We start from the raw sequence: 126,753 nt of genomic DNA on the forward strand, positions 1-126,753 counted from the left end.
GAGAGCAGAATGAGTGAGCAACGTACTTTACTCAAAATAAAGGCACAAGGTAACATTACACTTGACCAACAATAAACGGTAATCAATTACGCACGGGTGAAAACAGAACCCCGTCGAAATACCAGCCATAACGTACCGAATGAACATAGAAACAATCACGCACAAAAACATGGGGGAAACAGAGGGTTAAACACATGAACATGTAATTGTCGAATGAAACCAGGTGTGTAGAAAACAAAGACAAAACAAATGGAAAATGAAAGGTGGATCGGCGATGGCTATAAGACCGGTGACGTCGACCGCCGAACGACGCCCAAACAAGGCGAGGGACCGACTTCGGGGGTGTCGTGACAATATAACTAATAACAGTAAATAACATTGGAATATAACATTTAGTAATAATAACTAAACCTATTAACTCAGTGTAACATTGATGTGCTACTCTCATGCTCTGCTATTGCATGATTATAATTTGTACATACAGTTGAAGTCTGAAGTTTACATACACCTTAGCCAAATACATTTAAACTCAGTTTTTCACATTTCCTGACATTTAATCCTAGTAAAAATTACCTGTTTTAGGTCAGTTAGGATCACCACTTTATTTTAAGAATGTGAAATGTGTCACGCCCTGACCTTAGAGATCCTTTTTATTCTCTATGTTTGGTTGGGTCAGGGTGTGACTCGGGTGGGAAAATCTATGTTTTCTATTTCTTTGTTGTTTTGCCGAGTGTGGTTCCCAATCAGAGGCAGCTGTCTATTGTTGTCTCTGATTGGGGATCATATATACGTTGTGATTTTCCGTTTGGGTTTTCTGGGGTGTTATTTTCTGTATAGTGTCTGTGCCTGGCGGAACTGTTCGCTTTAGTTTTTTGGATTTCTTATTTTTGTTTGAGTGTTTCTTGTAATAAATATCATGAACACTTTCCACGCTGCGCTTTGGTCCACTCTTCCTTCCACCGACGACGAGCGTTACAAAATGTCAGAATAGTAATCGAGAGAATGATATATTTCAGCTTTTATTTCTTTCATCACATTCCCAGTGGGTCAGAAGTTTACATACACTCAATTAGTATTTGGTAGCATTGCTTTTAAATTGTTTAACTTAAGTCAAACATTTAGGGTGGCCTTCCACAAGCTTCCCACAATGAGTTGGGTGAATTTTGGCCCATTCCTCCTGACAGAGCTGGTGTAACTGAGTCAGGTTTGTAGGTCTCCTTGCTCGCACACGCTTTTTCAGTTCCGGCCACATATTTTCTATGGGTTTGAGGTCAGGGCTTTGTGATGGCCACTCCAATACCTTGACTTCGTAGTACTTAAGCCATTTTGCCACAACTTTGGAAGTATGCTTGGGGTCATTGTCCACTTGGAAGACCCATTTGCGACCAAGCTTTAACTTCCTGACTGATGTCTTGAGATGTTGCTTCAATATATCCACATAATTTTCCTACCTCATGATGCCATCTATTTTGTGATGTGCACCAGTCCCTCCTGCAGAAAAGCACCCCCACAACATGATGCTGCCACCCCCGTGCTTCACGGTTGGGATGGTGTTCTTTGGCTTGCAAGCCTCACCCTTTTTCCTCCAAACATAACAATGGTCATTATGGCTAAAGTTATTTTTTTGTTTCATCAGACCAGAGGACATTTCTCCAAAAATCTACGTCCACAAAAGTATGATTTTTGTCCCCATGTGCAGTTGCAAACCGTAGTCTGGCTTTTTTATGGCGGTTTTGGAGCAGTGACTTCTTCCTTGCTGAGTGGCCTTTCAGGTTATGTCGATATAGGACTCCTTTTACTGTGGATATACATACTTTTGTACCTGTTTCCTCCAGCATCTTCACAAGGTCCTTTGCTGTTGTTCTGAGATTGATTTGCACTTTTCACACCAAAGTACGTTCATCTCTAGGAGACAGAATGCGTCTCCTTCCTGAGAGGTATGACGGCTGCGTGGTCCCATGGTGTTTATACTTGTGTACTATTGTTTGTACAGATGAACGTGGTACCTTCAGGCGTTTAGAAATTGCTCCCAAGGATGAACCAGACTTGTGGAGGTCTAAAAAAAAATGTCAAGCAAAGAGGCACTGAGTTTGAAGGTAGGCCATGAAATACATCCACAGGTACACCTCCAATTGACTAAAATTATGTCAATTAGCCTATCAGAAGCTTCTAAAGCCATGACATAATTTTGGGGAATTTTCCAAGTAGTTTAAAGGCACAGTCAACTTAGCGTATGTAAACTTCTGACCCACTGGAATTGTGATACAGTGAATTCTAAGTGAAATAATCTGTCTGTAAACAATTGTTGAAGAAATTACTTGTGTCATGCACAAAGTAGATGTCCTAACCGACTTGCCAAAACTGTAGTTTGTTAACAAGACATTTGTGGGGTGGTTGAAAAACGAATTTTAATGACTTCAACCTAAGTGTACGTAAACTTCCGACTTCATATGTAGGTCACAAATAAAGCTGTCCCCAGTAAAGTTGGAGCACAACTCATGAGCCCACCTCCTGCACTGCTCACACTAATGGAAACATTTACAACTGCAATTAAGCTACGTTATCTTTTTAATATATTTTACCTCGATCTGGTAGTAAGTTTGCAAACTAGGACTCCTAGCAGCTTATGCTAACTAGCTAGCTGGCTAGCATTTACTGCTAGTGAAGTTGCCAGCTAGCAAGTTAGCATCGTTGTCTAAATGACCGGTAGAAACACATTCATAACCATAAAGGGGTCAGCCAATATATTACAATATAAACACGCTCAGCCAATATATTACTACTACTCCATACTACTACATATTACTACTAAAATGATTCTACATTTTTCTCTCTAAACAAGTCAATTATTTATCTTAAGGCTTTCCTACTTGTATATTTAAAGAACAATTACAGATCTAACTTCATTGGAATATATATATATATATATATATATATAAAAAGTTATATATATATTATATATATAACTTTTATAACATTTCCAGAAAATTGGTACATTTACTACAAAATGGTTTTGTTGAAATATGTCCAAAAGTTGTGATGACACAGGGATTTTTTGTTGTGGAGCAGTGGCAGCCAGGGAAAGTGTTGGGGAAATCATTTGGTGACATCTTGTGGTCTCAATGTGATACCACATGTAGGTCACATGGAGAGGCGTTGTGCCATGGTGTTGCTTTGTTCGTTTTTTTGAAACCAGGTTTGCTGTTCACTTGCGCTATATAATATGGAAGGGAGTTCCATGCACTCATGCCTCTGCATAAGACTGTAGTTTCCTTGAATTTGTTCTGGACCTGGGAACTGTGAAAAGAATGGTTGGGTAAGTGTGTGTGTCAGTGCTGTGTGTCAGTTGACTATGCAAGCAGTTTGTAATTTCCAACACATTAATGTTTCTTATAAAAACAAGAAGTGGCACAGTCAATCTTTCCACAACCAACTCCGAGCCAAGAGAGACACATTCATAGTATTAATATCAGCCCTCTGATTACAATGAAGAGCAAGACGTGCCACTCTGTTCTGGGCCAGCTGCAGCTTAACTAGGTCTATCTTCGCAGCACTTAAGCATATGACAGGGCAATAATCAAGATATGATAAAACTAGACCCTGCATTCCTTGCTTTGTGGAGTGTGGTGTCAAAAAAAACAGAGCATTTCTTTGTTACAGACTTTAGAGCACCCCCTCATGGTGGATGTATGATTGATGTTGGTTTGGACTGCCCTCTAGTGGACATAAGAGCACATCATTCACCAAGACAGTATGTTGCTTCTAGAAAAGGCCCTGGGATTTTATTTTTAATTGAACCTTGATTTAACTAGGCAAGTCAGTTAAGAACTAATTCTTATTTACAATGACGGCCTACCCCGGCCAAACCCGGACGACGCTGGGCCAATTGTGCGCCGCCCTGTGGGACTCCCAATCACGGCCGGATGTGATACAGCCTGGATTTGAACCTGAGATCCGGTGCCTTAGACCGCTGTGCCACTCGGATGCTCAGAGAGAGATGCTGTACAGCACTTCAGCTCGACTCCGAGGGTAGATTTTGGGGGCTCATCCTGGATCTGAGTTTTTACAGAAATGTCTCAGAAATCAAAAATGGAAACACATAACTATAAAAAAAATAAAAAATAAAAAATGCATGTGTAATTGTCCTCTACCATCTGTTCAACAGTCTCTTTTCCCAAAGCTTCAACCGAAGGCCAGTCCACAGAATAAAATGAAAATAAACATTTCATTAATGTCTCTAGCTCTAGCTAGAGTTTCACCTGTTCTCTGAAGAAGGGAACGTGGCGAGAATTCCATTAAATGTATGTAGCATTTCTGATTATCAACAGCAATGGACGGCACACGGCATCTTAAGAAAATGTACAAAATCGAATCTTTATTAAAAACAACACATACACAAATATAGGCCTTTCACACCAAGTCACCCTGAGATAAACGACCTCCACGCTCCTTCCCTATAAATTGGTAACAATACGTTCGGTGATCTGATCAGAGATCAGTAATAGGAACCAGAATGTTGCTACATTTATGTAGCTCCAGCCATCAGGAAATATTGGCTCTGAAGTATAAACTTGAGAAGTCACACATCATCATAAGCATGCTGTAGCTGTAGTCCGATTGAGAATGTTAAAGTGGCATGTAAAACCTGTTATCTATTAGCATTAGCACATGCGTCATTGGACGGCGAAGCTGTGACTGAGTAACATTGTGCTCTATATCTATCTCATAGTTGCTCCTTGTCTGTGTCGACCAACATTTGCTTATTCAGCCTGAAAGGCGCTCTTTCATAGTACATCTGAATAAATTAAAACAAAATACATTTTACAAACTGTATCATCTAGATTAAATTAAAGATGTGAAGACACCATGGTTTTATATTGACAGCACTAAAATGACAAGGAAGATTCAACTCTTTAAAAGAACACACAAGCTAATATTACAATGAATAATTTACAACTCATAGCTTAAATAAGAAATAGCATGACCATGGAAAGCGATAAGCATGTCACTCATTCTCCTTTATTTTTCTGGCAAGCAACTTACGGTAGTGTAGTTGTATGTTCCTACACCAGTCAATCGTTTAATGCCTCCCCTGGTGAATGTAGTGTTAAACAGGCATGTATGTTTTTCTGCTACACATATTGCTGCTTTCACGCTATAGCCCAGTGACAGTTTGCCATTCAGTTGTCTTAAACATTTGTAATCCCACTTTTTCAATAGCAATTTTTTCACTCTTTTGTTTCTCTCTCTTTTTGTGACAGGATCACAACTGAGGGTCATCCTGTTATCACATCCTGTTGTCACACCTGAGTTACCAGGGGTTCACTGAGGTACATCTTTGCCCCACTTGACTCCCTGCTCTGCCCAGCGCACAGCCCCCCCAACAGAGTCCTATTCAGAGGGTTGCAGATGCCCTCTATGGCATTGTAATCTCCTTCTCCGTCCCCTTCTTCCTCCCCTTCCTCCCCCTCCTCGTGCTCCTCGTCCTCCCACAGCGAGGTCTTGACGTGTGTGTACTGGGTTTGGTCCCCGCACTCCGTCTCGCGGTGGTAGAAGTAGCTGAAGTTGGACACGATGACGGGCACGGGCAGCGAGATGGTAAGCACGCCGGCGATGGCGCACATAGAGCCAACCAGCTTGCCCCACACCGTCTCTGGGTACATGTCACCGTAGCCCACGGTGGTCATGGTAACCACGGCCCACCAGAAGGCGCCAGGGATGCTGACGAACGCTGTGTCCTTGTGGTCGGCCTCGGCGAAGAAGATGGCGCTGGCGAAGATGATGACGCCGATGAAGAGGAAAAATATGAGTAGGCCTAGCTCACGCATGCTGGCCCTCAGCGTCTGGCCCAGGATCTGCAGGCCCTTGGAGTGGCGGGACAGCTTGAAGATCCTGAACACTCTGACTAACCGGATTACACGGATGATGGCCAGTGACATTCCCGGTGCGTTCTCCGTGTCCTTGGACAGCTCAGTGATCAGTGTCACGAAGAAGGGCAGGATGGCTGTGAAGTCGATGATGTTCATCACGTCCTTGAAAAAGTGCATCTTGCTGGGCGAGCAGATGAACCGCATGAACAGCTCAAAAGAGAACCAGCAGATACATATAGTCTCCACCAGGAAGAAGGGATCCTGGAAGACACTGGCGGGGGGAAGCATGTGCACGGAGATGTTCTTGTCGTGGGCGTGGTACTTGTAGAAGTACTCCTGGACAAGGGAGAGGAGAAGACAGGGAGGCAGGGAGGAAGAGGGGAAATGAGAAAGAAAAAATACAAATTGAACTTCTAGTCTGTCAGAGGATAGAAATGAGACGTTGTAGGCCTACTGTGATTTGTAGAGCATTTTTCTGTGTTATGTTATGTATTGCAATATTTACGGTTTGTTTGGGTTTGGTATCTTGGAGCAAAAACTGAGCAGATAATGGGACTTGAAATAAACTTTCATTTCAATTTACAGATTTCACTTCCTAAAATCAGAATTATACTTCCCCATCTGCTTATTATTGGTTTATGCCTTACTAATCATCTAGTACTTATTGACAACGGAAAGTACTGTTGTGTTGGTCCAGCCTGATCACACAATGTTCTTGTCAGTTAGTTATAAACAATTTATATTTTTATGATGATGAAGTAACAACATGTACTACAAGCAAATACAAAATGTCACGCCATATCGTGGGGGTTCATTTGTTCCCTTACGAAAAAAGCACGTCAAATTTGCAGTTGCACATTTTCACACGTGAAATAGCTGTTTTCACACTTTGAGCTTAAATTATTTCTGGCTTTGAGTTTCAATCTGTTCGGTGACAGTCTATCAGCCTGTCCACCTGTCTGTCTATTTTCCCCTGTCAGAGTGCCAGACTGTACACCGATTATTTCTTTCAGCCTCTCATATTTAATGTCTAGTGATCAAAACGTCTCGAGGGGGGAAAAGTCATCACAACAACCAGGAGTGTAATGTGTGAAATATTACCGTGTGTCTGGAGATACAATACAAGTCAAACGTATAATCTAGGAGGACCTATTCATGATTTCTCTCTGGTATCAGGTCGCAGTCGTCGTGTTTATTAATAAAGGCAGATATCTACGTGTTGATGTACTCTTAGGAGTGTCCTGGCACTATATATAGCCCCCTGAGATCGCCAAGGAGAAACATGAAACATCAACATGTTCACACTACTCCCCATCTATCTCCACTGTCGCTATCCCGTCTTCCTCCCAGCATAGCCAGCACTCTTCAGTCAGCCAGCCGCTCCTCACTGGGGTTACTGCGTTTCTTGGCTGTCGGCCCTCGTGCAAAAAGGCAGCCGCCATCGGCCTAGCACAGCTCTCCTGAAGGAATGTGTTAACACGACACAACGTGTGTCGCTTTATCTCCCAAGGTCTTCCCATCTCATCTTCGTGACTGAAGTATATTGTAGAGGTCTTTGGCCATCTCTGACCTCTAGGCTCTCGGTGTCAGCGAAATCACGTGACTGATGAGAATTTACTCGGAGTCTGCTCTCACTTTCTCTCCTTTTATTTGTATTTTAGTCCCCTCCCCCTCTTCGCTTCCTGTACCCTTTTGCGCTCCCCCCAATCCAAGTGTATCCAGTTTAACAGCTGACTAAAATAATCACACGTCAGCCTTACTCTATCTCTCATTGATTTGTCTCCCTATCAATATTTCTCTACATAATTCACTGTAGTCAGCTATGCACACCGGTAGTGTGTTTACCTAAACACCTGCTGGTTAGTGGTATCGGGTTGCCGTTTGACACATGTAACTACACACATCCCATTCAAGACACACAGACCATTCGAGGTAGGCTTTGCTTGATGAGTTGACTGTACGACACAAAACACGTGTCACCATACTCATTCAATCAACATCTGAAATAAATATCCAATATCCGATTTGAACCGTTTCAATTATTATTATGATTTAAAAATGACACACTGCTCTCATTTATCTTTCCCTCCATCCATCTTGTTCTCGTGACGCGTTTCAAAATTCTATTAAATATTCAAAAGCAGATAAGTGGGTGCTAGACCAAAATGTAGTATTTCATTTGATTGTTTCAATGACATCACTGCTTTAATGACGTCATTGTTTTATTGACATCGTTGCCTCGCTTCTTATATGCTTGTTATGCATCTTTCACAAAATATAATATTGACACTCTCCCTTTCCAATACATGTCCAGTATGTCACAATGTTCTGTAACACTTTCCTTCTACTGAATATTCACTCCAAAAGCTTTCCCCCACTCAATCTCCTTCTATGTCATCAGTGCTTGACTTGGGCAGGAGCTCACCAGGGCTGAGTACCGGCACCTCGCATGTTCCTCTTATAGAATATTAGCTCAAGCGTATTGTGGAGCTCCTGCACCTAACTATAAACAATACCGGCACCCAAAATGAGTACTAGCACTTATTTCAGTCCAAGTCGAACACTGAATTTGAAGAATAAAACAAGAATAAGTAAGTCCTCCAGTTGGCCACTAACATATTCTATCTGACTTCCAGTTATACAGAGCTGTCAGATTAGTGCCGGTGAAGACGAGGAAACAAGTGGAGGATGCCAGTTTGGACTATTGAGAAACTCTCCCACACACACAAAACACCAACTTGTTCCATTGTCCTTGTCTCCTATTTATCCCACCTCACTCCTCCCTTGCCCTCTTGCTGCCTTACCTCACGAAGCTCCTTCTCGCTCCTGAAGTCAGGCAGCGTCTCTAGGCAAAAGATGAGGATGGACACCACGATCACCATGACGCTGACGATGGCGATGATGCGCGCGCCCGATGACGACTCCGGATGCTCGAAAAGCATCCACAGACTCCGCTGGACCTCGTTGACGGGCAGCGATGGGGCTTCCTCCTTGAGGAAACCCTCATCCTCCTTGAAGCGTGCCATGATCTCCTCGCCCAGCTCATAGAAACACAGCTCGTCAATGAAAATGTCCAGGGGCACGTTGGCGGGCCGCCGGAGCCGCCCGCCCGACTGGTAGAAGTAGAGGATGGCGTCAAAACAGGCCCGGTTGCGGTCCAAGAAGAGCTCATTGCGCAATGGGTCGAAGTAGCGAAGGCGCCGTCTGGGGTCGCCCAGCATGGAGTCTGGGAACTGGGCCAAGGTGCGGAGCTGGGTCTCATAGCGCATCCCTGAGACGTTGATAGCAAGACGTTCGCTCGGCGCCCAGCCGCTCCTCCACAGTGATCCAGACCGCCGGCTCACCCGCTTCCTCTCCTTCTCACCGCCCACCTGGTTCTCTTTCTCGCCCTTCTCCTCGCCGTTGAGTTGGTTCTTCAGCTGTTTGTCTTTCTCTCCTTCTTCTATGTCTCTCCTTCGTCCTTCTCCACCTCCTTCTGGGTCGTTGTTTTCCATCCCTGCCTTTATTGGCCTAGTCCACAATCCAGGCCCTTTCTCCTTTGTGTGTAGTAAGAACAGTTTGGACTTAAAGAGGATGTGGGTCTGAAACCAGAGTGGGAATTGAATCAGTGTGGGAATAGAGGCATTATCACTACACATATGATATAGTCATTATTAGTTGCAGGATGTAAGCTGTAAATATGCAAGAGGAAGCAGTCATGTCGAACGTCTTTGTTACTGTTGAGTTCTCTGTCAGACATGTAAATGTACAAAGGCCTGTACTGTACGAAATCATCTTCAAACTATGTGTAATTATGTCTAGGGTACACTATGTCCAAATAATCCAAATATGTTTGTATGGTATACTCTTCATTTATTTCACACATTTCATTGGTAAGGGTTATGCAACACCTTTCATCCATAAAATAATTGTTTGAGACAGAACAGTAACGACAATGCACTATAAACGTGAGGTATAATGACTAACGAGCAATTGATAGCACACAGTTAGCCAGATGTAGAGAGTCACTCACTGAGTGAATAGCAGCCGCTAACGAAGACTAATTGCGGGATGGAAAGTCACATTGTTTTTCTCCCATGAATCTTTCGGTCTGTCACCATGTCCGTCTGTCCCGTCCAACACGTGGTCTTCTACGGTTGTACCCAACCCCGAGACACTCCTTGATGGACACTCCTCCAGTACTTGTCCACTCTTGTCTCTCACCTCCCTGACCTGTTCACGAATTACGTTTCTACCTGTTTGCTGTTCAATACTCACAATTCTGTCCTTCCCTCTTCTCTCTCTTATGTTGTCTGTCTTACATTTTTTTGGGGAATGCTGTCCTGTTGAAATTCAATCTGCGCCTGGCCCCTCCCGTCCTTTCGCTCCCTTTTGCTCCAGGGCCGGGAACAACCTTCACCCTCCCTCTCAAATGTCACCGCCTCTGCACTGGTACTTGGTGTGTTACAGTACGCTCCCTAACTGAAATGGGGCCCGCTCCATGAGACGGACAACTGAGATGGCTGACTGTCATTTGTTGGATCGAATGCCCTTTGAATGCCATGATTGACTTCAGTGATGGACTGTATAATGTTCTAATGTATAATGATAAACATCATGTCAGCCCACAAATCTAAATGATCAGTGATGTGCGGTTCTCAACTTATGATGATCTGAATATTCCAAATCTAGCAGGTTAGAAAATGTATTGAGAATGAAATACAGAAATATCTTATTTACATAAGTATTCACACCCCTGAGTCAATACTTTCTAGAAGAACGTTTGGCAGCGATTACATCTGTGAGTCTTTCTGGGTAAGTCTCTAAGAGATTTCCACACCTGGATTGTGCAACATTCGCCCATTATTCTTTTCAAAATTCTTCAAGTTATGTCAAATTGGTGGTTGACCATTGCTAAACAACCATTTTCAGGTCTTGCCGTAGACTTTCAAGTAGATTTATGTCAAAACCTTAACCCGGCCTCTCAGGAACATTCACTGTCTTCTCGGTAAGAAACTACAGTGTAGATTTGGCCTTGTGTTTTAGGTTCTTGTTCTGCTGAAAGGAGAATTAATCTCCCAGTGTCTGGAGGAAAGCAGACTGAATTTGTGATTTCCAACTTGTTGTGTAATGTTTATGTCCAATGGCCGATGAGCACCGATACGTTTTATCTTTGATTTCTTTTCATTATTTCTTTTCATATGACAAGGATTAAAAAGGATTTGCCAGTAGATTGTCGACTTGATTCATGATATTGACTGCTAGCTAAGATTTTGAAAGTATGATGTTGACATGATCAGTCCAATAAAAGCTACTGTAGATATAACGTGATTTGACGTCATTTTATCTGTGGCCAATAACCTTGAGACTTCTTGGATGGGCACTTCTAATGTAACTTTATGGCAGCACCCAAGGGGCTTGAATTTTCGAGCTCTCCCCTTAGATTTGGCGGTGACGTAGTGTCCTCACGAGTGACAGAACACTGAGCCAATCACAGCACAACTAGAGAACATTACCAACCCCTACGCTCTGTATTTTCCACTGGCTGCCCCACCACCACAGAAAGCACTGAGCTAGGCTGAAACACCTGCATTTTGGAGCTGCCTTATTCAAGAATGCAAAATGTTTGTATGGGGCTTTATGAGCTCAATTATATATATTTTTTTACATGGTTTGCAAACTGATATGTGACACGTATTAATGCCAAAATAACATGCAAAACAGGCAACCCCCCCACAAAAAAATATATTTAACACCAATACAACACAAGTTTTATTTTTATTTTTTGTGGCTCGAAATGTTGCCACTGGATGCAGCCACCACTATGTTTGAAATTGTGAAGCGTGGTACTCAGTAATGTGTGGTATTGGATTTGCCCCAAACATAACACTTTGTATTCAGGACAAAACGTGAATTACTGTCAGCGATTACAGCTGTGAGTCTTTCTGGGTAAGTCTCTTAGAGCTTTGCACACCTGGATTGTACAATACTTGACCATTATTCTTTTAAAAATTCTTCCAGCACTGTCAAGTTGGTTGTTTTTAGACAGTCGTTTTCAAGTCTTGCCATAGATTTTGAAGCTGATTTAAGTCATAACTGTAACTAGACCACTCAGGAACATTCAATGTCATCTTGGTAAGCAATTCCATTGTATATTAGGCATTCTTTGAAGAAGGCACAGTGATGCCGAAACATGATTTACCCAATAAATGACTGGGAGTTTATACATAGAGTGTGCGATTCTCTTTATTATTTTAAATAAATTCAATTGATTGAACATGATTTGGAAAGGCACACACCTGTCTATATAAGGTCCCACAGTTGACAGCGCTCAGGACCTTAGACTGGGCCGAAGGTTCACCTTCCAACAGGACAAGAACCGTAAGCACACAGCCAAGACAACGCAGAGCTCGGACTTGAATCTGATCGGACTTGAATCTGATCGAACATCTCTGGATTTGACCTGAAAATAGCTGTGCAGCGATGCTCCCCATCCAGTCTGACAAAGCTTGAGAGGAAGTGTGCCAAGCTTATAGTGTCATACCCAAGAAGACTCGCGGCTGTAATCGCTGCCAAAGGTGCTCAAACAAAGTACTGAGTAAAGGTCTGAATACTTATGTAAATGTAATACTTCCGTTTTTTATTTTGAAATAAAATTGCAAAAATTGCTGAAAACCTGTTTTTGCTTTGTCATGATGGGGTATTGTGTGTAGATTGATGAGGGGAAAAAATATTTGAATCCATTTTAGAATAAGGCTGTAACGTAAATTATTTGGGGGAAAAGTGAAGGGTTCCGAATACTTCTCAAATGCACTGTAATAGTAAAACTCAAACATTGCCCCAACTGAACTGGAAACCCAACGGATAAAAGCGGAACTACATGTGGTCATCGTGTTTTGAGAGAAAGGTTGTGAGGAAATTCCCAGGGAGGGGTGTCCCAGGCGTGTGCCAGGGGTGTGTCCTGAAGGTCAACTGGTGTCACGATGAAGGGGTTTCATTTCTTGTAGTGCTTTGGTACTGTACTAAATGTTTTCCATCTCAATTACTAGTCGGACTTCACGGCCAAGACTAAATCTCACCACCTGAGGGGGGTGGTGTATTGGCACATTGCAGTAAAAGCTAAAAAAGGCCCCTGCTGACATTTGCTCAAGCGGCCTGCACACACAAACACACACACCGACTGCTTTTTTGTCCGTAACGTTATCTAGTAATAATTGAACAAGCACTCAATTCATCCCACTTAATGTGTGTGATTTATTGTAGTGGCACACTAAAAGGATGAATCATGAGAGCCATCGAGAGCATCCTGACCGGTTGCATCACCACCTGGTATGGCAACTGCTCGGCATCTGACCGTAAGGGTAGTGCGAACGGCCCAGTACATCACTGGGGCCAAGCTTCCTCCCATCCAGGATCTATATAATAGGTGGTGTCAGAGGAAAGCCCATAAAATTGTCAGAGACTCCAGTCACCCAAGTTATAGACTGTTTTCTCTGCTACCGCACGGCAAGCGGTACCGGAGGGCCAAGTCTAGGACCAAAAGGCTCCTCAACAGCTTCTACCCCCAAGCATTAGACTGCTGAATAATTCATACAAATCGGCACCAGACAATTACATTGATCCTCCTCTTGTACACTGCTGCTACTCGCTGTTTGTTTATTATCTATGCACAGTCACTTCGCCCCCCCACCTACATGTACAGATTACCTCAACTAGCCTGTACCCCCGCACACTGACTCGGTACCGGTGCCCCCTGTATATAGCCTCGTTATTCTTATTGTGTTATTTTTTATTATTACTTTTTATTTTAGCCTACTTGGAAAATATGTTCTTCTTCTTGAACTGCACTGTTGGTTAAGGGCTTGTAAGTAACCATTTCACGGTACAGTCTACACTTGTTGTATTCGGCGCATGTGGCAAAGAAAGTTTGATTTGATTTGATGATTCAAATCCATGGAATGGACATCCTATTTGTTGTTTTTGTCCTTGATTGGTCATTCATCTTTCTGTGGATTGTCAATTGCGGTAACACACATGGGCATAATGTTACAAAACCATATTATATGGCTTCAGTGTACTATATGTCTATTTGCAATGACACAGTAGTCCATGTGATGTCAGCTGCAGCCATTTGATAGTGAGTATTCTGCCACACCAGAGTTATATATATATACATACATGGCTCTGAGCCACACTATGCTGAAATGTCATGTGACATTACACAGTAAACACTGGTGTATAGATTTTGGATTGTGATTTTAGAACGTGTCAATGTTATGTTATTTGGCAAAGACCTACCTACACATTCACTTGACACAATGTCACAAAAAAACATTTATCTGGTGTATGAAGAATATAATGGCCTGAAATATCTACTTTAAGCACCTTCTCTTATATCTTATGAGTGCCAAACATTTCTATTGATATTACAGATTTTGTGTATTATCATGAATAGAGTTAAAGTCATGCTATTTTTTGGCAAACTAAATTGTGCATCATCAAATATCTTCAGCCCCATGTCTGCAACATTTAAAACGAAGTCGACATGAAACTCATTTCTGTTTTTAAATGTTTCTGTTTTTCATGGAATGGGCAACACACACGTTTAAATGAAACAGACACTGATCATACAGTGCCATCAGAAAGTATTCATACCCCTCAACGTATTCCACATTTTGGATGTCTTACAGCCTGAATTCAAAATGGGTTGAATTAAAAGAAAATCTCACCCAATACCCCATGATGACGAAGTGGAAACATGTTTTTAGAAGTCTTTGCAAATGTATTGAAAATGAAACACTGAAACATGTCATTCGGAAAGTATTCAGACCCCTTGACTTTTTCCACATTTTGTGGACCTTTTGCTATGGGACTCGAAATTTAGTTCAGGTGCATCCTGTTTCTATGGATCATCCTTGAAATGTTTCTACAACTTGATTGGAGTCCACCTGTGGTAAATTAAATTGAATGGACATGATTTGGAAAGACACACACATCTATTTAAGGTCCCACAGGTGAAAGTGCATGTCAGAGCATAAACCAAGCCATGCGGTCAAAGGAATTGAATTGTCCGTAGAGCTCCGAGACAGGATTGTGTCAAGGCACAGATATGGGGAAGGGTACCAAACATTTCTGTAGCATTGAAGGTCCCCAAGAACACAGTGGCCTCCATCATTCTTAAATGGAAGAAATTTGTAACCACCTAGACTCTTCCTAGAGCTGGCCGCCTGGCCAAACTGAGCAATCTGGGGAGAAGAGCTTTGGTCAGGGAGGTGACCAAGAACCCGATGGCCACTCTGACAGAGCACCAGAGTTCCTCTGTGGAGATGGGAGAACTTTCCAGAAGGACAACCATGTCTGCAGCACTACACCAATCAGGCCTTTTTGGCAGAGTGGCCAGACGGAAGCCGGAATAACGGAAGCCGGAATAACGGAGCAAAGAACAGAGAGATCCTTGATAAAAAACCTGCCCCAGAGCACTCAGGACCTCAGACTGGGGTGAAGGTTCACTTTCCAATAAGACAACGCAGGAGTGACTTCGGGACAAGTCTCTGAATGTCCTTGAGTGGCCCAGCCAGAGGCTGGACTTGAACCCGATGGAACATCTCTTGAGAGACCTGAAAATAGCCATGCAGCGACACTGCCCATCCAACCTGACAGAGCTTGAGAGGATTTGTAGAGAAGAATGGGAGAAACTCCTCAAATATTGGTGTGCCAAGCTTGTAGTGTCATACCGAAGAAGACTCGAGGCTGTAATCACTGCCAAAGGTGCTTCAACAAAGTACTGAGTAAAGGATCTGAATACTTATGGAAATGTAATATTTCAGTTTTTTATTTTGAATACATTTGCAAACATTTCTAAAAACCTGTTTTTTCTTTGTCATTGTGGGGTATTGTGCAGATTGATGAGAGGGGAAAAAACATGTGATCCATTTTAGAATAAGGCTGTAACATAACAAAATGTGTAAAAGCCAAGGGGTCTGAATACTTTCCGAATCCACTGTAAGCATTCACACCCCTGAGTCAATACTTCGCAGAAGCACCTTTGGCAGCGACTACAGCTGTGAGTCTTTCTGGGTAAGTCTCTTAGAACTTTCTACACCTGGAGTGTGCAACATTTGTCCATTATGCTTTTCAAAATTCTTCAAGCTCTGTCAAATTGGTTGTTGGTCATTGCTAAACAATCATTTTCAGGTCTTGTCATAGATTTTCAAGTACAATAGATTTAAGTCAAAACTATACCTCAGCCATTCAGGGACATTCAGTGTATTTTTGGTAAGCGACTCTGGTGTAGAAGGTGAATTAATCTCCCAGTGTCTGGTAAAAAGTAGACTGAACCAGGATTTTTCCTGTGCTTAGCTTCATTCCAGTTATTTTTTTGTCCTGAAAAACTCCCCAGTCCTTAATGATTACAAGCATACCCATAACATGATGCAGCCACCACTATGCTTGAAAATATGGAAAGTGGCACTCAGTAATGTGTTGTATTGGATTTGCCCCAAACATAACACTTTGTATTCAGGACAAAAAGTGAATTGCTTTGCCACATTTTTTGCAGTATTACTTTAGTGCCTTGTTTCAAACAGGATACATGTTTTGTAATATCTGTATTCTGTACAGGCTTCCTTCTTTTCACTCTGTCAATTAGGTTAGTATTGTGGAGTAACTAAAATGTTGTTGCTCCATCCTCAGTTTTCTCCTATCACACCCATTAAACTCTGTAACTGATTTAAAGTCACCATTGGCCTCATGATGAAATCCCCGAGCAGTTTCCTTTCTCTTCAGCAACTGAGTTAGGAAGGACGCCTGTGTCTTTGTTGTGACTGGGTGTATTGATACATCATCCAAAGTTTAATTAACAACTTCACCAGTCTCAAAGGGATATTCAATGTCTGCTTTTTTTTACCTATATACCAATAGCTGCCCTTTGCAAAGCATTGGAAAACCTTACTGGTCTTTGTGGTTGAAAAAATCCTATTAAACACTATTATTGGTCACAGAGTGAGTCCATGCAACTTATTATGTGTTAAGCACATTTTATTTAGACTTGCCATAACAAAGGGGTTGAATACTTATTGACTCAAGACATTTCAGATTTTCATTTTTAATTAATTTGTAAACATTTTGAGAAGCAATTCCACTTTGACATTATGGGTATTGTGTTTAGGCCCGTGACAAACAAATCTCAATTTAATTCATTTTAAATTCAGGCTGTAAAACAACAAAATGTGGAAAAGTCAAGGGGTGTGAATACTTTCTGAAGTGTTGTAGTTATGATGATCGATACAATATTAAAGTGTTGACGCAGACATAATGCAAATAACACTATTGATTTGAAATATTTTTCATTTATTTGAAGTTTTCATTTCAATGATTTGAAGCAATTGAATGTCTTTGAAAAAGCAGTTAATGACTTTAATCATTTATTCGTTCAAGCTGCTAATTTCTGTTCACATTAGATCGCATTGACATTCATACATTTTAAGTCTCAATAGTCGAAATGATGTTCAATTATGATACTTTATTGATATGTTTCTATTTTTTTCTTCAAAATATAAAAAGATAGATCATGAACATTCCATCGAAATAAATATACTTTATACAGTTTCTTGATGAATAATACTTTTGTGTTTCCAACATTTCAAAAATAAAATACAGCATTAGTCTCAACCATGTATTCCAGTGACCACTTCGTTTCTCCTATTCATTCTCCTACCATGGCAGCAAACAATAATACCTAAGTCTGTTTTACAAAGTGTTGTGAAAAATGAGACATATTTTGTCTTTGGAATGCTGATGACTAGGTTTACATATGTCTGTCTATGTTTAAACTCAAGGCCATGCGTGAACTGAGGGTCCACAGGTAATAATATGTCTTTAATGACTTTGTGGTAACCCTTTATAATAACTTTCAAGTATAAGCATTCAACTATGTAAATAGTATACATACTATTAATAAACTCGTTTTTATTTATTTTTTAATTTACAAGCATTTCAGTAACATGTACATATAATCATTTCTAATGGCTTGTTATTATAAAGTGTTACCGGATTTGTCTTTAAGTTGTGTCTGTATATATCCATATATGTATGATATATTAGGTTCAATAGGTATATTTATGTTTCTCTGTCTGTCATTATACTACGTGTTGAGGTAATACAAGTACTTTAGGGTAAGGGTTAGTTGTTTGTTTTCTTAGGGACAACTTACAGCTCTAAACTAGCTTGGCAATGTCCTTATCCATACCCATAGTATACCATACAAGTAGTTAAACCGCATAGTTGTCTCTGGTTTCTATCATAAAAAGTGTTGATAGTACATGAAATACATGAATAGTACCAGTGGAATTTACGGTGAACCTTCAATTCAAAATGAGCACAGACTGAAATCAGAGAATGCATTGACTATAGATAGATCATCAAGCATACAAAAGGGGTACTCACTGTCGGCGAGGGTAAATAAGGACTTCATAATACCATGAGTGGATATGTTAAAGTCTCTTAACTCGTTGCAGGTGTGGGTGAATCTCACATGATGTGTCATCTAAAGTAGCTGTTGTTGAGCATTGGTTAAGAAAGTGTTATAAAGTCCATATCTACAGTGGGGAGAACAAGTATTTGAAACACTGACGATTTTGTAGGTTTTCCTACTTACAAAGCATGTAGAGGTCTGTCATTTTTATCATAGGTACACTTCAACTGTGAGAGACGGGATCTAAAACAAAAATCCAGAAAATCACATTGTATGATTTTTAAGTAATTAATTTGCATTTTATTGCATAACATAAGTATTTGATCACCTACCAACCAGTAAGAATTCTGGCTCTCACAGACCTGTTAGTTTTTCTTTAAGAAGCCCTCCTGTTCTCCACTCATTACCTGTATTAACTGCACCTGTTTGAACTCGTTACCTGTATAAAAGACACCTGTCCACACACTCAATCAAACAGACTCCAACCTCTCCACAATGGCCAAGACCAGAGAGCTGTGTAAGGACATCAGGGATAAAATTGTAGACCTGCACAAGGCTGGGATGGGCTACAGGACAATAGGCAAACAGCTTGGTGAGAAGGCAACAACTGTTGGCGCAATTATTAGAAAATGGAAGAAGTTCAAGATGACGGTCAATCACCCTCGGTCTGGGGCTCCATGCAAGATCTCACCTCGTGGGGCATCAATGATCATGAGGAAGGTGAGGGATCAGCCCAGAACTACACGGCAGGACCTGGTCAATGACCTGAAGAGAGCTGGGACCACAGTCTCAAAGAAAACCATTAGTAACACACTACGCCGTCATGGATTCAAATCCTGCAGCGTATGCAAGGTACCCCTGCTCAAGCCAGCGCATGTCCAGGCCCGTCTGAAGTTTGCCAATGACCATCTGGATGATCCAGAGGAGGAATGGGAGAAGGTCATGTGGTCTGATGAGACAAAAAATATAGCTTTTTGGTCTAAACTCCACCTGCCGTGTTTGGAGGAAGAAGAAGGATGAGTACAACCCCAAGAACACCATCCCAACCGTGAAGCATGGAGGTGGAATCATCATTCTTTGGGGATGCTTTTCTGCAAAGGGGACAGGACGACTGCACCGTATTGAGGAGAGGATGGATGGGGCCATGTATCGCAAGATCTTGGCCAACAACCTCCTTCCCTCAGTAAGAGCATTGAAGATGGGTCGTGGCTGGGTCTTCCAGCATGACAACGACCCGAAACACACAGCCAGGGCAACTAAGGAGTGGCTTCGTAAGAAGCATCTCAAGGTCCTGGAGTGGCCTAGCCAGTCTCCAGACCTGAACCCAATAGAAAATCTTTGGAGGGAGCTGAAAGTCCGTATTGCCCAGCGACAGCCCCGAAACCTGAAGGATCTGGAGAAGGTCTGTATGGAGGAGTGGGCCAAAATCCCTGCTGCAGTGTGTGCAAACCTGTTCAAGAACTACAGGAAACGTATGATCTCTGTAATTGCAAACAAAGGATTCTGTACCAAATATTAAGTTCTGCTTTTCTGATGTATCAAATACTTATGTCATGCAATAAAATGCTAATTAATTACTTAAAAATCATACAATGTGATTTTCTGGAATTTTGTTTTAGATTCCGTCTCTCACAGTTGAAGTGTACCTATGATAAAAATTACAGACATTACATGCTTTGTAAGTAGGAAAACCTGCAAAATCGGCAGTGTATCAAATACTTGTTCTCCCCACTGTATATCCCTTGGTTATAAAAAGGCATTTTGTAAATGGAACATAAAACAGACTTAGCACTCTTAACACTGTAACCCATTGTGTTCAACATTGCTAAATCAAATAGCAGTATTGTGCAATAGAAAATGAGAAAAAAAAGACATCTTTTGTTTAGCCTGAAGGGGGCAGTCACATGTATTTTTTATATATAATAATAATAATAAAGGAATGTAAAACTCATCAGTCAATAACAGAGAAAGTATTAACAATACTGTGCTATATTATAACATAACCACCCCAAAATATATCTAAAATTCTTCGGAATTTGCGAGTGTGTTCAGGTCACGAACCGTGGTTGCTGGAAGTTTACCTCTGGAATATTTATCAACACTACAGTTCGCGACCCCCAAAGCCTAAGTGGCTTAACGCCTTCTAAAAAATGACTGAAATCATAGTTTGAAAGGAAAAAGTGAACAAAACACGATGAGGAAGAAGAAAAATATCATGGACCAATTTTCGCGGGAAAGTGGACAACGTTGTAGACCCTGAAAAAACCAACATAGATTGAACTTAATAAGTGAGTAACCTCCATAGTTCATTCATTTAAGTCTAGTCTAGTGGTGATAGTCCAATTAGAATGCATGATTAGGGATGGACAGAGATAGTTTTTTTTTTTTTTACAGCTGCCTGGGCTGATCCTGGACCTGCCAGGGCTTACACCCTTAAGAGAAAGCCACTGTTATTAAAGATAGTGTCTGGAAAACCAACATTCACCCAACCTGTTCAACAGTGGGGAACTCTAGTGAAATACACATTTCTACACCTACCCAACTTGCACAGTAGTGGCCACTGGTTCTTTCACTCTCACCCCTCCATTTTAAAGTACTTCAATGACATCAGTTTGGAAGCTCTGGGTCTTTGTATGAAGTGTGATATAACATGTTATAATGTGTATGAAGCGTGTTATAACATTACGTATGCTACCGTGAGCTGCTGCCCGTCGACGACTATCAGCTGGATGGTTCTCGAATGGATGACGAACGAATGCAAGACCTGACCACCCAACAACAAGGACAAGCTACCTCTACACACCCATGCTGACACTGAGAGTGTGTGTAGTGTTCAGTTGTCTCTCCAAGGAAGACGTTGCTGCTCTACGACACGGCACAGTGTTCATAACATCAGGACTGGTTTCAGGACACACAACAAAGGAGCTTGGGATATGGCGAGACCGCGTTCCCTCAGGAGATCGACAATCAAGTCACAATGCATGCGTTTCACGTCACTGTAAGGTGTTCACATTATTGTATCTATATACTAGAATTTATTATATACGAAAAATAGCAAACCACCTAAATCCACACAAACCACCGACACACCTGAGTCTTTTTTAAAACAGACACAACTTTGGAATGGCAGTTTGTTTCATGCAAACCTGAAATCTCTCGACTAGTAACAAATCTCTCTTGACCGACCTCTCTCTCTCATGAACAGATATTGCACTTTATTGGATAACTAACTAAGGCCCCGGATTCAATCCAGCACAGCAATTGACTTCAAAAGACACAGATAATGTTCGCTGTAAAAGCCGCAGATGTCGACTCAAGCCGTTTAAATCGCCTTTAAAAATCAATCGCAGTGCACAGGTCATTAATCTGCATTCGTTTGAACCCCGGGCCAAAGTCTGTGATTCAATCCAATCGCACTTTGTCAGCTATGCACCTTTTAAAGGCAACGTTCCCACGTTCGCGTAGACCGCGTTCACGGCTCAATTGGAAATTACCTTTAAATGTCAAGCGCACTATAACACGGATCTACCGCTGATCGGATGAAATCCCGGCCTAACCCCATTTTCACCGTCTCTCCCCTGAGGACGAATGGAAGAAGACTGCCTTCCCCAGAACATACCCACCCAGCCACTTCCAATAACAACCTGTTACAAACTTCTCCAAACAGGCATAGAAGGTAACCATCCATGGTATCAATTTGCCCTGCTACAATCATATGACAAAATTGTCTATTATTCTCAACAACAACTAAAAGCAAACATTAAATATTTGTAATGTATACACCCTTCAAACATACAGTATGGAGAGCTATCGATTTTAAAATGGCTGCTACAGTGGTGGTGAAAATGATTCAAGGAAGGGAAACAACATTTGAGTTTTTGAATCGATGAAAAGGACTAAGATCACTTCACAAATATGAAGAGTGAAATTAACCCTTAAATGCAAATTTTAGATAGAATTATAACTGGCTAGAATAAAAAACAAAAACGAAACAAGAAGCAACAAACACTTAAGTACAGCTTAATAAAAGCAGACAGTACTGCAGAGGTCAATAAAATTGAATGAATGAATGCAGAATGTGGGGCAGTAGTAGCAGAGAGATTTCATCTAACATAACATAGCTCAGTGTGTATTTTGCAAACATACATGTTTCAATATTCACATTTTTTACTTTTTCAAAACAAAATATAGCTCTTCTCTTTCATTATAATCTTTTTCCATATATATTAATTGCATATAACATTTTTTAAATAATTCCTTTTATATATATATTTTTTTTTGTATCTCTAGCACCCTTGTCTTCAACAAAGGGCTTGCAGAAAAGACAGTCATGCAGGGTAGTCATGCTGGTAAACAAAGTTACAAAAATGCATTTTCTTTTTTTCCCTTCTTCATTGTTTAGTACAGCATCCACCTACTCCGGGCCCCAACTCCAGGCCGTCCCCACTCCGGGCCCCACCCACTCCGGGCCCCACCCACTTCGGGCCGTCCCTACTCCGGGCCCCACCCACTCCGGGCCCCACCCACTCCGGGCCCCACCCACTTCGGGGCGTCCCTACTCCGGGCCCCACCCACTCCGGGCCGTCCCCATAGCCTTCTCTCACTCATGTGACTCTCTCCATTATTCTCTTTATTGTTGTAACACAGTTGCGAATGTCAAACCACCACATCAACCTTCCAAAAACGTAATTTTCATATATTATTATTCCTCTACTTTTCTCTTTCTTTTTTGCCAAACCAGTTCCGATATAGGTTTTTATGATATTCACAGACGTTTGCAACTGCTTTTCCCAATGGCATTTTGACCCTGTTTTCAGTTGGGGCTCCTTCTCCATCTGAAGCCATGGATAGCTGATTTGTTTATCAAAATATAGATTTGTTCTCTTTGTACACGTCCCCCTTTCTTACTTCCTTGGTCCATTTCTCCTCAGTTTTACTTTATTAATGGTCTCATTTGGAGGGCATCGCTATCTTGTTGGAGGCTTGACTTAACCCTGAAGCAGTCATTGGTCATTGCTTGGCAGCAAGGGAAACAAGAGAGAGATGAGGGAAGTATATGCGTCTGGGGAGGGGGGGGGGGCAGTATAAGCATAAGGGAACATATTTTCCTCATTGGCAGTATATATGCATCTGGTATAATAATAATAGTATTGTGTGCATGTTTAGTTCCTTGTAAAAACCACAGCAGAGGACTTTTTCCACCACCGGATACACTTTGATGTGACTTCAAGGTATCCTTATTATGGAGGCATCCTCTGTGCTGTATTTAAGTTAGAACCTTATTCCTCCTGTTGGCAGGTCTGTGCATGGGACTTGACCTTTAGTCAGTCTGTGCTCTACTCATGATTGATTTGAGCAGCAGGTAAGTTAGTCAATTTATAGTGACCGATACCAGTGTCTGTCATACACGTATGTTCATGAAGTATTTTTTTGTTCAAGAGGAATGTAATTGTAATAAATATAATTCAATTAAATATGTTTTAAAATATACTCAGGAATTACCTCTGTTATATATACATGAATGGCATTTCCAACTTGTACGTTTGTACCAAAGCGAGGCGATAATGAAGGTATCAAGGGCAGTTCAAAGCTTTGCTCTAGATATATGGAATGTTCATCCCATAGCAGCCCGTACTGTTGTTACTTTATAGGCAAGTCATACAGCAAGTGCATGCATAGGACCTTTGGTACAGTATGCCACGTGGATTTCAAAGTAAGTACGTGAGAGACAGAGAGAGTCTTGTTCATCAATAATTATTTTGCAGGGGTAAAAAATATAGTACTAATTGGTCCTCTGTTGATGCTACATCCATTTGGTATGGTCATCTATGTACTTCTATCATATGTGCGTATATTACACTATGTTGAGGGCCTGGCATCGTCTTTCCAAATTGAATGGAAATTAATGGGAGACGTAAAGGCTTGATTGATAACCAATCTCTTTAACTTCTACAAGTCATGAACTCATTCATGAGGTGGGAGAACAGATATATGATCAAATGTCCAAATTCAGTTCTCTGATTCATTTAACCTGTAACTGGTTTAGTTGCTGTCACAAATGTTCCAAAGAACCGTTCGAGGGCAACTTGTCTTTGTCTCTCATGTACAATAGTTTCTTGTAAAAGGAAATAACACAAGAGGAAAACGGCATGTAAAGTTTTCATTTAGTGCGTCTTTCCGCATCACTCTGTTCAAAACTGTCAATGGATAAGGTCATGACGTTATTTTCCCAGCTAACAAATGCTACAGTGTTAGCAGAGATGCTACATAGTTAGTTAGACCTGGTCGCTCGTTTATAGGTGAGTGATAATTAATTGATTCTCTAAGTTGCTCAGTAGATCAGCACTGCAGTCGGTTATTGGTCACTGTACTGTGAGATGGTTGAGCGTCACAATATAATGTCTTCTGGAATGTTGCAGTAGGAGTCCTTTTCTCTCTGAGTGTGTCAGTGCAATGCTCAGTCAGTCGTCATTGTGATCGGTCAGACAGTCTTCAAAAGTGTGGCCGGAGTTTCCAAGAGGCTGCTTTGGTAACAACGTAAAGATCCAACCTCATGTTTATCTTGATCACCCTCCGGTCTCTCTCTCGTCACGCCAAAGATATGCCTTTTAACTGTCCATCCGTGTCACACGTCTTGGTTAAAGTGGCTCCCTCCGCTCATTTCTGATTAACTGACTCAGTATGTCTTCTTTAGAGAAATTGCTAGAAACTTAACACTGCAAAGACAAGAATAAACAGCTGTTAATTTTGTACACTTTAAGATTGAATAGGATTACAATGAAGAAAGGTTTTACATTTAGCAGTCGTAGCGTTAGAAATTAGCATGCTACCAATACAGTAGTTTATCAATATTTTTCTGAGTATAAAAGGACAAATAAGGCCCCCAACTGTTACTCATTTACATAAATGTATATCAACATAGTATTACATATATTCCTATATCAAATTAAATGTAACTTATACATAATTGACAATATGAAATGATGTGGGATCTGCTTTACCTGGATGCTGCAGGTTTACTGTGCATGTGAGAGTAAAATGTACATATTTTGAACTTATACTATAAATGACAATTCTATAGACATCAAGGACATTTGACATACATTTGGGGCATTTCTCTACATTAACGGTGTACCTTCACCTGCAACTACAGGTGACAGATGTATTTGCAGTCACACATCACATCCAATGACACCAGCGCCCAACCAATCCACCCAACCAACCCCTCCCCTCTCCAATCAAACTACTGTACACACGTTCAATCTTCACTTTGCATTATATACCTGTTTACCATTTCTCTTTTGCAAAAAATACTTGACCACATGACATCATTATGTGTGTGTTGGTGTGTGTGTGGGGGGGAGGGGTATTGTAGAATTGTGTGTTTGTACTGTATGTGTGTGCGTGTGTTTGTGTTTGTGTGAGACAGGAAGGAGACAGACACAGACAAGACAGACAGACAGACAGACACACATACACATATTATCCTAATGAAGAAAACACACTAACACAATCTTATGTCAACACGACAGGCACTGTACATCAGAGAGTAGACTCAACACTACATTAGAACTTCATAGCATCGTTATAAGCCCTGCATAATACCTTGGGAAGCTAATAAATTAACATGAATAAAGTAAGTATAAATAAATGTGTGGTAGCAACTGGTAATGTTGTGGCATTACCTGTAATTGCAAATATGTTTGTGTGTCTCATAAGAGCATAACGCATTGCTGATGGATGTGTTAAGAAATTCTTACATAGTCTCACCACAAATTACACAACATCCTCTCACACTTAGAATGTCTCTTCTCAAACTGATCTTCATTCCATCTCTCTTCATCTGTCAATGTCCACTGAAAAATAGCTGGTTAAAGTTTTCTCCAGGAAAACGTGCAAGTATCCACATACATATCCCGCTATTCATTGATGTTATTTTTGTTTTGTTTGTATTCTTAAAACTGAATGATGTCATCCTTTTTACTAATTCAACACACTGCTACATTCACAATGTATGATGATTCTGTTGGGTCTGTTGGCTCCTGCATTTTTTATAAACTACTAGCAGGTTTCAAACATAACAGCACAGTTTGAGGAGGCATGTCAACTCATAAATCATCTACTGTAGGTGTTTATATATCCTGAAATTCATAAGCGAAAAGCTGATTGGAATTAAAGTGAGCAAAGAAATGAGGCAAAAACTAAAAGAGTTCATCATAAAGTATAAAATCAAGTCAATAAATTATATATTTTTGGAAAATAGTACATCATCTAGAGGTGTAAGACAAGGATGCCCTTTATCACCATATCTATTTGTATAGGGATTGATAAACTTGCTGGGTCGTTCTTGAATTGCGGTGGCATTTGCGTCCCTTGCCATTTCAAACATGAAAAAACTTTCAAATTACAAATAGGTACACATCAGACATGGTTTTGTTCATATTTAACTTGTAATCAATGATAAAACATAATGCAAGTCCTTTATACTGCAAAATGTTATGTTTATGCAATGTTTAAAGTACTTATGTCAAGAAAAATGGCTTATCCAAGCAGTGGATTGTAGTAACATGTTTAAAGTTGTAAAGTTGTAGTAACATGTTTTTGTGATTCAGCGATATCTATCTATTGTTTTGAATGCTAGAAAGCAAACAAAAGTATTTAATATATTGTATAGATAGAAAATCAAAGGCTATTAAAATCCCTATTTTTATATATATAATGTGTTTCCAAAAATGTTATGGAATTAGTGTTACTGCCCTTTAAAATCTGTAATTTCAAAGATATACTAGGACCTTGAGCATTCCCACCAGTGGCAAACTGTTATTGGGGGAGGGTCTCTGTTGAAGAAAATGATTAGCTAATCACAGTGTGATTTAGTGTGTCATACATTTTAGGATTCCATTCATAATTTGGTGTAAAAAGTGTAATTTGTGTTACTCAATTAAAATGAAGGGAAATTACATTGTGAACTAAAGTACTTTAGTTTAAAAAATGTAAAGGGTTACTAAAAATCCTAAATTATCTCAAATGTGTAATTGGTGTTAATCAATCAATCAATCAACATCATTAGTTTTACTAATCCTGTTGCCCGCACAATTTAATCATAACGGTAAAAATATTTGTAGTCATTAAGCTGCCATAGTAGTTCATTTAGAATGGGAAATACACAAATACATTAAAAAAAATTATAATACTCCAAAATGCCATGCCCAAATGCCACCGCAATTCAAGAACTACCCTCACTAACAGGAATGTAAACAAATGTGTGCACGAAATTTGAGAGAAATAAGCTTTTTGTGCATATGGAACATTTCGGGGATCTTTTATTTCAGCTCATGAAACATGGGACCAACACTTTACATGTTGCACTTATATTTTTGTTCAGTGTATTATTCCCATTTTAAGCTTTACCTTTACAGTACATGTCTTTCACCACTGACCAGAATACAGTTACCTTATGTCAAAGTGTGTATAGTTCTCAAATATTAAATTCCTATGTACAGTTGAAGTTGAAAGTTTACATACACCTTAGCCAAATACATTTAAACTCAGTTTTTCACAATTCCTGACATTTAATCCTAATAGCAATTCCCTGTCTTAGGTTAGTTAGGATCACCACTTTGTTTTAAGAATGTGAAATGTCCGAATAATAGTAGAGAGAATGATTTATTTCAGCTTTTATTTCTTTCATCACATTCCCAGTGGGTCAGAAGTTTACATACACTCAATTAGTATTTGGTAGCATTGCCTTTAAATTGTTTAACTTGGGTCAAACGTTTCGGGTAGCCTTCCACAAGCTTCCCACAATAAGTTGGGTGAATTTTGGCCCATTTCTCCTGACAGAGCTTGTGTAACTGAATCAGGTTTGTAGGCCTCCTTGCTCGCACACACTTTTTCAGTTCTGCCCACATTTTTCTATAGGTTGAGGTCAGGGCTTTGTGATGGCCACTCCAATACCTTGACTTTGTTGTCCTTAAGCCATTTTGCCACAACTTTGGAAGTATGCTTGGGGGTCATTGTCCATTTGGAAGACCCATTTGCGACCAAGCTTTAACTTCCTGACTGATGTCTTCAGATGTTGCTTCAATATATCCACGTAATTTTCCTTCCTCATGATCTATTTTGTGAAGTGCACCGGTCCCTCCTGCAGAAAAGCACCCCCACAACATGATGCTGCCACCCCCGTGCTTCACGGTTGGGATGGTGTTCTTCGGGCTTGCAAGTCTCCCCCTTTTTCCTCCAAACATAACGATGGTCATTATGGCCAAACAGTTCTATTTTTGATTCATCAGACCAGAGGATATTTCTCCAAAAAGTATGATCTTTGTCCCCATGTGCAGTTGCAAACTGTAGTCTGGCTTTTTTGTGACGGTTTTGGAGCAGTGGCTTCTTCCTTGCTGAGCGGCCTTTCAGGTTATGTCGATATAGGACTCGTTTTACTGTGGATATACATACTTTAATACCTGTTTCCTCCAGCATCTTCACAAGGTCCTTTGCTGTTGTTCTGGGATTGATTTGCACTTTTCACACCAAAGTACGTTCATCTCTAGGAGACAGAACGTGTCTCCTTCCTGAGCGGTATGATGGCAGCGTGGTCCCATGGTGTTTGTACTTGCGTACTATTGTTTGTACAGATGAACGTGGTACCTTCAGGCGTTTGGAAATTGCTCCCAAGGATGAACCAGACTTGTGGAGGTCTACAATTATTTTTCCGAGGTCTTGGCTGATTTCTTTTGATTTTCCCATGATGTCAAACAATTCAAGCACTGAGTTTGAAGGTCAGCCTTGAAATACATCCACAGGTACATCTCCAATTGACTCAAATGATGTCAATTAGCCTACCAGAAGCTTCTAAAGCCATGATATCATTTTCTCGAATTTTCCAAGCTGTTTAAAGGCACAGTCAACTTAGTGTATGTAAACTTCTGACCCACTGGAATTGTGATACAGTGAATTATAAGTGAAATAATCTGTCTGTAAACAATTGTTGGAAAAATTACTTGTGTCATGCACAAAGTAGATGTCCTAACCGACTTGCCAAAACTATAGTTTGTTAACAAGAAATTTGTGGAGTGGTTGAAAAACAAGTTTTAATGACTCCAACCTAAGTGGATGTAAACTTCCGACTTCAACCGTACATAAAGAAGCAGATATGACCATGTATAGCATACATCCAGCATAAGTAAACTATTCTCCTGAATGTTTAAGATAATTTCAGCTGAGTTGCATATGTTTCTTTTTTACATGAATTCAAATAGCCCACGTAAACATGAACAGTTTAAATACGACATAATGATTAACAGTTACGGAAATGAAACTGAGAATGTTGTACAATTCCCCTCTTAGCATATTCACAGACACATGGTGTTTGTAGCATTAGTAATAAACTATTAAAATAACCATCTGGATCAGGCTAAATCCAATTTGGCAATCACATCCAAGCTTGCCTGTTCCCCACTGACAAAGTATACATCGAAAAATGAATTTCAGGTGACTTTAATATATATTCACGTGAGTAGATACAGTTATGCGCATATTCAATATTCCCCATTTCATTGACAAGCATTGCTTTGCAGGTGTAGCTAGGTAAATCTAGCTAGCTTGTATGCGTTCCTAGATTGACATTGCAGCCTATAGAAGCCTCATAGAGGCCCTTTCAACATTTGTCGGTCTGTTCTAAGTCTGTTGTATTGAGCACAGCAATATGATACCAGCCTTCATTCTCTACAGAAACAAAGTTTATACATTCTTATATTTCAGTTACATTCCATTGCAATTACGAACAGGTGGTATGTTTACAAATGGAGAATGAAAATTGGAGTAAATCGAACTATGTGACTATGCAAATGACCAAAAAAATGTCTAACCACCATTGATCATAAACTATAGACAATCAATCATCATAGAACAAAAACATTCCAATGAAGAGAAATGTGTGGGCATTTTCTTTAATTGCTTAATTTACATAACAGCTGTGTTTCCTTCAAATTAGCACAGCAATTGCATTAAAATATTATTTGAATAGCACCTGCTGTAGTAGTGATACATATTCTACATGTTTTCCTCTATAGACAATGTGCAGGTGTGCAGAAATATGGACACATCCTAACCTAAGATATGCATGTGCAATGCAAACATTAACGTAGTAAATCAATCACCGACATCAATGGAGGCTTTGCTTAAAGAAAGGCACATGCATGTCTCAAATTGGGATATGGCCTTACATCAGGATTCTGGAAACTCAAATGTATGGAAGCTCTTGGATTTACAGGAAAAAAATAAATGCTTTTCAGAGTCATACAATAAGCCTGCTAGACGAAGAGTAGTGAGGACAGACTACGACAACTGATACTATTGGTCAATAATATATATAGGTCCATAATAAGTTCTGGTAGGCAGGATGTACTGATAGGCAGGATATTGCTCAGTCAAGATTCAAATCTTGATTGAATCCCATAGGGCCGATTCCAAACATGAGATCTACGTGCACAACTTGCGCTATCATGTAAACCATGCGCTGATAGCAAATGGGAGATTGGTGTGAGAATTCGAGTGACACGCGCAGATCTCAAGTTGGGATTCGGCTCTTTCTTTTTTTCTCTTTCTGCTTTTCACAAATTTTGTCTGTCATATTTCCTTTGTGTTATGTTTATGGAATGCAGGTACTTACGATGATATGGATCTGAAGGTAGTGGTGAGACCTTTTGAGGACAAATATTTGTTTAAATACGGACGGGTACAGAAAATCCATTTCCTACAATGAATACACGCGACCAATACAAGAAATACAAAAATTATCCCAGCGTAAAAAAATTAAAAAGAACATCTACAACAACATCAAAATCTACAAGACCATCAAGACAAGACCAACTTGAACAAGACAAATGGCTCATGTCATTCTTATACAGTAAGTACATTTAGATTGTGAACAGTTATTTATTTAACCAGTTAAGAACTTAAGAACAAATTATTATTTACAATGACGGCCTAGGAACAGTGGGTTAACTGCCTTGTTCAGGGGCAGAACGACAGATTTTTACCTTGTCAGCTCGGGGATTCGATCTAGCAACCTTTCAGTAACTGGCCCAACGCTCTAACCACTAGGTGTCGCCCCAATTAGATAGGTAGATTGCCTATTAAGTCTGTGCACTCTTTGAGGATTAAAAATAGATTTGCATAATTACGTGTATGTGCACAGTATGTTTCCCGCATTAATGTAATATTGCATGTAATATTGCATATATGAGCATGAGTGATTCTCTTTTCATATGACATGTTCATGTCTATTAATTATTATATACGAAGATGGCAATCCAAGAGGGAAGACTGGTTGTGGAAACTGAAGACAATCTGTTGTACTTAATAAAGATCATAAAAAAAATATATTGACTGTATTCTAGCTAGATTGTTCTTCTTTACTGCATCCCATTTGAGGACCAGTCTCATCCCCTCTATTTAATTACTTTTGAGAGGTGGAATAAATTGTTTCATTGAATTTTTCTATTTCTTTTTTTTGGGGGGGGGGGGTTTTAAGAAGCAAGACGAAATAATAATGAAAAGGTACCAAATGATATCAAAAGTAAAAACAGATATTTATATAAACTGAACATCCTACTGTTAGAAATATTGATCCGGATGGTTGAGCCTTCAGTGGGTTGGAATAAATGTTAAATATTTATGTCCCCGTTCTGCTTTTTACGATAATATATATCTTTCATGTATTGTAAAGTGGTGTGTGTTTATGTATAATCTGCACATGCAACTTGTAAAGTAATAAAACGTGTTAGTAAAGTGTTTGCATTAGTGATAGCTAATACATACAGTATATATACTAGTCAATCCAGCTTATTTTATACATCATTTTGTATAATTCACAGTATTTTAACAAATATTTGAATATTCTAGTACTATATATTTACTTATTTCCATTCTCTCTATTCACCAGCCCTTTCTATCACTCACTAACATGGATGTATCTTCTTATTCTAACTACTTACATCAACTATTTTACTTTAGACAACAGTTCATGACAGTGTATAACAAACACCAGTGTCTTAACCATCAAGTGTGATGTTCAAATATTAATTCAACATTTCGTCTTAGCCGTGACAATTGCAGATAGTTATTGTCATAATCTTTCATGACCTGCTAGGACTGGACTTAAGTTGCAGTTGTATCGTTTCGCTATGAAAGTGTTATTTTGACGTCGCTTAAAGGGGTACTTTGGGATTTTGTCAATGATGCCCTTTATCTAATTCCCCCATAGTCAGATGAACTCGTGGATACCATTTTTCGGTCTCTGTGTCCAGCATGCTAGGAGATACCAAGTGACTCCAGTCATTGCGCTAATGCTACTTAGCATTGGCTCGAATAACTACCTCTGACTTCCTTCATACTGGACACCAGAGGAGGATGGTGGGAGGAGCTATAGGAGGATGGGCTCATTGTAATGGCTGAAATGGAATAAATGGAACAGAGTCAAACATGTGGTTTCCATATGGTTGATGTGTTTGATACAATTGAATGTGTTCCATTCCAGCCATTACAATGAGCCCTTCCTCCTATAGCTCCTCCCACCAAGCTCCTCTGCTGGACATGGAAACATAAACATGGTATCTACGAGTTCATCTGACTCTGGGGAAGTAGATAAAGGGCCTCATTGTCAACGTCCTGAAGTATCCCTTTAAATGTGTTAGAAACTATTAACTGAAAGTGCCTTGTGATTATTAAATGTATAGTTCTTCCTTTTGAGCCTATATGTATATATATATATTTTTTTTTTAAGGAGCATGTGATGAACACCAGAAAAGGTGTCTATACATACGTACTGTATATTGATATTTACATGTGACAAATTAAGTAGAAACCTACTTAAGATTGACCATATCTACAAAAAAAAATGTTTTCCCTTTGGCTACATGAACTGTAGACGTTTCATTTCTTAACTTTTTTTCTGGACAGAATTAGCTTCGGTTGTTTGGTCAAGAAAGCACAAAAATGGCAGTATGTTAATCTACACACATATTCTGCAATTGAAAATGTAACTGTAGTTTGAGAAACAGACGCCTCACAAGTCCTCAACTGGCAGCTTCATTAAATAGTACCCGCAAAACACCAGCCTCAACGTCAACAATGAAGAGGGGACTCCGGGATGCTGGCCTCCTAGGCAGAGTTCCTCTTTCCAGTGTCTGTGTTCTTTTGCCCATCTAAATCTTTTCTTTCTATTGGGCAGTCTGAGATATGGCTTTTTCTTTGCAACTCTGCCAACATCCCGGAGTCGCCTCTTCACTGAAAATAACCTTTGTTACCACATAGTTTCTTAGTTAACTTAATACCATGTAAATACCAGGTAAATACCAGCTTAAACTGGGCTGTAAACTAAAGCATTACCACTAAATCTTAATTTGACCCCATCAACTACCTGACGCATACATCTTAGTTTTTACAAGACAAGTGGTCAGAATCTTTCTACGTTCAAAATCATTATCGTTATTGCTATTTGTTTTGCATTGTACACAACCCTAGTGGCAGCATAAATGCATTCTGTCCTTATAGCCAATCCATCATTTTGTTTGTCCTATCGATGAACCTCCTTTCTGCTACAAAATGGAGGGGATGGGGGAACGGCAGCGGCGCAATGGTCCTGGGGCCTCATAGGTTTCAAAGGGCGGGCTAGTAATTGGAGTGAGGCGCAAGGTTGACCCAGCCATTCCTGATATGTTGTTCAGGCTGCAAGATTTCTCATAGCCAGTTGCTTTAGAGGGGAACATTAATTGAAAGGAAATAGTTTACAATAATTATTTGGTTTAGTTGTTGGATTTGTTATTTAGGATTAAATGAAATGCAAGTTTTAAAAAAAGTTGAAATGTTTATACATGTGATGACAAGGTGGACATGGGAAATTGACATATTGATGGTTATTTGGGTGTAGAATGAAGGATGCATATAATTGAAAAACATATTGAGAGTGTTAGCATAGATAAGATAGAGGTTAGTAACAGTACACGATAGAAAGTAATCAAATGAGAATAAATCAAATTGTGAGTAAATAATGTCAAAATGTTAGGAGACATATAAAAGACAGACGAGGACAGACATAGAGACAAGACAGGACGGGACAGAACAAGAAAATGCGAGTTATGATTTATGTCATTCATTATTCTTTTCAATAGAGAAAACAAAAAAAGTTCTGATTAATAGGTAATTTAGGATTCAAACATTCAAACCTTCAGACCAGTTGAATAAAGCACCCAACATTGCCTAATAAGACAACAGCTCTGACCAGGTTCCTATGTTCAGGTGTTTTAGACAACCATTTGGTCAAAGACAAAGCAGTTATTTTCAGACCAAGACACAGCAACAAATAAAGCAAATACACAAAGCTCAGGTTTCACTAATCAAACGGTCGACCAAATGAAGTTGTCAGGGACGTAAAATTGTATTCTTTAACATTGTTTCCACAAAACTGTGTCTCGTCCTGAGTCATACATGTGTCCATTTTCCCGAGTGACGTGAGAGTGAGAAGAGCCCAGACTCATTGACACAAAATCCGTGGTTACAAACTGGCCATTTCTCAAGACACCCTTTAGATTCCTGACAACTTCACATGGCCAACATTAGAACACATTTCCCCCACATTCAAACTCACTTCCTCTTTCCTGGGAACCACATCCTGCAACAGATAATTATTTATAGGGGGAAAAGCAACATTTTGTAAATCAGTGCTCTACTACTGTATGTTAAAACACAGAGCGCTGCTAAATTGAAACCAATCCAAATCTATTGTACTACAATGGCCGCTGGTATTCTCACTGAATTTCTGCTTTTATATCAAACTCTGCATGAAGGTTTCTGTGTAAAGCACCATAAAACATATAGCTTTTCCCTCTGTACTTTCAGTCGATATCACTGGGTAAGGCATGCAGACATTGAGCTCCCCCCGTAGAGAGCAGACAGAGAATAGACACTACACAGTGGTGTGCTGAAGAGTGCTGTTGAGTCAGGTGAAATATAAAACCCCATTGGTAGTGGTGTTAACACTACTCTAACAATGCCTAACTGGCCCATAGCGGGCGAAGCTGTGTGGTCTACAGGTGTCAATCCGGGATTTGAACCATTAGAGCACTACTGGGTTATCATACTCTTATTTTACAGTATGTGGCAGTTCAGCCAATTGTGTAAATGCTAGCTAATCTCCTCTAATGGCGGCATAGGTCATAGTCTCATTAGAGAGTCGTTGTCTGTACGAGTGTAGAGCTCCAACACTCACGGGTCTTCACTCAAAGATAGACAACAAAGAACACCCCTTGGCATGATGCTCTTTCTACCTCCTTGCTGCATTAGGAAAAACCACTTCACTATGGCAACGTCGCAGTCCACGGTGACCAACTAGACCACTCTACATTTAAACCTCACTAGTCCATAAATAAAAAAGTTCATTTTTTTAAAATTCTAGCTGGCTGAGGCACATTAGTTGGAAGGCAACTCAGTGAAATATTGATGAGGACATTTTCACTGGGCTTCTCCAGTGCTACACACACAACCATGTCTTGAACAGTGGCAGGGTACCGTAAAGGGGACTGTTGTTGCTCCATTCATAGTTTACCTTTTTTTATGTCCCACTGACCCTCCAAAGGTCAGATGGATGGTCAACTTATCCGAACTGTGTAGTGTGTAGCGCGTTTAGCGTTTAGCGTTTAGCTTCCCTTATGTTCCTACACGTGCATGTATTGGCTGCGAGTGTGTTTTCCGGAACTATTATATCACATTCTAAAAGTACAAATGAATAACTTATGTAAAGAACCTCACATGGCAAAGGTTCAAATGGGTCTACAGCCAGTCGATAGCTCACAACATTCCAGTCTAAACATTTTCTCATATGATGAATTTGAATCGATACAGTCCTGGACTGGATTAATTGCAACCAATATTGTTTGCCAACATCGAGTTCCTTTAAATGCTGAAATGATTGGCCATTTAATTTTTACCAGGGTACTTATACTAATGATGACAAATATACTGTAGGTTCACGCATTAGACGCTGATATTCTATGTTTGCTACTGTGGAAGTGTAGGGCTGGAGAGAGAGTTATTATAGCGAGACACACCAGTAGCATGTACGCTGGGGATTTTCTCCTAGTGCTATTCCTGGAAATCAACATGCAGCATGCAATACTTGGAGACAGAGAGAGACAACCCCCCAAAAAAGAGAGAGAGGCTCACACAAACTGTTCATATGATCCAAAACTAAACTGATCAAAGCTACATGAAAACACTATATTAATCCACATCGTATCAACTAATCTTCTGAGGAAACAGATCAAGCCCCATTAAGCGAACCCTTTTTTTTTTTTTATATAACTGAACGTCCACAGTAGCTTTCTTTACATTGAATCCGGTAACACTTGAAGTATGAAAAATGGAGACTCACATGGACAACACAAGAAACACACATCTTTCCTTGACAGTTTTGACTGTTTGGTAAACTGACATGGAAAGACGTACCTAATGTCAGGCATTGTATGGGGATTTAAATGGACCCAGGATGGACCCAAGAGCTAAAGGCTACTTCTACCAGGCATAACACTTCTTCTCTACGATAAAAACTTTTATACCTACTTACAGCCAGACTTACATTACACTCAAAGGGAGTTAATATCTACTGTCGTGAGATTAGTTACATTATAAAACAATAAATGTACAGTAAATGTCAATAAACCATATCAGGGGACTTAATCTACTTCTACTTTGTTTCACTATGACTTTAATACCGACCTAAAGCCAAACTCAATTGGCACTACATGAGAGGGGAAGTACCTACCTACAGTCAGACTTTAGTTACACTTGCACTGCACTGGCGGCCTGGGAATGGGATGGAGAATGAATGTTAATCACAGAGGGAGAGGTGGATGGAGGGAACATGGAGAACAGAGAAGTACAAATATTCAGACCAGATTTTTACCCAAAAATACAAATTTTCTTGGCAAGTCTATACTACGTTAAACTTCTCGTATTGTATACTATACATACATGAGATAATACAGTGCATTCGGAAAGTATTCAGACCCCTTGACTTTATCCATATTTTGTTAAGTTACAGCCTTATTCTAAAAGTGATAAAACTGTTTTTTCCCCTCATCAATCTACACACAATACCCCATACTAATAAAGCAAAAACAGGTTTTTATTAAAATGTTAAAATGTTAACCCCCCCCCTCTGAAATATCACATTTACATACGTATTCAGACCCTTTACTCAGTACTTTGTTGAAGCACCTTTGGCAGCAATTACAGCCTCGAGTCTTCTTGAGTATGACGCTACAAGCTTGGCACACCTGTAGGGGAGTTCTCCCATTCTTCTCTGCAGATCCTCTCAAGCTCTGTCAGGTCGGATTGGGAATGTCACTCCACAGCTATTTTCAGGTCTCTCCAGAGATGTTCGATCGGGTTCAAGCCCGCATTCTGGCTGGGCCACTCAAGGACATTCAGAGGGACTCTGGAGCTCTGTCAGAGTGACCATCGGATTCTTGGCCAAGGCCCTTCTCCCCCGATTGCTCAATTTGGCCTAGGCGGCAAGCTCTAGGAAGAGTCTTGGTGATTCCAAACTTCTTCCATTTAAGAATGATGGAAGCCACTGTGTTCTTGGGGACCTTCAATGCTGCAGAAATGTTTTGCTACCCTTTCCCAGATCTGTGCCTCGACACAATCCTGTCTCGGAGCTCTACGGACAATTTGGTTTTATGCTCTGACATGCACAGTCAACTGTGGGACCTTATATAGACAGGCGTGTGCCTTTCCAAATCATGTCCAATCAGTTGAATTTACCACAGATGGATTCCAATCAAGTTGTAGAAACATCTCAAGGATGATCAATGGAAACGATGCACCTGGGCTAAATTTCGAGCCTCATAGCAAAGAGTCTGAATACTTATGTCAATAAAGTATTTCAGTTTTTTTATATATGTTTTCGCTTTGTCATTATAGGGTATTGTGTGTAGATTGATGAGGAACATGTTTTATGTAATCCATTTTAGAATAAGGCTGTAGCATAACAAAATGTGGGAAAAGAAAAGGGGTCTGAATACTTTCCGAAGGTACTGGAAGTTGTTAAAGATGGTGTGGGTTTGTATTACCCATACTTAAATATATTGGTCTGTTCTTGCACCATAACACAAGCCACAATGTGCTCAGCACTTGCCTAGGATGTCTTTTGGGAAAACACACCATATATTATGCTGGCAGTGACTTGTTAACCATACTGTATCTAGGTCATACTGATTGTGCGTCAGCTATCCTCTTCCTACACTCCAAGGAGATATATATTTTACAATTTATACAGGTCATATATGTCTAATATTAGATTGGATAAAAAGCTGTCATGGGTGAAAATATTAGCAGTGTTGTTATGGAGAGACGTGAGTAACAGTGATATTTGACATAGAGAATTAGATGCATTTATGAAGTGCAACAACAAACAATTCATTTTTCATACATTCACATTTGAAAAATATTTTGAGAGAACAATGAATTAGGACAGGATGAAATTGACAGGTAACAGATAAACATAATTGTTTTTGAAGATCTGCCTATTAGAAGTGGCTTCAGGAGGAGATCCTTGTTAAGTGTTCCATCCGAAACATACACTACTGGTCAAAAGGTTTAGAACCCCCTACTCATTCAAGAGTTTTTCTTTATTTTTACGATTTTGTACATTTTAGAATAATAGTGAAGACATCAAAACTATGAAATAACACATATGGAATCATGTAGTAACCAAAAAAGTGTTAAAAGTTAGCCACCCTTGATGACAGCTTTGCACACTCTTGGCAGTCTCTCAACCAGCTTCACCTGGAATGCTTTTTTCCCAACAGTCTTGAAGGAGTTCCCACATATGTGACCCGATTCAGGAAACTAGGCGTATGTCGCAAGTCACGACTTCATAGGAGAGCCTTTTGAACATATATATTTTTTTTTTATCAAAATGCTTTTTTTGGCAGAAATGCCTTTGTGAACTTTCATGTGCCTTAATATCAAACTAGTATGTCATCTGTAAATACGAATAAAACTGTTAAATTATGAGCCTAGTTGGTTTAGCCACAGAGAAAGTCAGCAACCTTCCCGCTAGCCATGATTGGCAGAGATAATGAGTGGGCTGGACATGCCGAGAGATGAGTTTGGATTGGTCTGCGGTGTTGCATCTTGTGTATATAAAATGAGCTGCTCGTAATGCGTAAATAATCCTTTCTACTGCAGTTTTTTTGAAAGATAGAACGTTAGCCACGGAGAACTGCAAATGTGTTGCTACTGCTCTCAATAGCATTGCAGCCCTGAATTTATCAGGTGCTATCGACAAAGGTCAGTGGGAAAAAGTTGTGATTTCTGGCTGCAATGCTGTCTCTCCCTCTGAAAATAACACGTTTTGAAATCAGTGGAACACAACGGGCTAAACAAGCTGTGCAAGTTAAACAGAAACAACACATGATGTCTTATAAAAGGGGTTGCAGTCTGCCGTGAAGCGTTCATCCATGTATACAGGTAAGAATCTAGCTACAGATTCAGATATTATACGTTTCTAATTTTGTCAGAAAGTTGTTTTCATTGCAAGCTAAAGGTTGCTGTTAGCTAGCTAACTAGCTAACATTGAACCTATTGGTTAACTTTAGCTAGCTATGACAATCGGTTTGTATTGCTAGTTAAAGCTTGCTGTTAGTTAGCCAGCTGACGTCAGATGGCTAGCTACAGTAGCTAACATTACCTGTATGAACTGTGTGTAGTGATGTTCTCAGAATGCCATTTCGCATCTATTGTATAATAATTCTAAAATATTTGTATCTGGAATTTGTCTTTCAGCATCAGTCAGGAGAACAGGCCTGACTCTAATCCACCAGTCATACAGTCATTAAAAAGAGAGCTGGCCCAAGTAAGCAAAGGCAGCAGCGCAGTCATCACCTACATGCACCATTTCTTCACCAACTACGGAGTTGGGAAAACACGTGTGGACCTGAATTGTGATAACTGCAGTGGCCAAAGCAAGAATACGTTTGTGCTCTGGTATTGTACCTGGTGGACCATGCACAAGCTCCACCACAATCTGGACCTTCACTTCCTGATCACAGGCCACACCAAGTTTGCCCCTGACTGGTGCTTCGGCCTCATCAAGCAGCGCTCAGAAAGACCAGAGTGAACACTGTCTGAGATTGCTGCTGTTGTGAAGGGCAGCACTGTGACAGGGGTCAACATCCCACAGCTGGCTGGACTGGAGGATGGTACGGTGCTGGTGGAAAGCTGTGGCTGGCAACAACACCTGACTCCATACTTCAGGCCGCTGCCACAGGTCAAGCATTGCCAGAATTTCAGGTAAAAAATCATTTTCATTGTATGAGGTTTTTCTTATCTAAACTTGGGAGGTGAAGGGATGTTGTGCAGGGTTGTAATGTCTTCTGATTTTTGTTGTTGTTGTTGTTATTCCCTGTTTTACAGCTTCGATGCTCTGGAGCCTGGTGTTGTTGTCGCCAAGGAGCGTTCGGACTGTCGGGACCAGGTTTCAGCTGCTGCGCAACGCTGACATCCTACCTCCCATAGATGGTCTGCCTGTAAAAGCACCACCTGGACTGGACAAAGCTAGACAAACTATCTTTTAGACAAGATCAGGGAGTTTTTCGACGAAGAGGCTATGGACATCACATGCCCTGCACCAAAGTCAAGGGCAGGACAGAAACAGGCTCTTCGAATATAGATTCCCTTGTTCATGCGTGGTTTGGACGGACCAGTCATCTCAACTATCTGCAATGCCTCTATTCACATGACTCTCTACTAACATACACGCCATACGTTGCTGCTACTATTTTTTTTATCCTGTTGCTCTGCCACTTTACCCCCTGATTGTATGCATATGCAATGCACGACTTCCGCCGAAGTCGGTCCCTCTCCTTGTTCGGGCGGCGTTCGGAGGTCGACGTCACCGACCTTTTAGCCATCGCCGATCCACTTTTCATTTTCCATTTGTTTTGTCTTTGTCTTACACACCTGGTTTCAATTCCCCAATTACTTGTTCATTATTTAACCCTCTGTTCCCCCATGTTTGTTTGTGAGTGATTGTTTTTATGTTTGTGTGGGCTCGCTTATTTTGTATTGTCTTTGAATTTTTTTTGTAAAATACGTTTATTTACTCATATCTGCTGTCCTGCGCCTGACTCCTCTACACCAGCTACACACAGACCACATTACACTACCTCATCTATCACTGATATCGTTATTGATATTGTTCTTGTACATAGTGTCAATATAAATAAAATATACAGTATCTATTTCTGATATTGCAACTATGCAAGTAACCATTTGGCTGTACTGTTTACACCTTCTGTACCATCCACTTAGCAAGACTTAGCAAAATATTGAAATATAAAATTAATATTGATATGCGTGGTCATAACAGGATTTTGTGACATACCACAACTATATCATGTGACCGTGTCAAGTGTCCACCACATACATATATGGCGCATGCATCTGTTTATGTACTGTACATGTGCACCTCACTCAGGTTTCAACTCAGGTTGCATGGCCTTAACTTATGTATGGAATACTATGTGATAAGTGCATGTGTAACAGTATAAATAAAGTATGCTAATGTCCTGGTGTGAAGGCATTTGGGCAGTGGTGTAAAGTACTTAAGTAAAAATACTTTAAAGTCCTAAATAAGTAGTTTTTTTATATATCTGTGCATTACTTTACTATTTATATTTTTGGCAACTTTTACTTCACTGCAGTCCTACATTACTCCATACCCAAAAGTACTCGTTACATTTTGACAGAAAAATTGTCCAATTCACACACTTATCAAGAGAACATCCCTGCTCATCCCTACTGCCTCTGATCTGGCAGAGTCACTAAACACAAATGCTTCATTTGTAAAATATGTCTGAGTGTTGCAGTGTGCCCCTGGCTTCCGTCAATAAAAAAAGATAATTGAGCCGTCTGGTTTGCTTAATATTAAGGAATTTAAAATGGTTTATATTTTTACTTTTACTTTTGATACTTAAGTACATTGTGCCCCTAGCTATAAGTCAACAAAAATATTTTTTAAATTATGAAAATTGTGCCATCTGGTTTAATATAAGGAATTTAAAGTTATTTATACTTTTACTCAAGTATGACAATTTAGTATTTTTTCCACCACTAGATGTGGCTGGGGATAATAGCATTTCTTCACATGACCCATCAATTTAGACAAGTGTGTCAAATATTTATAACATATTTTTATCTGGACACTTTCTGTTTACCTGGAATTGTTCCTTATTGTAGGCTACTACCACTTCTAGTCTTAATCTTTACTACACTACTCACTGTTTAGCACATGACCTCACATGTGAATCCTTAAAGATATGGGTGTGGCTGGCTTAAGAGGGTGTGAACAATGCTGAATGGGTGTAGACAAAGGAGAGCTAGGTCTCCAGTAGCTACCAAAACATTCAAAGGCCCTTTTCTCAAAAGTGAGTTTACAAGTTTATCAACGTTCAAAGCAAAATTACTTTCCCATTGTTACTCAAAAATACAGTGTATGATATACCATTTTGTAGCTCTGAGTCTCTACTTTTATCCAATGTAAAAAAAAAAATGATTTCAAATGTTGCTATATAAGACCGATTTGAGCTGGTCAGTCACATATGCTGAATACTTGTTGGCTGCTTTTCCTTCACTCTGCGGTTCGACTCATCCCAAACCATCTCAATTGGGTTGAGGTCGGGGGATTGTGGAGGCCAGGTCATCTGATGCAGCACTCCATCACTCTCCTTCTTTGTAAAATAGCCCTTACACAGCCTGGAGGTGTGTTGGGTCATTGTCCTGTTGAAAAACAAATGATAGTCCCACTAATCCCAAACCAGATGGGATGGCGTATCGCTGCATAATTCCGTGGTAATCATGCTGGTTAAGTGTGCCTTGAATTCTAAATAAATCACAGACAGTGTCACCAGCAAAGCATCCCCACACCATCACACCTCCTCCATGCTTTACGGTGGGAAATACACATGCGGAGATCATCGGTTCACCCACACCACGTCTCACAAAGACACGGCGGTTGGAACCAAAAATGTCCAATTTGGACTCCAGACCAAAGGACAAATTTCCACCGGTCTAATGTCCATTGATCGTGTTTCTTAGCCCAAGCAAGTCTCTTCTTCTTATCGGTGTTCTTTAGTAGTGGTTTCTTTGCAGCAATTCGACCATGAAGACCTGATTACACAGTCTCCTCTGAACAGTTGATGTTGAGATGTGTCTGTTACTTGAACTCTGTGAAGCATTTATTTGGGCTGCAATTTCTGAAGCTGGTAACTCTAATGAACGTATCCTCTGCAGCAGAGGTAACTCTGGGCCTTCCTCTCCTTTGCCTGTCCTCATGAGAGCCAGTTTCATCATAGTGCTTGATGGTTTTTGCGACTGCACTTGAAGAAACTTTCTAAGTCCTTGAAATGTTACGTATTGACTGACCTTCATGTCTTAAAGTAATAATGGAGTGTCGTTTCTCTTTGCTTATTTGAACTGTTCTTGCCATAATATGGACTTGGTCTTTTACCAGATAGGGCTATCTTCTGTATACCAACCCTACCTTGTCACAACACAACTGATTGGCTCAAATGCATTAAGGAAAGAAATTACACAAATGAACTTTTAAGAAGGCACGCCTTTTAAACGAAAAGCATTCCAGGTGACTGCCTCATGAAGCTGGTTGAGAGAATGCTAAGAGTGTGCAAAGCTGTCATCAAGGCAAAAGGGTGGCTATTTGAAGAATCGCAAATATAAAATATACTTTGATTTGTTTAACACTTGGTTACTTTGGTTACTACATGATTTCATATGTGTTATTTCATAGTTTTGATGTCTTCACTATTATTCTACAATGTATATAATAGTAAAAAAAAACTCTCCTTAGTTAGAATATGCAGAATCTTTCACCAGCTCAAAGTTTCAACTATTATAAAAATGTTCCACTACACTGCAACATACTGTATCAATCAACAATCTATTCTCTCCAAAACAGGCAACCAAGAGAAGAGAGAAGAGAAAAAATAGAAAAAAAGGGAGTAAAAAGAGAAAAAGAGAGAAAATCCCTGTTTATACCTGGTACTAACATGTGTCCTTTGTCCTGTCCACATTCTGATTGTGCCCACATATTAGCCGTTGGACCTACACATGGTATTAAAACGTGTCTCTTACCCATCCATCCACTGTGTCCATTATGACCAGATTGTCCTGTACGCAAATGATTTGACAGTGTCACGTCCTGACCTTAGTTCCTTTTTTATGTCTCTATTTTGATTTGGTCAGGGCGTGAGTTGGGGTGGGCATTCTATGTTTTTCATTCTATGTTTTGTATTTCTATGTGTTTGGCCTGGTATGGTTCCCAAATCAGAGGCAGCTGTCTATCGTTCTCTGATTGAGAACCATACTTAGGTAGCCTTTTCCCACCTGGTGTTTGTAGGTAGTTGTTTCCTGTTTTGTGTTGTGTCACCTTTCAGGACTGTTTCGATTTTCGTTGTTTCACTTTTGTTATTTTGTATTTAGTGTTCAGTTATAATAAATTTAACATGGACACGTACCACGCTGCATTTTGGTCCGATCTTTCCTGTTCTTCAGATGAAGAAGATCGTTACAGACAGCTATTTTTTCAAAATAATATTTTTAAATTTATTTTAAGACAAATATTTATGCAATAAGTCAATGGTGCCTAAATATAACCTTATTGTAAATGTATTTTCTGAAGGTCAAAGGTTTTTTGATGACTTAATTCATTTCAATTGAAATGAATACTGAAATACAATCAAATCCACACTGTGGATGTAACTTATTAAAATATTTGTTGTATTATTTGTTGTATTATTTATTTTCAAATACAAATAAATGTATATATATATGTATTATTCATTTATGCATTTAATTCAATTAAATTATCCCAATTATTAAAAATAAGCATAGGTGATGGGAAGATTGAGAGGAGGAAAGGTAGATAGACAATCTGACTAAAGACAAACAGACTACAAAGCACACCAACATGTAGAGAAAGTAACTGACAACATTACACACTTGACACAGAAACAACAGAAACAGACTAAAATGAACTCTGATTGACAATGGTCCTTGACAAACAGACATTAAACATACACAACACGATCAACTAATAGAATCTAGAGAAATGAAGATTAACAGAAATCTCAAAGAGAGACACACAAAACAATACACACACACACATATATATATATATATACACACACAAGACACATATTAATACACACACATATAGGCCATGTCTAAATAACCGTACTTGCATTCTAAATATTAGGCTATTTGGGTATGCGAAAATAGGACATTTTATAGTATGTGAAACTTCAAAAATGTAGTATGCCCTGAATGCCAGGATGTACCACTCACATCAACTTTTCATCTAGTTACTAGATTCTAGTAGCGTTCAATGCACACTACTGTGGAAGAGAATCGGCTTTTCAGACCACGTTCGACAACAGTTGATAATTCGATAAGGGGACGCGCTGTACCCGAAATGAACGCGTGGTGGGGAACGAGCGTGGTTGCACATTAGACGACTCCTTCTCAGTACGGATGAGCCTAATATGTTGATAGCTGTTGCTTACTGCATTCGTTGTTGTTTTTTTACAGTATGTCTAAACAGTACTGTATGCAGTACGATTAGGATACAGTGTGTCGTTTTAGTAAGTAGTTAGGCAAGAGAGATTTCGGGACATGGCCATAGACACAAAAACATACACAGAGAGTGAGGGAGAGGGTAAAGAGAAAGAAGAAGAAGAAAGAACAGATGACAGGGCGTCAAGTGGGAGGACAGTATTAAGGGGGAAAGGGAATGACTGCGAGTGAGCAGTCAAAGAGGTAATTGACCCTTTGACCTTATTGAACCCTGCGTATTGCATTTCGGGCGAAGGAGGTCAAATGGACAAGTATTTTGTAGAGAGGCTTAAAATACCACTGAAATAACTTAAGGACTGCATATACAAAGATCGAAGAAAGAAACTGTGGGAAAAGCACACAACACCAGTTGGAGAGCACAATAGGGAATCCCACTTTAAAACCAAAAAAACGGAACACATCGTTAAGCCATTATTATTTTCAGCTGGAGCAATTATGGCCATCAAACCTCCAGTGATTTTACAGTGTTCCCTTTGGGTTTCTTCACCTCATTCCTATCCATTTGGCATTCCATTCGATTTTTGGTCAATATGAGATTGAATGGCAATGCTGCTCGGAGGCATTCTATTTTTGTTCAGCGTCACACGGATGCAATGGTATTCCGTTACTATCAAAGGTTACACGTTTCAGGTTACAGAGGGAAGTCAAGTTTCTGTGGTCCTCAAGTCCCCCTACTGATACCAATATTTTCAGCAATGCTGAGAGCTGAACGTTGGCATGTAGAATTGGCACAAATATCGAAAAATGTTCTGGGAGTTAAAGGGTTATAGCTTTCCCCCCACCAAACGCTTGTACCGTGATAACGAGAGGAGGATTCATTCAGTAAACATTGAATGTCATCCTATGAAACCTCTAGTGCTTCTGGCTTCCTGCTTAAAATGGCCCCCTTTTTGGTTTTAAAGAGGGATTTGCGGCATTAAGTTGAGGTTTTATACACAAAAATAACCGTTGAAAACACACAACACCGAAGCAGTCCGGGGCTTCCAAGAGAGGAGTTCAACAGCTCAAGGCTCGCTTACCTTAGATGGCACGTAGCCAGTTGTCTGTCAATCAGTCTGTCATAGTGTCTGTCTGGCAGTGTAATGTCGGCATCAGTCAGTGAGTCAGTATTTCGGTGTTTCTTTCAGTCACCAAGTGCAGCTAACTACACTCTTAGAAAAAAGGGTTCCAAAAGGGTTCTTCGGCTGTCCCCAAAGGGGAACACTTTTGGGTTCCATGTACAACCATCTGTGGAAAGGGTTCTACGTGGAACCAAAAAGGGTTCTTCAAAGGGTTATCCTATGGGGACAGAGTGTACTCAGGTCACTACAGTACAGCCAAGAAGTCAAGTCTGACCTTTTTAACTACACTAGGCACTGAAAGCACACATTTTGAGGTCTAGGGAATAGTGTTTTTCGAAACACGACACACTTAAAACACAACTTTTCGTCAATCAGCATTGCATTGATGTTAGTTTGTCGCATTTGTCTATCAATGTGAGGACTGTACAATGTTGAGGAGAGCCATATGATGATATGGCTGAAAATGTTGTTCCCGGCACGGCATGTATCGTAAGGCACTATTCCCGTGACCTTGGAGGCTCCGCTGACCCCACTGACCTTTGACCCAAAGATGGCCGCTGTACAACATCGCATTCGAAATCATCCATTATGTAAGCCCTAAATATAGCTAGAATATGTACATATCATATCATGATAGAAATCTGTGAGACTGGAAATTTCGCCCGGTGCATAGGCTGATGTCTTCAAAGAGCGATGTGTCTTTTGCTATCTGTCAGGGTGAATGTCAGTGAGGTAGAGAGGGCACCAGTGACAGACGAAACAACACAGTAAAAGCCACACACGACAACAACACAAACACATCACTCGGACGGTATTGAGAGTAGGACAGAGACACAGTGTAACGTGTAAGAATGAAAAAGCCCACATACAAACGCGTGATATGACACAACCTGAAGAGAGAGACAGCAACACAGAGCAGATCAGACAACACGTGACCCGCCGTTCCTGATAGCCCTCAAGTGTTACAGGGCTACTTCAGTGCAGCTGCCGCACGCGGCACACACAATCGCGCTCTGACCACACTCTCTCAAATACACAGCCTGGTGCACACGCAACACACACACACACACACACTCACAGTATCTTACACTATACATTAAATATGAAAAACACGTAGATCCTCTTATTTCATGATATGAGAAAAGAAAGATCAGGTTATTCTGAATAATAGATTATTCTGATTGGATGATACTCTGAGCAATACAATGCAATTGGGCCTTGATATACAAATCACAGTTTTACCCAACCGTAGCTCAATAGCTTGGTGCTGTTGTTCCCCTACCTATCTATTCCCTTACGGAAAGAACACATTACATTACATACACTACATACATTTTCACGTGAACACGTGTTCATGTGATCACATGTGATCTTATGTGAGGTTAATGTGATAACAGGTGACAATATGTAAAGAAACATGTGATAACATGAAACTACAGACGTGTAATCATGTGATTTTCTGTAAGGGTTGATTTCAGTATTTGAACTTACCTACATTAACACAGAGGGCAATTTATGGGTGATACTTCGACTTTACCTAACATACTGTACAGACACAGCACAGTGAACACAGTGGGTACTAGTCGTGATTTGCGGTCATGCATAGTGTACTGTATGTGAGAGTGTGAGTGTGTTCTGTGTTCAAGTGTGTCTGTGGGTGGTATGTTTCAGTGTCAACTGCCAACATGCAATGTCATGGAGTTGAGAGAACCTAAAATGTTTGGCGGACGGATTAGGTAAAAAAGAAAAACATGGTACAGCTAACGGGGTTCCATTTCGGGTCCCCGTGGTTTTAAGGTGTTACCTCTTGGCCCTATGGTTTGATCCAGGAAGAGGTGGAGTTTGCATTGAGGTCCTGCTGTAGGAGAGACCCTTCCAGCTTATACCATTCATCAGCCAAAGGGGAGTCTGGGCTGGCTGCCAAGCCTGCTGCCTCTAGTTTAGCGTCAAAAGTGGCGTTGAGAGTTTGGGAGGAGTGTAAAGGAGAAGTGTTTGGTGCAGGTTTGGTGGTGGTGGTTGTAGGTGGTAAAAAAAAAGGTTTGTGGCAGCCCGTAAAGAAATGGATCGAGGTATTGCGTTTCAGAATCGGAACAAGAGTATACATGGGGTAAGCAGGTGTAAATAAGGCATGTTTCGAAGAGGAAAGGAAAGGAGGAGGGAAAAGAATGGGGATATGGAATCAAAGATGGGGGACAAGGAAAGGGGGTGGGGGGGGCAGGGCATCAAGTGGGAGGCAGCCAAACAAGGGGGAGGAGGGGAGGCAGGAGAGAGAGAGAGAGAGAGAGAGAGAGGGAGGGAGAGAGAGAGAGAAACAGAAGTGACGAGAGGTCAATTAATGCATGGTCAACTGTCTATGTACAAGAGACAGAGAAAGAGAGAGAAGCCATGAGCGTGAAAAAAGATGAGAAAATACAAAGGACAAAATGGAGGATGACAATTTGAGGCAGTGAATGAAAGAGAGAGGGACAGAAAATACAGACAGGAAGAAAGAAAGGTGATACCAAGTGTGATGGAAGTGTCACAGCATGAAGGTAAAGAGGTGGAAACATACAGTGGGGAGAACAAGTATTTGATACACTGCCGATTTTGCAGGTTTTCCTACTTACAAAGCATGTAGAGGTCTGTAATTTTTATCATAGGTACACTTCAACTATGAGAGACGGAATCTAAAACAAAAATCCAGAAAATCACATTGTATGATTTTTAAGTAATTAATTTGCATTTTATTGCAAGACATAAGTATTTGATCACCTTCCAACCAGTAAGAATTCCGGCTCTCACAGACCTGTTAGTTTTTCTTTAAGAAGCCCTCCTGTTCTCCACTCATTACCTGTATTAACTGCACCTGTTTGAACTCGTTACCTGTATAAAAGACACCTGTCCACACACTCAATCAAACAGACTCCAACCTCTCCACAATGGCCAAGACCAGAGAGCTGTGTAAGGACATCAGGGATAAAATTGTAGATCTGCACAAGGCTGGGATGGGCTACAGGACAATAGGCAAGCAGCTTGGTGAGAAGGCAACAACTGTTGGCGCAATTATTAGAAAATGGAAGAAGTTCAAGATGACGGTCAATCATCCTCGGTCTGGGGCTCCATGCAAGATCTCACCTCGTGGGGCATCAATGATCATGAGGAAGGTGAGGGATCAGCCCAGAACTACACGGCAGGACCTGGTCAATGACCTGAAGAGAGCTGGGACCACAGTCTCAAAGAAAACCATTAGTAACACACTATGCCGTCATGGATTAAAATACTGCAGCGCACGCAAGGTCCCGCTGCTCAAGCCAGGGCATGTCCAGGCCCGTCTGAAGTTTGCCAATGACCATCTGGATGATCCAGAGGAAGAATGGGAGAAGGTCATGTGGTCTGATGAGACAAAAATTTAGCTTTTTGGTCTAAACTCCACTCGACGTGTTTGGAGGAAGAAGAAGGATGAGTACAACCCCAAGAACACGATCCCAACCGTGAAGCATGGAGGTGGAAACATCATTCTTTGGGGATGCTTTTCTGCAAAGGGGACAGGACGACTGCACCGTATTGAGGGGAGGATGGATGGGGCCATGTATTGCGAGATCTTGGCCAACAACCTCCTTCCCTCAGTAAGAGCATTGAAGATGGGTCGTGGCTGGGTCTTCCAGCATGACAACGACCCGAAACACACAGCCAGGGAAACTAAGGAGTGGCTCCGTAAGAAGCATCTCAAGGTTCTGGAGTGGCCTAGCCAGTCTCCAGACCTGAACCCAATAGAAAATCTTTGGAGGGCGCTGAAAGTCCGTATTGCCCAGCGACAGCCCCGAAACCTGAAGGATCTGGAGAAGGTCTGTATGGAGGAGTGGGACAAAATCCCTGCTGCAGTGTGTGCAAACCTGGTCAAGAACTCCAGGAAACGTATGATCTCTGTAATTGCAAACAAAGGTTTCTGTACCAAATATTAAGTTCTGCTTTTCTGATGTATCAAATACTTATGTCATGCAATAAAATGCAAATTAATTACTTAAAAATCATACAATGTGATTTTCTGGATTTTTGTTTTAGATTCCGTGTCTCACAGTTGAAGTGTACCTATGATAAATATTACAGACCTCTACATGCTTTGTAAGTAGGAAAACCTGCAAAATCGGCAGTGTATCAAATACTTGTTCTCCCCACTGTATATAGGCCAGAGCAAAGAAGAGCAGAAGAGTAAAGATGTTGTACGTGGGTGTTGTTGTGTCCTGTCAGAAACTAGTGTTTGGAACCTCTCTGTCACACCATCATGGCTCTTCCCATGATGCTCTTGGCCATTGCTTGTGTCTGTCTGCGTGTTCTCAGTAACTAACCACAAATCAGTTCCCATATATGCTGTATTTGATCATGTATACATCACTTGTGTACGTATTTGTCCCCTGTGCACCTGCCCTATTAGCATCTTCTATATGCAGAGAATTTTTATCTGTATCAGTGCTTGTGCCTTATGGCATCTTGTGTGTAGCTCTGTCGACCTATGTGGTGTATGTGGTTACGGTTTTGTCCCCTGTGGGAGTGACGTACCTTTCCGCACATTCCCATCTGTGGCGCGGAATTCCCTGGTGTTGAGCAGGAAGCAAGCGCGGTCCTGCTGGTAGCGTTCCCTGGTTACTCCGGTGCCCCCTCGCCCCGCGGGACTCCGCTCATCCGGGCTCAGCACCTGGTCGATGGTAGGGCAGTCCTCGTTCGCCAGGGCCGCAGTGGCCGCGTCGCCGTTCTGCTTGGAATCTTTCGGGAAAAGAAGGAGACAGGGAAAGGGGGGGCGGGAAGCAGAGCAAGGGAGAAGCAGAGAGTAAAGGAGAAGGAATGAAGGAAGAGGAGAGGAGGAGAGAAGTGAGGTATCTGGATAGTAGAGGAGGAAGGTTGTGATGGGAGACTGAGGCCAAACTGGACAGTGTTTCCACATCCACACTAGCATACCACTTAGGGTGCATGCCCATTACACTGCTTCATTCTCCGTAATATGTTAGTACGGACATTGGAACATAGTTTGAGGGAAGGAGTTGCAGACTTGATGATTCAATTGGCCCAATCAAAGAGCTTGCTGTTGCAAGCTGAGGGACTTTGATTGGCTGCTATATCGAAGGTTTTGGCATGGCACCTTGGCCCGGCGATACAGAAATCATGAATCCTCAGTCTCCCATCACTGGAAAAAGGTATATAAGAAAATAGCCAAAGGAATGGGGGTGGGGGGGGGTTACTGCATGTAAACTGATCACAATTTAATACTGCAGATGAGATACACAAGATGCATAAGCAAAGACAGATTCAGTAAAATAGTGTATTGTGTATTTATTCATTGTGTTATTATTTTTCAAATTATTATTTTTTTCTCTCTGCATTGTTGGGAAGGGCCCGTAAGTAATCATTTCCCTGATAACCCGCACCTGTTGTTTACAAAGCATGTGACGAATAACATTTGATTTGACTACGATAAGTAATTGATAATGGCTAATGTGTCAAAGTTCATGTCTATACTGGCTTAGCTAGACAGCATGGTAAACTATAAACTGGACATGGTAGTATAAGAGGTGGGGTTGAGGGTGTGAGTTGATGCTGCAGTATGACTGGTGCTTACACAGTGCCTTTGGAATGTATCAGACCCCTTGACTTTTTACACATAGGTTACAGCCTTATTCTAAAATTGATTAAAGCGTTTCCCCCCCCCTCATCAATCACACAATACCCCACAATGACAAAGCAAAAACAGGTTTTTATAAAAATGTTCAAATTTTATTAAAAAAAAACAATAAAATGAAATATCACATTTACATAAGTATTCAGACCCTTTACTCAGTACTTTCTTGAAGCACCTTTGGCAGCAATTACAGCCTCGAGTCTTTTTGGGTATGATGCTACAAGCTTGGCATACCTGTATTTGGGGAGTTTCTCCCATTCTTCTCTGCAGATCCTCTCAAGCTCTGTCAGGTTGGATGGGTAGCGTTGCTGCACAGGTATTTTCAGTTCTCTCCAGAGATGTTCAATCACGTTCAAGTCCGAGCTCTGGCTGGGCCACTCAAGGCATTCAGAGACTTGTCCCCGAAGCCACTCCTGCGTTGTCTTGGCTGTGTGCTAAGGGTCATTGTCTTATTGGAAAGGGGACCTTTGCCCTAGTCAGAGGTCCTGAGCGCTCTGGAGCATGATGCTGCCACCAACGTGCCACCACTCTACCATAAAGGCCTGATTGGTGGAGTGCTGCAGAGATGGATGTCCTTCTGGAAGGTTCTCCCATCTCCACAGAGGAACTCTGGAGCTCTGCCAGTGACCATCGGGTTCTTGGTCACCTCCCTGACCAAGGCCCTTTTCCCCCGATTGCTCAGTTTGGCCGGGCGGCCAGCTCTAGGAAGAATCTTGGTGGTTCCAAACTTCTTCCATTTAAGAATGATGGAGGCCACTGTGTTCTTGGGGATCTTCAATGCATCAGAAAGTTTTGGTACCCTTTCCCAGATCTGTGCCTCGACACAATCCTGTCGGGGAGCTCTACGGAAAATTCCTTCGACCTCATGACTTGGTTTTTGCTCTGACATGCACTGTCAACCGTGGGACCTTATATAGACAGTTGTGTGCCTTTCCAAATCATGTCCAATCAATTGAATTTAGGTGGACTCCAATCAAGTTGTAGAAACATCTCAAGGATGATCAATGGAAACAGGTTGCACCTGAGCTCAATTGTAAGTCTCATAGCAAAGGGTCATTATACTTATGTAAAAAAGGGATTTCTGTTTTTTATTTGTAATACATTTGCAACAATTTCTAAAAACGTGCTTTTGCTTTGTCATTATGGGGTATTGAGAGTAGATTGCTGAGGATTTGTATGTATTTAATCCATTTTAGAATAAGGCTGTAACTTAACAAAACGTGGAAAAAGTAAAGGGGTCTGAATACTTTCCGAAGGCACTGTATCCTCAGACCACAGGAGGTTGGTGGCACATTAATTGGGAAGGACAGGCTCTTGGTAATGGCTGGAGCAGAATGAGTGGAAATAATGTGTTTATGTGTTGATGCCATTCCATTCACTCCAGCCATTATTATGAGCTGTCTTCCCCTCAGCAGCCTCCACTGCCTCAGACACAGCTGTCAAATCTGATCCCAGATGAGTTCCTGCTCAACAACCTACTAACAACCTACAACAAAATCCTTAACAAAAGAGAGCGTGAAAGACAGTGGTGGGGTACTATAGGCGCTTATGCAATAAAATACTATTATTGCTGAGTCACTGATGATTTCTCAAGGGCTACAAAACACATGTGATCTATTGTCGTATGTGGATATTGGGTTCATATTAGGTGATATACAACCAGTGGACAACCCGTCACACCTGTTTTGAGCCCCACATTTTTTGAAAGGAAAATATAATGTATTTTTGGGGGGGGGGGGGGGGGCGTGTACAGTAGCTTTGATTGGACTGATCATGTCAACATCATACTTTCACAATCTTAGGATAGCAGTCATCATCATGAATCAAGTCGACAATCTACTGGCAAATACTTTTTAATCCTTGTCATATGAAGAGGAATAATGAAGAGAAATTATAGATAACGTATCGGTGCTCATCGGCCACTGGACACAAACATTACACAACAAGTTGGAAATTGCAAATTCAATGAGTGGTTTGGAAGGAATCAGTGACAGTGGCTGTGTGGTCCCAAATCTGGGATTAAGGGGCTCTTTTCCAAGTTTAAAACGATAAACATTCAACATTGGCCATGCTGTCAATGAAGCACGATTTGTGCCACGCTCAAAACAACCGTTAACTCGGAGGACCGCCGCGCCACCTTCCTGTTCAAGTTAACCGAGCACAACAATGTGAGTCCAAAAGGTATTGTATGCGGCTTCATAAATTATGTAATATTCCAGGGAGATATGTATACTGTACCTAAGAAAGTAATACTAAGTGTATGTTGTGTAGTAAGATGTTAGTAGCCCATGTGCCTCACCCTAATAATTTGGTCAATTTACGCCTCTTAATTCCGCCTACTGTTCTGACTGTTCTACTGTAGCCTATAACCTGTTTAAGAGAAATGTAATCAGTGAATATTACAAGAGCTTTCATTGTCTGCGTATATGCCCCCTTTATTTATCCTATGGTTCTAACTTGGTGTACAGGGAGAATACTGTAAAAACGGCCCATGTTCTGAATTCTGTCGCTGTACATTTAGAAAGTGCTAAACAAATAGTTAAATTGACTAACGTTACATCGATCCTAGGTTGCTCATTATCTTAATTGAAATTACGGATTGCCTCTTATCCGCTTGTCGTCCCCTTATGCCATAGTTTGTACATCTCAATTGTCATTAGAAACCACATTTGTTTAAGCAAGTCAGCCATATCAGCTATGGTTTTTTTTAAAGGCAGTAAATGAGGCTGAATGAATTGTTTCGCTGCCAGACAAGGCTCCGCTGATAGCCAGGTGTAGCGGTGGTAAGGTGTTGGGACTGCTGTTGGGACAGCTTTATGTAGGCCCTAATAGTTTGTGGACACCGTTTGGCACAGTTATAGTGCAATTAATGTATTGTTTAGTGTTGTGTTGTGTAGTGGTTTTACTGGCATGCATTCCACATTTATTTATTATTGGTCTACCAAGATTTACATGGTAAAACCGCCACTGTATATAACCATGCCAAATGAAAAAAAGCACATTGGTCTGTTGCAAACAGATCCAAATGGGTCAATTTTTTATGTACTGTGTTTGTTCTACGGGGGCAGATGGAGCCCTCTCGGCAAATGTGGACTCACCAGTTGATTATAAATTACCCATAAGTTCTGATGGGCTAGCCATCTCTCAAGGGCAGATTCAGAATCAGCCACCCCCCCACCCTCCCGCCCCCAAACTATCCCTATCAGGGACATAGGCACTCTAAACCCCCACTCACACCCCACACCTCATGGATCTGCAGGACTGTACTATTACTGAGATTACTGAGTGCCTGTAACTAGCTGTCAGATAACATTCGGATTCCTAAATCTTATACAGACCAGAATCCTCCACTTACTGTGCAAATCCCTGTTCCAAATTTGATTGGATATCTGTCGATGCTAAACTGTACAGTTTCACAACCTCTTTGCCAAAAATAAAAAAAATTGACGGAGTAATTTGTGTTCTACGCCCTTGGGGAGGCTAGTGGTAGAATGCCCAGATGCTCAGCAAAGCTCCATGTTGTGTTGATGAACTCGTGCAGATTTTACAAGTCAAGGTCGAAGCCAGTTTGTTAACTTGCAGTCTGTCTCTTAAAATATGGTACTGAAGAATGAAAATAGAAATGTCTCACCTCGGTTGATTTCTATGACCTCCTCTTGAGCAAGGGGGCAGTCGAAGCCTCCGGGCCCGATCACCTCGCCGAGTACATTACCCAGGATCCTATGGGGCGAGGCGGTGGCCATAGCGAGAGCGTCAGGCTTGCAGTAGTTGGGCGAGCCCGGCATGGTGGGGCGGGGGATGTGCTTGCCCTTCTTTTTGGGAAGCTTCTGCTTAGCCATGGCCAGTGAGTAGTACATGCCAAAGTTGTTGACGATGACGGGCACAGGCATGGCGATGGTCAGCACCCCTGCCAGGGCGCACAGCGCGCCCACCAGCATCCCCGACCACGTCTCGGGGTACATGTCCCCGTAGCCCAGAGTGGTCATGGTGACCACGGCCCACCAGAAACCAATGGGGATATTCTTGAAGTTTGTGTGTTTGGCAGCCGTAGGGTCATCAGGGTCGGCGCCGATGCGCTCGGCGTAGTAGATCATGGTGGCGAAGATGAGCACTCCGAGAGCGAGGAAGATGATGAGCAGGAGGAACTCGTTGGTGCTGGCACGGAGCGTGTGGCCCAGGACGCGAAGCCCCACAAAGTGGCGGGTCAGCTTGAAGATACGCAGGATGCGAACGAAGCGGACCACACGCAGGAAGCCCAACACGTCCTTGGCGGCTTTGGAGGACAGGCCGCTCAGCCCCACCTCCAGGTAGAAAGGCATGATGGCAATGAAGTCGATGATGTTGAGGGTGCTCCTGAAGAACTCGACCTTGTCCGGGCAGAAGACTACGCGGGCCATCACCTCAATGGTGAACCAGATGACGCACATGCCCTCCACGTACGTAAGCCAGCTGTCGGTCACCACCTCGTAGACGATCACCTCGCGCGTCACGTTTCCCTCCGTCACGTTCTCCGTCTTGTTGTAGATGGTATTGAAGGCCTCGTGTGTCTCCATGCAGAAGGTGGAGATGGAGATGAGGATGAACAGAAGGGAGAGGAATGCGCAGTACTGGAGGAGAAGAACAGAAAGAACCAGAGAGAGGAGGGGAAAGGCAGGAAGACAGAAGGCAAAGAGAAAGAGTTGAAGATAGAGGGAGGGTAAGGGAGAAAAGAGAGAGGAAGGAGAGAAGGGTTACAGTCATATACAAACAACATAGCTAGAAAAGCAGATGGTGTGTTGCTCAACAGTTAGTCAGCCCCTACAGGACACTGCAGGGCATTACTCAGTCAGATGAGATCATGAGCTCAGATTATTAAACCTGACTAGACACCTAAATGGGATAATTGTTGACCTGGAGGGTGACTGCAGGGTCAAACTGGACCAAGCACTGAGGGATACTCTATCTGACACTTATGAAAAAGGCTGCAATGGTCATAGGCATGACAGTCCAAGGAGAAGTGGTGGAAAAAAATTGAAAACCGGGAGCCACACGTCATAAACCTAGAGAATGTAGGAAAGGCTGGAATGAGAATACAGAGTACTACTGTCTCATTGGAGCAGCACGGACACAGAGAAAAGGGCAAGAAAATAAAGACGGATAGGACACAAAAGAAAGTGATGGGGAAAAAGAGAGTCGTAAACGGTAAAAGCTGATGAATTATAAATATTCATGTATCTCAGAGTGCACTAAATAGGTTTCAAAATCAGGATGGGGCACGTGCTCACCCCCTCATACTGAATGTTCAACATAAAGGGTCTGAAACATGTGGCATTGAGCCTGTTTGTTGCCCTGCATAATGAAATGAAATGTGGTCCAAACTTATGCTCCAATAACTAGCCAGTCTGATTATTTGAAAATATGTAATGTTGGGGAAATTACAATTCGCACCGAAGTCAAAGTATTATACACAAAGTAAAAGGACTGACAGCTCTATTGTACATTACGTATCAACAAACATTTTGACCCTTACAACTAATATATTAATCATACAGTGGAAATCCCTAAAGCCCAAAGTGCTTGAGATGGCACTCTATTTTATCCTCAACATAATCCATTACAGTCCAGTGCAAGGTAACAGTAACGGGAAGCCAATACTCACCATTAAGTAATGTAATTAACCCCCTACTTTTCAACATTTCTGTGAATGCAGAGTTACTTGCAAGAAACAATATTGCTAAGACATTATCATCCTCCAATTAACACACTTGATAGTAATTGTTGGGTTCTAACTTAAAATATACTTTCAAATGTTACTATATTAGACCTTAGTGATTATGTTATCTGCATAATGAATATACAAGATATGTCAATTAATGGTGAAGAGGAACTTCGTGTATGGAATTGTATTGTAAGAGAAAAGGTGAACACAATGTACAGTGCCTTCGGAAAGTATTCAGACCCCTTGACTTTTTCCACATTTTGTTACATTACAGCCTTACTCTAAAATTGATTAAATTAATGTTTTTCCTCGCCAATCTGCATACAATACACCATAACGACAAAGCGAAAAGAAAAAAAAATGAAATTTTTGCAAATTTAGAAAAAAATGTAACCTGAAAAACCTTATTTATATAAGTATTCAGACCCTTTGCTATGAGACTCGAACTTGAGCTCAGGTGCATCCTGTTTCCATTGATCATCCTTGAGATGTTTCCACAACTTGATTGGAGTCCACCTGTGGTAAATTCAATTGATTGGACATGATTTGGAAAGGCACACACTTGTCTATATAAGGTCCCACAGTTGACAGGGCATGTCAGAGCAAAATCCAAGCCAAGAGGTTGAAAAAATTGTACGTAGAGCTCTGAGAAAGGATTGTGTCGAGGTACAGCATTGAAGGTCCCCAAGAACACAGTGGCCTCCATCATTCCTCAATGGAAGAAGTTTGGAACCATGAAGACTCTTCATAGAGATGGCCGTCGGGCAAAACTGAGCAATCAGGGGAGAAGGGCCTTGTTCAGGGAGGTGACCAAGAACCCGATGGTCACTCTGACAGAGCTCCAGCGTTCCTCTGTGGAAATGGGAGAACCTTCCAGAAGGACAATCTTCTCTGCAGACGGAAGCCACTCCTCAGTAAAAGGCACATGACAGCCCTGCTTGGAGTGTGCCAAAAAGCACCTAAAGGACTCTCAGACCATGAGGAACAAGATTCTCTGGTCTGATGAAACCAAGATTGAAGTTTTTGGCTTGAATGCCAAGCGTCACATCTGGAGGAAACCTGGCACCATCCCTACGGTGAAGCATGGTGGTGGCAGCATCATGCTCAGGGATGTTTTTCAGCGGCAGGGACTTGGAGACTAGTCAGGCTTGAGGGAAAGATGAACGGCGCAAAGTACAGAGAGATCCTTGATGAAAATCTGCTCCAGAGCATTCAGGATCTCAGACTGGCGGCGAAAGTTCACCTTCCAACAGAACAACGACCATAAGCACACAGCCAAGACAACACAGGAATGTCCTTGAATGGCCCAGCCAGAGCCCGGACTTGAACCCGATCGAACATCTCTGGAGAGACCTAAAAATAGCTGTGCAGCGACGCTTCCCATTCAACCTGACAGAGCTTGAGAGGATCTGCAAAGAAGAATGGGAGAAACTCCCCAAATACAGGTGTGCCAAGCTTGTAGCGTCATACCCAAGAAGACTTGAGGCTGTAATTGCTGCCAAAGATGCTTCAACAAAGTCCTGAGTAAAGGGTCTGAATACTTGTGTAAATGTGATATTGCATTTTTTTTTTATACATTTGCCAAAATTTCTAAAACCCCGTTTTTTCTTTGTCATTATTGAGAATTGGGTGTAGATTGATGAGGGGGGAAAAAAATTGAAAAAGTCAAGGTGTCTGAATAGTTTCCGAAATTCACTGTATGTCCAAAGTCTGTTGAGTAAGGTGAACATATGGTCACTTGTAACTATCATGGAGAAGTGACAGGATGAAGTGGAACTGCTTCAGACCGCTCGACCGCAAAGACAACAGCGCAACATTTAGGCAGTTTTGGGAAACAGATGGACAGAAGTCATACCTCTAACCTCATCATGACATATAAATGCCTGTTAGATCATATGCAAACTGTGTTTTCAGCTAGAGCATCCAATGGGTTGAATAAACTTGGTTTGAGCTTTTTCTAGCCATCCATTTTTGAGTTTTTACTCCATTTGTTCAGAACCTAACACCATACTGTATTCCTTATACTACCACAATTATTGTGCTACTGTATAAACAGGGTTTTCAAAACCCGGTCCTCGGGACTCCAGGGGGTGCACATTTGGGTTTTTGCCCTAACACTACACAGCTGATTCAAAGCTTGATGATTAGTTGATTATAATATAATATAATCAACTAATCATCAAGCTTCGAATCAGCTGTGTAGTGTTAGGGCAAAAACCCAAATGTGCACCCCCTGGAGTCCCGAGGACCGGGTTAGGTAAACGCTGGTATAAAGCATTGTGAGAATGATACCTGACTAAATATCAAGTATATTGCATGGCGTGGGTGCTAAAACCTGGTACTTGTGTATTAACCATTGATCAATTCAGACAGCACAACAGGAGGGCAATCAGCCAGAGACTTCATATCAATCAAAATTCAACAAGGCGTCAAACTGGATATTATCCTCTTGAAGTGCTCATTTGCGATATCCAAACTGCCAGACTTAGTTTCAAACTCTATTCATTGTGTGAACTAATTCCGCAAATGTATTATGGGTTGCCCTATAACTAAATGACAACATCCAGTCTATAACCATATCTGGTTAGAGTGGCCCTAGTGATCCTGTGAGGCTCAGTTGGTGAGCGTGAGACCAAGGTCATGAGTTCAATTCCCACAGTGATCACTTACGTTTACAAGAAATGCATGCGCTCAATGTGATTTTATTCGATTTTAAAAGCATTTGGTAAATGGTGTGTCTGTCTTTCAGTTTGGGGACGGTCTGCCTTTCAGTTTGGGGATGGAAGTTAAACATTAGCCGCGAGCCTAAATAAGATGTAATCTCCTGACCATTTTGACAAAATGACATCCTACACACCACTGACAAGAAAGCAATGGGATACACTAAAAAGCGCTGAGTGTCATTAGTGTACTTCAATTGCTGTCTGGACACTGCCTCCCTTTCACTCTGCCTCAGGAGAATATCCCTATCTACAAACAGAACAACAGCCTAGCTCATTTCTTTCCAAAGCTCTCTCTGTCCTCCAGGGCGAATTTCTTGGACAGAGAGCAAAAACAAAGAAAAAACGGGCAAAGTTATTAAAGCATCCCGGCACTGAGATATTCAATCTGCCCAGACCGTTTCTGATGACGAGATGGTGACTCAGTTTTGAAAAAGAGAGTCTCTTTATTTTCTTCGCCGTCCTCTCTTTTTCCTCACTTACTCACTGAGGCGATATATTTTGCTGGCATACATTCGGAAAGTATTCAAATGTAATAATTCCATTTTTTGTATTTTTTTTTGTATGAAGTTTGACATAGAAACACTGGATTTTAGGTTGTCTATTTTAAATAATGTTGATTAATTACGAAATTATGAAAAAATATGAATGACATTCCACCCATGAGGCCAATAGGACGTTTGACTACAAGATAGGGCTACACATGTTTTCACTGAACTCAAATCAATCCACATATAGAATCAGAAGATACATATCTGTAGAGAAAATCTGAAGAGAAGGAACTCAAGTTATGTTCTGTACAGCAGAGATTAGCTGAAAAGCAGTAGCATCTCACAGTAGCGAGTGACCTTCTTGGAAAGCCATAAAACATAAAAATATAAATACGCTGAAAGGATATGCCAGTATCGCTGCATTTGATTGGCACAACAGTAATTATGGATGACCATATAGGCAGACCATATGGATGGAGAGAAATATGCGTATTGTTTCTACACCTGAGTGGGGATCTGATATACAATGCTTCCTTTCGTTCTTAAATTTTACAGAGCCTGTGAAAGAGAAGTCAGGGATCGGTAACACTGAACACACCAATTAATTCAGGATGGGAACCAAGCAACAATAGTCTTTTGGCTCTTTGTCCCTTCCAAGTCTCTCTTCACGTCTCTGTCTCTACGTCTGTCTGACGCTCCATGTCCTGGCCTCTCTACCTTATGTACCTTCTGTTCTTCCCCCTCTTTTCTCATCCCCCATTTCTCTCCAATCTTCTTCTCTTCCTTTCGCTCCCTCCTTACTCCTCTGCCATGTTTCTCTCCACTCTGTCTGACCTACCTTTTCCCAGATTGCTGCAGTGCTCCCCCTCCTCTATAACATGCATAAACACATACATACACACACACACACACACAAACAAACACACACACACACACACAAACACGCGCACACACACGTACGGAGAGCTGTATTTCTCAATCATCGCCACCCGCCACCCCCATCCCATGGAACTAGGAGGAACCGGTGGGACCAGCACACAGCGCTCTCTCGTTGGCTGAGGACCGTACACACAGCGGTGGTACTGAGCAGAGCAGAGAGTTTCCGTCCAATGGCGTTGGTGGTGGTGACGGCGGTGGAGGCAAGGTTTTCTTCTAGTCGGACTAGAAACGGCGATTCGGGTTCTGAGATGATGACGGTGGGGATGATGGTGGTGATGATGGTGGTGATGATGGGGATGACGATGAGGATGGTGAGGATGGTGATGATGATGGTTGTTAGCAATACCACTAGAAGTAGTGTTACTCATAGCACTTTACGGTCATCATCATAATCATGTATATTGGAAAACATTACACAGTAGATTTACCATCACGCTATACAAGCCTTGCCTGAGAGGCATTTTAATGCCTGAGAGGCATTTTCCTTCTCGGTTTGTTTGTCTCTTTCTGTCTCTCTCAACTTATCTCTCTCATACACACACATGCACACAGTACACTTGGCTACACACACACACCGCCAAAAAAAGCCTAACACAGAAAAATGTTATGTAGGTTGCACAGGTGGGGAGACAGAGGGGGGCAGACAAAAGGGAGGGAGCGGGGGGACCAGTTGATGTAACAAGGACAGGAGAACATGAGAGGGGGGTTAAGAGGATATACATGAAATAGAGGACAACAAAGGATAAAACCAGGACCAAAACACACAAGATAAATGGATGCGTTACCAGAGGACAAGACCGGACAATCTGAACATTGTCTCGCGCCTCTACCACTTAAGCCGTGTAGGACGTGTTAGTGTTGGGTTAGCCTAGGCTAGTATAAAGATAGGCGTTAGTGCAGGGCTAGCATAGGTGAGGCTAGGCATTGGTCCAGGGCTAGGCTAGTTATTCAACCAGGCCTAGCGCAGGGGTAAGTTAGCCTAGGCAAGTGCAGGGCTAGGCTAGGCATTAGTCCAGGCTAAGGTAAAAAAAAAAATGTTTAGAAAATGATAATGATCTTCATAGGACGGATGCTAACTGGCCGACCATAGTGGTAAAAATACAACATCCAACACCAGGGAAGACAGGAAAAGTGAGAAAGAGGGAAAGAGAGAAAAAAAATACCTATCTTTTACCAACAATCGTTGACCAATTTCCTGCATAGCCTACACTGCAATTGTCTAAAAGGTAATGGGGTCTATTACAATACATAAATCCAATAGTGGTAAAGTATGCCTTGAACAAATCTTTAACCACAACCACAATAAATACAGCAGAATATTTCAAGGTGAAACAAAGGTTGGTACACTACGCAACAACCTGAACGTGTTTATAGTAAAGTTAGACCCTACAGTATACTGCAAGTCACATAAACGGAGGTGGGATTTAAAAAGTGTTAAAGCAACGCTTTTATCAGTCGTTTTGAAAAATGTGGCGCAAAACTTACACTGTCACAGTGGCAGCAGCTGTATCAACTATAACGCTCATACACCAGATCAATAGATAAATCTATGTGTAGTGACTGCAAGAGTGTGTGTGTGTGTGTGTGTGTGTGTGTGTGTGTGTGTGTGTGTGTGTGTGTGTGTGTGTGTGTGTGTGTGTGTGTGTGTGTGTGTGTGTGTGTGTGTGTGTGTGTGTGTGTGTGTGTGTGTGTGTGTGTGTGTGTGAGCATGTGTGTGTCTAGTAGAAAAAGACTAACAGCCTATGGGCGGGAAGGAGGAAGGTGTGGACAACACTCGCAGATCGCAGATACAGACTTGTAGCTACATGAACACTGCATTGAGGTAACCGTGAAGGATGGGCAGAGGGAGGAGAGAGAGATGGAGAGAGAGAATGGGAGAGGAGAAGAGAAGGAAAAGAGGAGGAGTGGGAGGGAGGGAGGAGTGGAATATGAAAGGCGGAGAAGACTTCACACTTATTTATCTCCAGAGGCTCTTTCTCTCTGTTGTCTGCCTCATCCCTCTGTCTTTATCTTCTCTCCTCATCCCTCTCTTTACTGCATCATAATGACATGGACCAAGGCATCCCCTTGATAGAGTGGAGGAAAGGAGTGGGGGTGGAGGATTCTGGACAGCACAGAAAGTCCATATGGACTCACACAGCAATCTTTGGACGGACATTGAGAGAGAACAGTGAATTAGTATACTATGACCTAAGGTTCTCTGTGGGAATAACACGTTATATACAGTGCATGTACGTAGTCCAATGACCTTCAAGCCTCAATAGAGTCTCTCTGCAATTAGATTGGGAAAGAGCATCAACATAAATTCAAAACAGAGAGAGACAAAGAGCTAGAGAGAGAGAGAGAGAGGGAGATAAAGAGACAGAGACAGAGACAGAGACAGAGACAGAGACAGAGACAGAGACAGAAACAGAGAGAGAGAGAGAGAGAGAGAGAGAGAGAGAGAGAGAGAGAGAGAGAGAGAGAGAGAGAGAGAGAGAGAGAGAGAGAGAGAGAGAGAGAGAGAGAGAGAGAGAGAGAGAGAAATGAGAAATGGACAACGAAAAAGAGAAAGCGTTCGAGGGATGTGTATGAGAGAGATGAGATTGTGTGGGGATGGAATGAAGCGAGGGGGCAAATGGCTGTAAGGAAGAAAATAAAGGGTGGGTGAGAGAGAGACTTGGAGGGAGGGGGAAAAAAAGGGAAATGGAGAAGTCAACCATTTCCCCAGTCAAGAGAGAGGGTGACAAAATATTCAAGCCAAGAACGATGAAGGAGTGAGTGACCGAGAGAGAGGGAGAAAGAGACAGAAAGAGTGAATGAATGAACTGAGGAGTAAATGAATGAAGGTAAGGGACATACTCAGAGAGACTGAGGAGAAATAGGCAAGAGCCCATAGCCGTTAGCCGTTTTGCATGCAGCGCGTGTGGTGCTTTTTTAACGGGACCCTAGTGGCAGTGTTTACTGCGGCACAATCCAGAGGAGCTTTATCATTACAGTATTACCAGGGCCTGCCTGTGTCACCATGACAACCACTGCTTTAGCGAAACCTTCTCTCCTTTCAGCACCAAGGACAGGGATCAACAGCCAAATACTGCTCCTCCACTGCCTCACATGGCCGTGTTTTAGGAAGTGAGACCCTGTCAAATAGTGATACATTTTTGGCTGGACAATCATGTCAAAATGAATTGTAAAAGTGCTAAATTGATGTAGGTGAATTTCGAATGACCTTGAGTGTATGATAGACAAATGACTTAAATGAACATATCGCCTGTGATCCATTATTAACATAACACTGTGTTCCATTATTAACATAACACTGTGTTCCATTATTAACATAACACTGTGTTCCATTATTAACATAACACTGTGTTCCATTACTATGATATTGGATCATTGTTACGATGGTATAACCACCATCAATTCGATTTCGTGTAGGATCTTTTCTTCAACAGTTCAAAGCATATCGGCAATGACACAACCGCAGTCGGCTATGATATCTGCTCGTCAAGGGCAACTTGTACGATAGGTTACATTTTAGGGAAGGGAAAGGGGATACCTAGTCAGTTTTACAACTTAAATGCGTTCAACTGAAATGTGTTTTCCACATTTAACCCAACCCCTCTGAATCAGAGAGGTGCGGGGGGCTGCCTTCATCGACATCATCGGCGCCCGGGGAGAAGTTGCTGTTGCTTTTACACCAAGAAGGTACTTCATATAACTCTTCATATACGGTTTCAGTCATGCCCCCTTAAGATAATACATGAACCACTTGGCAGGTAGCCTAGCGGTTAAGGGCATTGGGCCAGTAACCGAAAGGTTGCTGGTTTGAATCCCTGAGCTGGAAAAGTGCCGTTCTGCCCTTGAGCACCATTCATAAGTGAGTATCACTGTCTTGCTCAAGGGCAGAACAACAGATTTTTCCACCTTGCCGGCTCGGGGATTCAAACCAGCAACCTTTCGGTTACTGGCCCAACGCTGTTAACCGCTAGGCTACCTGCCAAGTGGTTCATGTATTATCTTAAGGGGGTATGACTGAAACCTTATATGAAGAGTTATATGAAGTACCTTCTTGGTGTAAAAGCTTTGACTTTGGGTTTAACCTTGAATCGGTGACAAGGATTTGAGTTAGACCAAGTGCATCATCATCATCATCATCATCATTATTATTATTAAAATCTTCATCATCATCATTACTACAGTACATTTTCAATTGGTATTTCTATTTCAACCAGAGACAAAACAGAGCTCCTTATTCATTTTCTTTTCTTCCGTTCCAGTGTTTCCGACCGGCATGATAATGTTCTGAACAAGTCCAAACCCCCCCAGAAAAGTACAGGTTCATATAGTTCCTTTTCGTTAAAAATAAAAAATAAATAAAACAACGTTGTTTTTACATTCAGCGAATTAATTTACCAATTAGCGCAGACAGAGCAGCTTGCTATGGAACCGGTAAGCTGGTTATTGACATGTCTGATTGGCCAGGTAAGTGCAGGCGTGATATGCGTCTGAAATTTCACAGGTGGGGAGAGAGGGGCGGACCTGGAGGGGGTTTGGCTTGAAGCACTCAACATCGTGACATGGCGTGATTTGGAGTGTGTTTAGTCTACTACAGGCATCATCACTTCACTGACTTACGAATTCTACACTAGACATCAGGAATAATTTTTGAACACTATTGACTGGTTCTCGGAACACTACAGATCACTTTCGTTCCCAGTTCTGTTTCCACCCCCCCACCCCCCCAATTCTGTTTCCTGCACCGGTTCCTTTCCCTGATTTCAGCTATGTAAAATTAAGGTATAACCGTACAAAACTTCTCACTTATTTTATGCTGAACAATGGACTGATGGGGCTAGCACACAGTGAGTGTGAGAAAGCAGCACCCTACGGTGAGGTAGTGTGTGAAATGGACAGAGCCTGAAAGTGGGACAGAAAAAGAAGAGACAGGGAAAGGGGTAAGTCGTTTTTTTCTCACCGTGTTCTTTTGAATTCAAATGAGGAATTCTCACAGTAGATTTTAGTACCTGTGACTTCCCAAACCGAAGGTTTCTCAACAGTGTTGTCATATAGGAGTTCGGAGTTCTATATATTTAAGGTTATTTTGAATTGTACACATTTGCAGATAAATGCTGAATAGCAGCATGTGTAAGCCTACATAAGTAAGTAAATAAGTAAAAGGAGATAAAACCTTTTTAAAAAGTTAAAGTTAATGGTATTTGAGATCTAGTATACGATATTACGGTCATTCAGCATTAAGCAAGTTAAAGGCCCAGTGGAATCAAAATGCAGTTTTTCCTGTGTTTTGTATCATATCGTGCAACAGCTGATAAAACTAGCACTGTAAAAGTGTGAACAAAAATTGATCTGTGTTATTTCATGACAGTTGCTGGTTGAAAATACAATCTACACAGGACCTTCTAATCAGCAGGTTTGAAGGAGAGGGAGTTTCGGCTTTCCATGGTGACCAATTTATCACCATGCCATAAATTGGTTAATAAGACCAATAACAAATAAAGTTACAAACTTCTCTGCCAATAACAGCTAGTCTTCCCCTCCCCACTCTTGCTTGAGAATTTGTTGTTGTTGCTAAAAAGCCATTTTTGCCCATTTTAATAGTACTCTATTATCGTAAGGTACTAAATTCTTACCCGGAAATGATTTGATATTGATATAAAAACGGCTGCATTGTCCCGTATGCTCCTTCAGTGTGACAGTCCATGAAATATGTCAATAAGCATCATTGTAAGACACCAAATTATTACTTGTTCTCTATTTAGCAATCGCCGAGAAGCTTGTTATAGATATTTTTAGTGTGCACTTTTCTCAATACCACAACGAAAGCAAACGTTCAAGCGCATTTATACATTTGAACAGTAAAATAGCAAGAACGACAAAGTACCATAGCTCCGCAATACGAAGAGACAAGAAACCATAGACATAAGATTTGGCTACCTTCCAAAATCGATAATAGCCACTTACCACTTACAAATGCATGCCCAATACACTACCACTTACAATGCATGCCCAATACCCTACCATTTACACTGTATGCCCAATACACTACCACTTACAATGCATGCCCAATACACTACCACTTCAATGCATGCCCAATACACTACCACTTACACTGTATGCCCAATACACTACCACTTCAATGCATGCCCATTACACTACCACTTACAATGCATGCCCAATACACTACCACTTACAATGCATGCCCATTACACTACCACTTACAATGCATGCCCAATACACTACCACTTACAATGCATGCCCAATACACTACCACTTACAAATGCATGCCCAATACACTACCACTTAGAATGCATGCCCAATACACTACCACTTAAAATGCATGCCCAATACACTACCACTTACAATGCATGCCCAATACACTACCACTTACAATGCATGCCCAATGTATGGTTGTGTTGGTAAAACGCTGTAGTAAGCACAAAAACAAACTTCCCATTGGGTTTCATTCTACAGTGATATTGGAATGTAGCCAGAGACCCCTCTGCCGCCAGCCACATCCCCACCACCCCCGCCTCTCACATTGGTGCTAAGGGGGATCAGGTGACAGCTACTTGAGGAGAAGTGAGGGAAAACGCAAGGCGAAGCAGAACCAGATAGATATACCGGAAAAGGCGTGGAGGAAGGAACGCCGGCCAAGTCAGCACCCCAGGGAGAATAGACTGGATAGGGGGAGAGGCGGGTTAGGGAAGAGCCTGGTGCACCAGAGCTATGAAGACCCAGCGGCGAAGCAAGACTGAGACTGGAGCCCCAGACAGGGGTCACCTAACACGGGACACTGCGGGACAATGAAGGGCATGAGGCTGGGGGGGGGGGGGAGTAAAGTGTGATTGAGATGCATGGGTGTGTGTTTGTGGCGCCTTGCGTACACACGTGAGTGCGTGTCTGTTTCGGAAGTGTGTGATTATGTACTGTACACACACCAAGCACGTGAGTAAAGAGAGAGGAGTACACAGGATCGAAGCAACAGGATGTTACTAAAAACGAAGTCCTCTGACATGCTACAGTCTTAGGAAAAAAGGTTCCAAAAGGGTTCTTCAGCTGTCCCCATAGGACAACCCTTTTTGGTTCCAGGTAGAACCATTGTGGGTTCCATGGAGAAGCTTCTTTGGAAAGGGTTCTACATGGAACCCAAAAAGGTTCTACCTGGAACCAAAAGGGTTCTACCTGGAACCAAAAAGAGTTCTTCAAAGGGTTCTCCTATGGGGACAGCCGAATAACTCCGTTAGGTTCTAGACATCACCTTTTTTTTCTAAGAGTGTACCTTCTGCTAATTGGTCAAATGACTGAATCCTGGAGCACACTATTTTATTTGGCAGAAAATGTAATTACCAGCTACTGTGATGCCCTTTATAACTTACGGTAACTCTGTGGCGTGTTGAATCAGTGAGCTCACACAAACACACCGTACTCTATGATCGACATGTCACATGTCCATCTCATTTTTCACTGTGGTCCTGTCCAACATTTCTGAAGACAAGCAAATGGGTTTGGAGGTGAGGGCGCGAAAGAGAGATATGTTGCACTTTCCTCATCCCCCTGTCTGCGTTGTATTCGATCCAGATCACTGCAGCGGACTATGTGTCGTTTGTCCTTGCGACACAACCCCCCTCACCCCCTTCGTCCCCCCGTCCTCCCTGCTTACATTGTCTGAAAGCCTGAGTGATAGTCTGATTCAGAGGGGTTGGGTTAAATGCAGAAGACACATTTCGGTTGAATGCGTTCAGTTGTGCAACTGACCAGGTATCCCTCTTTCTCTTTTCCTAGTTTGGCAAAGCTGTCCATGTTCTATAAGCTGTGATGACTGAGTGCCTGCCTGTCTGCCTCTCCATCTCTCTCTCTCTCTCTCTCTCTCTCTCTCTGCTATCTCTATATCTCTCTGTCCTTAATCTAACTGAGGGCATTGTGACGAAAAAAACGGCTTTGTAAGAGAAACAGGAAAGACATGGGGCACACAGACAGACTGCAGATTCCCGCGGTTTACTCACCACCAAGGACATTTCAGAGCTCGAACCAGCATCAACCCACTCACTCACCACCCCCAACTTTACCGGCCAAAAGCCGGTGAAGAGCTAAAAATAGGTAAATCTCTGGGTGAATAAAAATGTCCTCGTAGAGCTACCTATTGCCTACCTTGTGAGGACATTCAGATCTGTGCATTGCGAGAGCACTCCGATTTGTTCACTGCGAGGACCTTGAGCCATTTAAACGGTGGTCCATCTGAGACCTTACATTTCAAATCTTTACGGGGACATTTTAATAAACCCCTTCGATATGACATGACATAACATATTCTCTTAAACCGGTCATTCACTGGTGCTTTCAAACGTTCGCTCGCTCGCTCTTCCCTCTCCAGTGACTTACGGGGTGGAACCATCGTGAGCTAGCAGATGGTCACACAGGAATTGTTCCAGTGTCGCACCCTCCCTACCCATGTCATTTTTTTTATTGGAATGAGCAGTGATCCAGCATGACTGTTTAAGTGTCACAGGGCACAGGGAGCTACAGCAGAGCCGAATGTCACGCGTTGTCAAACCAGGCATACTCACTCACAAACCTTATACCAGATGCAAATAACCCTGCCTCACAGAACTCACAACAACTCACAACATGCTTTAGGACTAGTGTTTTAGAGCAGTCTGTTTTAAAACTATATATTTTGAATCAAACATAAACCTGTAAGCTAAGGAATACTTAGAGGTACAATCTGCTATATCTACCGCTGTTCAATGGTCATTTCAGTTGAAAACATACAGTCACAGTCAAAGGTTTGGACACATCTTCTCATTCAAGAGTTTCTATCTATTTTTACTATTTCTACATTGTAGAATGATAGTGAAGACATCAAAAGTATGAAATAACACTTAAGTAATCATGTAGTAACCAAAAAAGTGTTGGACAAATATTTTATATATTTTACATTTGAGATTCTTCAAAGTAGCCACTCTTTGCCTTGATGACAGCTTTGCACACTCTTGGCATTCTCTCAACCAGCTTCTCCTGGAATGTTTTTCCAACAGTATTGAAGGAGTTCCCACATATGCTGAGCACTTGTTGACTGCTTTTCCTTCATTCGGCGGTCCAACTCATCCCAAACCTTCTCAATTGGGTTGAGGTCGGGCGATTGTGGAGGCCAGTTGATGTGATGCAGCACTCCATCACTCTCCTTCTTGGTCAAATAGCCCTTACTCAGCCTGGAGGTGTATTTTGGGTCATTGTCCTGTTGAAAAACAAATAATAGTCCCACTAAGTGCAAACCAGATGGGATGTTGTATCGTTGCAGAATGCTGTGGTAGCCATGCAAGTTAAGTGTCCCTTGAATTCTAAATAAATCACTGACAGTGTCACCAGCAAAGCACCCCCACACCATTACACCTCCTCCTCTATGCTTCACGGTGGGAACCACACATGCGGAGATCATCCGTTCACCTACTCTGCATCTCACCAAGACACGGTGGTTGGAACCAAAAATTTCAAATTTGGACTAGCGCTTGATGGTTTTTGCAAATGCACTTGAAGAAACTTTGAAATTTCTTGAAATGTTCTATATTGACTGACCTTCATGTCTTAAAGTAATTATTGACTGTCGTTTCTCTTTGCTTATTTGAGCTGTTCATGCCATAATATGGACTTGGCCTTTTACCAAATAGGGATATCTTCTGTATACCACACCTACCTTGTCACAACACAACTGGTTGTCTCAAACGCATTAAGAAGGAAAGAAATTCCACAAATTAACTTTTAACAAGGCACACCTGTTAGTTGAAATGCATTCCAGCTGACTACCTCATGAAGCTGGTTGAGAGAATGCCAAGAGTGTGCAAAGCTGTCATCAAGGCAAAGGGTGGCTACTTTGAAGAATCTCAAATATAAAATATATTTTGATTGTTTAACACTTTCTTCCTTACTACATGATTCCATATGTGTTATTTCATAGTTTTGATGTCTTCACTACTGTTCTACAATGTAGAAAATAGTCAAAATAAAGAAAAACCCTTGAATGAGAGGCGTGTCCAAACTTTTGACTGGTGCTGTATGTATGTACTCACTCCAACTATCAGTCCTTGCATCCATGGCTCCATCAATGAATTTGAGTGTGGTTACATTCCTCCAGCCCCATACCTCAGCTTTATGGCAAACCAAGGTGATATGGGGATGGGAAACAGATGAATATGTGTCACGTTCTGACCTTAGTTCCTTTTTTATGTCTTTATTTTAGTTGGTCAGGGCGTGAGTTGGGGTGGGCATTCTATGTTGTTTTTCTATGTTTTGTTCTGTTGTTATATTTCTATGTGTTTGGCCTAGTATGGTTCTCAATCAGAGGCAGGTGTCAGTCGTTGTCTCTGATTGGGAGCCATATTTAGGTAGCCTGTTTTCTATTGTGTTTTGTGGGTGGTTGTTTCCTGTATTAGTGTTTGCACCATACGGGACTGTTTCGGTTTTCATTTATTCTCATGTTCTTTTGTATTTTGTATTCATTCTCGATTAAATTATATTATGGATACGTACCACGTTGCATTTTGGTCCTCCTCTCCTTCCACCAACGAAAGCCGCTACAATATGTCTCCGATATATTGGATAGATGTGTGTCTGTATGCGTGCCAGTATTTGTATTTATGGGTGTGTGGGTGTGTGTCTTTTCAATGTATGGATGTAACACAATTAAGGGCTGGATTCAATCCGTATTGCAGAAGTATCGCGAAGAATCCACGTTACAGCTCGACTGGAATTTAAAGGAATTGTTCCCGCGTTTGCTGAGACCTCATTCACGGTAAACACTGCATATGTCGGCTCAATTGGAAATGACCTTGACATTTCAACGCAGATCTTCCGCGATACGGATTGAATGCAGCCCTAATACAGCTCATATATAAAAGACAACAGGTCCATTCTTTGAGATTTGAACATTTAGGGCTTGATTTAAACCGTAGCGCTGAGGACCTGCGCTACAGCGCGATAGAATTTTAAAGGCAATGTTCGCGGTGACCGCATTCACGGTGAACACTGCGTATGTCGGCTCAATCGAAAATGACCTTGACATTTCAATCGCGCTACGGCGATTGAGAAGGACTCAGAGTGCCAGATAATTGCTAAGGTTTAATTGACCGTCTAAATAACACCAACAGTTTTTAGTTTTTCGGCATTTTAGGCTAATTGTTACATCCTTCGTAATTCAGAGAATTATTCTGCATTCAAATTGCAGGTCCAGCAAATGGTTTGTGCACCCTGCTACCCATTTTACTAGTTCATGTGCATAGCTGTGGAATAAAAAGTGGACGTGGAGCTCTGAGTATAATGTTCTGATGTACGTGTGTGTAGCTACAGTGTACTGGTTAATGTGCATAGTACAGTACTTCATGGTTCATTTGCATAGCTGAGTACAGTGGAAAAAGGTTTATGTGGACTCTTATGTGGACTCTGAGAACAGTAAGTGATGTCTTTGCTGTTGGTGTGTAGCTACAGTGTGCTGGTCAATGTACACATTAAGGTTTCTGGGCAGAGGTGTGTACTATGATTCATGATTTATGTGTACTTCATACTGCAGGCGTGGACAGCGTAACGGTAAATGAAGAGGTGTACGGGTCATGTTTTATGTGAACAGCGTAAAGGTGAATAAGCAGTAGGAAGGTTTATGGGGAAAGTGTTACGGTTAATATGTTGAAGTGTGTGCAGATTAACAAATGTGCATGTATACAGGTGTGTACAGTGTTCAGATATATAATATAGTTCTCGTCGGCGTAAAGTGCACTGTCTAAAGAGGTAAGCACTGCATCTACTTTCTGTCTGTCAAGTGTTTTCCCTGCCATCGATAAGCGGGGCAGGCCATCCAGCCCAGCTCTTCAGCCCTCCATCTAAGATAATGTGGTTTCTAAAGGCTTCCGTCCTTGAGGTTGCTTTGAGGGACTTAAATAATAGGGTGGGGAAAGACTGGTTCTGCACCGAACACAACAGCATGTATAGGTGTGTACAGTACTGAGTCCTCTACCTACCTCCCTCTCCCGTGTTTTGACTGGATTGTCCCCCATTTAAGGGATTCAGTTTGACACCGCTTTATCCTGTTCTGGCACCACCCGAACTCTCCAGCCTCGCCGGTGTCCAAACAGATTTCAGTTTGAGAAGTGCGATGGCAGAAAGTAACAAGGGGTTACCACTATGCCCCAAGTAATTGACTGGCTGCGCAGATTGTAGTGCTGAAAGGCTGAAGCAGGGCCATAAAGGAAGGGTGGAGAGAACAAGGGCGGAGCAGGACAGAGGGGGAGAGGAAAGAGGTTGTGAGGGAGGAAGGGAGGAGTTTGTAAGAGGGGGAGGAGGTAATAGGGGATGGATGATGAAGGCTGGGAGGGATGGATGGATGGGGGAGGGAGGGAGGCACAGAGGTAGGGTGGTTATGAGGGAGTTTGGGAGGGAGCGAGGGAGTGGAGGGGGCCTCTTGCAACAAGGCATTGTCATCGCAAAATACTTTATAAAGTGTGAAACATAATACGTAGGATGGGAAAGTTGAAGGCTGAAAAACAACGAAAATTTGTTTTTTTCAAAGCACGTTTACAGTTTACAGTTAGTTCACAGTAAGTGCCCAATCGGTTGATGCGAATCGCGTGATTGTTGTGTCCACTTTTCTCCTTTGGCACGATATCACGCATCCATCTTCAAAAATACCAACAACAGACAGAGATAGTATTACATTGACACTACACTAAATAGAGGGGTTCGGATTGCTGGGTTGATACAAACACAAGACAAGAAGACCTGGGCACAATACCTCGTCAGGGAAAATAGAAACCGAACGTGATGGTTTTCCCAAACACGTGCACCAAAAAGGGAAGTTGGCTAATCGTTAGTTATGCCCTTCCCATGAGTCCTCCCGTAACACGCCGTGTACCCGTAATAAACTCACCGAGAGTGGCTCCTAAATGAACAACCCTGTTCACCTGGCAACCAAACAGTTGGTGTGGTGTCACGGGCTATTTTCGGGGCGTCAACCTGTTCGGTGTAAGCGTTGTTTATATCAAATGGCCGTACGGGCCAGATGATATTCTGCAAGCAACAGAGGGATAGACCTGCCAAGAGAGAATAGGATTAAAGACTCGTCTCCTTGCTACTCTCATTCTATTTTTAGAGGGATTTCATAAGGGGGGGAAAAGCAAGAATGAAAGTGAGAGGCCTTCGTTTACAATCAGGTTTTGAATGAACACACTGGAGAATCAATTATAGCGTAGTGGAAGACGAAGGATATTTATTTTATATTTTAAGACACATAAGTCCCGGTGCAGGTGATGATATCTCTTAGAAATAAACCCTCTGTATGTTGCCTTTGTCTTGTGTAGTGGTTTGCTGAATGTAACGCTTTAAGGGATGGTTTCCCCGGACACAAAGTAAACCTAGTCGAGGACTAAAAAGCCTTCTCAATGGAGATTCTCTTTTGAAAGAGCTTTTTTAGTCCAGGACTAACCTTAATTTGTGTCCGTACAGAGGGTTTATTTTTAAGAGATATCATCACCTGCACTGGGACATTAATGGTGTGGGGGAAAGCGTTGAGTTTCACACATTTAGGACAAGTCATACAAACTATTCTAACGGTGAGAAGCACATTGTGATCTTGAGTGAGTGGTTCCCTTGGACGAAAGAAACATTGGCTCTGGAGCCCCTTGTTGATGTGGATGGTGATGTAATGGAGAGCACAGCAGGAATCCTTGGGGCTCTCCTCCAATCACAAGGAAGCAAGGAGAGGAAAAGAACGAGATCCCACCGTGATTGGCTGGGAGGCTCGCCGTGATTGGCTGACTCTCAGACAATCCACAGTCCCGTTCGGCACGTATGGCAAAACAAACCCCGACTGCACAGAGTAGGAGGTGGTTGCTTCAGGGCAAAATGGTGCGGAAAAACTCTCACACGACTACGCAAAATTAGAACTGACCCAGTACAAAAATAGAGAGCCCACAAGCGGTCTACGCTAAACGAAGACAGAAGGATGTTGTTGTACATGCTGCGTGTGAAGTACGAGTGCTTTCAGATTCTACGCCAACTTGGAAACCTACACCAATTATATTTGATATGAAAACCTCCACTTCCGTCCCAAAAATACCATCCGCTCATTCGCTCCTTTGAGAATTCAAGCTTCCAAGTAACAAGGTGCCCCAAAAAACGCAATGTCCCGCACCGATAATGACAATGTCCCCCAAACCCTGCCCCAAGCATTTTGTCCAATAACCACTGTTCTATATATAGGAACCCCTGTTTATAGGCTACCTTTTTAATTTTCTGGTCAGCACAGTGTTTTCTACCCGGATACACCCTGTTCTGGTCACGTTTGTGTGCATTACAGGAATGTTGCGCTCTGACACTGAACACAGTAGAGGAGAACAGCAAACAACGAACCACAGGGGGTCTGAACCCTCAACCAGGACGCAATGCTGCCCCAACAACACTGATAGAGCCAACACAGCCAGGTTGTATTTGTGAAGCATGAGAGAGGGTATCAGACAAGGCCTACTGAGCTCAACCGAGCCCAACCAAGTTGTAGTGAGCTGGCCTGGTTGCGCATCCGCCGTGGTTGAATCGTGCTAAGAAAAATGGACAATGTGGAATAGGAAAATATCAGAGGCAGCACAGTTTGGTTTGGGTGGGCACAATAGTGTGAAAAAGGGTATGGGTGAGGTTCAAAATGTATACGGTGTGCATAATAGACAACAAATGAGATATGCCAGTAGATACGTTACTGACAGACAATCATACCATTCCACTGTAGAGGAAGAAATACTGAATGTCTCTATGACTGTCATAAGAGATGTTTTTGTTGTAGGCCTTTCCTGCAGTCAAATGACCTAGTGGCCTCACGCCGTGTAATGTTAATCATATTTGTCCGAATTTCATATTTAACCAACATTATTTTTTATTTTTTAACTACCTAAAATCCAGTGTTTCTATGTCAAACGGTTTTGTTATCTTTCAGTCTTCTGTGATGTGTATGAGGTTAATATTGGGATGCAAACTCAAACCTGGAAACATCTCAGCTCTATATCTGACACGGTGCGGGTGTCTTCTTTATTTGAAGCCCTTAACCGTGCGTGTGCGAGGTGTATACTTTTGTTTCAAATTAGACGCGTTTCAGACGACCAAGAAACACTCTGTGTGACCCTGATGTAGTCCGCTGCGGTAAAAAAGGTTAAATGGACCTGGTGCAAGTGATATACTCTTGAATGAACAGGGAAAGGATCAAATACATTCTATTCGGTTCTACTGTATGTTCTTGTATCAGTAGAGCAGGCACAAATATATGCCGTGGTGATAGAACTGGAATACCATTTCATAGTAAAGCGTGCTCAACGCTTATAGTAAGTCCGTGCCTCACCGTGTCTACCTTCAATTGATCGCCTGGCCGTTTATTTGCTTCAATCGCTGAACTGAAGCTGGGACGATAAACCGGAAATGATCGCCACCGACCATACCGGTATTTTGCTGATATCGTTCGATACAATAAGTAGCCTATACTAGAGGAATGTGACGTTTGAAATGATGTAAGTTTGCTCAGATGGATGATTGTTCAATTGGACAATCGATGGTTACAAACCGTAGTAGTTTAAAGGATAATTAAAAAATAAACTGTGCTGCACATTAATCTTGTAAACTTAACGTCCTGTTCATCATTATCGCATCAATTCAGGCAATTTATCCCGATATGGATTTTTGGCCATATCGCCCAGCTCTACACTGAACACAACTGGTGCTTATTGGAAGCAGGCTTCTATTTGAGCCAGGCCTCTATTTCCTTAATGCACGCAGCTTTTGCTCAATAAAATGTTGAAAAGACTACCACACTGTTTATTATGACCAGTATGACCAGTATAAACATCATAACAAATCCATTGCAGATCCGACTTGCAAAGACTAGGCTGCTTATCATACACTCCCGATTTTATGCTTCAGCACCATTCTCTTGCTCTTTGCGCCTCTTGAATGAGACACCGCTCTCATTCACTGCAATGATTTTGCTCTCATTAATCTTCTTTCGCACAATCTTTATGGTACTCGTAAACAATTCACTTAGACCTGCCGTTATTTGAAACGGCCGTTTATTTGCTGAATTGTGTGCCGATACCCGGCTATTAAAAGGAACAGGCCTCTATTTGAGACTCAGTGTTTCGTTGAAGTTTTACGCTATTAGAATATCTACAAACACTGCATTCCGCAGAAATATATTGGGTATACATTACCACTGTTCTATTGACCAATTTGATTGACAAGCATTACAATCTGATCAGACCACAGCTGATTCTAATCGTTAAAATACCGGTTCATAAACATATCAAGATCTCCTTTGTTGTTGAAAAGGAGTTAACTGGACAAATTGTGACAAAACAACACCGTTAACAAGAATTCTATTGAGGTTATATTAAGTTAGGATCAAGGAATGTCAATTATGTGATGACACTGTGATTAATCGCACTGTGAAACTCAATCTCGAGCCATTAGGGATCAATAGAAGATGCTAAGTAGAATAATACACCACATCCAAAGCCATATGCCGTCAATACCAAATGAGATGGTAAAATATTCATATAATATCACTTAAAAACAAAGCCTCGATTCATGTTTAAACATCTTTACATTTTAAAGGGCGAGAAAACATACTGAATTGAAATGCAGACAAAAAGAGAAGATAATCAATCAAATATCGAGGCAGATTGCATTGCTAAAGCCTTCATTGCAGATGGAAGATGAATCCAGCACACACACACAGACACACACACCTCCCAATGTCTATTTCTCTCTAGCGATTCCCCCATCTCTGTCTCTGCCCTCCTGCCACTATATCTCTCCTTCCTCTCTCTCTCTTTACCCCTCTCTTTCTCTCCCTTTCTCTATCCCTGTCCCTATCTATTCCCTCTCCATCTCTGTTACTCCACCTTTCCCTCTCTCTCATCATCCTCTCTCTCTCTCTCTCGCCGGTGCTCCCCCTCCTTTCTCTCCCCGTGTCTACTGCAGCAGAAAAGGCAGCACAGACAGCAGCTCGTCTGTCTGTCTGTCTGTCTGTCTGTCTGTCTGTCTGTCTGTCTGTCTGTCTGTCTGTCTGTCTGTCTGTCTGTCTGTCTGTCTGTCTGTCTGTCTGTCTGTGTGTGTGTGTGTGTGTGTGTGTGTGTGTGTGTGTGTGTGTGTGTGTGTGTGTGTGTGTGTGTGTGTGTGTGTGTGTGTGTGTGTGTGTGTGTGTGTGTGTGTGTGTGTGTGTGTGGGTGTTGTGCTACGGTATATCCATGCACCACATGCACTCATGCGCAATAAAAAAAAACAGCCTGTTGAATAGTACTATGAATAATGTCTCTGATCATTGATCGCTGCTCATATGTAGATCCGTCAGTTCAAGCGCGCCGCCCATATCTTCCGGTTCGAGAAACCCTGGAGTGCCGGTCAGGAATCCATCCTACTCATGTGGTCTCCGCCATCGGCTGGAGCGCCCAATAGAGAGGCACTTCCTGTTATCCAACATTAAAGCCAATGCCTGCCAAAGGGAAAGATCAGGTGACCCAATCCAGATGATATATCTATCTAACCCTGACACACAGCTCCTCCTGTGCTGAGATCAGATACTGGACGTGGACAGCTGCGTAGTTTCGACAGTCAGGTGAGACTGTACTAGAGAGAGAGATGCAGTGTGTGTAGGATTGGGGGGGGGGGGGAGCGTGCATGTGTGTGTGTGTGTGTGTGTGTGTGTGTGTGTGTGTGTGTGTGTGTGTGTGTGTGTGTGTGTGTGTGTGTGTGTGTGTGTGTGTGTGTGTGTGTGTGTGTGTGTGTGTGTGTGTGTGTGTGTGTGTGTGTGTGTGTGTGTGTGTGTGTGTGTGTGTGTGTGTGTGTGTGCGCGCACGCATGCGTGTATGGATGTGTATTTGTATACTTATTTTTGCACATACAGTACAGGTACTTGGATCTATACATGTTTGCGCTGCAGGTGTTGTTTTGTCTGTTGTCTGCCTGTGTTGTTGCCATGTGGTGCCTGGCTACATACGTGCACACAGCGTGTGTGTATGTGCCTAAAGAGGAGTGTTTTGCAGTGTCATCAACGAGGAAGCGTGTATGGTACTCAACATCAATAGGAGTGTGCATGATTTTTACAACATGCATGATTTTAACATCTTTATACACCAAGCAAACAATATGGCCAGCTAATTGGGCATAGCCTACATGTTATTTCCCACGGGCATGTGTGGATAAAGAAACATAGCCTATTCAATCCAATTATTGAATCTATACCTCTTCATCAAAACCCTGTATCGTTCTTCTTTCTACCCGTATATGATGCTATGTTTGACTTCTGCACCATCAAAGAGAATCAATCACCAAACGGTAAAAGCCTTTTTTACATTCAGCACCTCAGCTCTCGTGACTATTAGCTCGAGAACCAACTGATTCGAAACGAACGCAGCTTCTAGGAAATGGGTCTGAAAAGCGTGCATGAATGGGGCTTTATCGCCGCCTCGCACTGTAATGGGGGCCAGATAAACTAGCCAAAAATGACAATCACCAAGGGCAAATGGGGAAATGCGAAAAGAAGACTTGTTTTTATGTTCCAGTTTCGAGGTTGTATGAAGGCTCAAATGAGCGCTAAATAAATAGCATGAAATTCAGCATGCTTAGGCGCATCTACACGAACGGGCTAATGAGGAGTGTTTGAGTATGCTACGGGAGGGGGACGAAGAAAATAGTGCGCTTGGATGCAGGTATGGGACCTGTTACAGCAGGCTAAATTATCTAGACAATATTACTACGAAAACATGAATTTGGTGGATTATGATTCAAATATATATGTTATCAGTATCCCTGTCAACTCATTGACTTGGCAGCACCCTCATAACGAAACAATATCAACACGTAGGCTACTTTATAGTCTACAATCTGGAATTAACATAGGAGCCATACGATTTTTCAATTTTTCCCATGCTATCACAATTAATTATTCAGTATCCGTGAGTCAATATCCTGCCGTTTAACACAAGCAAACTGTCAAGGAAGTCATAGCCTACCGAAGTGGCCTGCTCGATTATGATGGCTTATTGAACGAAAATCTAAGGTAGCATTATTCATGTCAACTATACGTATATTGGTTGTTTAGTAAGGGAAGCTCATTTTATAAACTTTCTACAACTTATTGCGACTCAGATATTTGTGGTCAAAGTTGGAATGACAAATGAAATATGACATTTAAAGCAATCAGGTATAACAAAGAGTCACTCACCCGGGCGTATTTTGAGGAATAAGGGTCTTCAAAAAGGGCCCACATTCTGGGCCGCCAGATTTCCCACCAAGTCTTTTTCCTTCCGTCCTCATGCAAGCACAGTCTTTTCATGTCCCCATCTGCGCCTCCCGGTAGAGCTGGGTCGTCTTCTGGCAACTCCGGTTCGGGATTCTCAAAGCTGTCCAACGCCTCCTCTGCGTCCCTGTGCTGCCGGTAATTCATCCAGCAACAAGCCTCCACGTCCGTCTCATCGATGCCCCAGAATGCCAGCTCCTCTTCGAACAGCGGACCGCACACATCGTTCGGACAGTGCAACTTCCCTGTGCGGTAATAGTTGAGGATGAATGAAAAGACGGACGGGTGGCGATCGAAGAAGAACTCGTCGTTTTTGTGGTCGTAATCGAAGTTGCTAAAGGCGTCCGGTTCGGTAAGCCAAGATAAGCGGGTACCGGGCAACGTTTTGAGGGTGCTTCGATAGGTTTCATGCCGCACCCCCCCGCAGTTTATCACGATTTTCTCGCTTTCCGACGGACAAGTCATGTCTGCAGTGTAACATGCTTTGTTGGATGACTTGTTCCCACCCTTGCGTCCTTTGAAAGAGGAGACGCAGACCGAACTGAGCATAGAAGAACTGGGGGAGGGAGAGGAGGAGAGAAAACGGAGGGAGGAGGAGTCTGCGGGTAGAGAAAGGGACATCATTTTAGCAAAATGGAAAGGTATGTATGTATAAAATATGAACATTAGAAATAGTCATCGTTTTTCAGTTACGCTATAATTCCTCATGTAATGTGCATAGAGTGTAGTAAATGACCTTGCAGCCGGTTCATTAGGCTATAAGAAAGAACGATTTCAATAGATAAAACAGGTTGAATGTAAAGTTGGTTTATCAAGGCTGTTCAGGTAAGTAATATTCACCAGAAGACAGGGGAGATGTAGGCCTAGTCCATATTCAGTCACTAACATACAGCAATAAATGAGTGAAATGCGTGGAATGTCACATGTTTGAGTCAACATTGATGATACTATTGTTGTCGTTTTTTAAACACTTAAAATGTGTAGGCGGGAAACATGAGAATAATACGATGAGTGTAAAGCAAGGCAAAAACGGAGACCACGGGACTACTGCTTGAGCATTTAAAAATACATGTTGTGTTATGAATGTGCTATAAGCAAAATATCTTCCATTTCCTATTTCAGCACCTAGCATCACTCTTATTCGACTGGTTCCATTTTGTGCCTCATGCTGCTGTTACTGTAAGATGATGTACACTGTACATGATTCCAAAAAGGATTCTAATTTCTCCCAATTCATTGATATAGTATCTCTAATTAGGCCACTAAAGACCCCAGCAGAGCGAACCCCCATCCCCTCCACTGCAATCTGCTTGCCTCGGTACCAAATAGCAGAGAGAGAGAGAGGGGGGGGGGGTCGTTGGGGAGAGAGAGAACGAGAGCATCCGAGGAGGAATGAGAACGAGAGAAAGAGTGAAAGAGAGAGAGAGAGAATTTGAAGGAGGTATAACATAACAAATCAGGGATACATTTAGCTCCTTCGCTTTTCCTTTCTCTAAGTCCCTAATGCTTTTCTGACATTAGGTGGCACAGCATTCGATGCGTGTGTGTGTGTGTGTGTGTGTTAATCGCTTCCCAGGAGTGTAGTGTCCATACTAATGTTAGATCGACTCCATCAGTCTGCTCCAGGCACCATGTTTCCCTATATCCCTCTACTGCCTTTACTTTCAACTGAAGCAAGGTTATGTCATGCTGTTCCAATAGTGTCTTCTGCATTGTGTGTGTGTGTGTGTGTGTGTGTGTGTGTGTGTGTGTGTGTGTGTGTGTGTGTGTGTGTGTGTGTGTGTGTGTGTGTGTGTGTGTGTGTGTGTGTGTGTGTGTGTGTGCGTGCGTGTGTGTGTGCGTGTACATGTGTAAGAGAGAGGAGTGAGAGAGAAAGATAGAGAGGAGTGAGAGACAGATCAGAAATCAGCTTTTTAATGGAGTGATCGGTAAAGGATAGAAATAATCTAGATCGGGAAAAACAAGTGATGCCCAACAAATACCTGAGGACGGGAAAGCTACAGGGAATGGAAGAGAGAGAGAGAGCGAGACAGAGAGAGACAGAGACAGAGGCAGGCAGAGATAGAGAGAGGATGAGAGGCAGAGAGAGAATGAGAGGTAGGGAGAGAGAGAGATAAAGGCAGAGAGAGGCAGAGAGAGAAAGAGAGATTGAGAAGCAGGGAAAGAGGGAGAGAGAGACAGAGAGCGAGAGAGAGAGGATGAGTGCCAGGCAGAGGGAGAGAGAGTGCGCTATACAAGTGAATGAATTCCACTGCAGTAAAAAGCCAGAATTATTTGCTTTCTCTCCTGCCCCTCGCTAGGTTAGCACATCCCCCATTGCAGTGCATTGTCAGTGTAGAATCCATTTCCTTCTGAAAAGGTGTTCTTCAATGCAAAGCCTCTGCATACTGTAAACCATATGTATGTTGTTTACCTCCTTTTCTATTCTAATGGAATACGCCCCTTTCCTCCCCCTCTTCCTCGTCCTACCCCCTCTCCAGCGCTCTCTCAATCTCTAGCCCTCCCTTCCCCTCTCTTGCTCTCTCTCTCTCTCTCCCTTGTTCCCTCAATCTCATATTCCGCATAAGGGGCTCACATTTCATTCAAGGGGAATCTGGACTTCAGTTTCCTCCTCATCTCACACTCTCTCTTTCCTTTCTCAGTGTCCCTATCTCATCCCATCTCAGTACTCCTCTTCTCTTTTCCTTCTTTTTCTTCACTGCATTTTACTTGAGCGTTCTTTCTTCCTCACTCGTACTTTCCTTCCTTTCTCCCCTCATTTTGTTCTTTCTTTCTCAAAAAGTCTCTCACTTTGCTCTTTACTATTTTATCACCTGTTTATTTCTTTGGGGACTTTTTTTCTCAAACCATTTACATTTAGCTTGATGCATTTTTTTCTCTTCACCACATTGTCAATGTCTTGTCTTCAGCATGTACGTCTACTTTCTCAACCGCACAAACAACTTTTAAGACATTTCCAAAGTGCATCTTTAACATGGAACTTGTTTTCAATCTTTTTTTCTATTTGGACTGTTTTCTGCTCATTTCTTTCTAGTTTTGTGTTTTGTATGAAACATGATCTAGATATAAAGATTCCAGAATTCAAGAGAGCCTCCACTCAGGTAAGGTTTACCAACTATCAGAGGCTGCTGCATGGGATGGACTGGCAGCATATGGGACAGATATAAGCACAGGTCTGAGAACAGTACTTAGAGATACACTGATTTGGGGACAGTTGATGTATGTATACGTCACAGAACTCTAATAATAAGTAGTAGTAGAGTAATAGATAGGTAAGACAGGATTCCAATTCCTTAGTCTTGACTGCCCAAGTAAAACTTGGCACTATTCTTCACTGCAGTACTCCTGATATTGCTTGCTCAACAAAAAATGCCAGGAGCACTTTGAATTTAAGAACACTGCAAAATCATATCAGTGCTTTTTTTTGTGTGTTTACTGCATGTCTTGCAGTTGGAAATGGACTATTTCAAAGGACGATATAAAGATATAGGAGAGTTGAAGCAAGAAAGAAAGATACATTAAATAACTTGAAATGGCTTATTTTGACAAATGAACCAGAAAAGAAACCCAGTAATGAGATCTAACCAACGGTCATCTTAGAACTGAGGGAGATTCCAGCAGAGAAGCACTTCTATTGTTAATTAAGCGATCAGATTTCAGCACCATGGACAGCAGCACTGCATGGGACGGGATAGAGTCTCTACTGCACCCACAGGGGGGGGGAAATAGAGAATCTTAAACTATCTGCATGGAATAGATAGACCAATGTATTGTTGAGGGATCACATTTCAGCACCATAGACAGCAGACATTGCTGTTTTCCTATGCATGGGACGGAATAGGGGTTCTAGTTGACTCTAGTGCACCCAAAGTCCAAGGGGGGAATTATTTTTTTTTTTAAACCTGCATAGATAGATCAATGTGTTGTTGAGGGATAACATTTCAGCACCATGGACAGCAGACACTGCTGTTTTCCTATGCATGGGACGGGATAGGGGCTCTACTGCACCCAAACCCCAAGGTGGGGGGAGTATAAATCTGGAACTATCTGCGTAGTCCAAGGTATTATTGAGAGATAACATTTCAGCACCATGGACAGCAGGCACTGCTGTTTTCCTATGCATGGAATCGGATAGGGGCTCTACTCAACTCTAGTGCACCCAAAGTCCAAGGGGTGGGGGGTGGGGGACAAAGAATCTTGAACTATCTGCATAGAGCAATGATTACTTTTTAAATCCCTATTCTTCAAAATGCAGTAAAAAAAATGTAACTTTATGTAGAGTTGGGGTTTATTTAGTTACTATTTGGTCATAATTAATAGCCTACATGAACAACAACAAGTTGTCAACATTGCTAAATGCTAAACCCTATCCAGCCAATATGTTTTCTCCGCAATACAACCATATGGGGAGAACATATTGATTTTAGCGTTCTAATTAAAGTAATGTAACCATTCAAGAGAATTAATGACGGAATAGAAAGCAACTTTACTAGAACATCAATAAACCTTTCCTGTGGAAGTGATTACCTATGTTTAAACATTATAAGTACTTGAGATAAATGCTCAATGCTCATTGTCAAAGGAAAATGTATATAGTAGGTCTGGGCTTCGTGTTAACAAGATAATTGGGTGCCTTTTGATGAGTTTCGTCTCAAGACGCTGGCCAGTGTTTGGAGCGCAGTATATTGAAGTAGCTACGCACCTCTCAACTGCAACAAAAAAAAAAGGGGGGGGGGGGGCTATGGGGAGGAAGAAGAACTTGTGCTCAAATGGGGGGAGAAAAGCGAGGGACAGAGAGAGAGAGACGGACAGACAAAATAACTGGAGAGAAAGAGTGGTAGAGATGAAAGTGATCAAGAGTAAAGCGAAGGAGGAACCGTACCCCCCTCTTTCTTTCTCTCAGAGCTATACCTGCCCTGGCCACCGTGTCCTGCGCTCCACAGCTACTTCTCCCCTTCACAAACGTACACACACACTTACGCACGCACGCACGCACACACACACACAGGCTCACCTGGCTGAGTGTGAGCACTGCATACAAAAGCATTCAAAAGCATTCCAAAAAAATATGAAGTCAACGATTTAAGGGAAAAACGCTGCTTAATCATAATGAACTTGGAATGAGAGAGAAGGGGAGGTCAACGATGAGGTAAAAATAGAGAGAAAGAAAGAGGTAGAGAAATAGAGAGTGCACTGCTCGTGCACGATGGCTGCACTGACGCTAATATATATTAGCAGAAACACTGCAGCAAGAGGGGGAGGGAGCGCGGGATTATGGGGCGCATCGACTGTGAGGTACCAGCAGAAAGGAACAGGGGGAGGGGAGAAGACTGTGAGAGAGAGGAAAAGCAGAGAGCAAGGGAGAGGAGGAGAGAAGCAGGGAGGAATTTGGTAGGAGTGCTGACTGCGCGGAACATGAGCGTCGTGGTTGGCGGAAAAAGCAAAACCCTTTCCCAATTCACAGAGAGAACGAGAGAGAGTGTGATAGAAGGAGGAGAGAGAGGCGGTGGAAGAGGAGGGGGTTGGTAGAAAAAGGAATGGAAGGAGAAGAAAGGGAAAGTGAGGATAAGGCAGGGGAGGTAGAGGTGACGTGAGAGTCATTTGTGTGAGAAGGTGGGATGGATGGAGGAGAGAGAGGGATGGAATAGAATTATATGAACAATGATGGGAAACATGAAAGAGAGGCAATAAAAAGAGGGAGGGGAAAGAGAGAGAGATGATAAAGGGCAGGGGATGAGAAGAGCGGAGGATGAGGGAGAGGGAGAGGAGGAGAGAAAAGGTGATGAGATAGAAGAGGGAGCAATCTTGCAGGGGTTTGGTAATGCCTGTAAAGCATCTGAATGGAAGTGAGGAAGGAGAGAGAGAGAGGGAGGGGTAACGAGGGAGCGGGACAACACTTAGTGGGGATATACAGCAGGGTGGGAGGAGGGGGTGACAGACAGAGTACATTAAGAGGAGGGAGGGAAGGAGGGACAGAAGATGGGTAAGAGGAATAATGAGGGGAGAGAAAGACAGACATGTATGTGTACAACTATGCTGAAGCGCAAGGGAGAAGGTGGGCTGTGGGCTGGTGTGTGTGTGTGGATTTTTTTCCTCCACCACCCATCTCCTCATCAAAGGATGTACCACAAGGTTTCTCGCTGTTCTCTCTCTACATCTTTACCCTCCCCCACTTTTCCATCTCCCTCACACTCCCCAGTACTGGTGAGACACCATCAGGAGAAATGTAGGCACTGCAGCAAGAGGAAAGTACTGCAGTCACCTCCCCTTTTAGTGCAGTGTCACCGTATGATGTCCTCTCCCTCCGACTGTCTTTGTGTTTAATGGTGGAACTCTACATTCTGCTATTCTACTATCGGAGAAGCAAGAGAGCGGTGTGTGGGTAGTATTTGGGGGAAACAAGAGATGAGAGACAGTATGAATGAATGTGAAAGGACAAGAAAGCAGGTGGGGGAGAGAGAGGGAGGTGAGCAGAGAGAGAGAGAGAGAGAGAGAGAGAGAGAGAGAGAGAGAGAGAGAGAGAGAGAGAGAGAGAGAGAGAGAGAGAGAGAGCATGAGAGAGAGAGCATGAGAGAGAGAGCATGCGAGAGAGAGAGAGAGAGAGAGAGAGTAATATACACTTAGAAAAAAGGAGTCTTTGACAGAGACAAGGGCTGATGAAAGAAAAAAAGGGTTGTTTGTTGAGTGAAAAAATACAGGGACAAGCCGAAGAATGCTTTATCGTTTAAGGTAGAACCTTTTTCAGAGTATGCAATGGGTCACGGGATTAGCAAAGAAACACAAAGCCAAGGTACACTGAGACAAGGGCATCGTAAGGAACGATCAGGCTAGCTTATACCAACGACCAATTCCCTAACCAACTGTGCATTAAAAAAGACAATCAATTAACCGTGCATGAGGGAAATGGACTCTGGGAAATCTCCCAGAGGCCCTAGCTTATCTACCCGGCGACACCAGTGCAGCAACCTCAGGGGTGCGCCACTCATGACCAATCCCCATGTAGAACCACAGCATCAGAGGAGCCCCGAGCCCCTAGGGCAGTGGTTCTAGTGCATATTGATAAAACGAAATCACCCTCCAAAGGATAACTCCTCTTCAACCCTTCAGGCTTTGTTTTGTAATGAAAGACTCCATTTTGAAAGATACCCTGAACAGTGGTTATCTCCTCTTTAGCAGGCTGGAAATGAATGATTAATATATGAGCTTGATTCAGGAATAGACCCAGGGACAAAGGACGGAGAAGCTGAAATAGAGGATTGGACATTTAGAAACGGAGCTGAGCAAAAGCCCTTTGGGTGCTGAGCCAAATGTCCTTCAGAAAGGGTGTGGTGACTTAGTCTTGTGTGGGAGGTTTCGACGTAAACAAATAAGCGGTAACAGCAGCAATTAGAGATTCAGCACTATTCAAGCGGACAGCAACGGAATCCAAATCCCGAAGTCCAAACTCTGCATCAACATGATGCTGACCAATTGTCCTTCAGACATAGTGCTGCCCAAAGCTAGGGGTCAAGTCCACAGTGTCTAGCTCATAGAAATATAAGCCTAGCATTCTGTAGCACCCTAATAATTGTGTCACAAATAATTATGTCACTAGTTCCTCACCGTGTACTTTGCATTGTTTGCGGCTCTCTGTGAAGCAGGGCTCCCTTGCGAAATAGGCATTGGTCTCAATGGGACTTCCCTGCATAAGTAAAGGTTCAATGAAATAAATAACGGCAAAGTCTAGTGGGTGGACACATTTAGCGTGCCATAGTAAATGTGTAGGGACTGGGGAGTAAGAATACCGAAGCATTCTATATGGAGAGAGGATGTTATAGCACCCCTTGGTGGGTAAGAGGATAACACACAAGTAACAGTCCAAAGGGCATTAAGAATATGCCAAACAGAGTCTTGGTCATGTTCAGTAGGATCGAAATGGAAGAAAACGGAGTAAAACGAGGTGGTACTATTTGAACGTATCCAATAAGAAACGCTTGTCTTTGTTTCCTTACGGTGTGGCCTAATGAACACAACCCAGGTGTGACAGAGAGAAAAGGGAGAAGGATACGGTGCTGTTACCAGTTTAAACATTAACTGTCGTCATTTCGCAGGGGTGCTTTTATCCAAAGCAACTTACAGAACTGTGGACATTGACAGTGACATTTATATTCGGTATATGTGGCCCATCCGGGAATAAAACCCACAGGTGTTGCTAGCTCCATGCCCTTACAAACCCACTGAGCCATTATCTCATTAACCCACAGCTCAACAACAAGGGATACAATTGGAGGATCATGTACACCAGAGTTATATCCAACCAAAACATTATAGGACCCCCCCACCCCCATGCTAAGAAATGAGCATAATGACAGTAGAGTTTGAACTTTGAACCCTGTACCTCATCTGTCCCTCACGACATTAAATCTGGTCCGTTTTTTAATTAATGACACTGGCATTCATGGCTCATTACAACCATTAGAAGCCTAAGGTGGAGTGATGGGGGACACAGTGTAAGTCACATTTAGGGATGGAATGAGGAGTAGTACATTACCGCTCGGGGGCCCTGGGTCTGTATTTAAAAAATGTCTGGGAGTAGGAGTGCTGATCTAGGATTATGTCGTTGTCATCGTCCCCCGTCTGTCCGTCCCCGTCCATATAAATTGTATTAATTATGGTTTAAAAGGCTAAACTGATCCTCTGAGGCTCTTAATGAATATGGGCCCTGACCTTTGAACCGGCTGATGATTATAGGCTACTAAAGATGTGAAGTTTAACCATTGAAGTCAGGGATGGGAAAAGCAGTAAAGGAGTAAAATAGAGAGAAGTTAACGGAGAGAAGTACGGGAGAGAAATTGCACATGTTAAGAGTTAAAGGTGAGGGGTAAAGTTATGATTTAATGAAAAAGAGACAGGTTAGAGTTAGGAGGAGATATGTGGGGTTATGTGATGGTTTTGGGATTGAGTTAGAGAGGCATTTGAGATAGATTTGGGTCACGTTCATTAGGCACCAAATGGCAGAAAACGACTTGGGGTTGTCCAGTGAGAAACCCACATTTCCCGTTGTGAACGAACACACCTAATGAACACGACCCCGGTTAGAGCTGGAGATGAGACAGATTTAGGAAGGGTGAAGAAACGTGGGAAAGATGGAGATCTATTGTTTGAGTTGGATATAGATAAGAGTTGAAGAGGTAGTTAGTTAGAACATAGCCTGGAGTAATATATGTAATACAATCACAGTTAGTTGATGGATTATACTTCTGGTCTGTTACGTATTGTTGGATCTATTACCTATATGTCTAGTAAATTTATAAATAATTGTATAACATAGACTGTAAATTGGGTATACCAAGTTATACAGTATTATATCAACGTTATATATATACACGAATATAAACCTTTGATACATCTCGTTGTTCTAAAAGTAGAAGGAGGTTTTCTGGGTTACCCTCTATATCTATAGATGCAGCTGTAGATTGATAATACAAAGGGGGGAAAGCAGAGGAGGCAACATGAAGAGTCCAGAAAGTGCAGAAGTCAGATGGTAGCCCAAGCACAAAAAGAGCCTACATACGCTCATGAATCAAAGAAAGTTTACTACTAGGAAAGAGAGCGATATGCAGAACTGAAGACAGAGGACAGACTTTGTGCACACAGAAACAATGGAGTGAAAAATGTGGATGGATCGTTGGTTGGTCAACTTGACAAAATGATCCAACTATTGATGATGTGACTGGATAGGACGAAGAGTGTTTAAAGAAGAAAGAGCATCTAGTCTAGACATCAAACTGACACTATTGACTTCCTGTATTAGGTGGTCCCTTAGATGCCATGCACATCCTTCCTTCCTGTCGTCCCCCGCTCCCCCCCCCCCCCAACAGAGCTATATCAAACCTCCATTTCAGGCCTTGACACTTCCCCTGTGCTACCCATTTACACATGCACACACACTGAATGACACGGACACTCAAACACACTAGCAAAACAACAGACGGACAGGCACACCCACACTCAGACAAAAACACATCCCTTTAAGAGACATGTAACTATAAAGACCTACTTACCGGTCTAGGTGGGGAAACGCCCACCTCATATGTGCAATGTTAGGTTATAATCTGACATATATCAAAGTGTAAGTAAGAGTGTGGGGGCTATGTAACACTATCACTAAGTTAGTAGAATACTAATATGTTAACCCAGTGGCGAGCTTTATGTTTAGCTATTTGAACACATAGTACTGATTTACTGATTGCTCACCTTGTTATTGAATAAAAACACCTCTCGTTTGCATTAGGTCTGACAGTGGAGAGAACAATACCTGTTGAACGTAGACGCTCTGCCTTTATTTTTGGCCGGTAAGGCTAGATGATTTGCTAATAAATAGTGTTTAATACATGACATCAATTCACAAATACACACACACGATCAATACTCACTTGCTTTTGTTTCGGGTTCGTTTCGTGTGCGTGCGTGCGTGCAAGAACACGCACATTAACTCACAAGATCAATCAAAATGTAGTTTTCTTTGTAAGGTCGTTTTTTTTGTTGTTGTTGTATGGTTTCAGAGAAAATATCCATGCAGTGTCCTGTCGGCTTTCAGATGACAGGGTCTCTTTCCGAATAATAATAATGAGACAAAATAGGAGTGTCTGTTGTTGAAAATGACGTTTAGTTATCGTTATTGTCGCTTATTACTTCTACCTAAGATCATGCTGACGACATTATATTACTCTCTCGCATTCAACGAATCAGAATTTACACAGAAACTGTCTCAGGCTATTTTTTTCTCGGTTTCGATGCCCCTCTCGCACCTCTGTTATTGCCCAAAAAATAATTCCCCGTCTTTCCTATAGTGACTACGCTTCTACGCGCATGGTGTAGCTACCATTCAATTCTTTCTAGATCTCCTCCTCCCAATGTCACAATGGAGATATTGTATAGCCTGTAGACAACTCTTCGCGCGCACGTTTCTGTCTCTCTGTTTGCTTGGAGGAGCGTCACCTTCTCCACTGCCACCCCCCCCCCCCCCCGTTTTTTTCGATGACACATGTGGGCGGGTTAGAGAATAAGGGAGAGGGTGGGGGGGGGACCCAAATGAATATAGAGGCTAACTTGTGATACGATTGCAATGACCTTTCTTTTAAGAAAAAAAATCAACCAAGAAGAAGACAATGGGCTCACGACTATGAAAGCGTCCGTGTAAATAGGCCTATAGCCGAAAAGTAACCTGTATTTAACATTTTACTCACACATTTACATGTTCGCTGGCACACACACACACACACGTCGTGATATGAGGGGGGAAAGAGGATAGCTGAAAGCAGCATGCAGACCACGGAGAAAGAAAGATAGTTAAAAGGGGGAGTGGAGCGGGATCTAGAAATGGAAACACAACCTACAGTAGTAGTTTGTTACATAACAGCACAACAACACTGAATATCTCTGATTAGAATGGAATATCTTCCATCTGTATCATCCTATAGGTTTGGTCAATGCAGTAAATGAACCTATGCATTTGTAAATGCTTTTGAAAATGTATGAATCAATGATATCTACCTAAAACGTGTTTTCGCCCTCTCTTTGATTGGCATGTTATATAGCCTATTTACCTACGGAGTAGGTGACTAATTCAAAGTTGTGTTATATCATTTTGGTACACTTGACTTCTTGGCATAAGTATACTGTGCAATATACATATGCAATGTATGACACATCCTACTCATTGGCACACCTCATAACCAGAAGAAAACGTTTTGTGCATCAAACATCTCACCTGGTTGTATTTGGTTACAGTTCAACTAAATGAACAATTCATATAAACATTGACGGACCTATCTGCCATATTGCTTCTGATTTGTTAGGGGTGGAGAACGCACGTGTTTCTCTCTGTCAGCATCTCAAAGGTATGCTGAATGGCACTGCAGAAATAGTATTGAAATAAATCTATCCTCCATGCTTCTCTGCTCTACTTGACTACTGTCACCATGGGGGCTGATAGCAGTTGGTGTGACTCAACCTCTGTCTCTGTGGAGGACTGTCTATGACGAGCGACATACCATCTTGGCTCGTGGAGACATCATCTGGCCATGTTAAGCGCTGCATGTGTACTGAGGCCAAACGTTTGTCACATCGCGGATGATGCGTACAGCAGGTGGATGATACTTCAGACAGTGTTTATAGCGGATGAGGGACCTCATGGACCCATACGGAGGACCCTAACTTGGGTGCTGAAGACCTCAGGTAAGCCAGCACAATGTATTTGGGCCCTGGTAGAATAGAATGATATCATTTAAATGATATAAATCTATTCTATTCCATTTGATTATATTCGATGTTAATCTCATATATTAATTTTCTGATCTGTTATATTATTCTATACTGTTCTATTCTAGCATAATGTTCCCAAGTGTAAATAACAGGCATCACATATCATGTATAAAGCAATGCTTTGGTCTGAATTCTGTTTGATCGTGTAAAATACATTTTTGGGGAGGAACAACAAGCTGATGAAGAAAGCTGGGAAGTTCTTATTGAAGTCCAAACAAACGATTACAGTGCCTATTTAACGTATTCACCCCCCTTAGACTTCTTCACATATTTTGGGGTTACAGTTACAAAGTGGAAATAAAATGGATTTAATTGGGATTTTACTCTGTTATGGCAAATTGGAGGATGGGAGAGAAAAAAAATGATGTAAAGAAAACACTAATATCTTGATTAAATTGATATTGGCATATTGGGACCCATTTCATCCAAAAAAAATTATACTTATGACTCATCTGTCCATAGAACATTCCTCCGAGCCTTGATGATCCTCCAGGTGCTTCAAGGTGCTTTTTTGGCTAATTTGAGTCAACCTTTTGGACGAGATGGGTCCCATTATGTCTGGCGAAAACCAAACACTGCATTCCACAGTAAGATCCTCATACCAACGGTGAGGCATGGTGGTGGTAGTGTGATGGTTTGGGGATGCTTTACTGCCTCAGGACCTGGACGACTTGCCTTAATAGAAGGAACCATGAATTCTGCTCTATGTCAGAGATTTCTACAGGAGAATATCAGGCCATCCGTCTGTGAGCTGGAGCTGAAGCTGAAGCGTAGCTGGGTCATGCAGGAAGACAATGATCCAAAACACATTGAAGTCTACATGAAAATAGTTCAAAAGCAACACATTTGAAGTTATGGAATGGCCTAGTCAAAGTCCAGACCTAATCCCAATTGAGATGTTGAGGCAGGACTTGAAACGAGCACTTGATGCTTGAAAACCCACAAATGTTGCGGAGTTAAAGTTCTGCGTGGAAGACTGGGCCAAAATTCCTCCACAGCGATGTGAGAGACTGATCAACAACTACAGGAAGCACCTGGTTGCAGTCATTGCAGCTAAAGGTGGCACAACCAGTTACTGAGTGTAAGGGGGCAATTACTTTTTCACACAGAGGAATTGGGTTGTTGTATAACTTTGTTTATTAAATCAAATGTATATACTCAGGTTCCCTTAATCTAATATTAGGTTTTGGTTGAAGATCTGATAACATTCAGTATCAAAAATATACTAAAATAAAGAAAATCAGAAAGGGGACACATACATTTTCACGGCACTGTACAGACTATTTGCTAGACTTAGATTATTCAAAACATGGATGTCAACCCATTTGTAAATACCAGGACAAATAGCAGGACAAATTTTACATTATTAATAGGTTATATGTTGCCAATTCACTAATGGTCACATACTGTACTTTTGTATTGAAGTCGGAAGTTTACATACACCTTAGCCAAATACATTTAAACTCAGTTTTTCCCAATTCCTGACATTTAACCCTAGGAACAATTCTCTGTCTTAGGTCAGTTAGGATCACCACTTCATTTTAAGAATGTGAAATGTCAGAATCATAAAACACGGGACGAGATGTTAAAAACTGTCCATTGTGCCAATAGATGGTATGCACTCACATGAGATTTGCCGTGATGTTGACAGAGTGGCATGGGAGGTTTATTTCTTAGACTGGGTTAAGATGTCAATTTTGGGACACATCCTCAGTAGTGTGCCTTCGAATCAGTGGGTGTTTCGGCCTTTAATTACTAAACACCCTCATCAAAGGTGGCCAGCTAAAGGGTGATCAAGCCTTAGCTTGTGTCCCATGCCCAATTAAGATTTCCCACGGGACTATGCAAGGCAGGGGCGTCCTCGTCCCTGAGCCAGCCCTACAGCTGACCGCATACCTCATATGCCCTCCTCAAGTTGGAGGGATCTGAATTGGGTTCTCAGGTGGGGGTGGGGGGGTCATGAAATTATAGCCCAGCAAGGGTCCTTCCGTTTGATCCAGATCCACTGGCTGCCTCTTTCAGCTGCTTGAGAAACTGCTCTGACGGTCTGCCGCAGAGCCTGTCCATGGATTCCAAGTTCTTTCAGCAACCTGATGGTGGAAGAAGCCACGAATCCTCTGCATCCCACTTCAACTGGCCAGACTTTTGCATTCCAGCCACGCTGAGTTGCGTCTGCTGCCAACTCTGTGTAACGCAGTTTCTTACGCTCGTAGGCCTCTTCAACAGAGTTTTCCCACGGGACTGTGAGCTCTATGATGTACACAGCCTTTCGTGAAGGGGACCAGAGTACCATGTCTGGCCTAAGGTTGGTAGAAGCAATCTCAGGTGGAAAAATGAGTTGCTGGCCAATATCGACAAGCATCTTCCAGTCCCGGGCCATGCCTAGGTGTCCAGTTTCTGGCTTTGTAGGAGGATGCTTGGGCCTTTTCTGTCCCTCCCGGATGAATGTTGTTGTTTTGACGGGATTGCTTGTTTTTGGAGGTAATGAATTGGTTGCACTCCTCTTGGTCTCAAGTGCTGCAGCCAGGCTCTTGAGGACCTGATTGTGCCTCCAGGTGTAGCGGCCTTGTGAGAGGCTGGTCTTGCAACCTGTCATTATATGCCTGAGAGTCGCTGGAGCTGGGCAGAGGGGGCAGGTCGGGTCCTCGCCATACCATTGATGTAGGTTTTTTGGTGATGGAAGCACATCATAAACAGCTCTTATGATGAAGCTGATGTTGCTTGCCTCCATTTGCCAAAGCTCACTCCAGTTGATCTTTCTCCTCTCCAGGCCTTCCCACCGCGTCCATTGCCCTTGTTTAGCAAGAGAGACAGCCTTTGCACTTCTTGCAGTCTCCTCCTGTCTGCGCACCTCCTCGACCACCAGCTTCCTGCGTTCAGATGTTGTTGCCTTATGGAACGTTGGTTTGCTTGCTGCCAGGCCAAAGCCTCCTCTTCCATGCTGGATATTCCCCACAATGTCTTGGTGTCTCAGGGCTGATGTTGCTTGCTGCACAGCCTTGGATGATGTCCATTTCCGGCCAGTTTGTAGGGGAGGTGCAGCCTTGCTAATGGTCTGGTCTTTGGAGTCCTTCAATGTCATCTGAAGTCTTACTTTAGAGCACTTGTACTCCTCCGTTAGACTTGTATGTGGTAGTTCAAGGACCCCTTTGCCATAGAGGCCGATGTTACTCAGGCATCGTGGGACACCCAGCCATTTCTTCACGTATGAGGTAATGGTTCGCTCCATCTTCTCCACTGTTGTTATTGGGACCTCATAGACGGTGAGTGGCCACATTACCCGGGGGAGAAGTCCAAACTGTAGGCACCAAAGCTTGAGCTTCCCAGGCAGTAGGGTCTTGTTGATGTTCTCAAGTCCGTCGGCGATGTCCTGTCTTACTTGCTGCACTTGATCTTTATCTCGGAGGCTTTCGTTGTACCATCTACCCAGGCTCTTGACGGGTTGCTCAGACACCGTTGGTATCGGGTCATCTCCAATGCAGAACCTCACATCTTTAAGCTGTCCCTTGACTATGGAGATGCTTCGAGATTTGCTTGGCTTGATTTTCATCCGGGCCCACTTGATGTTATCCTGCAGTTTTGCAAGTAGCCGCCTGGTGCATGCTGCAGTGGTGGTCAGTGTAGTCATGTCATCCATGTATGCTCGGATAGGTGGGAGACGGAGCCCTTCCTTAGTTCTCTCACCGCCGACCACCCATCTCGATGCCCTGATGATGACTTCCATGGCCATAGTGAAGGCCAGAGGTGAAATTGTACAGCCTGCCATTATGCCCACTTCCAAGCGCTGCCATGTCAGAATAATAGTAGAGAGAAGGATTTATTTCAGCTTTTATTTCTTTCATCACATTTCCAGTGGGTCAGAAGTTTACATACACTCATTTAGTATTTGGTAGCATTGCCTTTAAATTGTTTAACTTAAGGCAAACATTTAGGGTGGCCTTCCACAAGCTTCACACAATAAGTTGGGTGAATTTTGGCCCATTCCTCCTGACAGAGCTGGTGTAACTGAGTCAGGTTTGTAGGCCTCCTTGCTCGCACATGCTTTTTTAGTTCTGCCCACAAATTTTCTATGGGATTGAGGTCAGGGCTTTGTGATGGACACTCCAATACCGTGACTTTGTTGTCCTTAAGCCATTTTGCCACAACTTTGGAAGTATGCTTGTGGTCATTGTCCATTTGGAAGACCCATTTGCGACCAAGCTTTAACTTCCTGACAGATGTCTTGAGATGTTGCTTCAATATATCCACATAATTTTCCTCCCTCATGATGTAATCTATTTTGTGAAGTGCACCAGTCCCTCCTGCAGAAAAGCACCCCCACAAAATGATGCTGCCACCCCCGTGCTTCACGGTTGGGATGGTGTTCTTCAGCTTGCAAGCATCCCCTTTTTTCCTCCAAACATAATGATGGTCATTATGGCCAAACAGTTCTATTTTTGTTTCATCAGACCAGAGGACATTTCTCCAAAAAGTACGATCTTTATCCCCATGTGCAGTTGCAAACCGTAGTCTGGCTTTTTGATGGCGGTTTTGGAGCAGTGGCTTCTTCCTTGCCGAGCGGCCTTTCAGGTTATGTTGATATAGGACTCGTTTTACTGTGGATGTAGATACTTTTGTACCTGTTTCCTCCAGCAACTTCCCAAGGTCCTTTGCTGTTGTTCTGGGATTGATTTGCACTTTTCGCACCAAAGTACGTTCATCTCTAGGAGACAGAACGCGTCTCCTTCCTGGGCGGTATGACGGCTGCATGGTCCCATGGTGTTTATACTTGCGTACTATTGTTTGTACAGATGAACGTGGTACCTTCAGGCGTTTGGAAATTGCTCCCAAGGATGAACCAGACTTGTGGAGGTCTACAAAAACAAAATTCTGAGGTCTTGGCTGATTTCTTTTGATTTTCCCATGATGTCAAGCAAAGAGGCACTGAGTTTGAAGGTAGGCCTTGAAATACATCCACGGGTACACCTTCAATTGACTCAAATTATGTCAATTAGCCTATCAGACGCTTCTAAAGCCATGACATAATTTTCTGGAATTTTCCAAGCTGTTTAAAGGCACAGTCAACTTAGTGTATGTAAACTTCTGACCCACTGGAATTGTGATACAGTGAATTATAAGTGAAATAATCTGTCTGTAAACAATTGTTGGAAAAATGACTTGCATAGTAGATGTCCTAACCGACTTGCCAAAACTATAGTTTGTTAACAAGAAATTTGTGGAGTGGTTGAAAACGAGTTTTAATGACTCCAACCTAAGTGTATGTAAACTTCCGACTTCAACTATACTGTATCGTGTATTTGCTCCTACAACCTTAGAAATACATTATTGCGTTTTAAAATACCTTTTACTACACTCCTACAAGAAAGCGTGTAAAGCACCCAGAAATGTCATATCTCTGTTGGAGATTTTCTTTTTAAAGGAACCCTATTACATATGCTGTGCTCCTGTGACAAACTGACACCATTTGGGATAAAGTCTGTGCTATCATATCCTTGTGTCTAGGAATTTATAACCATCCATCTCTATGATTATGTACATTGGGAAATGTAAATATTGGTGACCAATATCAAAGAAGGTTTTGTAACTTTAGGTCTAATTGCAGCAAAAAAACATGTATAGCTATAAATTGGAAAGCGTCATCAATGTCACTAACGAACTGGAGGGCTGCACTATGTTGTTACAGTCAAATAGATCCTGTGTTTAATCAAATTAAGCAAAAACCTGGAAACCTTACATTGACATTTCCCAACAGACATAATCGTGTTGGATTTCAATATGTATATGTGTATTGAAAGGAGAGGCTACTGTGTGTTCATGGACAGGTGTGGACATGTTGTGGTGTGTATCAGCTGTTGTGGGTGTGTTGTTTTTGTGTTGTTTCTGTTTGAGTATGTTATTATCTATAAACACAAACAATCCTTAAGATGAATGACTAATTTCAGGCAGAACACACAAAATACAAATTTCAGGTTCCAGTTATGTTGAAACGTGATAGTCCAGTGTTCATGTTGGTAATCAATAAAGGTGAAATATTTTTCTTCGTGATGGGGGCTTAAAGGGATAGTCCGGGATTTTCTGAATTAAGCCGTTTTTCCTACTTAACCAGAGTCAGATGAACTCGTGGATATAATTTTTATGTCTCTGAGTGTGTGCAGTTTGGAAGAAGTTGAAGGTAGCATATTGTTAGCTTAGCACAATTGCTGGAATTTCAGTTGTGGGTCAAGGTGACCCTTAGGCCTATATTTATTAGGGGGGGAAATTGAAAGGCCCGGTGCAGTCAAAATTAAAAATGTTCTCTGTTTTATACCAGTGTTATTTCCCGATAGTTGCTGGTTGAAAATAAAGTCTAAACAGGACCTTCTAAATTGTTTTGTTTTTTGCTAAAAAGCCATTTCTAAAATCTGCATAAAAAATGTGCACATTTTTGTGGTGTTTCCACCAAACGGATAATTTGCGAATAAAAATATGTGCGTGATGACGTATTGTCCACAAAATTAACTTTTTCACTTAGGTTTAAACGTACCAAATAAAAATCTAAAATTCAATGTGTTTCCGTCACATTTTTAACTCTACTGATAGTTTTGTCCCCCAAAAAACTGTTGCCTTATATAGCAAATGTGCCTACTCTAGTTTTGGTGCGTGCGCCCTAGTCAACAGTTCGCAGATACAGTGCGGGTAGGCTGGTCTACATGATGAGATTACTATAGATATGAGCAAGAATATTTTTATTTGTCAAACGGCAGTCAAGCATCGATCATCATGTCACCAGAATAAGACCCTTGGAAATGTGCATCAAGATCACCGTGCACTTTCCCCACCCTGTGAAGTTCATCAGAACTTATTTCATCTGCAGCCTAATAAACTGCATGGTTTCCTGAGTCGTAGTGGGAGGACCACACAGTATGTCATTGCGTGACTCCCAAGTTTACTTCGATATCATGGTTATTATATCAATATTTGGTAATAAAGGCGTTTCCACCGCCATTTCTCGCATAATACATTTTACCGACACAAAAAAGATCCCAACATGTCGAACGAACAAATGTTCTTTCGGAATTTATAAAATTGTACCGAAACTTCCTGTTTCCATCAGAGCTGTCGTGATTTATTTTATACAGTACGACTTTACTCGCATAAAACCTGGATGGAAATGTGGTAAGGTACTTAATAGTTACCCAGAAATATTTGAAATCAGCATAATAACAGCTGCACTGGGCCTTTTAACAAAGCATTTCGGAGGGTATCATGCATACCTTAATAAGGTAGGCTACTAGTAAATATTGGAGTACGTAGTTATATTAGGCCATCTAATGAAAATAATGGGCTAATAATATAAGAATTCCGGTATTGGAAGTTTTTGAGGTTCATAATGCAGGTGATTTATGTGTCTTTGTAATGAAATTACGGGGCCAAATCTGATCCATACCTGTAGGTGGCATATATAGACCCCTTTCTGTGTTTGCAAACATTGCCGCATGAGGGCGATCCGCGCAAGTTAGTGGCAGAACAAAGGGGAGTTCTTATAGAACGGCAGCACAAAAAAAAGTGCATTTCACACTACTTTTGGATTAGAATGACATTTTAAGGCTCGTCTGAATGTCCTGCTTAATATAATGTTTGTATCATCATCGCAAATCATTTATTTTGCAAAGATCACAACCGAATATAATCTTAGGGACTGTTCATGCAAGAATCAAAACATAAGCATATGAGAACCCAAAACAGTTTTTTTTAGGAGTAATAAAAACGTAAATCTAGGCTATGTTGAAAAGGCGTAGATGACGATGGCTTTCTTACTGCCCCCAATAGTCGGTCAGTGTGCGGTGTACTGGAAAGGGGTCTATATCTACTCAGAACTGCGAGGCACGCTACATCTCATTCTTACATATTGATTTTGGTTTTGATGTATTGAGAGGGAAATGATAAGGTTTGCCATATTTTCATTTAAAGGTGATATTCTGAATTTGGGAATACAATATATGATATATAGTGGTGTAAAGTAAGTAAGTAAAGAAAATATGTACTTTTTACTCCTATTAGACATTATACATTTTCCCTGATACCCAAAAGTACTCGTTACATTTCGAATGCTCAGGTAGGACATCAATATGGTCCACTTCATGTAACGCGTTGTCACCCCTACTGCTTCTGATCTGGTGGATTCACTAACCATAAATACAGCATTTGTCAATTAAATGTTGGAGTGTGCCCCTGGCAGTCTGTACATTAAAAACATAAGAAAATCGTGCCATCTGGTTTGCTTGCTATACGGAATTTTATGTATAGCATTTACTTACTAAATTAGTAATTTTTCCACCACTGTACTTAAGTACATCTAAAAACAGATACTTTTAAACTTTTACTCAAGTAGTATTTTACTGGGTGACTTTTATTTTTACTTTAGTCATTTTCTATTAAGGTATCTTTACTTTTACTTAAGTATGAGAATTCAGTACTTTTTCCCACCACTGATTTTATCAATACATTATTTTGAGAGTCTGTAAAATACATGTCATACTGTACATTTGTAGCAAAGGCTTCTCGAGCCCTCCAGCCCACAGATGGCGGTGTACCCATTGGGTCTACCCCTTTAAACTGCTTTACAGACCATGTCCACCAATGAAGAAGATTTACTTCCTTCCTTCCTCCACCAGGTTTTTCATTGTTTACAATCGTTCGGTGCAAAGAAACGTGTGTAGTTGAAGCTTAACATGAATGAAATGTGACATGTTTAGGACTTAGATAAGTATCTAGCCGGGATGTTCTAATTCCATGCCGAGCATCCAACACGGGTTGTTTCTCTGCAAACATTTGCCTGTTAGTCTAGCCTAGACATGGCTTTTGCTCCCGCTGTGTGGTTAGCTGCTCAAGCAGAACTCTACGAGGACGACGAAGAGGCCGAGGCAAACAACTTCCCAGAGCCACAGAAAAACTACTTGGGCGATTCCAATGATGATTATTTATTTGAGAGGTTCCGTTTAACTAGACCTTGCATAAGTTTCATCACGGATTGCGTCAGGCTCCGGATGAAAGCCACGCTCCAGCAAATGAATGGACCTTCCGTCGATGAAATGGTGATAGTGGCACTGGACTATTACGTAAATGGTATTTTGTCAACCAAAGTCGTAGATATGATTCAAATGGAGCAAATGGAGATTCACGAAGTCATCAACAATGTCTCCAAAGTGTTGTCTGGTATGGTCAGGGAGTTTATCACTTTCCCGGCGAATGGTGAGGAACGAGCAAATGTGGCACACGAGATCAAGAAAATATGCGGGATTCCGACCTCCATGGGCATGGTGGGATGCATGCATGTCAAGGTGAGACCACCTCAGCACGACAAGGAAGCTTTTCGGAACACAATGGATAACCACACCGTCATGACCCAAGTCATTTGCGATTGTGAAGGGAATTTAATGAGTGTTGAAAACTGCTGCGTTGGCAGCACACCAGAGCAAACCATATGGGATATGTCGGATATTGCCCAGCAACTAAAGCATGGAGCACATGGGACGCATTGGATCATTGGTAAGCTAATTCTACACAGGAATGTGTTTTATACATTTCTTATGACTAGAAATACTGTGCAGACCCACTAGCCACCCCTGTTATGAAGGGTCTCCAACTCCTGGTCCTGGAGCTCTATTAAGTGTACAGGCTGTTTCAGCCCAGTACTAACATCCGTTTTAAACAATCAACAAGCTGAAATCAGGTAAGTTGGCGTTGGTCTGGAACAGTTCTGAGTGAGTTAGACCATAAACAGTGGTCTGACTTTAGGTGGGTCACTCCGTCAGTGTTAAAAAAGTCTGTTGTGATTCACCAATGTTCATACTTGCCTTTTTTTTTTTTTTTGATCCCACAAAGCCGGAAAAGGCTATGCGTTGAGCAGACACCTCCTGACCACCGTTTCGCCAGCCAAAGAGAAGGCGGATCGGCGGTTCAATGCAGCCCACGGCATGATCCACTCGGTCCTCCAGAGGACCATCACCTTGGTGAAGAGGCGCTTCAGGTGCCTGGCCAATCTGGGCCACGTGCAGCAGAACAGTCTGGACAAGAAGGCTGAGATCATCAAGGCCTGCTGCGTCCTGCATAACATCGCTAAGAAGTTTTCGGTGCCTGTGCTCAACGGTACCGTGCTAGAGACCATGCACCCGGCCGAGAATCACCAGGTGCCGGTGGTGGAGGTGCCTAGCTACGCCGAAAAATCCAGAGCTGCCATTATCGGCATTTATTTCTCGCATTCCTCCGGGAATGACGGCGTTTCAGACTGAGGACAATGGACATGTTTGTATAAAATGGTTGTTGACATTTGGGTTTAATAGGAGGTTGGTTCGGTCCCTTATTATAACAGTTTGTGAAAATAGGTGCTACTGGATTGACAAAAAAATATTTTATTTTATCACGCTTTGTGATACATGAAAACCAAATGACAATACTATGGGTTTATCTATTTACATGTTTTTATACATTGTCAATAAATGTCAAGTAAAAATCGAATCCTCCATGAATCATTTGAATTGCGATTTAGAAATTGATAGGCTAAAATTGACATTTATTGAAAACACAAGCAGCATTGAGTATTCTAACACAATGATTTAAAAAAGTACCTACGTGAATGTGAAGTGTGCTGAATTCTCCTGAACATAGCCAGTGAATGATTACATGCAATATATGCTTAAACATTATGTACATGTGAATATATTTAAATAAAAATCTCAACATACAGAAGAAATTAGCAAGATTAAACTTTTTGTTTTTAAGTCAATCACATTGGTGCAATTTTCACAAGCATGTGGTACATTTTCACAACTCAAAACAGATCATCAAAAAGGCTCATGATTCAAATCTAACATTTTCAATTGACTGATTGCAACAAACAAATTCAGTCACTTGTTCACTGCACCAAATCATTCTTTCAATTTGGATACCTATTCAGTCTACATTGAACAAAAATCGAAACATGTGATGTGTTCGTCCCATGTGAGCTGAAAAAGAAATCCTACACATTTTCCATATGCACAAAAGTCTTATTTCTCTCAAGTGAGTGAGTGTTTCTCCTTTGCCAAGATAATCCATCCACCTGACAGGTGTGGCATATCAAGAAGCTGATGAAACAGCATGATCATTACACAGGTGCACCTTGTACAGATTTTTCACCTAGTCGGTTTAGGGATTCGAACCAGTGAACTAGTTAACATGTATAGTTTGATAACTGCTGAACACTACATTTCTATATTTTTATCTCATAAATGTATGAATTGATTTATGTTGGAAGGTAAAAACAAATCATACATGGATGTGGCTGTAAATACTTCATCATCATCCTCCATCAGCCTGTGTGCTTCAATAGGACAAAGTGGAAAGAGTCACTATGTGCTACCATTTGGAATTATAGTTTATTATAAACTGGGTGGTTCGAGCCCTGAATGCTGATTGGCTGACAGCCATGGTATATCAGACCGTATACTACAAGTATGACAAAACATTTATTTTTACTGCTCTAATTACGTTGGTAACCAGTTTATAATAGCAATAAGGCACCTCGGGGGTTTGTGAAATATGGCCAATATATGGCACTCCGCGATGCGTCTTGCCTAAGAACAGCCCTTAGCCGTGGTATATTGGCCATATAGCACACCTCCTCGAGCATTATTGCTTAAGTAAGGGGCATTACAAGTGTTATCAGTTTAGAATTTTGTACTTAGAGAGTTTTTCAAATGTACCATTTCCATCTGAAAAATGTGCCAAAGTGGTTGAAAAAAAAACGAACTCACAGCAGACAATCCATGGCCTTATCTTCAGGCCTTTGGATTGGCAGCTTGGAACTCCCTCAGTGCGGTGGCGTTGGCGTAGATCAGGTCAGAGTTCTCATAAAGGGCTTCCTCTATCATCTTCTCTTTGGGCTCCAGAGAATCCATGATGCATTGGTGCAGGAAAACATACTGCGACTAAAAGAGTGTAAATGGCAATGATAAGCCACAAATGGAGCCTCATGAGTCATGCATTCATTTTTATCAAACCTTTAGTCATTAAACCCAAAGAGGGCGGGGCTGCGGAGCTGTGTGTTACGCCACTGATTACAACTACAAGTTAAGTATAACAAAGAAATGTAAGATGTGTCAAATAAATGATATCCAGCTCAGGCCTCCAGCTATGCATTTGGTTTGCTAACTTGCTAGCTAAGTGGCTAGATGTCAAGATCAAGCCTCTTGGTTACAGCAGAGACATTCAATGCCCTCCGGATCAAGATCACTGTTGCCTAAATAGTTTTGTGCACGTTCGGTAATACCGTATACACCAGTGTGGTACAGAAACGGTATGACAATCTAGATAATCGCCCAACCCTAATCAATAGATATTGCCCATGTTTTAGGGTAGTACCTAGCGTTAATGTGGTGATCGTTTCTATTAGGCTAACTCAGGCCTTACCTCCGTCTGAACCATGAGCGGCCGACTCAGCCTCATCTTGTGCACAAAGGCAGCGATGCCCACCGCCTTCTGCCTCTCCAGCTGTTGTAGCATCACGTCCAGAGCAATGATGGTGCCCGTCCTCCCCACCCCAGCACTGAGAGACAGGGAGAGTGATGTAAACATAATGTACACGTTTACAGATAGAGCACAGAACAATACAGTTCAATGAAGAGACAACCTAAAACTAGGCCTATCCTTGAACTGTCACCACCAGTCATTGAAAACACACCTCACTTGTTGGTTAACAGTGCGTTCTTCGAACACCGCAATAGGGTTGCCACATTGCACATCCCTATTTAGAATTTTTCTCTGTGTAGAGTAATGGCTGGGTGTTGTCAGTGCTGTAACATTACCTGCAGTGCACCACAGTGGGTCCGCTGTTCTCTTGGCTCTCTATGTGCTGTCGGACCAGCCCCCTGAACTGGATCAGAGCCTCCGTTCCCTCTGGGACTCCGTGGTCGGGCCAGGCCGTGAAGTGGAAGTGTTTCACAGGGTGCTCCTCGGATGTGTCCCTCTGGAAGACAGAATTATTTAAATGCAGGGGCGACATTCACACGGGTAGTAAGCAGAGAATGCACTGAAAACCTTGTCCAGGGTGGTTTTCAGAAGGGAGAGAACATTTTGAAACAGAGTGCTACCGAAAGGAACTACCTGATCTTGTCCAATAAGATCAGAGATGTTCATTTTTTGTAGCAGAACGTTTTGCAACTGTGTGCCCTACTGAACATGATGACCCAGGTTTCATAAGTAGAACAAGTACTATGCTTACACTTTTCACTACAAACTCCCGCAGGGTCCAGTTGGTTACCCTTTTCTCTGACCTGACTGTTACCAACAGGTCTCCGTACAGGCAAGGGGTGTAGTCCAAAGGCCAGTACTGCTCACATTTAGTCTAGGGAGACACAGACAGAATAGGTCATTGTTAGGTCATACAGTACATAGAATGGAATCCGTCAAATTGCCATGTTCTGAGGGGCTTTTCCCGTTCTAGTGATCCTATTTCTATGACTATCACTGTTTATCTGTGATGTCACCACAATCTCCACACACACACACACAATGCAAAGCAAACACATTAACGAGGACTCCGACAGGACTCACCCTCCCTCCTTCGGTGCAGTTGGTTACCATGACCACACCCTTTACGCTTTGCTCCCAGATCATTCTCCAGAAGTCGTTGACGGTGGTGGGCAGGGGACCCTGTGCAGCGATGTACTGTCTGCTGTTACTGTAGCCCTGAGACAAAAAGCACCAGGGTTAAGAAAACACACCTATTCGATTTAGAGTAATCCACGATGACTCAGATGTGTAAACATTTACAGGTGTAAGAAGTTCCTCTAAGGCATCATATGATTCAGCGATGTCGTAACGTGACACTAGAATATTTTTTTTACATTATGCCATTTTATAACTGACATAAAGGGTTGTGTGGGGATGTATTGAAGAACATATACGGGCGAATAACTTGTAAGATTGGTGAAAGTTGACCTTTGGTGCTATGCAATGTTTCAAGCCAACCCTTTACCGTAAGTAGGCCTTTTACAGCAGGCTATCAAGGTTGAGATCAGTTTAGTACATCATTCTAGTACTGATCTAATTACTGCAGTCCCAGTAAGAATAGCTGTATAGGATATCTAGGACTGATATGGACATTGCTCTGTATTAGGAAATCTATGACTGATATGCCGCTGTACGTACTGGCATGTAATTGGCATTTACGTAGTCAGAGCTCATGTTGGGGTTTAGGATGGTTAGCTTCACCCGACACCAGTCATCTGGAGAGAGAGAAAGGATTTAAAATGCTTGATGATTTAACAACTTCACTTTGGGGATTATGACGATTAAAACTATAACCTCAAATTGTATCAAATCTGCAGGTGGGGTGATTGGGCCAAAACTCTGCCTGGAATCTGAGGGATATCTGATCCACCCTATTATACTTAGTCGATTGGCTGACACAAAGTTCAACTATTGCAATAGAAAGTGGTGATGTGAATTCAACAACGGTATGTTGTTCATATGATATGTACTGTAGAAATGGCAGCCAGAGTACACTTACATGGCAGTACATTGGTGAAGCGGTTCTTGTTCTTGTTCTCCTCCAGAAGGGCTGCTTTTTGAGTCTGCTCTGTGCCAACAGGGATGAAGCCCTGCATAGAGATAGAAAGCATAGATCGTGCATAATGTAAAAAAAAATAAAAAAAATGGATGTTTACATATTCAGAACTGTCAGCTAAAGGCTTATGCGCAGACAAACAGATGGATTACAAGACGGCAAAAGAAAAAATACATTCTAATACGGTAGGGAACGCAACGTTGGACAATCGCCCAACCACTTTGCATTACCAACACCATGATGGAAACAGAGAGAGCACGTTATCCTTATCGCTACCTCATACTCCTCACTGAATCCTCTGTTCGTGTCAGCGCTCATTGTGTGGTAGTGGTCTGAAAACTTCCCCATGGGAATAGCTCTGGGGAAAAAAGAGAAGATAGTAAGTTCTCAGTTGAATATTCCAAAGGTCGTTACTGTTATTAACAGCTGCGTGGTCTAATGCATGTCTTTTTGGCCTTGCTGTACATAGCCTTAAACTCCAACCCTTTAGCGACTAAGTCTGACTCTTAAATACTGAAAATTAACTCTATACTGTACATACTTGAATTTATTGCTGGTTAGTTTGGAATCCACAAACAACAACTTGGGCCGGCTATTGGAAAAGGGAAAAGAAAAGCATTGGTTATTGAGTTCAAATGGTTTCCCTATCTAACGTCATTGTGAAGGCAGCAGCACCGACCTGAATATTTCTGGCTTCCGACGCCATATGAAGAAAGCCAGACAAACCAGGAGGCAGAGTAGCAGCACAGCCATGACTGACCCTGCAATGACCCCTATAGGGAAGAAACCTGGGCTTTAGTATGAGAGCAGAGGGCACGACATGTTAATAAATAGGTTATAGGTTTACTTCTAAACATGTAAGAGTAATCTGAGCAAATGAGCAACACAAGCCTACTGACCAACACACATTTAGTATCAAAAGATCATATAAAACAAGATATAAAAGCTCTCCATTTTGAATACAGGAAGCGGGTGAGATCCCATGGTTTTCCGCCAGCAGAAGGCATGGCAGCTATATCCCATCATGCTGTGTGTAGATGCTGTTATTGGTGGTAATCCAAATATCATTGACCAATCATTGAACCTTTTAACATGAAATGCTTAAAGATAAATGCTAGGCTCACTCACCTCTTGGGTCTGTATTACAGCTGAAAGAGACAGCCTTACTCATCCGATGCCCAGAGATTGAGGCCAAAGACACTTGATAGGCCTGGGCAGGTTGAACCCCATCGATGTCCGCCTTCATCACCCACTCTCCCTCGACCCTCTGAGGGCTTTTCCCAGTCACATTCACCTCCACACTGGTCCATATTCCCTCCGGCACATCCCAGGCCAGAGAGAAAGCGTAGCCACTGGACAAATAGTCACATCTCGGTCTTATCAGGGCTGGGGGAACTGATTAAAACAAAGAAGGAAGATGTCACATTAACTCCCTGCTAAAGTCACTATCCTACAGGTGTACCATAATACATCAATGCTAGGCTACTAATATATTTAGTGGAAAAGTGGACTAAACACAATAGGTCACGTTGACAAAGTAAGAGACTGACTCACCCACAGTCTCCACCTGTTTACACAAGGAAAGGTTTTTAGAATCCTTTTCAAACCAAAGAGTCAGCGTGTATTTTGCGCCAGGGTAAAGGTCAGTGAATGACAGTTTGCCATTAACATTATGGGCGACTCCAGTCTGACTGCCATTATTGGCTTCTCCATAGGAGACTATCTCGGACAGGAGCACAGTCTGAATGGATGAGCTGGTGACCTCCCAGGATAAAGCAGAGCAAAATATCTCTGCAGGGAAAAGCAAGGGACTTCTGTCAATAGCTCTCACATTTAATAGCTCTCACATTATGTTTTTATGTGTCAAACGACTGTGTTATTCAGGCAATTGTTCTGCTGAGTTTAGACTCGATCCTTCTCCATAGTATATAAAACCCTAGACCATCTGGACTGTCCAAATAAAGTGGGACCAACTTGAAGAGCGAACTTTCACTGTAGCCACATAAAACAACTGATTGGACAATTTTAGGCTAAGAACTGTGAGATGATTCTAATTGGGGGACCAAGGTTTAAAAAGGCAAATTTACTTGTGACTGTGAAGTCGCTTGCGCCACTGCTCTTGATGCCTTCAAACACAGTGAAGAGGGTGAAGGCATATCGTTTCCCAGGAACGAGAGTTGAAACTTGATGTGTCACTGTTTCTCCTAAATTATCAATGTCTTTATTTCCCTTATCGTCGAAATGCAGCACATAACCAGAGACTCCGTTCGCCGGCTTTTTCCACTCCAGAGTTACACTGGTCTCATTTCGGTGTGTATCTGTTACTGTGACAGCCTCAACATTAAGGGGAGCTAATACAGAGAGAGAGAGAGACAGAGAGTAGAAACATAACCAATCAACACAGTCAATGCACCGTTTCAAAAATGACTTCTGTACATGTCTGATCTTTAAATAATCCCAATAACTACTCAGCATCAGAAGATCCCAGAGTTATAAAGCATGAATCCAAATCTAAAATGTTAAAATGTAATAACAATATTTCTGAGAAGACAAACCATATATATTTTTTAAGGCTATAGATATATCAGTATTTAATGTATCTCACACAAGAGTGATCCATGAAAATACTGAAAGACAATCTAGTACCCCCCCCCCCCCCCCCCAATTTCTAAAAAAAATACACTTACCAGTGACTGCAGAAAATTGGCTTCCAACAGTACTCCTGACATCTTCAAACACAGAGAAGAGTGTGAACTCGTATTTTCTCCCAGCAGTGAGAGGTGAAACTATGTGTGTCACTGTTCCACTTTCATCAGGTGCAGGGATGATAGTATTAGTCCTAAGGGTGTTGTTCAGCAGCTCATAAGTGATCCCTGTGCCATTCACTTTGCTCCACTGCAAAGTTATACTGGTCTCATTTTGCCCTGTCACATTGACACCACCTACACTGAGGGGACCTAAGATAGAAAGACAGCAAGATAACAATGACAATTAATGCATTCACAATGTATATTTACAATGCATTCACAATGTATATTTACAATGCATTCACAATGTATATTTACAATGCATTCACAATGTATATTTACAATGCATTCACAATGTATATTTACAATGCATTCACAATGTAAATTTACAATGCATTCACAATGTATATTTACAATGCATTCACAATGTGTATTTACAATGCATTCACAATGTGTATTTATAATGCATTCACAACTCACGTCACTCACTTTGTAGATTTTAGAATGTGTAGATGTAATATTATCTAAGACATCATAAGCAAGATATTATATGCCATTTAGTAGACACTTTTATCCGAAGTGACTTACAGTCATGAGTGCATACATTGACATAATACGGAGGCATTTAAGGATGCAAGAAATGACACAGAATCCATTCTCAAGAGACTCACGGGTGATGGCGGAGAAATTGTATCCCTTGCTTGGTACTACTTTGAACACAGTGAAGAGAAGGAGGTGGTAATTTGTCCCAGCATTGAGAGGTGAGACTGTGTATGTCACTGGTCCATCTACATCAGATACAGGGATGGTCGTATTAGTCCCATTGCTGAACTTCAGCTCATAAGTGATCCCGTTCCCATTCACTTTGTTCCACTGCAGAGTTACATTAGTCTCATCTTGCCCTGTCACATTGACCTGAGCTACGTTGGTGGGAGCTGGAAAAAAAGTAGAGGCAAATCAAATATGACAGAAGCATGCATACACTTTATCACGCAACTGCAGCCAATAACGGCCGACGCCATTCTCTGGTTTGTTCCACTGCAGAGTTATACTGGTATCATTGTGCCCTGTCACGTTGACATGATCTACATTGACAGGAGCTGAGACACAAAACATTTTTTAAAAAGGTCAGTTGTATTTCCTTAAACCAGTATGCAAATGATTTCACTGTACAGGTACAGTATACTGTATACTTTCATATATTAACAGCTTAAAGACCTATATTAATAGCTTAAAATGCATCCAATGTCCACCTACCAGTATCAGCTGTAAAGTTTAATCCACTGCTCCTGTCACTCCCTTCTACACTGAAGAGAGTGAAGTTGTATTCTGTCCCAGCAGTGAGAGAGGAGACTGTCTGTGTCTCTCGTACATTATTTGTTGCAGTGGTGTTTATCAATGATGTCCCATTTTGGAACTTCAGTTCATAAGTGTACTTCGTATTCTTTGTCCACTCCAGAGTTACACTGGTCTCATTTTGCCCTGTCACAGTGACATGTTTTACATCCTCGGGAGCTGAGACACAAAACAGAAAAATTCAGTCAGTAAAATGTTTTGCAATATCATTGTTCTCCAAAAAAAGGACTTAGTCTCATCTGCTATGACTTGGGCCCTGTGTTTTGTTTTGATCATGTCACATGACCTGGATATGAATCTTTCTTTTCAGCTTTTTCCGTAAATGAGACCCACCCCAAAAAATTCAAGCAATGTCTGAGGATGGTGCTGGAGCATCTGACATAAAGTGAAAAGGGGACCGTTTGATGGAAAAAGCTTTAAATATATAGGTTCAAATCCAATTCATGTTACATGATTAACCAAAACACAGGGCCCTAGCTATGACATGTAATATAACTCAAATATCATGTACATGAAGTTAAAGCGTAACTCAATCACCCGTCAAATGATGCAGGGTATGAGATTGAAAACTTACGTGGTTTAGGGATTGTAGGTGGGATTGTAGGTGTAGCAGTTGGTGCTACAGATGTTTGACACTGAAAGCAGAATTACAGCTATGTTAGAAGAACATACAAAAATATGGGACAGTGGTGGCAACACACACACACACACACACAGACATAGCTTCAGTATAACTATATTTAGTAGGTGGGTTATAACAGCTGTAAAATGAACTACACATCTGACTGATTCTCCAAAGTGTACTCTCACACTCCTTCTGCTCCCCCTTCCTGCTTTTACATTTCATACAGCTGTTATCATTTCTGCTTTTTCTCTTCTCCATTACCCGAAGGCTGTAAATCAAGCCATGTGAATTATCTGAAATGACCCTCTCTCCCTTTCTCGAAATCCCAAACTGTAAGCATACATTTTGCCATACTTCACCAATAGCGACCAATAGACATTTGCCCAAATGATTCGCTTGTGGTTTTCAGCTTTGTGTAACAAGCATATTCACGCAATGTTAGCTTGTATGTGTTTGCTTTCGCCTTACGAGTCTCTCCTACTACTTATAGTACTTGTATAAAGCAGTGTAGTAGGCTATGTTGATTAGTGTCTTACTACTACTACAGTATCATGGGGGAACCAAAGAACAACTGTACAGTATTTGTACAATAGAATAGGACAGAGGAGTCTATCGCTTACAACATCAGTTCTCTGGAAATGATTGTGTATTTCCCCAAATTGTGACATAAACCTCAGAGGTCTAAAAATAACTCACGGTATCTAAGGGGATCTTATTCAGCCTTAATTACATGCGACTGTGTTATAATTCAATTGACCATTCAAATAGGCCTATTCCTAATTCCAATGTAAACTTACAAAACCAGTTACGACTAACTATCAGTAGCTAACTATATTTAATGCCATCACTGCATGTCCAATAAATCACTGTGTGTGTTTATTTCATGAGAATAACTCAAAATATACATGTTTTATCATTTATTTCCCTGTGCCTCCTTTTTGCCATTGAAATGCTCAGCCTGATTGTACAAGCGAGTTGATACAAACGTAAATATATTTACATACACAGCCCTGATTGGCGGATAGGATCATCTAGACTCTAGACTAGAGCCTACCTCGCGTACCCCTTCAAATTAGGAGGATACATATGCAAATATAGGACGACTGGTCATTGGTCAGAATAATTCGATCAGATTGTGATGTCATGTTGTGGTCCAATAACTCCATCCCACTGGAACAGGTTGAAATTACAGGCATTTTTTCAAATGTATTTTTAAAGCTTTCACAGAGTGTTATTTCGACCTCATAGTGTGTAAATATCATGATAAAAGGAAAATCACGTTGTTGACTGCACTGCCCCTTTAAAGCGTTAGGAACATTGAAGAAAGTGTATGATGGTTGCATTTCATAAGTGTTGCATTTTATCTCCCCCAATAAATCGATCTCATTTCGACTACAGTAAATGTCAAAATTCCAGCTGATGTCCGACAGCAGCTAGAATTATAGAGTATATCAGTTTCCAATCATCTGGTTGGGGGAGTATCTGCCTTTTGATGAGAAAATCATTTCAGAGCGAACTCTACAGCAAGATGCATTAAAGGTATGTCTACTTAGGCTGTGTTTCACAAGCAGACCAATTCTGACATTTTGCCCAATTATTGATCTGATCTGATTGGTCAAAAGACTAATTAGTGACAAAACATCAGAATTGGGCTGCCTGTGTAGAAGCAAATTCATATTGAATTACTTTGTATAACAAATATATTTTGTTTGCTGCTTTTAACAAAGTCAGTCATAAAATGTTACTGTGTAATATCTTTATTTAACAGTACACCTGTTAGAGTCAATTACATTTGAATTCAGTCACTTCAGGGGTAAAAATGGAATTACAACTCAATAATTGTTTATTTTTAACTTCTTGAATTGGAATTTCAAGCAAATAGACCCAAAACCTACATGACGCAGCAATTCATGTGCACTGTACTGATTCAAGTGTTGTTGCCTTTTCATTTAAGCTTTAATTGATATAGGCATATTTTCTGCTCTTAACAAACTTATTTTAAGCAGACAAAGTTTTTAAAAAACAATCAAACCACTAGCATACGTCAAACCACAGAGGCCCGGACTATTCAAGTGATACAATAAGCAAAGTGAAAATGACTCACCCACACTCCTGCCACACAGAGGCACACTATAACGTGAGATAATCCCATTGCTAGTGACGAAGACCAAACCATGGTGGCACAGTACAAATGTTGAAAATGCACCAACGCCAATGACTATTTTCTATTGAAATGATTCGAAACTAAAAGCAACAGTATGTCGGCCCTCCTAGGTTATCTTCGTGCCCTGATTAGCCTACACCGATCCTTTATTTGCTTAATTCCACCAGTGTTGACTTTTCATTTTCTCACACGTCCTCCTCTCGGTCACCTCTGATCTCATATCATGGCTGTCTGCAACTTGTTTTATTGTGACTTCTCTTTTTTTCTGCTTGAAACAACCACACAGAGAGAGAGACACCTTTGCCCCGCCTGTTACTTCCTTATTATCTCATCACCTCCTGTCAAGTCTTGGAGAGTATCTCGATCATGGAAATGTATTAGGTTTATGCAAATTGAACATATGTTTACTCTTTATCAGTTGGGCGATTGAATGCTGTCTATGAAAAAACGAATTGGGAAAAGGTGTTGGTGTGTTTTTGAGTGTGTCTCGGTGTGCATGTGGGGTGTGGAAGGAAATGAAGCAACAGAAATATGTAGCGCTAGGTGTTGAATATCAAATCAAATCAAATTGTATTTGTCACATGCGCCAAATGTGTGTAGACCTTAAGGTTAAATGCTTACTTACAAGCCCTTAACCAACAATGCAGTTTTAAGAAAAATAAATGTTAAGTAAAAAATGTAAATAACATATAATTAAAGAGCCGCAGTAAAATAACAGTAGCGAGGCAATATACAGGGGGTACCGGTACAGAGTCAATGTATATGATCTAAGTACATTAGCTGTTTCTGTTTTCATAGCTGTGGTTGTGTGGCTTTGTTCGACTTGCTGCTTGAGTGACAGGAACAGAATCGGTATTTATGGTTTTACAGAGAACGGGAAAATCTAAGTACTTTGACCTTGTGGTTTTCAAGCAACAGAACAATAAGGAAATGGCCCCAGGAACCACTGATAACACATTTGCATAGTAGCGGCACGCTAACGGGCCAAATAAAATATAACTTTGTAATACTTCAATAAAACATTAGAAAAATGATAGATTACTTTGACACACGTTGAGGAATTAGAGAGAGAGCATGAGGTAACACAGCAGTGAAGTGGAACCTAAAAGTTCAGGTTTGAAAGGGCACCTCAATGGTGGCACAATTTGGATGTGTTTTACATTGAACTCTGCAAATAAATTATTATTTCCCAAAAGTCACACATCTGTATGACATGTACTATACACCCTTTAGAAAAACATGGGAAAGCATGGCAGCATGCAGTATTTGATGAATGACTTGTTTTTTCCCCAGAGGCTTTTTCAAAAATGGTGTTGTAAATGAGCTGGGTGACATCGTGCAACGTCACGATAACTGCTGTTTTCTCTCTGTTTACTACAACTATTGAGATGAGGAATCGGTGTGGGTGCGAGCAGGGCGGTGGATCTTCTAGTCTTTATTTGGAAGCCCCTATTGACACCATGAGTCTATTATCCTGCTCTCAAGTACCAGATCAGGTTTTCCCAGTTTTCTGTGCACACATCAACACTTTCCGAGGCAGCATATTCTCTCTGCCTGCCCACATATGCAAATAGAAACAGGCTCACTCATCTGTAGAGTCCCAAATCAGGTGATTAAAAAGTATGGGACTGTGTGACAGTATGCCTAACCAGAGATCTGTATACACTGAGTATACAACACATTAGGAACACCTTCCTAATATTGAGTTGCAGCCCCTTTTGCTCTCAGAACAGCCTCAATTGGTCGGAGCATGGACTCTACAAGGTGTCGAATGCGTTTCGGGTTGACTCCAATGCTTCCAACAGTTGTGTCTGGATGTTGGCTGGATGTCCTTTGGGTGGTGGACCATTCTTGATACACACGGGAAACTGTTGAGCATGAAAAATCCAGCAGAGTTTCAGTTCTTGACACAAACCGGTGCACCTGGCACCTACTACCATACCCCGTTCAGAGGCACTTAAATATTTTGTCTTGCCCATTCACCCTCTGAATGGCACACACACACAATCCATGTCTCAAATGTCTCAAGGCTTAAAATTCCTTCTCTAACCTGTCTCCTTCCCTTTTTTTGGACAGATTTTGGCGAGAGTGAAAGTTTTTGCTTAGCCTCTTACTCTCTGGCCGAACTAATAGTGAACAATGGCAACTTGGCAACAGAGAGACCACTATTGTGCAACATACTGTACGCAGAAGGGAATGCAACTGTTATGTAGATCCATCTCCATCATGACTCTTAAATTCCTTTCCCCCCACTGGAACATATTGGTAACGAGAGACAACTAAGTTGCTAAGGAAGTATTGAGAAGAGCCCAGGCAATATGGATCTTGAATGGATCTCACAGTTCTCAAAGACATCATGATGTCATGGCATGCATACATTCAACTTTGGAGAAACGTTGCCGTTTAAATGAACAACGCACTTTTGAGTTTATTCCCTTCATTGCTAGCTACAATATCATCTTCATATAGAATGTTGGACGCCTAAGTTATGATGAAAAAGGAGGATGTGGATGAGGATGGAAGGCTAGTAGGCCTACTGTTGCACTTCTCACTTTTAAGTCAGCAGCACTAGGCTTCAGTGACCCACACACACACACACACACACACACACACACACACACACACACACACACACACACACACACACACACACACACACACACACACACACACACACACACACACACACACACACACACACACAGAAAGAGGAAGGTGGTGTAGTATTCAAAGCAAATGACACTGATAGAGGATATAACAGAGATTTCTCCCGGTCCATCCTGTCTCAGCCTCCAGTATTTATGCTGCAGTAGTTTATGTGTCGGGGGGCTAGGGTCAGTCTGTTATATCTGGAGTATTTCTCCTGTCTTATCCGGTGTCCTGTGTGAATTTAAGTATGCTCTCTCTAATTCTTTCTTTCTCTCTCTCTCTCTCGGAGGACCTGAGCCCTAGGACCATGCCTCAGGACTACCTGGCATGATGACTCCTTGCTGTCCCCAGTCCACCTGGCCGTGCTGCTGCTCCAGTTTCAACTGGTCTGCCTGCGGCTATTGAACCCTGACCTGTTCACCTATTTTTCTCTTTGGATTGGTGAATACAGCTAGTCATTATTAGTATTTTTTGTTCAAATTTTTACTTGTTTTGGAGTGGGGGGGGGGGGGGGGGGGTAGATCAGCTTCATTATTGCAGATAGATTGTAGGTTCTATTCATTTAATTGTTTTGATAATATACCTGTTTCCCCCTACCCTACCATCCCTACCCTGATTGGAGTAAACAAACGGACAATATTTCCACTGCTACTCTCAACTATTTCACTCACATCTATGGTACCTGTAGTTAAATAATTATATATACAGTATATTCTCAATTTCCTCTTTCTTCAAGTGCTGGATTTTCACCTACAGCGCCAATCCACCATTAATTCTGATCTTTACTCCAACCTTTCAATGTCCAGATTAACCCATCTTTCCCAGTTGAATGCCATTTTGCTCTTTCCTTTGCAATACATCACTCCATTTTACTGTGATGTCTTGAGGGTCCTGAACCTCCCTAATTGTAACATTTCTGCTGAAAATTGCCCTTAAAATAAATTCTTTACCCAAGAGTATAATGATATTTCCAATTGACTGATCATGGTTTTTCAGATCCCCCTAACAATATAATTTGCAGGTCCATCTGAACCCTCATATTATGACCATTCCTGGACCTGACTCCAAAAGAGCCACCGATGGACAGTACCAGAAAAATCAGTGGAGCCAGCTGAGGGGAGGACGGCTCATAATAATGGCTGGAACGGAGCAAATGGATTGGAAACAATGTGTTTGTTGTTTTTAAATACCATTCCACATATTCCGCTCCAGCCATTATTATGAGCCTGTCCTCCCCAATTAAAGTGTCAGCAACCTCCTGTGCAGAAAATATGTTCTATCGATTATGTTTCCATGTGGCAGAGTCTGCAGAAGGCTGATTGTTCAATGCCCCATACATTGAGCTATCTTTTCGTAGCAAATATTTTATATAATAGCTTAAATTGAATCTTAATGTTTTGATACTTTTTGAATATTCAATGAAAGGGGTTGACATCAAACGCCTAGTATTCAATGAGAGAGACGCTATGCTACAAGGCTCTTGTCATGAATATGCATAGCCATCTCGAGACAACTCCGCAATAAAGTTTTTTTTTCTTCTCACAGTTACCGGGATGTCACGTGTCCTACTTATATCAGTACACTCCTAAGCATTGCGAAACTTATATTAGGTCAAATAAACCTCCCGTAGCAAATAAGCCATAAAAAATATTGTTGACAAAATTCGACACTCTCTCATTGACCTCCATACAGAAACTAAGCTACTCGCTTGGTGAGTTGGAGAAGACAGATTTTTGGCCCAGTTATCCCTTTCGCTTCACTCTCAGAAACTGAAACAGACCATTTGTTTTTCCTTTGTGTTTACAGCAACACATTCTGAAGTGATATGAATGAAAACGTATTGGGGGGACCAAAAGCATTGGGACAGTAGTAAAAAGTTAAGTATTTGGTCCGATATTCATACAGTAGCACACAATGACTACATCAAGCTTGTGACATTTGCAAATTAAACTTCAGTACCCTGTAGGAGCAGTCTGACCGGAAACCTTGGTACCTTGGTTTCCTCCAATGACATATACAAACCCTGGATTGTTGATTCTATATATTGGCCACTGAGAGACTTTGAAGCCACCAGTCAGCCATATTGGCACTCCCTAATAGGAGCAGTCCTCCATAGAAATAAATGGAATTCTACAGTATTTCAATTAAGCATTTCAAAGACAAAATTACATGTATTTAAGTATTTATTTTGTTGTAGTAGGGACAGTAACATTAGTACGCTCTAAAAAGAAAATACTTGAAGGAAAATGTTTCTCACATAATATAATTTAAAAGTATGCATTAAGGTGTCTGTAATATAATATACTTATCAAAAACAAACGTAGACATTAATACATGCATTCTACAGCTTCCAAAAGATATTTAAGAATTTAGTGCCAAGATGGCTGCGTGGTGGCTTCAATACAGCGCCCCCCGTCAGTCATCCAGTGTTTATACACGTCACTTGTTTTTATCACGTAGTCGACAAGATTTTTTTTTTAACTCACCAATTGGAGCCTCACCGGTTAATCGACAAGTCTTCCGGTTTTCGGATTTTTCCTTCAAAATAAAAGTCCGCGGTAAAACGCTATTTGTATGATAAACTAATACATATTTTTTGTAGCTTTGCATTGTGCATAATGTTACAATTTTGTCAAAATAAATGATACAATTAACACTACATGGAGGAAAAATCTAAACTAAAGAGAAGGTGGAGCACATTGAGAAATGGTTGGAGCTCCAGTGAACAAATGTCAATAACATACTGTTATACAATATATATACAGTGGGGAGAACAAGTATTTGATACACTGCCGATTTTGCAGGTTTTCCTACTTACAAAGCATGTAGAGGTCTGTAATTTTTATCATAGGTACACTTCAACTGTGAGAGACGGAATCTAAAACAAAAATCCAGAAAATCACATTGTATGATTTTTAAGTAATTAATTTGCATTTTATTGCATGACATAAGTATTTGATACATCAGAAAAGCAGAACTTAATATTTGGTACAGAAACCTTTGTTTGCAATTACAGAGATCATACGTTTCCTGTAGTTCTTGACCAGGTTTGCACACACTGCAGCAGGGATTTTGGCCCACTCCTCCATACAGACCTTCTCCAGATCCTTCAGGTTTTGGGGCTGTCGCTGGGCAATACGGACTTTCAGCTCCCTCCAAAGATTTTCTATTGGGTTCAGGTCTGGAGACTGGCTAGGCCACTCCGGGACCTTGAGATGCTTCTTACGGAGCCACTCCTTAGTTGCCCTGGCTGTGTGTTGCGGGTCGTTGTCATGCTGGAAGACCCAGCCACGACCCATCTTCAATGCTCTTACTGAGGGAAGGAGGTTGTTGGCCAAGATCTCGCGATACATGGCCCCATCCATCCTCCCCTCAATACGGTGCAGTCGTCCTGTCCCCTTTGCAGAAAAGCATCCCCAAAGAATGATGTTTCCACCTCCATGCTTCACGATTGGGATGATGTTCTTGGGGCTGTACTCATCCTTCTTCTTCCTCCAAACACGGCAAGTGGAGTTTAGACCAAAAAGCTCTATTTTTGTCTCATCAGACCACATGACCTTCTCCCATTCCTCCTCTGGATCATCCAGATGGTCATTGGCAAACTTCAGACGGGCCTGGACATGCGCTGGCTTGAGCAGGGGGACCTTGCGTGCGCTGCAGTATTTTAATCCATGACGGCGTAATGTGTTACTAATGGTTTTCTTTGAGACTGTGGTCCCAGCTCTCTTCAGGTCATTGACCAGGTCCTGTCGTGTAGTTCTGGGTTGATCCCTCACCTTCCTCATGATCATTGATGCCCCACGAGGTGAGATCTTGCATGGAGCCCCAGACCGAGGGTGATTGACCGTCATCTTGAACTTCTTCCATTTTCTAATAATTGCGCCAACAGTTGTTGCCTTCTCACCAAGCTGCTTGCCTATTGTCCTGTAGCCCATCCCAGCCTTGTGCAGGTCTACAATTTTATCCCTGATGTCCTTACACAGCTTTCTGGTCTTGGCCATTGTGGAGAGGTTGGAGTCTGTTTGATTGAGTGTGTGGACAGGTGTCTTTTATACAGTTAACGAGTTGAAACAGGTGCAGTTAATACAGGTAATGAGTGGAGAACAGGAGGGCTTCTTAAAGAAAAACTAACAGGTCTGTGAGAGCCGGAATTCTTACTGGTTGGTAGGTGATCAAATACTTATGTCACACAATAAAATGCAAATTAATTACTTAAAAATCATAGAATGTGATTTTCAGGATTTTTGTTTTAGATTCCGTCTCTTACAGTTGAAGTGTACCTATGATAAAAATTACAGACCTCTACATGCTTTGCAAGTAGGAAAACCTGCAAAATTGTCAGTGTATCAAATACTTGTTCTCCCCACTGTATATATTGGTGCTATTGTTCAATAAATGCAATTTTGAAATTTTAACTTTAGGAAAAGTCTTACTGTATTTGTCCTGTATTGCACAAACAAATTGCACTGTAGAGGAAAAACAATTGATTGTGTGTCCATAAAACTAGGATCCAGTCTACTCACTAGAGTCCCTAGAATACAAAACAGGTGAGTTCAAACAAAAAGCTAGGTCATAGCAAGTATTGCTGGACTTTTACCTTAAGTCAAATAGGTTGCACCTGGACACTATACGGTACAAATATAGCACTGTAGAGTGAAAACCTTACTACCTGTCTCTGCTAAAGTGGGGTGGGAAATACTCAGTAGGGTCTCTACTAACCAAATATGATTTGTTTTTGAGGGCTACTGTTTCTTACATATCCAGCAACACTTCATTCTACACCCCCTCTATAGACCCCAATGCAATAAGTTATACACTGTACATAAGATACATATTGGAATGTAGAGAGAACAACATACTACCCGTCTCTGCTAAAACCAAGTATGTGTAGTTTTGGAGGGGGGCTGTGTTGTACAGCCAACTGCTGTCTTTTCACTCCGCCCCCTCCATAGCCCACCATTACACACAGCCCTTTCCCACAGCTAAGGACCCTGGGACTAAACACCTGGATCCTGGATTCCTGAAAAGATTTGGCATGGGTCCCCAGATCCTCAAAAAGTTCTACAGCTGCACCATAGAGTGCATCCTGACCGGTTGCATCACCGCCTGGTATGTCAACTGCTCGGCATCTGACCGTAAGGCGCTACAGAGGGTAGTGCGTACGGCCCAGTACATCACTGGCACCAAGCTTCCTACCATCCAGGAGCTATATTAGACAGTGTCAGAGGAAAGCCCATAAAATTGTCAGAAACTCCAGTCACCCAAGTCATAGACTGTTTTCTCTGCTACCGCACGGCAAGCGGTACCGGAGCGCCTAGTCTAGGACCAAAAGGCTCCTTAACAGCTTCTATCCCCAAGCCATAAGACAGCTGAACAATTAATCAAATGGCCACCAGACTATTACATTGACCCCACCCCCCCTCCCTTTTGTACACTGCTGCTACTCGCTGTTTATTATCTATGCATAGTCACTTCACCCCCACCTACATGTACAAATTACCTCAACTAACCTGTACCCCCGCACACTGACTCGGTACCGGTACCCCCTGTATATAGCCTCGTTATTGTTATGTTATTGTGTTACTTTTTATTTGTTACTTTAGTTTATTTGGTAAATATTTTCCTAACTCTTCTTGAACTGCACTGTTGGTTAAGGGCTTGTAAGTAAGCATTTCACGGTTGTTTTCTGCCCATGTGACAAATAACGTTTGATTTGATTTGCATGGGATACATATTGGCTTGTAGAGAGAAAGCTATTCTACCTGTCTCCGCTAAAGTTAGGTGGGAAATACTCAGTAGGGTCTCTACTAACAAAATATGACTCGTTTTGGAGGAAGACTAATTTGGCTAGTCACCCAAAACCCTGACAAACTTTTACAGATGCACAATCGAGAGCATCCTGTCGGGCTGTATCACAGCCTTGTACGGCAACTGCACCGCCCTCAACCGCAAGTCTCTCCAGAGGATGGTGCCGTCTACACAACGCATCACCGGGGGCAAACTACCTGCCCTCCAGGACACCTACAGCACTCGATGTCACAGGAAGGCCAAAAAGATCAAAGGACATCAACCACCCAAGCCACTGCCTGTTCACACCGCTTACCATCCAGAAGGCTACCATCCAGAAGGCGAGGTCAAAGCTGGGACCGAGAGACTGAAAAACAGCTTCTATCTCAAAGTCATCAGACTGCTAAACAGCAATCATTAACTCAGAGAGGCTGCTACCTGCATTGAGACCCAATCACTGTGTCACGACTTCCGCCAAAGTTGTTCCCTCTCCTTGTTCGGGCGGTGTTCGGCGGTCAACGTCACCGACCTTCTAGCCATCACTGATCCATTTTTTCATTTTCCATTGGTTTTGTCTTGTCTTCCATCACACCTGGTTCCAATCCCATCAATTACATGTTGTGTATTTAACCCTCTGTTTCACCTAATGTCCTTGTCGGTGATTGTTTATTGTAAGTGTATGTGTACGTCTGTACTGGTGTGCGTTGGGTTATGTTACCCATTAATTTTTATTATTATGTTTTCCGGTGGGGGTTTTTTTGTCAATAAACTGTGCCGTTGGAAACACAGTTATTTCTCTCCTGCGTCTGACTTCTCTGTCGCCAGTTAAACACCCTTACACACTGGCCACTTTAATAAATGGATAACTAGTCACTTTATACAATGCACTCTAAATAATGCAACTTTAATCATGTTTACATATCTTACATTACTCATATCACATGTATATACTGTATGTTATACCATCTATTGCACCTTGCCTATGCCGCTCGTGTCACGCCCTGGCCTTAGTTATCTTTGTTTTCTGTATTATTTTAGTTAGGTCAGGGTGTGACATGGGGGATGTTTGTGTGTATTTGTCTCGTATTGGGTGGTTGTATTGTATTAGGGGGTTTTGGTAGAGTTTATGGGGTTGTGTTCAGTGTAGGTGTCTAGGTATGTCTATGGTTGCCTGAGTGGTTCTCAATCAGAGACAGCTGTCTTTCATTGTCTCTGATTGGGAGCCATATTTAAGGCAGCCATAGGCATTAGGCTGTTGTGGGTACTTGTCTATGTCTAAACGTTAGTAGCTTGTGTGTGCACTTTCGTTTTGTAGCGTCACGGTCGTTTGTTGTTTTGTTAGTTTGTAAAGTGTTTCGTTTCGTGTTCATCTTCTTCGTAAATAAAAAGAGGATGTATTTATATCACGCTGCGCCTTGGTCCACTCATTCACCAGAAGATGATTGTGACAGCTCGGCCATCGCTCATCCATATACTTACATGTACATATTCTCATTCACCCCTTTAGATGTGTGTATTAGGTAGTTGATGGGGAATTGTTAGACTACTTGTTAGATTTTACTGCAATGTCGGAACTAGAAGCACAAGCATTTCGCTACACTCACATTAACATCTGCTAACCATGTGTATGTGACAAATAAAATTTGATTTGATATGAATACCCCATAATGACAAAGCAAAAACAGTTTTTTTGAATTCTTTGCAAATTTATATAAAATAAAAAACAGAAATACCTTATTTACATAAGTATTCCGATCATTTGCTATGAGACTTGAAATTGAGCTCAGGTGCATCATGTTTCCATTGATCATCCTTGAGATGTTTCTACAACTTGATTGGAGTCCACCTGTGGTAAATTCAATTAATTGGACATGATTTGGAAAGGCACACACCTGTCTATATAAGGTCCCACAGTTGACTGTGCATGTCAGAGCATAAAACCAAATTGTCCGTAGAGCTCCGAGACAGGATTGTGTCGAGGCACAGATCTGGGGAAGGGTACCAAAAAATCCCCAAGATGGCAGTGGCCTCCATAGTTCTTAAATGGAAGAAGTTTGGAACCACCTAGACTCTTCCCAGAGCTGGCCGCCCTGCCAAACTGAGCAATCGGGGGAGAAGAGCCATGGTCAAGGAGGTGACCAAGAACCCGATGGCCACTCTGACAGAGCTCCAGAGATCCTCTATGGAGATGGGAGAACCATCCAGAAGGACAAACATTTCTGCAGCACTCCACCAATCAGACCTTTATGGTAGAGTGGTCGGACGTAAGACACTCCTCAGTAAAAGGCACATGACAGCCTGCTTGGACTTTTCCAAAAAGGCACCTAAAGGACTCTCAGACCATGAGAAACAAAATTCTCTGGTCTGATGAAACCAAGATAGAACTCTTTGGCCTGAATGCCAAGTGTCACGTCTGGAGGAAACCTGGCACCATCCCTACGCTGAAGCATGGTGGAGGCAGCAGCATGCTGTGGGCATGTTTTTCAGCGGCAGGGACTGGGAGACTAGTCAGGATCGAGGGAAAGATGAATGGAGCAAAGTACAAAGAGATCCTTGATAAAAAACCTGCTCCAGAGCGGGTCGAAGGTTCACCTTCCAACAGGACAACGATCCTAAGATTGCC

The 126,753-nt window shown here is 41.8% G+C and overlaps 4 protein-coding genes across 11 annotated transcripts; 1 reads left to right on the forward strand and 3 right to left on the reverse strand.

Moving 5' to 3' along the window:
- Positions 1-4,997: 4,997 nt before the first annotated feature.
- Positions 4,998-11,945, reverse strand: LOC139570425 (potassium voltage-gated channel subfamily A member 2-like). The gene is made up of 2 exons (XM_071392291.1): positions 8,675-11,945; positions 4,998-6,206 (listed from the first exon to the last, which is right to left on the reverse strand). The coding sequence occupies exons 1-2, from the start codon at positions 9,506-9,508 to the stop codon at positions 5,301-5,303; spliced, it is 1,740 nt and encodes a 579-aa protein (XP_071248392.1). The 5' UTR covers positions 9,509-11,945; the 3' UTR covers positions 4,998-5,300.
- A 5,232-nt stretch (positions 11,946-17,177) lies between these two features.
- On the reverse strand, positions 17,178-92,853 carry LOC139570426 (voltage-gated potassium channel KCNC1-like). Of its 7 annotated transcripts, none has more exons than XM_071392295.1 (7): positions 92,325-92,853; positions 81,835-82,508; positions 56,378-57,353; positions 51,633-51,836; positions 48,901-49,031; positions 47,966-47,986; positions 17,178-25,037 (listed from the first exon to the last, which is right to left on the reverse strand). In XM_071392295.1, exons 2-5 carry the CDS (start codon positions 82,456-82,458, stop codon positions 48,910-48,912), a joined length of 1,926 nt encoding a protein of 641 aa, XP_071248396.1. In that variant the 5' UTR covers positions 82,459-82,508; positions 92,325-92,853; the 3' UTR covers positions 17,178-25,037; positions 47,966-47,986; positions 48,901-48,909. The 7 variants fall into 7 exon arrangements, with proteins under 7 accessions (XP_071248396.1, XP_071248397.1, XP_071248393.1 ...); XM_071392294.1 differs by lacking the exon at positions 17,178-25,037 and adding an exon at positions 33,970-34,075; XM_071392296.1 differs by lacking the exon at positions 48,901-49,031.
- Positions 92,854-102,812: 9,959 nt separating this feature from the next.
- LOC139570428 (putative nuclease HARBI1) lies at positions 102,813-104,947 on the forward strand. Its single transcript, XM_071392302.1, has 2 exons — positions 102,813-103,743; positions 104,080-104,947. Exons 1-2 carry the CDS (start codon positions 103,050-103,052, stop codon positions 104,484-104,486), a joined length of 1,101 nt encoding a protein of 366 aa, XP_071248403.1. The 5' UTR covers positions 102,813-103,049; the 3' UTR covers positions 104,487-104,947.
- Positions 104,587-115,927, reverse strand: LOC139570427 (receptor-type tyrosine-protein phosphatase H-like). Of its 2 annotated transcripts, XM_071392299.1 has the most exons (18): positions 115,635-115,927; positions 113,480-113,540; positions 112,807-113,064; positions 112,221-112,484; positions 111,490-111,759; positions 110,890-111,153; positions 110,357-110,593; positions 109,931-110,197; positions 109,482-109,575; positions 109,344-109,394; positions 109,079-109,160; positions 108,746-108,836; positions 108,385-108,461; positions 107,788-107,922; positions 107,456-107,578; positions 107,040-107,200; positions 106,645-106,780; positions 104,587-106,163 (listed from the first exon to the last, which is right to left on the reverse strand). In XM_071392299.1, exons 1-18 carry the CDS (start codon positions 115,704-115,706, stop codon positions 106,014-106,016), a joined length of 2,793 nt encoding a protein of 930 aa, XP_071248400.1. In that variant the 5' UTR covers positions 115,707-115,927; the 3' UTR covers positions 104,587-106,013. The 2 variants fall into 2 exon arrangements, with proteins under 2 accessions (XP_071248400.1, XP_071248402.1); XM_071392301.1 differs by lacking the exon at positions 110,357-110,593 and having other exon boundaries at positions 115,635-115,926.
- Between the last annotated feature and the right edge of the window lie 10,826 nt (positions 115,928-126,753).

Source organism: Salvelinus alpinus, chromosome 3 (assembly GCF_045679555.1).
Source record: "Salvelinus alpinus chromosome 3, SLU_Salpinus.1, whole genome shotgun sequence".
NCBI lineage: Eukaryota > Metazoa > Chordata > Actinopteri > Salmoniformes > Salmonidae > Salvelinus > Salvelinus alpinus.

Coding starts and splice junctions, on each gene's coding strand:
- LOC139570425 (XM_071392291.1), bottom strand. CDS start 9,508: ATGTGTAGTGATAATGCCTCTATTCCCACACTGATTCAATTCCCACTC. Junction 6,207..8,674: donor GCGAGAAGGAGCTTCGTGAG/GTAAGGCAGCAA, acceptor TCCCTTGTCCAG/GAGTACTTCTACAAGTACCA.
- LOC139570426 (XM_071392292.1), bottom strand. CDS start 82,458: ATGCTCAGTTCGGTCTGCGTCTCCTCTTTCAAAGGACGCAAGGGTGGG. Junction 57,354..81,834: donor ATTCCTCAAAATACGCCCGG/GTGAGTGACTCT, acceptor CTTCTCCTCCAG/TACTGCGCATTCCTCTCCCT. Junction 47,987..51,632: donor AGATGGGAATGTGCGGAAAG/GTACGTCACTCC, acceptor CTCTCTCTTCAG/GTTGTGTCATATCACGCGTT.
- LOC139570428 (XM_071392302.1), top strand. CDS start 103,050: ATGGCTTTTGCTCCCGCTGTGTGGTTAGCTGCTCAAGCAGAACTCTAC. Junction 103,744..104,079: donor TGGGACGCATTGGATCATTG/GTAAGCTAATTC, acceptor GATCCCACAAAG/CCGGAAAAGGCTATGCGTTG.
- LOC139570427 (XM_071392299.1), bottom strand. CDS start 115,706: ATGGTTTGGTCTTCGTCACTAGCAATGGGATTATCTCACGTTATAGTG. Junction 109,576..109,930: donor CTGTAATACAGACCCAAGAG/GTGAGTGAGCCT, acceptor TCTTCCCTATAG/GGGTCATTGCAGGGTCAGTC. Junction 109,161..109,343: donor CTAACCAGCAATAAATTCAA/GTATGTACAGTA, acceptor TTTTTTCCCCAG/AGCTATTCCCATGGGGAAGT.